Source organism: Triturus cristatus, chromosome 12, assembly GCF_964204655.1.
Source record: "Triturus cristatus chromosome 12, aTriCri1.1, whole genome shotgun sequence".
Lineage (NCBI taxonomy): Eukaryota > Metazoa > Chordata > Amphibia > Caudata > Salamandridae > Triturus > Triturus cristatus.
The window spans coordinates 294,398,077-294,542,255 of NC_140595.1; the positions used below are offsets into that span (position 1 = coordinate 294,398,077).

The 144,179-nt window shown below is 47.4% G+C and overlaps 1 protein-coding gene across 1 annotated transcript; it reads right to left on the reverse strand.

Moving 5' to 3' along the window:
- Nucleotides 1-3,271: 3,271 nt before the first annotated feature.
- Nucleotides 3,272-45,511, reverse strand: GINS3 (GINS complex subunit 3). The gene is made up of 3 exons (XM_085637552.1): nt 45,072-45,511; nt 22,963-23,196; nt 3,272-4,608 (listed from the first exon to the last, which is right to left on the reverse strand). The coding sequence occupies exons 1-3, from the start codon at nt 45,237-45,239 to the stop codon at nt 4,378-4,380; spliced, it is 633 nt and encodes a 210-aa protein (XP_085493678.1). The 5' UTR covers nt 45,240-45,511; the 3' UTR covers nt 3,272-4,377.
- Nucleotides 45,512-144,179: the final 98,668 nt, after the last annotated feature.

A 144,179-nucleotide genomic window follows, 5' to 3' on the forward strand; every position in this document is an offset into this window, starting at 1 on the left:
TTCTGAGTTTGTGCTTCTGGGGCCAAGCACTCAATGCTGCCTACCAATATGCATGACTTGTGACTCCTATACCCTGTAATCCTCGGTCTTATGTAACATTTCCTTTACACTAATTTATACACATATGATTGTCTCTGTGTAATTTGTGTGCGATGCAAAGTACTTTGACACCCTACACTAGTATGAGTGGCGCTTTAGAACTAATTAAATGCATCTGAACGCTAGTGGTTATGGAGCCTTAAGGGACGCTGTTAAAGTGTGGTGGTGATAAAGGAATCTGCACCACTCAGCCTTACCTCAACATCACCCCAGCACCACCTCAGCATCAGCACAGCACCATCTTAGCTTGAGCACAGCACTATCTCAGCATTAGTGCACCTCCACCAATGCAGCCCCACCTCAGAAGCAACTCAGCACTTCAGGATCAGCGCACCACCACCTCACGATAGCACCAACTCAGTCACTCAGCACCAACTCAGATCCAGTGCACCACCTCAGCATCAGCACAGTACCACCTCATCAGTGAGCCACCACCCGTGCAGCACCAAGCCGCACCAAATTAGCATCAGTGCAGCACTACCTTAGCATCAGTGCAGCACTACCTTAGCAACAGTGCTGCACCAATGCAGCACTATCTTCGCATTAGGACAGCACCACCTGAACACCACCACCTCAGCATCACCACAGCCCCATTTCAGCATCAGCCCAGCACTGCCTCCTCATCAGTGCAGCACCACCTCATCACCAGTGCTGAACCACCTCTGCATCAGCACATCACTACCTCTTCAGTGCACCACCAACTCAGCACCAGTGCAGCACCACATCGACATAAGCACAGCATCAGGTCAGCATTAGCACAGAACAATCTCTGCATCATTGCACCAGCACAGCCCTACCTCAGCAGCAACTCAGGACCCACGAAGCGTTACTTAAGCATTAGCGCTGCACCACCTCCGCATCAGCACAGCATCAACTCAACACCACTCAGTAGCAATACATCATTTAGCACCTCCTCAGCATCAACCGCACCACCTCCTCATCAGTGCACCACCAACTCAGCATTGGCGTAGCACCAGCTCAGCATCAGCGCAGCACCACCTCCACATTAGCACAGCACTAAAGCCACATCCGTGAACCACCACCGCAGCACACCACATCAGCATCACATCCCTCCTTTCCCATCCTAACATTTCCCCTCCCACTCTCTCACATACTCGATCCTCTCCCGCGTTATTCTGACCACTGAACCTACCATTGTGTACTGTTATACTGTTACTGTCTATATTACTCAATTGACTCTTTTAGTCCACCATGTATGAATTTTTCATTTAAATCAAATGTTCTGTATTCCCTAAATATTATTATGCAAATGTTGAGCGCTCTGATACCCCCAGGTGGAGCTAGCGCTATATAAAACTTCTTAAATAAATAAAATAAATAGCACTAACTGAGCACTAGCTCAACACCACCTGAGCACCAGTGCAGCAGCACCACCTCAGCATGACTCAGGTCCACCCCAGTACCAGAGCAGCACCACCTCAGCATCAGAGCAGCACCACCTCAGCATTAGCGCAGCACCATTTATGCATCAGTGCACCACCAGCATCACCTCAACACAGCACCAACAGCATCACAACGCAAGCATAACTCAGCACCACAGCGTCACTCAGCACCACCTCGGCATCACTCAGCACCACCTCCACACACTACCTCAGCATCACTGGAGGATCATTCAGCATCACATCTGTACCAGCACTCCACCACCACAGCCACACTTCAGCATTACTTATGTTTCGACCCAGTGACACTAATGGTATCTGCCTGTTGTATTACAATTATAATTAAGCACTGAGAGTTAGCAAGCTATAGCAGTCACAACCACTGGGAAGTCCTAAATTGTTTGTGACCTTTGGCCCTTCCTAGATTGTGAAATCTGGAGAAAGTGGTTAAGATTGCTGGCATAAAGCACTTACTTCTCAAGGCAGGTCTGGAACGCATGGATAGTACACACTTCTTCTGTGAAATCCTCATAGTAGGGAGCACGAAAACTTTTTGGTTGCTCCACACCAAACTACTGACTTACACTGTTATATTGTCATGCTATCCTTCCATCAGAACATGCTCTGACAAGCAATTATAAAAAAAAAAAAGGGTAGCTCTGTCATCTCGAGGTATAAAGCCTAGAAAAAACAAGGCACTGTTTGCATGCAGACCCTATTAGCCACGCATCGGGCCACAAGGTCAGCTAACATCTTAACACGGTTTGAAAGCACTGGCCATTACAAGAACCTAACATTCTTTAAATTGCTCTTCCTGCCTGGAATAGCCAAGCAAGGTCAACCCATTAAACATTGCAGCCCCGTAGTCATGATTAAAGAAATCCACTAGTGACAATGAAAAGTTAGGAGCGTGTGTGTGCACCCGAAACTACTCCAGACAAAACACTGCATGTTCTTCTAGAGACATGCGATAGTAGACCCATCATACCTTTAGGATCGCCACCTACAGATGCACTGGCCATGTGCATGGTATCAAAAAGGTTCAGAGATGCAAAGGATTGTGACCTGTGGACACTGAACTTGGTATCACATCAGAAAAATGCTGGAAAATCATCTGGAGAAGGCAGTTTTTAGCAACCAAATCACTTTTCTGGGTACATGTGGTGTGAGACCTTCCCAGAATACATCGCCAAATGTACCCTGATTATCTGAATCTTACCACCTGGGATGAAGATCATTTATGAAGCTTCCCACTCAAGAATCATCGCTAATGAGTATCCTTCAAAACGTTTTGAGGTGTAGGGAGGTACTATGCAAGACAGTTCTTTACATGGATCTCATTATGCCTGGACTTGAAAATTTCACAATAACAAATCTTTTTTGTTGTTGTTTTTTTTAAACCCTTGTTTATGAGAAATGTACTTAAAGTGTCATGATTAAAGTATTCCTTAGTGATAACGTTATTGTAACTCCTTTTTAATACCATGTCTCTTACTCTATGAGAGTTTGAGATGGTTGGTCCTTTTTTGGTTTTCAAACATTTCAAGTTTTGGCCATGCCAAATAATAAAAAAACGCAGTGTGCTGGCTTGGTTTTCTACCTTCAGTGGCTACTATTAACGAAAAACACTGAAATGTGGTTGGCATTGTACTCAAGAGATTTTGGTTAGACTGAATAGAATCTTGATTAATGTTCTGGTTGTTGTCCTATAAATGCGATACAACGCACCAATGCTGGCATACCTCTTTAGATAAAAGTCCTTAGCCACAAGCTTTTACAGAAAATTTTAATATTCACTTAAAACTTTACAAAAAGAAAATTTTGCAGTTGGCAGAAACTCGAGAAAGATTATGTTTTGAGGACGATGTTTGATGATGTGCAAAACATTTTTATTTGGGAGGATGTAGTGGCCTGGTTTAATTTCAGTACCAATCGGCTAGTCAAATTGTATTCAGAATGTTGGTAAAATCTACTCTTTTGGAGAAAGGAGGTCAGATTTTACCCACCACATGTAAACTCTGGAAAGGTGCACTGCAATTTCTATACTAGAAATGAAAGGTATCCTCAGATGGATATCTTTGAGAATCTAGGAGAATGGATCACAATCTTCACAAGTGTATATATAATGTTCTGTTCTGAAGCTCTTCAAGAAGACATGAAACATTTTGGAGAGCTGGAAAAGAAAATTAGAGATAAGCCTCAGCACATCCGCATGATGGAAAAATCTGGCTAAATCAAATAAAGATAGGTCACAGACACTCGGAATAAAAGTAAATGTACATGGATGTTTTGCCACCACGTAAAGCACACAGTTTTGGGCTTCTATGCCCAAACGTTCATTAGTGCTTCAGGGTGGCTAAGTGCCCTTACCTTAACATGCAAACACTAAATTATAGCAATCGCACAATTTTTTTTTATTGCAAGTGCAGCATGTAAAACGGAAGAACCTGCGGAGCGCATCACGGTTTACTTACTGCAAGACATGCAACAACGCCTCAGTCATACACCACTAGGAGACAACACCCTATGTTAGAGCTGTGACTAAGCAATTAACATTGTGCGCCTTTTAAATACCACATTATATCTTTTTGGAGACAATTCTGGATTTTCTAAAACTGCACCTCCACCACTCAGATCTGGACATGAACCCATGAGTTTGCCAGTCAGTACATTAGAAACCACAAATTCCATAGGACGAAGCAGCAAAACAAAGAGCTTCAATCTCTCCTCCTGCTTGAGTTCATACACTTAACTTTAAAACATGGCAGCTTTCATTATTAAAGTAGTCCCATTAAAACGGGATATTGGTACTGTTCACGGAAATGGTATGTGGATAGCGTGCCCTTTGGCTGCAGTCCACACCTTTCGCTCAGTTCGCTCAGTTTTCTGTATTAGCAAACTTCCGCTTCTTATAGTTCTGAACCAGGCAAGAGGCGGTGATTTGGGATGCCTTCCCCCTCTCCCAGCTCTGGAAGTCATTGAGTCCCTTCTGTCCAGCTTGGAACAAGGCCCGTTCCAGCTCGTCAAGCCGTGCCACTAGTGTTGACGTGTCCTCATTGTATGCGTTCTGGGAAGAGTCCATGATTCGACGGAACCTTCCAACAAATGTCTGGCAAAAAAGGGATTAAAGAGGATTATCAAAAACTCATGGCAAAAAATAACAAAAAACAATCACGCATTTATGTAAACAAGCCACTCCATCAGTAATGATTGATATTTCAGGAAAAGACCATGGTTAGAAGCTTGTGTTCAAGGCTGGCAAAATGGGAGTGACTCATCTGGTCAGGCCATAAGGAAAGCATCACTTTTTTTACTCGGCGCGATTAGAGGTAAGGCAAGTTTCAAGAAGCAACCTAGCCACGTCCATATGCAGAATTTCCAGACGGAGTAAGATTCCTGGTCCTTAAAATAAAACCTGAAGAAATGTAGATACAACTAGGACTGAAGTTTACTGCAGAATAAAACCTGCATTGAGAAACTGATTATAATTTGTAATTAATGTGTTCATTGGCCGTATTCTGTATATCAGGGGAGAATGAATTCAAACTTACTATGTTATGAGAAAATACCATTACCATCTGTGTGGCAGTGGATCAATGGGTCCAGTGCCTGGCTGAACAAGATGGCCAGGCACAAATAATAATGGGACCCTCGGGTGGTAAAGCAGACAGGCAGTTCTGAAGGAGCCACTGAAGGTTCAGATGGACAAAGCTTTGGAGTAGCCCTTTTCGATACGAGAGACAGCGATGTTTGTATTTGTATTAGCTCGGGTCTCATAGAAAAATGGGGTGGCTACGGCTTTCTGTGAACCGTTTTTTCCACTAAAATAATGACTATTAGTACTGCTGCGCACACTGGAGAACCCACACGAACTGGAGACAAAAGCTACCATTTTGTGGTAATAAACTGGTCTTCCATCAATTTTTAAATAAGAGATGACATCAAGTGCATACACACGAGTGTGTGCCTAGCAGTGGAAGCATGCCTTCACATCAAATGGTGTTTGTGTCAAGGCATTGATCTAAAGGTGATCCTACTGTTGATGGTAAGTAAATTATGACAGTACCAATTTTTGACATCGAGGTGTACAATTTCAAATGGGAGGGGCATGAATGGTGGAAGCTGCTATGCCTCTTCTTCTGCCTGGATCTCTCACTATTCGAGTTGTTCAGGGGGTGAGCATTGTTGCAGTGAAATAAATAATAAATATCTTCACGGATTGCCCCGTTTGCCTCCTTGGATCTGAGCCGGGTGATATTCCAATCTTTGGTCATCCTCTGACACTTTTTGACAAAATTCAGTCTTTTGTGGATAGGAAGCAGGTCAGCATATTTAACGTAATCGGAGCGCACCGGGGGCTGCTTGCCCCCATTGAAAAAACACTTCACGAAACGCAGAGACATGTTTTATAGAATAACTATTATTAAGGTGATAAAATGAGTGCAAACGATTCAAACAGCTTAAAAATGTCAAACAAGAAAATGAGAGACAACTAGAAGATAAAAAAGAAACTTTCAAATAAGAGTGACACAATCTAGGTTTACAGGTCCTACTCTCACAGGCCAAGACATGCCACGGTATAGAAGGCACTTGAGCCTTAGAAAGACCATATTTTTACCTGTTAAAGCTGCATTTACCTTTATTACCTTACGTGTGCTCTTTTTTCCTTCAGCTGCAAAGACCAAATAAAAAGGGGAAGATTGCTTTGTTTCTATAATTAAAGGGTTGTGGGATCACCAAAAGGCACACAGGCATATTCTAACACTTAGGAGTAATTATCATGATTTGAAAAGACAGAAAATAGCTTACTGGTTTAGAAAAATTCTCCAAACAAACTACTGGCATTTGTAAAGCTTACACTTTTGTGGCATTGCAGTATCTTCTCCAAGGGCTTAGTAGGTGAAAGTCTATGCGTATCCTATTTAAGAGGTGTTCACAGTAATTCCAGAGGGCCAGAGATGAGCAAACTGGGTGCCTCTGCTTACCATGCTACTGTTAAACAGCATACGTTGCAACTCAATATGTGCATTGAAAGATGTATGGTTAGCCAATGACCTAAATGAAAGAGCTGGGTGGCATTCATGCTGGTCACATTTGTGCTCCAGTGCATTACAGCATATATGCACAAAGAACAAATTACTTCCTGTAATGTTCTTTGTGATGGGTACTTCTAACAGTAGATTCCTCACCTTTGGAATTTCCCCAGACACCAGACTGGATCTGGAAGTTTATCCAGGACTGTTCCCAGACACCAGCAGGTGACAACATATGCCCGTAGTGATCACGCTCTGCTTCCAGAAGTGACAGCACTAGTCTGTATATCCGTGCCTCGCTTGGTGCATTAACGTCAGTTTACCTTTGAACTCTTCTCTGCCCTCAGACGCAGACCACCTTTGGCAAACTGGAAAAATGACAGCATGCAAAATCTAACTGTGGAACTTTAGAACTCTAAATGTCCACTGTCCAGAACAGGGAAGAGGGAGGGCAGTAAGGAATTTGCAGTTAAGCGTATCCACCAGAAAGAGCATTACTGAAGGAAAGTAAATAGCTCTTTTGATGGCTACTTCGACTTGCAGTTTACTGACCTTATGAATAAATACCAAAGTAGTACCTCCCATAATGTGAAGGTGTCTGTGGAGTGCACTTGCACAGGAAATCCAGCAGAACTGGCCTTCGGTATGGAAATGAAATACAGTCAGTTTGTGCCACACAAACTCCATGCAAGGAAGCATAGGTTGGGGATATTTGAGTGCAGGACCCTGCCCTCTTGCTGAGAATAGAGGTCCTCCTAGAGAGGCAGCTGGATTGGGGGTGCAAATGTTAAGGCTCAACAGGTAAATCCCTCCTAGCACAATCCGGAGGATCAGAACCGAGACTTTCCTGATGATCTTCAGACGAGGCAGCAGAGGTGGAAAGGTGTACAGGAGATCGGTCACCCTGGGAGCCGCGTGGCAGAAACTCCAATGCGCAATAATTGTAACCTTATGTGTTCTTTACAGTGGGGAAAAGATGCATCCAAGTTAAACCCCACTGGGTGAAGATGTATTGGGTCACCTTCAAATGACGATGCAATTCGTGGTCTGTCAGCTGACATATGTTGAGCTCATCAACTCTGGCTTTCAACGAGCCTGCCAAATGATTGATGATTAGAGAGATCCCTTGAAGGTCCATCCATTTCCAGAGCTGCAGAGCCTTCTGGCACAGGATCCACAGCCCCCACTACCACACTTGTTGCAGTACTACACGGTAGTTGTGCTGTTATTAATCCCCGTACTCCGGCTTTCCCTTCAGAGTGGGGAAGAAGGCCTTAAGACACAACCCAAGAGCATGAAGCTTCAGAAGGTTAATAATGAGTTTTTGCTGCACTAAGGACTAAAGGCTGCTGATCTCCCCTTTTTCCAGATGACTGCCCCATCCCAGCGATAGTGTATCCATCACTAATGGGCGCTTCAAATGGGGTAGGGAGAACAGCCTTGTTACAAGTCAAGCTGGTGTCCAATAGTCACCACCAAAGTTTCTGTTGCCTCCTCCAAAATTCAGATGTTGTCCGAAAGGCAATCCCAATGTTATGCCCACAGCAGATAGAGGCTCCAATGCACATCCTGCATGTGCTAATGGGCACGCTGGACCAGCAGGATGCACAAAACTAAAAAGGCAAAGAAGTCTGAACATCGCCCACGCCTCAACCCAGGTGTGAGACTGGAATATTGAGATCATAACAGGACCGGTGGAAAACCTTGAATGTTCCATGTCCAGCAGGGGTGTGGAATTCAATAAAATATCTACTTGTCCATGGGGTAGGTTGCTTCATAAATTTACTTGTCCTGTAACTAAATCCACTTGTCCCTTTTGTGCCATATAATGCTGCGACAAATTATGGCAGCAATCGTATTATATAAGAGCCCTGAAATAGCCGCACTGATTATGCCAGGGCTGCTTCCATAGTACCGTTTGAATACTAGCAATTCCCTTATGTTGTCACATTTCTGCAGATCTACATACTAGGGCTGAAGGCAATGGTAAGCAACAGTTCCAGGGTTGAAATGCCCTTTTGAATATGTGCAAACCTACTAACTTGCTTGTTTTAAGGGTTTTCACCAACTTTTCTCTAATCTTTTCCCATACTTCCTGACAATGGCAGACATAAAACGTCTCCCATGGTTGGGGAAAAAGTGGTTGGAGGGAAAGTGAGCTTGCAAACAAACAGATTTTCGCATGAGCAAATCTACACCTGCATATTAGCTCATGATAAAATGCGGTTCACAAATATTTTCAAATGAGTACTATTTCTTGGCCTACTTCTGTAAAGTCTTGTGAATTCGCACAAGTCGTATATCTGCAAAATAATCCAAGGACATGGGTGCACTTTATTTAATAACTGGGCCCCTAATTAGGCCTGGTGTTAACCAGGACCTTTTGTGTTTATTAAAATGTCTCTCTCTCTCGGCTAGCTTCACTGTGAGTGACAGAATTCTGTTCTTCCACAACGAGCATATCGACAGTTGTTTTGTTCAGTGTCAGATACTACTGTGCAATGTGTGCTTTTTTGAGACCAAAATAATTTTTACTTTTGCCAATATTTGTTATAATGGTGAGGGCCTGGCAGCTCACTTACCAATAAGGTTTTTTTTAAAAACCATGCCAAAACAAGTCACGCATTGACAAAACCAAAAGGTTGAACAACAATTTCAAACCTACTGGCTTTACCAGTGCTTGTTTATTTTTATGTTTCCCATAATCTTATTAAAACTGGTTACAATGATTTTCCATTATGAATATTTTGGGGAAATACTAGCGTACATCAACACATTTTACTAAATGATGCTGGAAAATAATGGTACGTACATTTTTTCGGTAGTTCAGCGAAATTTTTTCGCATTTTTTTGTGAACATTTTATTTTGAAAGCAAAGAATCATCAACGGTCTTTTCAATCAGCTGATTCTTCTACACACCGGCACTTGAATCCAAGTGAAGCTGTCGAACATCAGTCTAAAAGGACTCCAACCACAAACGGGCTGAAACAAGGCTGCGTATTAGCCCCAACTTTGTTAAGTCTTCTTAAGTCAGATCTTTTGACCAAATTGGACAAGTGTAATTCCCATGCCCCAAACATGGGCAGACTTGCCCTTTTCAAATCTATTATACGCGGACGACCTTGTCTTCATCAGCAAAACTCCGGTCAGTCTCAAACACTTACGGGACACTACTTAAAGGAAAAGTGGGCTGAATAAACTTAGACAAATCCAAAGTCATGCAGCTGAATCAAAAAAGGTTACTCTAAAACATTACTGGCATTTGGCAGGACAATGGCTAGAAACAGTCATGAATACAAATATTGGGGAAGGGGGGGGGGGGGGGGGGGAAGTCATAGATAGCAGGTATTTACACGGCAGTATCACACACACAACTCTCTAGAACTAAATTGCCGGTCCAAGCTTTGCTCAACTGATCCAGGTGATACAGGTAAACCTCATTCTAACTATCACCTCATTCTAACTATCACCTATTGGAGCAAGTGCATGAGGGGTAGGGACGCCAGTACGCTGGATGGTATAGTAATAGACGCATGGAGTATGATTTTTAACTTACCAAAATACACTTCGCCGGCTCAATTAAGACTGGCATTCGGTATGCAGATGCAACTACTGGAACGCAGAGGCACTGTAGTGCCAGTCGTACTCCCATGTACTTGGACCACGTGATGACCTTTGACTACCATTGTTTTAATTGATTTTAGATGTTTTGATTTATTCTAGCTTGAATGTACAACATCATTTTTTTCTGCATTTGCACTCTGCCTTGGGATTTCATTTTGTGTCTCCTTGTAGCTTCAAAGTGGAAGTGTTTGCTTTTTACAACCTTGGCAGGAACAGAATGTGTGGGATGTGCGTTTGAAGGCACGAGCAAGAAAAAGGTGTGGAATGTACTTCTCAGTCTCAGAGTGTAATGTTATAGGCAGTGATGCCCATATGTGCATTATGTTGTACATTGGGAAGTGAAGTGTGCAGTGCTGTCTGCAGTGGAGCACAAATGCGCATTGTGTTGTACGCTGGGAAGTTCTCTCAAGTTTTTACTATTGGCTTTGACATGCCCTCATTCCATCTTGAATTCTGACTGTCTAGCTTGAGCTTTGCACACACAAGCAGACCCCCAGATCACTCACGTTGTTTAGGTTATCCACGTTCAAGATTGTTTTATGTACTTTCAGAAATGTTTTCTACTTTCTCAAGCTTCACTAAGATAAGAGGCTGGAATATGTGGGAGCGCAAAAGAACACATGAGAACTTCTTTGCCTTTGGAATGCTTGCGGGAGATCGTCCAAGTCGAGTAAATTTCCTTGGCACAGAGGAGGTTCTCTCAGAAACTTCTAGTGCATTGAGATTATAAAACTGTGGTCTGTTGACTTGGAGAGCGGGATTTTGTTTTGACCTGAAAGGACGGATGCATCTTATTCAGTGTAGCAGTTCCCGGCTTTAAGTCTCTTGACCGTGGCTGTGAATCCCCCCCAGTCTGGTGTGGGCTAAGGTGACGTTATTGCAGCCGGTGATGCATTTTCTCTGATTATAGGCATTGCGATTTGCAAGTTTGTCAGTGTGCATATTCAAGTCTCCAGTGGCCATAATCATCTGATGTATTCTGTGTATAGATATATCTTTATATCTTTTCATGCTTTCCTTTGGTTCCTTGTGTCTGATGCATTTAACAGTGCATATTTCTTGCAGTGGACGTCCAGTATTATCATTATTATCTGCTCGTATTTTTATCCCATGCATTTAACAGTTGCATCGGACTTGTAAGTGTGTTATTATTGCTTGTACATCTATCTATATACATTAACATGTGGTTTCATTTGACATCTGGGAAAACCTGTTAGAGAGTGTTGCTCAAATAAAACCCCACGCTTTATTCTGAAAACGGTCTTTTGATGTGCCTCATTTTATGAGAGTGAACCCCCTTTCCAGGTGTTTTCTTGCTTCGCCAGTTGTGTGCCTCCGTGAGGGAGTGCTGTATTTCTATTATTTGAGAGTGCAAAGCAAAACAGGTGCTCATATCAAAAGCTGTACAAAAGGGGGTGGTGATGGACGGAGCATCAGAACCAATCAAACACTCACACCCAGTCAACAGATCTGGGTTTGATCAATCACCGTTCTTTAGCCCACTCTGCCACCCCAGTTCAGACATGGCCATATGCAAATCAGTCTGACCCTGTGCCTCATGGGAACAGTCCAGCCCGAACTGCCAAGCCATGCCTTCCCTGGACCGGAAACAAGCTTCCTAGGACCGGTTTCTGGCATTTCAGCCGTCTTCAGCCAGGCTTGCTTGAATCCAGTGGCAAAGTGAGCAAGGGACTCACGTCTGAGCATACCCTGCCAACTTATGGCGAACAAAGCGGTACAAAAGGGGGTGGTGATGGACGGAGCATCAGAACCAATCAAACACTCACACCCAGTCAACAGATCTGGGTTTGATCAATCACCGTTCTTTAGCCCACTCTGCCACCCCAGTTCAGACATGGCCATATGCAAATCAGTCTGACCCTGTGCCTCATGGGAACAGTCCAGCCCGAACTGCCAAGCCATGCCTTCCCTGGACCGGAAACAAGCTTCCTAGGACCGGTTTCTGGCATTTCAGCCGTCTTCAGCCAGGCTTGCTTGAATCCAGTGGCAAAGTGAGCAAGGGACTCACGTCTGAGCATACCCTGCCAACTTATGGCGAACAAAGCGGTACAAAAGGGGGTGGTGATGGACGGAGCATCAGAACCAATCAAACACTCACACCCAGTCAACAGATCTGGGTTTGATCAATCACCGTTCTTTAGCCCACTCTGCCACCCCAGTTCAGACATGGCCATATGCAAATCAGTCTGACCCTGTGCCTCATGGGAACAGTCCAGCCCGAACTGCCAAGCCATGCCTTCCCTGGACCGGAAACAAGCTTCCTAGGACCGGTTTCTGGCATTTCAGCCGTCTTCAGCCAGGCTTGCTTGAATCCAGTGGCAAAGTGAGCAAGGGACTCACGTCTGAGCATACCCTGCCAACTTATGGCGAACAAAGCGGTACAAAAGGGGGTGGTGATGGACGGAGCATCAGAACCAATCAAACACTCACACCCAGTCAACAGATCTGGGTTTGATCAATCACCGTTCTTTAGCCCACTCTGCCACCCCAGTTCAGACATGGCCATATGCAAATCAGTCTGACCCTGTGCCTCATGGGAACAGTCCAGCCCGAACTGCCAAGCCATGCCTTCCCTGGACCGGAAACAAGCTTTCTAGGACCGGTTTCTGGCATTTCAGCCGTCTTCAGCCAGGCTTGCTTGAATCCAGTGGCAAAGTGAGCAAGGGACTCACGTCTGAGCATACCCTGCCAACTTATGGCGAACAAAGCGGTACAAAAGGGGGTGGTGATGGACGGAGCATCAGAACCAATCAAACACTCACACCCAGTCAACAGATCTGGGTTTGTTCCCATGAGGCACAGGGTCAGACTGATTTGCATATGGCCATGTCTGAACTGGGGTGGCAGAGTGGGCTAAAAAACGGTGATGGATCAAACCCAGATCTGTTGACTGGGTGTGAGTGTTTGATTGGTTCTGATGCTCCGTCCATCACCACCCCCTTTTGTACCGCTTTGTTCGCCATAAGTTGGCAGGGTATGCTCAGACGTGAGTCCCTTGCTCATTTTGCCACTGGATTCAAGCAAGCCTGGCTGAAGACGGCTGGAATGCCAGAAACCGGTCCTAGGAAGCTTGTTTCCGGTCCAGGGAAGGCATGGCTTGGCAGTTCGGGCTGGACTGTTCCCATGAGGCACAGGGTCAGACTGATTTGCATATGGCCATGTCTGAACTGGGGTGGCAGAGTGGGCTAAAGAACGGTGATTGATCAAACCCAGATCTGTTGACTGGGTGTGAGTGTTTGATTGGTTCTGATGCTCCGTCCATCACCACCCCCTTTTGTACCGCTTTGTTCGCCATAAGTTGGCAGGGTATGCTCAGACGTGAGTCCCTTGCTCACTTTGCCACTGGATTCAAGCAAGCCTGGCTGAAGACGGCTGAAATGCCAGAAACCGGTCCTAGGAAGCTTGTTTCCGGTCCAGGGAAGGCATGGCTTGGCAGTTCGGGCTGGACTGTTCCCATGAGGCACAGGGTGAGACTGATTTGCATATGGCCATGTCTGAACTGGGGTGGCAGAGTGGGCTAAAGAACGGTGATTGATCAAACCCAGATCTGTTGACTGGGTGTGAGTGTTTGATTGGTTCTGATGCTCCGTCCATCACCACCCCCTTTTGTACCATATCAAAAGCTGGCTGTTTAAATGCTCATTTATGGAATTAATTGCGGTCTAAAAATGCAGTGCATCAAAGTCCTATATGCAGAGTCAATAGATCAACTATGCCAACATGATCTCTAGGAGGCCTTAGGGTCACACAACAGCTTGTCAACAAAACGGTTTAAAGGATTTCCTTGGCAGAGGGCAAAGCACTGATGTCTGGGAGGGCTCATGGATAATTCACTCTGCACAGTTACCCCAGGGCAGTTCCACATTCTTACCTAGGTGCCGGGTTTACCAAAGCAACTAAAGAAAAAGATCTATGGCACTAACTTGCCATACTCCCATCTCTTTTCCATTCCAGAAACTACTACAGGCAACTGTCAGCAAAAAAGGATGCAATACATCTGGTGTGCATATGTGGAAAACGTATATACGAACACAGATCACTGCTAAAGCCAGTCTTTAATTGTAAGGGAATAAGAACATGCAAGTAGGCAGTGAAAGCATGCTTTGCTGGCGAGATGTTAAGTTAGCCTGCCGCCTTGTACGATTCCAGAGCATTGCTGAAAAGAAATTAAAACAGTAACAATTCTTCGCTGAATAGATAGTTGACCAAAAGACAATTATGTACTTGGTCAAAACTGAAACCACAGGATGCTAAAACAACTTGGAAAGGATAATGATTCACAGTCTAAAGGGTTTCCTTAATTAATTGCTAATTTGCACATTTAACTGGAACTTCTATACTGCCTGTTTTTGCACAAAACGATTGCTGCCATTGGTAATAACAGTCTAAACGCTGCTGACTTTGCACATTGGTTTTTGCAGCCTATACATAATCTTATGGTCTTACGGTTTCTTAATCTCAATTATGGGTGACTGTTCTGAGTAACTGAATGTTAACTGTTCTCACTAGTGCAACGGTTTTAATTAATCATGCAAATAAAGATATTACTTCCAGTACTAGGGACAATCCCAAACATATAAGCCCAGTACCCAAACTGAAGGCGATTTGAAGACATACGGACACTACTCGGAAATTATATAGAGGACAAACTCCCACCGTCAAGTCATCAAAGGAGAGGACTTCAAAACGAAGTTAAGCAATTGGTGTGGAGACAACAAAGCCCTCATGAAAGTTAAATAAGACATGGAGCCCCGATCCTAATCCACCCTTTCGTGCCAAAAGACCCCAAAGAAAGTCATTTGGAAAATAATCCTATAAAAACAGCATGACCTCAGCATCCCACTCTTCAATGCTCAGATACAACGCGATCATGGAGAGAGTCGAAAGTGATCATAATCCACTTACTCAAGTAAAGAAGCCCCCTGCTAAGATCATTTATCGAATTTCTGCCTGGAAGCCCTGTAAAATCGGAGGGCGACTCAGCCAGTAATGGAGATGAATCAACTCAGGAGTCCTGGAGGAGTCACTGACCGAACAGAAACGTTCATGTTAAGACCAAGCTCAAAAACACAAGCCAATCTAAACAATTACTTGGTTTGATAAAAGCGCACTAAAGAACAAACAATTGGTGACAAAACAAACTGTGCCAGAATTTTGCGTAGCACTACTGCGGACCGAGCAGGCGAACCTTCATTTCACCTAAACTCTACTCATGAAAAGCATCCAGGAGGCAAAATCTGCAAATAAATGAAATGGCAACACAATACCTGAACTTTCACATCATCTGAAAACTATAATAGAGAAAAACATTAAAATAAATGAAATCAAAAAGTGTTTCTCTCTCTCAAACTGATCGAAGAGGCAATCGCAAAGCAAAATAAAAATGGCCCTTGACCGAACATTGACCCAAACGAATGGTTCAAATCTTTCCCAAACAGCTGGTGAAAATCCTTCAAATACTCTTTCATCAACACATAGAAACCAGTTTCTTCCAAATATCATGGACCAATAACATCATAGTCCCGATGTATTTAAACAAAAGTCAGGTTCATAGACCCAAAAATCATACACACCCTAAGGTTTAATAGGCTAAGAAACAAAAGGTTTTCACTAGCATAAATGGTGAAAAAGATCACAGAATGGCAAGATGAAGGAATCCTAACCCTCAGGCGGATTCAGACCTGGCCTCTTCACGAGTGGCAAACCTTCCCACTCGAACACCAGATGCCAAAAAATTCAAAACAGATGTAAGTGTTCTAGATTTTTCATTTGTCTTTGACTGCGTAGACTGGGACACTATGGTCGAAGCAGGGAAAAACATTCATTAACCCTTTCCTGTGGAAGTGTGGTTCGGCCAAACCATCTGAACCCAAAATTCGCCATCAAATCTGGATTAAAACAGATGTTCTCCTGTAGCTTGCAGTAGATGCACCAAAAATCCAAAACATCTACATCCCCATCCTCCTGTACTCCAATAACAGTCATCCTGGCACGTACACCAAACGCTCTAAAACAATGACCTGTATGCAGAGAAAACGTGTTAAGAAAACAGCATCACAATCATCAGAACGAAAAGCAAGATCATAGTCTGGGGACCCCAGTCCAAGAAATCAAGAGCCACACAATTCTACTGGAAAGGAAAACCATTACAAAGAGTACATACCTTTACCTACAAGGGCATTAACTTCTCTGTGTGTGTGTGCTTCCAAGAGCCCAAAGCAGCAAAGTCCATCTGCAAAAATGAAGCATTTTCAAATGGGATCCTATGCTTCACACACTTTTGAGGAAGAAAACGGTCCTCTGTGCCAACCAAAGAAGAAGAAAAAAAAAATGGACTCAACCAATATATGTGAAGATTAGGTATAGTCAGACATGGAGAACGTCTTGGATCTGGGAACACTGGAGAAGAAACTTTGGGAATACATGCTCAGATCCCACAGCATTCACTAACAGCAGCCCTCCAAATAGACTATGCATTTACCCTGGTTAATCTACAATGCTGAAGAAGGGTAATGAGCTGTGCAGCCAAATTAAGCAAAATATGCACAACCTAGCTGATCTACGAGAGCTGGGGAAAATGTAATACTACTGAATATAAAACCATCAAGCAAAGCCAAATAGTGCAAGAAACAAAACCGAAATTGAATCTCCTGTCCGAGTTGTTTATCAATCGCCGTTTTCCTCAACAGCAGATGACCTACAAAACTTTTCGAAAAAGTAATACTTGGAACTCAACCGGCAAGAATAGCAAGAAAAGGCAGACATGGTCAATTCCATCCATCACTTTTTTGTATTCTTTAGTGTGTCGCCCTAGGTGTGACGGGTACGCCCAGGCGTGGGTCCTGTGTACACTGTGCTACTGAGACTAAGCGGTACCTGGCTGATGAGCCCTAACTGGGGCAATACCGATCCTTGGTTGAAAATGTTCCAGTTGGAGGAAGGCCTGGCAGCTCAAGCTGGACTCCTCCCATTGGAGCAGGGTCAAGACTGACTTGCATATGGCTGGGTCAATACTAAGGTGGCATTGTGTGCAAAAAAATGATGTACTGGGATGCAGTCCAGAGTAGCTGCCAAGAGTAATTCAAGAACTCTATCACCACCTTTTTTGAATACGGCCAATATAGGCATTCAAAATATACCCACAACAGCAACCCTATCTCACTACTCAGCACAGTAGAGAGGTGCGCAGAAACTTTGTGTAGCAAAGATTCAATAGGTTAGGCAATGGGAATTCAACTTAACGTGAATGGTATTCAAAATGTAGAAGGATCTTTCTAGAGAAATTGACAAGGCAAACCAAACTGAAAAGATCATAAAAAGTACTTCCACAGTGCAGTTGGGTAATTGCCTTTCTGAATTCACCCACAAAGTTGCAGCCTTCTTCAAAGCAGCTTGGAAAAACAGATTAATCAAAATCAGTCTGAGGTTACATTTACAAAGAAGAAATTAGGTGGATAAAAATTCTATCTCTCACCAAGGAGCAGTGCATGACTATCCGCACTAGCAAGGTCCTCCTCCAGGGCAAGCATGGACAAGTTACGAAATCTAAGCCAAGCATCTGCAAGCAGCTTCCATCTTTGTCCCGAGCCATAAGAAACTAAAGCCAACTAATATTTCAACTGGACAAAATTAAAGAGGCGACAGCCATAAAAGGTTCCTGGCAGAAAAACAAAAACTGAAAACTACCAATCCAGACCACCATCACAAGGGACCACACTTCTACTTTGCATTAACAATGCAAGGCTAAGAACAGGAAGATACAAACTGAAATTATCTTCACATGGGCATTCTCTTCCCAGCACAATGAGGTGCGAAAGTCCTCACACTTCTGTCCACTTCTTGCCCCTAACATTGGTCCTACTCTGCCTTCCTACTCTGCTCCATTTCAATAATATGTTTTACATTTTTATATGCAAAAGTCTAAATGAATGACGGTGAAAATAAAATGAAGTAAAGAGGCTCCGCCTAGGTGGGAGAAGCATCATTTTTGGTGGAGGAAATTCGGTACTATACCATGAAGGGCACGCTATGCAACATATAGTGCCACCAAGATCTGGCGGCCCAGTGGTGGCCAGAGAATAGTCTGCAAAGCCAACAAAATGTGAGCAAGGGCACTGAAGAAGGTTTCTTGTAGCTAAGTTCAAAACCCTTTGAATACTGTGCAGGTGGTGAGCTGGGGTGCCACGTGAGCAAAACTAGGAACCCCAATACAGTCAGTCTACGATGGGCCATTTCAAAATGAAGCCTAGTACCTCAAGTCAGTACTTAGAACTTCATGTTTGCCAGTGCTTAGGTTCAAGTGCTTTCTCGTCAGCAAGATGGTGACTGCTAAAAATAGTTATAGCATGGACGAGTTCAAGTTAGAAGTATTTTTAGACTTAAGGAAGATCTTGGCAACATCCGCATAGTTTCAGTAGATTAGGCCAAAGCAGAAGTTGGATGAGGAGAGAGGACTTGCACAGAATAGGGAAGGGGAAGAAATAAGTTGGACTTTATGTATTGAGTAAGCTGTAGAAAAGCTCATTTCCGTAAGTATTGTCAAAGCATACACATTTTGAAATACATCTACAATTCTGAGATACAGATATTCAGTCTCTGCTTCCTTAACATATGCATGCTGTACAAGATTCGATAGAAGAGGTTCCAGTTTAGAAAGATTAATGGAGAACGCTTCTAGCAAGGAAACAATTTGATGTAGAGCATAGGGGCTCGGTAGACCAATGCCCACCGATATCAGGTGCTTCAGGTGTGAAGAAGGAGACCTTGACTCTACAGCTGCAGGGACCAGGAGACGTCGAGGACGACCAGGAGCCGGATACCAGCTGTCCCACGAATGATGTCGAGTGCTCAAGAGTCGGTGTCCAGCGGGAGCACCAACAAGCCGTGGCAACAGCAACCCACAAAGAAGGTCAAGAAAGGTTACAGTCTGGCCCAGCAAGGCCCAGAGGACTCACCACAGCAAGGGGAGTAAGGGCTGGCCTGGAGCAACCAGGGGCGCCCAAGAAAATCAGTGTTGTCCCTCAAATGGACCCACAGGCCGAAGGCACCTCTAGCAGTTTCACAAAACATCAGATTGCAGGACACAGAGTGCGAGGAGGCCGAAGTCCTTTGTACGAAATGTGCACAGAGGTTGGGGCTATCGACAGCCCAATGCACGAAGTTGGGGAACACCAACAAGCATATGTACTTGCAAATGTACGCATGCACAGGGGATGCGGTCTCCTCGAGGGATACTGACCTCAAACTTGGTGAGAGGGCAGCTCGACCTCAAGGAACGTAGAAACCCACCTCCTGTGTTGCTGGAGCCTTCGGAGTCTGCAGGAGCACCGGATCAGCAGACCGGTCAGTTGCGTTACGGTGCCTGCAAACGCAGGGGAGTGACTCCTTCACCCAAAGGGAGAAACTTCAGTTGTCCTTGATGCTCCACAGGTCCTGCACAGAACCTGTATGATGCACGGGCACCGACAATGCTTTGGACAGAGAGTGGGACGAAGTTGGGCCCAGTCAAAGTCCAGCGAAGTCCAGAGTGTCCAGTTGGTCGAAGGTCAGGGTCAGTGGTTTCTTTTTCAGAATCTTGTCCACGTCGAATCTAGGCTCCTGTAGCCAGGTAAGCCCTTTTGTACCCATGGAGAAGGTTGGACAGACTATGGGGACCCTTCCAGGGGAGGGTCAGGACAGTGGGGAGGTTACTCCAATGTCCTTTGTCCAGTTTCACACCAAAGCAGAAGCCAATGGCTCCCAGAACTGGTTTGAACTGGACTATGCACAGGGACACCAAATGTGCCCCTCGTGCAGACTTTAAGGCATTTTGGAAGTGCACCCACCCAGCCCCAATACACTAAATCCTGTCTGGGAGGTGGTCACACCTCCCTGTGACAGGATGCCTATTGTGCTGCCTTCCTCTGCTCGAGCCTGGCTCAGCAGCAGGAGGGCAGAAATGTGTCTCTGGTCGGCAGCAACCATTTTGTACTGTCCGGGTCGAGAAGGCTGGTACCGGGAAGACCAGGGACCCACAAAGTTTGCTTCAGAAGGGTGGAATCATACCTCTCATGCCGGTTACTGGTGTGGAGGTATGATTCCAAGATGTTTGATACCAAACACGACATGGTTTGTTGCAGCCCTTTTCGAGATAGCATTTTGTGCGAGCATATAATGCACCTCTACCTATATGTCAGGCTGCATCACCGACAACCCCGGAGAATGGTCTCCGAAGGCTGCAGGGGTGCTCTGCTCATGCAGGGGCACCCTCTCATCTAAAAGCCAGCCCCCTTCCTTCAGGATTGTAAGGCCTGCTATAGGGGTGACTTATAGGTTTTAAGTGTAGTGACCTATAGATATAGTAAACCTATATCTAAAGTAAGTGGTGCATGCACCAGCTTAAACAGGCTTCAATGGCGGACCTGTAGTTCCATTTTGCATGGCCTCTCATGGGTGGCATAATACATGCTTCAGCCCATGGCAGGCCTCTGGGGTACCTATGCTCTTGGTACATGTGTACCATATACTAGGGACTTATAAGGGTACCCCAGTATCCAATCTGGAGTGTACCTAAGTACATGTCAATACATTTTAGGGAGAAAGCAAATAGACTGGGGTTCGGATTAGCAGGATCCCAGTCAGACTAGTCAATAACAGTGTAACATCAATCAAAAGCATCAAAAGTAGGCAAGAACCTTCCCTAAAATCTTAATACCCTTAAGACAACATGGTATCCATTTCACATCTATACATTAAAAGCAACTGCAAATTGATTTTGTGCGTCATGCGAAGGTTAGTAATTGATACCAATAGAACAGAGTTCCAGTGTGGGACACTAGCTACCATCAGCCTAAGAAAATAGTCTGCTAGACTAAAACAATTCCAAAATGAATCCTCTAAAGTTTGCTGGCAACGCTATGGCCCCATGCAACAAACTCTGGAATCATTCCATATCGCTAGCGGTAGGCATGACACAACCTTGATCCAACAGTAGATTTCTTAAAACAATTTTGCAAATATGCTTGCTAAAAAGCCAGCGGTTTCATATGCAGTCTAAGAGTCACTAATCGACTATACTAATACTTCTGGTCCAATACTGCTTCAAATTTCAATATCCTTAAGTGGAATCAAATCATTGTTGTGCGTCTAATAAAGTTTAATGCCCAATATAAACACTGACATATAATTTGTACCACCTGTTGTACCCAGGACTATGCTGGCTAGTCCTGCTTACAATTTTTATAATTTATGCTTCTATCTCTCACATAGCGTCACTAATCACACTGCCATGCGCTGTATCTCTTACAACGATAATCGCACCTCAGTGGTCATCACGCACGACATCAAAACACTTCCACAAAAGCTCACAACAAAAACACCCTTTCAGTCACACATACTACTTGCTATCAGTGAGGGTAAGAGTTTCAACACCCTACATAGGGGTAGTAAGCTCTATTCAAATGCTACAATACAATATATTTACAGAACCAACAAGACAGCATTCTCTACTGGGGCCTGGCCTGCCTCACCAATTCATTAACTGAAAAGACTTCAATGATAGGGGAATTTTGCCTACATCCAGTGCACTATAAAGTTAATGATCTAAATATATTTTAAGTCAATCTGTAATTTTTCTATGTATTGGCTATCTTCACTACTGCTAATCTGAACTCAGCGCTCCAAACAAAGGCATTTGTCCAAAGATTGCCCCCATTCTTCCGGAGGCCAACTTCTTTCATATGTCATACCCTTCCTCTGCAAAACATTTTGATAGGGTAAAGGGAGGACGTGGCTATACCAAAGAGCCTTCTCTAAGGTCTAGGCTTACACTATCAGCACTCCTTCAATTGTCCAATCTACCAAGAAGCCCCATAAGAATCAGATGATCAATGAACTATACAAATAAAGCAGGGTTTAGTAGTTATGATAGTTCCCTCTAGGCCGTCCAACGGGACATTCCATTTCAAAACTCCTTTACATCGTAAATATATATATCAATCCAAACAAAGAGTAGCCCCATTGTTGAACTTATTTTGCATATCCTAAAGACGAACTCACATGAGAAATATTAATTGCAGCACTACAAGGACCAGAGGGCCATGTGGATGGCCCCGCCCACTGAGGCTGTCCTGGTGAGTTTAAATAGTGCGCAGGACTGTCTTGGTTTGATGCAGGAAATGCCATTGAGAAAGGGAATCATAACCCGAAACGCGTCTGGCATGGGACTTCAATGTGATGCAGTTTGTTTTTACTTGGATGCAGCGGTTCTTCAATAAATCACCGGAGAATTAATAGATAGATAGATATAAGAAAATCTTCAATGTTTCACAAAGGTTTTCATTTGTTAAGATGTAACTCTTACAGCACATTTCCTGAAACGTTTGGTAGGTCAGATACTTACATAGAAACCAGATAGGGGCCCAAGTATGTAGATTTATTCCAAAACACAGAACATGAGGGCTCAAAAACAATGGCTTTCCACCACACTACATTGCTGATGCTTGGGTGCTCAATTTAAACTGAAGTAATTTAGGTTGTTTATTGCTTTCTCATTTGTGAGAAAGGTCTGCTTGAGGCCAACCGTTGACAAGCATTACATTTAAAGTGGTCTTTAAGGAGCTTTGAGGTAAAATAAGAAGGACTAATTTTATAAAGAGCCCCAAGAACAATTTGTCAAACAATGGGTTTTTTCCTCACTGTCGAGGACATTAGCCTAAAGGAAGTTATTAGGCCTCAGTTTGCAAATTTCGATCTCATAAAGAAGCTCCCTACACCCAAAGATAAAGCTAGGAGTCGTTGCACTTACCTGCAAGATAGTCTTTGCAATCTCTGTGTTTTCTGGACTTTCGAAGTGAAGAAGTTGCGAGCCAAATCCATAGTAATGTGGACCCATCTTGTGAAGATCAACGACATTAGCATCAGCACTGAAAACAGTCCTCCAACCTGCTCTGTAAATCTTAGGCAGCTCCACTGAGATAATACGCCGCTTGCTGTCATAAAGACCCTTCACCAGCCATAGAGGCAGCTCCATCTTGGAGCCCTAGAAGAGAAAAATGTTATTATGTAACAGCTAAACTTTAGATTACAGATCACCCCCACCAGACCTTCACACTCAGGGTCAGTTGCCACTACAACCCCCCCCCCCCACCCAGTAGAAGGATCACAAGCTTGAGCAATAGGGTGACACCTTCATGCATGCACCCAATCCTCAAAGTATAGCCATACTGGAGCACACCCTCTGTTTTCTAAATCCCATGCAAGAGCAAAGCAACTTTAGGAGAGATGTTGTCCATGTGTATCCTCACACAATGCTTCCTAGAAATACGCTAAAAAAAATAATCTGAGTTGTACAGAGAAACACCCACCTGAAGGTGCCCAGATGGATATTGTCTGGCTAGATCCAAATAGCCTTTTTTCCGAGATTACCTACAGCATGCATGCCATCCAGGAGAATACCCAGCATGGCCCTGTCCACTGCAAACAAAACAAGTATTGGCATAGTCAATAGGTCTCGCCTTTGGGACTTTTTAAGTGTTTAGCCATGCAACAGCTGTTGTTGCACCAAGAATATTGTGCTGGATAACTAAATACTTAGAAGGTCCCAAAAGCGAGACCTATTGGCTATGCCAATGCTTGTTTATTGGGTCGTTCAGATGTACATAATGTCTTCTTGTTTGTACCCAAGGTGCTTATAACACTTTTTTATTAGAACTTTCAACATGCTGCACAGCAGCCATAATGATTCACAACATAGCTTAAAGACCTTGGCAAACCCAGTAGCTCTAGCTACACACTTATAAGGTCCTAAGGGCTAGACCTATTGGCTTTGCCAATGCTTGTTCTTAATTCTCATGTGAGCGCACCCTTCATTTACGGGAGTTCAAGAAGTTAGCTGTACAAAAGTAGCATAATTTATTAGAAGCGGATGATGTCCAGTCTAAATTAACAATCTAGGCCACATATTGGGAACAAATGACTTGCCTGTCACTTCTCTTATGGCATTGTAATGTTAGCAGAGAGCAGGATTTTTCAAAGTTCATGTTTAAAACCTATCACTTTTAATAAATGACACTCAATGCAAGGGTATAATCTGAGGTACTCTTCGACATGTTAAAAGGAATAGACTTTCATGAATTTTGAATAGATTTTATAATATTTTGACATATTTGTTACATGGTTTACATGGACAATTTGTCATTTCTCAGCTCGTGCATGGACTTGCGAGTCAAGCCACACCTGTGGATCATCTCTTGCGCTCCCGGATAACTTGTTGGCTATCCAACCTCTAGGTCTCACTGAACTTAGACCCAACAGGCACATATGTAGCCTTTTGCAGATAAGGGAAGCTTGTGCTACTAAGCTGTGCAGTGTCTTCATGAAGCCTGGAAATGTAGTAATATTGAAAAATTGCATTTATTTATTTTGACGAGGCTTTGTCATGAGGCCCAAACCGAACTCGCTGAGTATTTTAATAGTATACTTTCAGGTAATGATGGCAGCAACTAAGCTCAGCACGGCGCTGCTTCTGTCTGTTGAAGCCCAGGTCTGCCCCAGAACAGGTTTGCCTGCTCCTTCAGTGGTAGTGCATTCGTCCGAGCTGTCCAATAGGCAGAGCTCAGAAGGTTTCCGTAGAGCAGGGGACACGCGATCCTGAAGGGGTGCCTAATCATTTTCTAAAAGCACAATAATAAAATTGGGGCTCAATTTCGATACTTAGAACATTTAAATAGTATACGCACACTTTGCCTCTCAATTTAGGACCAGCGCGTTTTACAAAAAAATGCAGTCACAGAAAAGGTTGTCTACAACCATTTAGCCAGTTCTTGCGAACAGCTCTAGTAGCGGGCGAGAAATTCAGTGTAATGTTTGCACGAATCAACAGCACTCTGTTCACTAGCAGTGACAAATGAACCGAGGCGATAACTTCCGGTATTATTTCTTCCGGAGCGAACGATACGTTTTCCAACTACCTGTCAGTCACGACAAACGAGCGCTCCCATTTGCTTTCCCTGCAGTCGGTGTTTAAAGCTGCTCAGACCCGGAAGCAAGGCAGAATGACACACACGGATATTCTGAAGATTACCTGCGGGTGTCTAGGTAAAGTGTGGAGTTTGAGACTGGATCTGGCAGGATACCAACGCTTTTAGCCAAATATTTGTTATCCCACGATGGGATTTCTTTTTGCCAACAAACACATTAAAATAATAATTAAAGGACAGTCTCGTTTCATGGGACATAATATTTGAAACTACGGGAATTGTTTGTGTGTATGTGCTCAGTAACTCTTGGGGAATCTGTTTTCGGAGGAGAGCGGTGGTTTTTGTAGGCTACTGTTCCTTCTCCGCCGCAAAGAATGTAGCTCCCTAGCTTTCGTTGGTTCTTTTCTGCACCTTTGCAAACTAGACTGAAGGAATAAACAGGAAACGCGAGTGGTGCACGTGTGCGCGAAAAGTTAAAGTAGGCTACGCGCGCAAGTGAAAGTGATCGCGACTGGCTGCACACATTGCAAAGCTGCCAGCAGCGCGCGTGAACTCAAGCGCTAGGCCAGCCAGCAGCACTTTGAAAACTCATCTACAAAAGTCTCTCCGAGCAGCGCATGCGCGCTGACTCAGCGAGACCTAAAAATTACCATTGTCTAGTACATAGGAGTCCTCATGTTTCCTCTATGCTGTCCACATGCCCTTTTTTCCTTCTCCACCTCATTTTCAAATCAGAATTAATTCCATATTTAACCCCTCCCAGATGAACCACTGAGTAACTCTGGCACAGAGTTAACAATCTGAAATCCAAAGTGTCACGTTAGGTCTAACATTTGAGGTGCCGACCCTCTGACAAAGGTCTGTCTTCCTTTTGCACGAAAGGTCCAGTGCTTAGCAAGCAAGGAAGTCAATGATAGTCCAGTGCTTCATATAAAGTGCTTTTTTAAATGGTTTATTTTATTGAGATTGTAGAATGGTTTTAACTAAGCACAAAAATGATATCTAGACATTTAATAAGATAGATGAGAGATTTTTGAAGGATTAAGGGACAAAAGCATGGGCTTGAAAGAAGAAGCGAGTAAGTTAGATACTAATATTGAAGGCTAAGTAGGAAAGAAGTAGTCAAGAACTACAGAACGCGGTTGTGTGATCACAACAAATCTAGGTGTTCCCTGCCATGCAAACTGGGCGGACTGCAGCAGAAGTAAGCAGTGTGCTGGGTGTGGAGTCTGCCTCGGAGAAGCTTATAGGCCCCCATTCACTCTGGCCGAGCCCACGCTTTCTATCTCGCCCCGGCTCCTGCCGCGAGGCGCATTAGAAAGTGCGCTTCTGTGGAAGCTTTGGGGCGGTAAACAGAGCATTGCCATGGGCCCTCCCCTGCTAATTTGGTTCTCCCGCCCAGCTGCTCCATACCTTCACGAGGGGCCTGGGCTTCTTGGGCCCCGACTTCTGGACCTCTGGAGTTCTTGCTCAGCATTGGTGTCCACTGCCCCAGAACCTGAGCCCATACTCGTTGGAACCTCTCACAAAATGGCAGACAAAACTAAGCCTAGTGCTACAGCCAAGGTAAAGGAGCAAGTGGGAGAGGTTCTCTCTTACCCTTGGCACTCAGCTATAACAATTTTGTGCATTTGGATACAGTGGCTCGCAACATCCTGCAACCGGGAGTATTATACTGTCTCATCTGACTGGGGCACATCGACGACCTGTAATAAGCGGAGAATTGTGCACCTAGAATCAACTACAGAGTTTGGAGTTGTTTAAAATGGGCATTCTGCCGTGAGTCTCACCACGTGACTACAGCGAGGCACAGAGGTTCAAGCATAGGGTGGTGACAGAGGCTGTAGACAGAGTCCTCAGCAAAAGGAGAGTCCCCAGACTTGCGAAGTGGCCCAGTTAGGACTGAGTGCGACTTGTGGAGGTGGAGCACTAGCACTCCCAGAACCCAGCGCAGATTTGCTTTTCAGCGGGGAAAACAGTAGAAGTGCCGCCCGCTCGGTCTACTCATTGTACACCATCAAAATTCAATGATTGGGCTGGTGTTTCTTGGTAAAACTGGAGAATAAAAGAGGCACGATTTTTCAGAGTGTGGAGAGGGCCTGAGTCGGGCTAATGAGAGTGGACAATCAATGGGACTGTTTAGGTTACCCTCACACATCCCCTAGAGGATGTCCTGCTTCATCATAGGGCGGTGCTCCTAGTTGGGCCGGCGCAGCAATGCCCTAAAGGTCCCCTGAAGGGTCACTTCAGCTAAGATCTTTTGAGAGGCTGCCGTATAGATTAGTGCAAGTGAGTCTACCGAGGACTGGCCAAAGAACTCAGCAACAATCTCCTGGAAAGACAATAACCATTGAGGATAGTGAGACTGGCAGAAAAGAGAGCACGTACCAATAACAGAGAAGCTCTCCTGGGAGATAATGTGCGTACCAAAGAGAACATCATAACATGCGTCACCTCCTTCACCACGCTCTCTAACAAAGAGAAATCCATCATTTTAAAACACTGGACAATCTTGAACGCAGGAAAGCTGAGACTGGAACGCCCCACTTCGCTTTCAAGAGAACACCTAACCTGAGGGACACACTAGACCAAGGTTAAAAAACAAAAAGAACCACAACAAAATAAATAAATAAATAAATAAAGGCACCCTCGGGAACCTCCCACGAGTCACAGGACACCATCCATGTGGGAGTTGCACTGCAAGTAACACCGCCAGCCACTCAATGTCCTACAGTTGGGCACCTTTAGATGGACACAAAGGCAACATACAAATTGAAACACCAAAAACTGCATCTATCTGACTACTTGTCTGTGCACTGTGTACTATGTTGGCATGACCACAACACCAGTCAAAATAAGAATGGGGGAACACAGAAGTATTATCAGGTGTGGCCGAAACTCTACAAAAATGAGCAACCACTTTAAAGAGGCAAATCACTCCACCACTGACCTTAAGTGGACCGTGTTGGAGGCAGATCGGTCCTGGAGCACGATCTTCAGACGGGAACAACAGTGGGTGTTCCGCCTCCAGACCAACGAAAATTGTCTTAATGAGGAGATTCCTTGGACTGAGATATAGACACCCACACTCGATGTCATTTGTTCCTCCACGATACTCTGGGGGTTAGTATCAGTTACTACACTACTTATTTTGGTGCATTCATAGAATAGCGAGACTAGACTTGTAACACACCATCCCTATACCATCTGGGATCGACCATGCTGCATAATGTTCCCTTTATAATACCATAACATGGGGGCGTGGCCACGCCGCGAGCTATGATGGCTGCGTGGTGTTGAAGCTCTGCCGGCAGCCCAGCATACACAACGATGTCCCCTACCTCCTGAAGCGAGGAACAGAAGGCGGGAGATGCCGCTCCGTCCCTGGATTCCGGTGGCCTGATCTCGGGGCCCCGCATGGGAGTCGCAAGATGGCGGCCGGCGAGGCGAAAGAGGCGGTGGCGGCTCCCGGTGCGGACGGAGGAATCCTGTGGGGGCCGCTGGGGCGGTGAGTACCTGGGCGCGGGTTCAGTGGGCTCCGCTTCCCCCCCCGCTTCTGTGCATGAGCGGCGCCGACCGTGCCGCTTGACGGGATCGGACCGGCACGGATGAGCTGTCCCGCCCGCTCTGCCCCCGTTCTCCCCCTGTGCTTAATGCGGCGGTTTGGGCACGATTGAGCGGGCGGTGGCTTGGCCGCTACGGTGGGGGGTGATAGTGTGGGCCCGCTGGTTGCCCCCTGCGCCTGGGTTGGTCCTGCCCTCTGCGTTGCCCCCTCAGTGGTTGCACCTGCGCTGGCCGGATATGGCTGATTGACCTGCCTGGCTAGCCCAGCCCACGGGACCCAGCAGATGGGGAGCTGACCCTGGGTGGAGTGATTTTCTTGCGTGGTGCATACTCCTGCCGGTGTTGGCCACCTGGTCTCCTGCGACCCCATTCAGTGGTGTTGTCCTCGCGGTGCCTGGGGGCTGAGCGGGTGCTGATCGGCCCTGCTCCTGGTGAGGGGCTGAGGAGTCACCTGCCTATACATCGCTGAAGCACGGGGCTGCGGCTCGGAGATGTAATCTCTGTGAATGTCTCGGCGTGATATGTGGAGGCGCTTTTGAGAATCACGCATTGTGCTGGGCGGGGAGCACCTCACAGTTCCTACACTCTCCCTGCTTGTCGACGCCCTAGAGGATCCCCCCGGGGGCTGGACGGTCTCCGGTTGCTTTGCTGAAGCATGGGTCGCAGGGACCCGAAACAAAGAACACTTCCCTTCGAAAAGCTTGCGGATCAACCAGCAGAGGGTGCCCCCGCCATGGCACAGCGTGCTGAGAGCCCTGCCGGTGGTGCAGCGGCCTCGGCCCCGCCCGCGGACTGGCTGCAGGAGATGAGGGCTGGATTCAGATCCATAGATAGTCGCTTTGACTCCCTGGACAAGACGCTGGAGTCTATGGGTGCCAAGATACAGGCGCATGATCGGCGTTTGGATGCGGCAGAGACCAGGATTTCCGACATTGAGGACGGTACTGCGCAGGCGACTCGACAGAATGGAACGCATACTAAAGGAGGTGGCCATTAAAAATGAGGACCTTGAAGCGTGCAGTTGACGCAATAACGTGCGCATTCTTGGGGTTCCAGAGTCCAGCCATCACCTCCGCACAGTGGCTCCGTGGCTAGCTTGGATCTGTTTTCTGGCTTCGGGGTGGGAGGAAGTTGTGCACTGGTTGATCCTTCTTTATTGCATTGACCATATGTGGGGGACACATGTTATTTTTTGTTGAGTAGCTATGCAATGCTGGGTTGCGGTCGTGGCGTTGCCACCCTCTCTGGTGGAAACCTCGGGGTCCTTATATTGGTGCTAATGTTTCTATTGTTCAATGCGTTTGCTTATGACACAAATGTATGGCACGTTTTTTTTTGCTCACAGGTTGGGATTGGCCTCACGCTTTTTGTGGTAAGGCTGGGAGGGGGGATGGGGATGGTTGTTTTGATCTCAGTAGTAGTTATTTTGTGTGTCGTATTTGGTGGTATAGGGATGATATGATGACATCTGTTCTCGTCCAGGATGCTAGGATAGGTTTAAACTAATCCCCCCTCGGACTGGTCACTGTCGTCTTGGAATGTCAGGGGGCTTAATAATCAGCGTAAATGCAGACAGGTGGTGCACTACTTGAATAGGCATAATGTGGACGTCGCCTTTATCCAAGAGACACACTTACCCACTACAGACACAGCACGTTTCGCGCCGAGCTGGGGTGCGCATAGGTATTTTGCCAATTTTAGCAATTATGCTAGAGGCACAGCAGTATTAATTCATAAAAGAGTCCCGTTTCATTGCCAACAGGTTATCGGAGACAAAGAGGGGCGCTATATCATAGTGAGAGGGGTGATGATGGGACATGGGGTCACTTTGGTATGTGTCTATGCCCCCAACACAGACTCCCCGGAGTACTTCCATGCACTAAACGCTCAACTTACTACACTTGAACCTGCTTTGCTTTTGATCGGCGGAGATTTTAATCTTTTGCTGGATGTGGGCCTGGATAGTACCTCGGGAGCGGCTGACTAAGCCCAGAGCACGGCACGCAGTCCGTGAACTCTGTGATCAATTCTCCCTAATTGACATTTGGCGCAGGCGCAATCCTTCCACCACTACCTACACACACTTTTCTGGCCAACACAATACTTGGACTAGCATTGACTTCTGGCTGCTTTCCCCGGGTGTGTCCCACTGGTATCAGACATCGAAGACCCTCCCTAGGACGTATTCGGACCACTCTCCGGTACTCCTTTGCCTTCACGTGCCGCGCCCTGAGGGGTTTGAGAAACAATGGCGCTTCCCTGACCGGGCACTGTTGGATGACCTTTTCCGACAGGAGGTCAATGAGGCGATGGAGGAGTATTTTGCAATTAATACTGGCTCGGTAGACTCTTGGGCCATGTTGTGGGAGGGGTTTAAGGCCTATATTCGGGGTGTTTGCATCTCCAAACATGCAGGGGTCCTTAAAGCGTCGCGTACAACACTTACACAGTTGGAGGCCAAACTAGAGGCACTGGACGCGGATGCGCTTCGCGCTCCTACTGGCTTTGTACTGGCCATGCGACAGCCTCCTATCCGAATAAAGGGAGGCTGCGGATAAAGAGATTCTTTATCTGGGTAAATATCAAACAGCCCGTAGGTATGGGGAGGGCGACCGTCCGGGCCGCACCTTGGCTCAGATTCTGAGACCACCGTACAGCAGGGCTTTCGTCACTGAAATCCATGGCCAGGATGGTTCGATTCTCACGGCACCCGCGGGGATCAAGGACAAATTTCTTGCATACACCACCGCATTATACACGACTGGACACAGCAGTGACACTGTTGCGCGAGAGGATTACTTATTTGAAATTGCACTGGTGTTCTTAGAGAAAGGCATGCAAGAGTTTATGGCAGAGCCCATAACGGTGACCGAGGTACGAGGGGCGATTAAAGTGCTGAGGGGCTCCTCTGCTCCGGGCCTTGATGGCCTAACGGGCGAGTTCTACAAGGCCTTTTCGGATCTGTTAGCACCGAAGCTCATCGAGGTATATGCGGAGGCCTTGGAGCGGGAAACCCTGCCTCCCACCTTGAGCGAAGCGGTCATTATTCTACTTCCAAAGCCTAATAAGGACCCAACTCATTGTGGGTCATACAGGTCCCTATCGCTATTGAACATCAACTACAAGATCCTAGCCAAAATCGTGGCCAACAGACTCTCAAAATTGATGGAGTTTATTATTTCACCGGCTCAATCGGGCTTTGTTCCCCACCGTTTGACTTCATTGAATTTGCGGACTGTGTTCTCAGTACTGCATAGAATAAATCCCGCTACTCCAGCGGCGGCCATACTACTGGAAACCGAAAAAGCATTCGATACTCTTGAATGGCCCTTCTTCCTATCCGTAATGCGGCGGATGGGCATGCCAGCTGGTTTCATTGCCACCACGAGGCTCTTGTACAGTCGGCCTACGGCAAGACTTTGCATTCATTGCACGTTGTCACGCCCGTTTGCTCTTACCCCTGGCAGCCGCCAGGGTTGTCCACTGTCCCCTCTTTTGTTCATTCTCGCCATGGACCCTTTAATTCGTCATTTTCAAGAGCGTCATCTTCATAGAGGACTGCAAGTCAGGACAGGCCCCTTATTGGTTTCATTATATGCTGATGACACTATCCTTTATGTTAGAGAGCCACACCTGAACCTAGCACCGCTTATACGGGAAATACTTCGCTTTGGTCGGCACTCTGGGCTGGGTATTAATTGGCATAAGTCCATAATCTTTCCGTTGACCAGCAGCACCTCCCCGTGGCAATGCGAGTTTCCGCTGGAATGGTGCGCGGACACTGTAAGGAATTTGGGTATCCACATAAACCTGAATCAAGATCAGATTCTGCGACTTAATTATGGCTGCGCGATTACGAAACTCAAAGCACAGGTTGACACTCGTAGGGGTGAGCACGGACTACCGTCACGTTACAGATACGTGCACAGTGCCCTTATCAAGGTGGCACTGGAAGTTCATACAGGATTGCTTATCCATCATAAACACAACGTGATTCACTTTTCGTCGAAGTGACGGCTACTGGTCTACATAAACCTCGGTTATATTATTGGACTGCACTCGCACTACTACTTATGCCCTGACGAAGTTCATTCTGAACGAAACGCGTTGGCTGAGGCTTTGTTTGGACAATTAACTTAAAATAAAGACTTTTTGTATACCAACTACTGACCACTTGGTGCAATATACTCACAAACAAATTGGTGGTGCACCACCCCAAACCCCTTTTGAAATCTCATTGATCTGCCTGGCAGTTGGCATCCACTAACGGCGGATGCAGGGGTGTTAGTATGCACAACGTCATCAACTAATACTATTCTATAAACACTGGGAACAAAGTAAGGAGGTGCAGTCATCGGAGTCCGCCGTTAACCCTGTTTTTCCTTCACAGGTTGACAAATGGCTACGGCTCCCTTTATCGATGGCTGGTAGAATCGCAATCATAGTGCTCCCCAAACTCCTATATTTTTTAAATAATATCCCCATACCCCTCACTCAGAGTTTTTTTGCCACATTGCGATCCCATCTGGTAAGGTTGGTCTGGGGCGGTAAACAGCCCCGGGTCCGGTGGAAGATACTCACTCTCCCGTACGATAGAGGCGGATTAGGAGTACCCAATTTTTATCTATATTACCTGATCGCACAAAGCGCCCATGCTTACCCTTGGTACCACCCTGATGCGCGGATTCCTATTTGCGCCCGGAAGCTGACTTTGTTCTTCCTGGCCGCTTGGCAGCGGTACTGCCTAGAGGCGAACCCAGGAGTCCGGTCGACATACAAACGGTTTTGACCGCTAGCTGGGCATGGAACAGGCTCCTGTGCTACACAGGCCAGTCCATTTTATATTCCTCGTCTCTTCCGTTGCCAAATGCCCGTTGGCTGCCCATAACCGGCGAGAAGCTCGTGCAACGCACACCGACTAAGTTTGCAATCACCAGAATGGGTGATTTGTACCCGGGCGGACACATATTCTCGATCTCAGAAGATGCACGCTTCAGGGACGCCACATTCATGGACAAATTCGTTCTCAACCGTCTGTATTTAACAGCACGTTCCGAGATACCGGGATTTCCATTAGAGCCTGCAACTTTCGAGCCCTTTACGCTCCTCATTGAGAAGGAAACAGGGGCGCATATAATTTCCAAATTGTACAAACTGTGTATAGCACAGGTTCCCTGTATAGATGATAAGCTGCGGTCGGAGTGGGAGTCCGACCTGGGAAGTCCTATTTCGGATGACCAATGGTCCGCCTGCTGCAAGGTCACCAACGGAGTCACATTAAATAGTAATCATAAGCTTTTACATTATAAGTTTCTTCGTAGAAGCTACACGACACCTGCAAAACTACATAAAATCGACCCGGAGAGGCCACATACGTGCTGGAAATGCGGCGCACCACATGCGGATTGTCCATATGACTTGGACCTGTCCACGTATACACTCGTACTGGGTGCAGATACACGAGAAACTGGGGGAGATGCTCTGGCTTACTTTGGTGCCTACCCCAGAGGTAGCACTGTTGGGGTATATGGTCAATTTTCCCAAGACAATCCGGAGGTTGGCATCTCTGGGGTTGCTGCTGGCAAAACGAGAGATTGCACTGCGCTGGAGGGGGGGGGGGGGGGGCGGTTCCCACAACACAGAACTGGCTTACAAGTTTGGCCTATTGCAGCACCAACAGCGAGATTTATTCTAGTCTACTTCCCAGCATAGCGCGGCCTAAAGATATCTGGGGTCCCTACAGAGCATATATCGCGACGCTTTCCACTGCCTCTGCATCCCACTCTAGTTCAGGGATTGTGCCTACGGGGGTTGGTTAGCTCAAGTGGTCGGTACACTGGCACGTCAACCGGGGCATGGTAGGTGTGGAGAGGTCATCTCGCACCCCCCCCCCCCCCCCCCCCAAGACAGGCTCTGATGGTGGGAAATGCTGGAGTCGAAACCGCATTGGTTTGTGAGTAGAGTTGTGTGTCCGGGGACAGCATTTGAGGGGATGGGGATATGCACATAGAGTTAGAGAGTGGTGACGAGTCTGAGGTAGGGTGCAAGGCCAGGGGTATTTTCATTGCAGAGACAGGAGAATACACTGTAAATGAGACAGATGTGATGTAATTGAAATGTACTTCACACACCGAGAGACAAATGTTATTATCTGATGAGATCTTATTGTTGATTTGATTATAAAAGATAAAGTATAAAAAAATAAATATTAAAAACAAAATATATAAATAAAAATAGTACCATAACATCATCCTATCCATGATATTAATAAAGGAAATACCCGGCTTGGGTATAACTGTTACGTACTGTTTGTGCCAACTACTATAAAGGCTTCTCTTACTATAGATCACACTGTGAAAAGACCCCTTCCCTGTTGTCCTAAGTAGTGACAAGGATGAAATGATACAAGGTTTCTAAACACTTTTTAAAGATTGTAAGCAGGGTTCAGGTCCAATAGATATCAGGCCTTTTAAGAATATCTTTTCAGCCATCACCATTAGGGGCCTTTCTCTCCTCTTCATGCGACACACGGTACTGTTAAACTCCCTCCACTCCAAGATGGCCGAATTACATCCACTGTACCGTCAAACTGGCAGGTCAGCGCTCCAGTTTTCCCACGGTTAGAACAAATCTTAGCAACCCACAACTCCTGCGGTATAGTTTCTTCCGAGGACTCGGAGTAGGGTGCGTGCCGACGAACTGACCACACGCCGAAACTGTGAGTACATACTAAGTCAGCCCGCACACCGACCAAAACGTTCCTTTTTTGTTACAATCACTGACATGATGTGAACTGCATAAATATTTTCAGAAAGCACGCGTACAAAACGACACTTCCGCGTCACCCGATGATGCTGGAGTCCGCTGAACTTTAGGTAAGCTCGATATACCGGACTTCTATACAATTATTTTTGGACCATACATTACTGCACTGTGATAAGTGACACCAGACGTTTGTGTGTGAGCACAGTGTCAATGAGCGCACAACCATCGTGATAACTCGACATACCCATATCACTCACCAACAGCCTCCGCACCTATTATCATGTACGTTCCTTACGATGCAAATATCAAGGGGGCACCAGTTTGTGTATGTATGTATGCCCATGTATGTCATAAATGTCCACAGAGTAAAGTTGTACTGTACAATTATGATGTAGGCTGAATACAACAACGCCAACATATCATGCCCCCGAGAATCTTTAGGTGGGGCATAGTACTATGTGGCATTTACCAGTTGTATGTAAAACAACTAGGATTTCATGCAAGAAACACATACCATCTTGAAGCATTTCTGTATTTCTTTTTGCGAGACACCATCCATTAGGGTGAGGCCTGCGTCATCATCAGTTACAAGCACAATATGAAGGGTGCCATCGGACACCTGTCGTCCTGTTCTGGTGCGGTAGTCTCCTTGAAGAAGGCCCTGAGTCTGACTTTGCGGAAGAGTTGGTGTAATTCTTCGTTAAGCCTGAAGTTGTCTTCTTTGGGGGCGGGTACGAATCCTAATCCCATTTCAAGTGCTGTGGTCTCATCCGGATTGAGTGCCCTGGATGAAAGGTTGACAATCAATTTCTTAGGTGAGTCATGCTCCTTGTTGTTCTCTGCGGATTTTCTGTGTCCTGCTATTGGACCCGTTTGTTCCCTCTTCTTCCTCTGCCTCTGCCCCTGTTCTGAAAAGGAGGAGGAGGAGGGTTATGGAAGAAGGGTAGTTGGAACCCTGGTTGGGGTGCGTTATATGGAGGGTACCACATTGGTCCTGGTTGCGGATAGGGTTGGACTGGATATCCGTACATCGGTGGCATCGCGGGGGGTGGTAGAAGACCTTGTTGGTTGGAGCGTCTGCCCCAGCTCGGATTGCTGGAGTTACTGATGGAAGAGTGACCTGATTGGTTGGATGTGGAAGAGCCATCGTCTGACATGACATCGGTACCTGCAGGTTGGAAGTCTTCTTTAGTGTATGGGTAGATTTTCTCCCTATCGAATCTTTTGAGGTCTTTTTGCAGTTTTGTCATTTTTTGGTTGAGAAGATAGTCACGGTGGTCTGCCATTTCTGTATTGATCTCTGCCAGGCGGGTTTTGTATGCCGAGATACTGATGCCGGTTTTGAGGCCATTCTCTGCTATATTGATTTTTATGATTAGTGCTTCAGAGAGTCGTTTGGCAGTACTGATTATCAGGACAATCCAATCACGGGTGCATTTCCATGCTATCTGACTCCACTCCCGCCTGAAGATGAGGTCTTCCAGGAAAATCCTGGGGGCAGTCCTACGCCTTAAGCTCATGGAGCAATGCTAGCTCCCTTTTTAGGTAAGCACAGACACAGCCTTAGACCGACGCATATTGTATTTGAACGTGGTCTCGCCAGAATGTAATAGGGACTGTAGAGGCACACGCTTACCTATTCTCCTTCACGAGTCGCGAAACTACAGTCGGGCTGAGTGTGGTTTTGAGGCAAAGCACGTCCTTGACGGTCTCATTTTACTAAGCATTTACCCACCCACATCAGGTGACTACCGGCTGTCATGGCATCGGCCGGGGTGCAGGGACGGGGGGCGCCAACCGAACTCATGCATAAATTTGGGCTTTGTCCGATGGCACCCTTCCTATTGCGCTCGTAACTGATGATGACGCAGGCCTCACTCTAATGGATGGGTCTCTCCACTGGCAAACCACTCGTCATAGCTCATAATTTTTTAACAAAAGTCGCCTCCTGGTCCTTTGTCGACTGGGAGGTCACATCACAAGTTCTCTAGCCAATATACTTGAGCCTTGTGTTTTTATCTCTCCCCTTTCTTTTCCTCTCCCTATCACTCACTAGGTCTTGATCAAGGGGGCATAACTAACTCACTAGTCTTAGCCGCTACCCGCAAATAGTTTAGGAGGCGGATACTCTCTCCCCCCTTTGACCTGTGAGAGGGCCAATGGTACCCCGCTCACACCAATACGTCCGCGCACTCACTTCACACCACCTTCACTCTCGGTCCTGATGAAACGCCAAGGATCTTTTGGACCAACAGAGGCGTGAAACATGTCGATCTCAGCATAGTTACCCGGGCACATTGCGCCTCCGCTGGTAACTCCCAACCTACGGGTTTTTATTCTGCCAAGGGTACCTCATCATTAAAACTCTTTTTGGCAACCCTTAGGCAGTTTTCACACGCACTGCACGCACAACCTTCACCCCTCACAGAGGACTTTTACCCACACACCCACATGCACCCATCGGCAGTTCTCTAAAAAGATCTCCGCCAAAGAGACCCTTCGGGGGACCCGTAGGGCATTGCACCGCCGGCCCGACGAGGAGCAACCGCCCGATGATGAAGCATGACATCCCCCGGGATGTGTGAGGGCAACAAGAGACAATTTGTGTTTCTCCCCACCTCTATCACAAAGTCCCTGACCTAGTACCTCTTTCTTTCCCCTCCTCCATTTTCTTCCTCTAACCTTTGTAGTGTGGGTTGACTCTTCGCAACACTCACTCCGGAACAGTGCCCCCCCTTTTTGATTACCTCAGACCTTTAGGAGTGACCTTCGACCAAGGGATTTTACTGTTGGAACAGAAACTGCTCTACCAGTGCTTTTAATATTTCGATTACTATGCTTTCTCTCCCCCTACACGTCGGACCCGGAACACAACCCACACACAGCAGGTAGCACAAAAAGGCACCGCTCAGTGTGGGGTAGTTTATCCACTATATGTTTTTTGTCCTGATGAAGCGCCCCGGATCCCTATGTCTAATACAGGCGCGAAACATGTTGACACATTTATTGACGGCTGACCACTACTAGGTCCCACTCTTGAGACAGTAATTGGAGTTCTCTTACTTGTTCTCATACTTGTTGACTACCCTGGTTCCTTCAAAACCCAGAAGTGGCTCCAAACTACCATAGGAATACCCTTCCAGGGATAAAAAAAAAAAAAAAAAAACAAGCATTGGCATAGCCAATAGGTCTCGCCTTCTGGATCTTATACGTTTGTTATGTTTTATATTACTGCCAATAGGCAAGACCTATTGGCTAGGCCAATGCTTGTTTTTATAAACAATAGTCTGGTGAGACTGATAAGCGGTCTCAAAAGTCAGGCCTAAAAACAGCAATAAAAGGGAGGTGCATATGAATTTGTTTTCCTTTTTCAAAAGGGATTGAAGAGAAGCAGAGAGGAGGTAGATGAAGCAGAAATAAAGGAGGAGGAGGGGGACACAGAATAAAAAATAATAGGAGGGTTTTTGGTGTTTCCCTATTTAACCCCTTCAGTGCCCGCCCTTTCCCCTCCCTGTGCCGGCGCTTTCATTAGCGGGCGGGGTTTATGACGAGCTGGTCTCGTCATGGGCACAGCGCAACCGCGGCCCATGACGAGACCAGCTCGTCATAGGCATTGAAGAGGTTAAGTGAAAGTAAAAAATAATTAGTTCTGGCTTGATGGAAGAAGGATATCCAGCATTCTTAACAAATAATCAAAAAAGAAATAACACCAAACTATATTATGCCAGGTCCTCCATCACAGAAGCTTTTTAGACCAAATAGTCTCTCATGCATTCCAGTGAAAGCACTTTATAGAAGGTGAAATAATACATCAGACAGCCAATCGCATGAGCTCAAAGAGTAATATTTCTGTGGGTGGAGCTAAAGCCTACTCTACGTATATTTTAAAGAATTTGCAACAATATGGTCTGCAAATGACTAAGCAATTGAGCAACACCTACAAAAATAAATAAACATATCTGCATTTATTCTCAGGCTCTCTAACATCCAAGTTTCAATTTCTACACTACTACTACAAGAAGTAGGGATTTTGTTATCCGATACTTCCTGTACCTTTCAGCATTTGCTATGTACTATTTCGGGTGTGCCATTGGGGGACATGAGCGCACCTACAGTACCAAAATAACATGTTAAACAGACAATATTTTAAAGGAGAAAGACTCATGTCTGCCTGATAACTGGTGGAGGGAACCCTGAGGAGACTGCCGTCCTGGGTGGAACAGTGAGGGCAGAGTTGGTGACACATAGGAGGAAGTGGTTGTGTGTGAGCAGAGAGTGGAGAGTAGGCACAGGCTGGAAAGGCCGTGATATACAGGGTGTCGGATAATGGTGCAGGGAACCAGCAGGGTTCCAATAGATACACACAAGTAGGCATACAGGTAGACGTGGGAATAGAGTGTAACGAGGGATACAGGGGGCATAGAGAGGTACAGAAGGGAAGCGAGATATACAAGACGGCAAAAGTGAAAGCGCTTGTAAGCACGAATTAACTCAAGACGCGGTGGGGGAGGGGCGGAGGCAGGGGGCAAGGGAGAGGAAAGACAGATGGTGCTGAAGGCTGGCGGTTCGCGCGTGAACGCAAGCTTGTCGCCAGCCAACAGCACTTTGAAAACTCACGTACCAAAGTCTCTCCGAGCAGCGCATGCGCGCTAACTCAGCGAGACCTAGAAACCGGTCAGTAAAGCTTTGCATTGGAAACTCCCTTAGTAGTTTTAACTTGCATATTACACCCCATGTCACAACCCACCTCACTTGCACTCATTATACGGCAGCCTCAAAATGTTCTCCAGTAAAGTGACCCTTTGGGCATCGCAGCACCGGCCCAACGTGGATCACTGCCCTATGATGAAGCATGACATCCTCTAGGGATGTGTGAGGGAAACAAACAGTCGCATTGACGTGCCTGGCCACTAATTTAAGTTTTACCCTAGAGGGTTATTACTCAGATTCCAGCCTCTGAAATACTTTTCTCACTATACTAAGATATCTGGAATGTTCATTGTAGTGGGTGAAGTCGGCGATCAACAACAACTAAGGGGGAAAATAAAGTCGTCCGTCCACCATGATAATTAAAAAGCTAAGAAATCCCACCATTGTAATGAAGAAGCAAGGAACGGTACAAAAATGGAAGAGAGGCAAAAAAATGTCTGCGCATATAGGCGCTTTAGAAGGACTAACAGTGAACCCTGAAATCTTCCCTACGATAGCTCCTACAACACCTGGAAATGGGAACACACCAAAAGGAAGTATCATAATGATCGATGTAGAGTTAAGTGACAAAACAGCAATTGGCATAGTGGAACAAGTGTCAAAAGCCGAAGTCAATGCTGAAATATACAGCACCACTCTTTCCTGTGAATCAAGTAATCAGTTGGTAATTCCAAATGCCGCCTCTATTCACACCTAGCAAATGGATTATACACTACCTGATACAGAACTGAGTCAGCACCTTATACTGCTGAGAGCAAGCCGCTGAAAGAGACTTTAGAACTGCTTAATAGTACTCCGAGCAAAATAACAGAGATTGAAGTGAATCTATCCCGCTCGCCGGATTTTCCTCTATTAACATCATTTCAACCTGCAAATTAACTTATAATCATCTTCTTCAATCATTACAGAGGATACTTGAACCTATACTATAACTGCTGGAAAAAGCAACATCCAGTTCTGACAACACAAGAGAAATTCAAACTGCAATACCAAATCTCTGATTAATTAAAATGGCCTATCCACAGCCGGAAGGGCAGTTTTTGGAACGGGAGTTCAAACAGGTAAGACTGTAGACTGCCAAAAAGCCCAATCCACATGGAATCTTAACAAAAAGTCAAGTGCAACTCAAATAAGCAAAAGAACATGAAAAGAGAAAAAAAGAGAGTTGGGAAGGCACAGTTTACTCGTTACGCAAGTTATTTGCAGAATCATCACTTGATCTGAAGGCAAGTATGGAGGTAGCTGTTCCTCCCAGTTGCTCGATATTTAATTGCCCCAATAGAGCAGGTTCCTCGAAAATTCCTCTTAAACAACACAAGAAACAGACCCAAAAAAGAATAACAGAAACAAGGCAAAAGTCAATGTTTCTACCGGATAGCAGGGCCCCTCCACATGAAGTGCTGGCCGTATACTCTAACGGGGAGTCATCTTTGGCAGAGCCAATATTAAATCGCTATTGAGCTATCGGACCTTTTTGCAAACGGGAATTATCCTCTAAATAGGCAAAGAATGTAAAGGCTACTGTGTAACTTCCTGCTACTCCAATGTCCATTCCTAATAATCAAGACTTTTCTACAGTGCACATAGAATTTGGGTCTAATGTGATCCCACATAGTGTTTCAGGAGAGTGAAAGACTTCATATAAATGGTTTTTACGTAGTGGGTATTCATTATAAGTCTCCTGCCTCGCTGCTTTCAATGTAGGCACTTGTCAGGGGAGTGGAGCATTCAAGTTCACCATCTAGTAGTAAGGGCCATTAGTGCAATAATGGGCCCATGGACACACGCAATTTACATTGATGAAGGAGGTAGACAGATATGGAATTAAAGCATGCCCAAAGTTGATATCACAAAAATGGATGTCTCTTGGTCGTGGCTCTTGAGGAACTTAAAGAAAAACAAATTAAGTAGTGGCTCCAAACTTCCTTTTTAGCGCCAATCTGTTAATTAGCTCTTTGAACCTGCCTGGACTGGAAATATCTACGTTGCACAGCCCGATGAGATACTCACCAGCAATCCTTTGTAAGAGACCTGGTCTGCGCCTAAATTTGACTGGAGCAATTAGTCCTCCATTGATCTTGCAGCAATAAAAGTTAGAAAAGGTTATGCCAAGGGTGGACTCTCTACCCTCCTTTATATCGAGATACTTTGAAATAATATAACTCCTGTGCAACAACATACAATGCATCAAAATAAAACTTCCCAAAGTAATTGTTTACTCTGCTGACACCTTATTCTTATTCAGCATTTATGTTCCTACCGGCCCAGATCCCAACTAATTGATGAATTAAATATTTGATCTAAGAGAGGCCATCCTCGAGTCTGGAGGAAATTCCCAAACAATATTAATGGGCAACTTGAATGCAAAAATCTCAAATGCTACAGTAAAAGCATACAAAAAATAAGTATCTGGAAGAAGCCTGCACCCGGTCTTTCCGGTTTCCGCCCAAAATAAATGCTGATAAACGCAGAACGTTGCTGGAATCGCTGAATGGAATAAACGCCATGGTTCTAAATGAAACAAGCATTGGCATAGCCAATAGGTCTCGCTTTTGGGACCGTATAAGTATTTAGTTTTGCAGCACAATATCCTTGGTGCAACAACATCAGCTGTTGCATGGCTAAACTTTGTACCTTATAAGTGTTTAGCCATACAACAGTTGATGTTGTTGCACCAAACATATTGTGCTGCATAACTAAATAAATACTTATAAGGTCCCAAAAGTGAGACCTATTGGCTATGCCAATGCTTGTTGTATATAAGGCGGCGTCCCTGGGGTCTCCTCCTCTTTGTCTCCTTGGACCCAGGGAAGCCGCAAGAACGTCGGAAACAGAGAGGCGTGTGGCACGGTGGGTCTAGGGAGGCCTGGTATAGCGTTTCAAGGAGCTCTTGGCTCAGTGCAGTGTTTGCGTGATCTCTAGTGCTGAGGTTGACGGGTTTGATCCCTTTGTTGGTTAAAATAAATAACTAACTAACTCAATAAGTTTTAATTTTCGGTGGCGCATAACTGGCCTCGGCTCGAAAAGAAACCAGTCATTAGCAGTTAGAGAGGACGGGGCAGGGCGCCCCATAGAAGGGGGCTGATTTACAGCCCTCGAGGGTCCTGTCACTTTTATGGGGAGGGCTTGTGAACAAAGGAGGCAGCTCACCAACCCTGCGTAAAGGGACTGTGGGGAGTTTATTTACTCAGGAGGCGTGGGCAATAAATGAAACCAACTGGTGCATAATAAAGCATCAAAGCTAACAGCCAAATGGTTATGCGCGTTTATTTTGCAATTAGTGCTCGAAGATTTACTACACAGAAGCATTATTCAGTCGTATCAGAAAACATAGTTATGAATCTATAAACGATGTTGTGAAGAGTATAAACTGTGGTGTTCAGCAGAATATCGGTGGCTTGTGCCAGGAAGAATCGCGCCCATCACGCATCGTGTGCCTAATGATGAATGAATCTTCTGAGTGTAGCGCCCAAAGAACCTGTGCAGCAGTCAGTGTGCAGAGTGCCAGCTCATCAGGTGCTGCCACAGAGAATAAAAAAAAAAATCCTTGTCAATTCCAATGGCAGACAAGCAGTTTTTATGCGGTGTGAATTTTACCAACGATCTGCACAGATTACACAATTAACCTCCAAATTGGTATTATTGCCGGTTAAAGAGCGGTTAACAATGAAATGAGGGGTGATTTTTTTCTAAATAGAAACATTTGAAGGAAAGCTTCTTTGTGCACTGACATGGAGTATTTTGTATTGTAACAATGAAAAAAGCAGAAGCAATAATGAATGCACGTTTACCTCAGTCTGGCTTCTTCAGTCTTTGATAAACTGCCGATACGAAGTGCTTCAAATACTGTAAGGCTTGAGACCACGTTTAACCATCTGAATATTTAGAAAAAAAGCACTCTATTTGGGACCTTAATCCTGAACGTTCTGTTAAAGTAACAAAATACAAAAGAAATTGAGAAATTAACGCGAACTGCTCAGAATTCCGGGCACTACGACAAGCATCTAGGTTTCTGCAGCTTATTTGAAATCCGTTTATTTTTAAAAACAAAGTTTTTAATAGGTGTTCCATTTAGCTGCCAAACCTAAAGAGGTTACGTTGGGGGTTCCATGGCGGTATAGCAAGACCGCCTTTAGTTAAAATGCAATATAAAACGGTTGAAAATTGACAATTTAGTGTTCCGCTCCCCTTCGCGCTCAGGAAACAATCTCTCGGCATGTTGTGGCGGGGGAGCGCATTCCAGGCGGGGGAGCGGACCCTTTGAAGTATGATGCCGAGGCTGTGGCTACACGTGCACGCGCCAGTGGCCTGAAGCGCTTCCCCAAACGGATTGCATGGCGGCACGATGCATGTGATTGTGCGCGTGCTCGCCATGCAATCCACTTTTGGGAGCACTTTGAAATGCCCCTCTTACTAGAGTCTCGCATAGCGATTGCGTAAACGCAATAGCTAGGCGAGACCTAAAAAGAGACTGTGATATCCCAGCTGCCTGTGGAATGGAATCTCTCTGCATGTTTCTGTATATTCTCAGCTGTCTTTTTGCTACTAATATCTAACAGCTTTTTGATGCGTTTCATTTACCACTAAAGATTTTAATTGTATTCTTCAGATTTAGAACATCCCATCTCTTTCATATAAGAAAGTACCACACACAAGGATTTAAGTGGTTTGTGAGAAGGGTTATAGTGTTACCATGTATTACAAGGAATAAAGAATCCTCTGCTGTACATCATATGCGTAAAAGATTTGAAAAAAATGCAGCAACTGGGCTTGTCACTTTAATGGGGGGTGGGGGGGGGCTTAACCTCTAGGTTCCACTTGCCGCAAAAGTTGCATTCATCCAGTAAACTTAAATTGCCAACTGTCACTACCCGTTGGAGAGAACCCTCGCCATTACCTGTTGGATACTGTCTCCCTCTCCGCTCTTCTCCAGGAAACCTAGCCTTGGTAATGCGCTCTCAGTCACGCAGGGCAGCCTCTCGTGGGACATAAGGATGTCATCCAGGGAAAGCATACTCTCTTCACGGCCTAGTCCGGGAGGCACCGGAGAGTATGCTTCAGACATGGCGGGCACAGGGAGGCTAAAGTAGTCGTTCGCTGACGTGTTGCAGAACACGAACAAACCAAAGCTTCAAATCTCCCGCTTCCGCCGACGCTTTTACGGCGCACCGACTTGCTAGCCAACACGCCTTAAACAACTAGACTGTGTCCCCAGGCATATCAAAATATGAGAAAGGTTGCCAAAATTTAGAGCTGAGCACCTCTCACCACAACATTTATATTTCTAGAGAACAGTGCAATGTAACTTATTCAACTGACATTGTAGGAACAAGGGAGACTGTCATGCAACCAATCACGTAGGCGGAAACAATTTGCATTGTGGCATTGGCCAGTTGCGCTCGTTCATTGGCTATGGAGTTGATTGGCTGGGTGGCCTGTTACGGATTGGCTATGTGCCTTTGGAAAGTGCATGCGCATTTCTGATAAACAATTTAGCGGCTACGCTGACCTTATTTTCTCAGTAAGAGGCTATAGCGATGTCACTTTGGTTGCTCTGTTTACGAGTGAGTCTGTTAATTTCGACCGGTGCCTAAACTCCTGTTTAAGCACAGGTCGGAATTTCGAGTTTTGTTTTATTTAACGTATCCGATAATTATCGCATGCCTTAAATACCTGCGGGTTGGTTAAATGTATGCAGGTCAAACCTGCCGAAATAGGGGAATAGTATATGGTATTTACCGTATCATGCTTATTTTGGTGCGTTAAACACCCAAATCTGTATGTTTATAAGTGCTATTTATCGCACCCCATAAATAACGCACCCTGTGGTGTCGTTATTTTTCAGGATGCGCTAAATAGCGCCTAGGCTCGGAATCAGGGCCAGTGATCCTAAGGGCCTCATTACGAGTGAGGTAATGAAGACTATAGATGCTATTTACCGCATATGATAAATTACGATGGCACAGGGGTATGTTACTGTTGTATCAGCAAAAGAAAGACGGATGCAGAGTGCGTTCCAATTTCTTGTTTATTGAACCCAGAGGCCCACGTCCGCTAACACCAGCAGCGCGGCTCCAACTCTAACCAGTGCAACTCCCCCCTCGATGACGTCGACCTCGCTTCTGGTTGGCTGGGCACACACGTGACCCGGCTACCACTGAAGACAGACTGCGTCCATCTAAAGGACGCTCCTATACATTTGGTGCATGTCCAACATCTCCTTTTTTTCCATAAACATAAGAACAATATTCAATCCATAACATATTCATCATAGCGCCTTGGCCTCCTTGCCTCCCGCCTTGGTCTACTATCGGCGTAGGGTGGGGAATGTCCTTCAGCACTAGTGCTGCTGACGCTGCGCCCCGCGTCGTCACGTTCCTGCCCACCCGGGAACTGCATGGGCTCATCGCTATCTCCTTCTCCACACAATGCCCCCATGTTGGCACGCTCTTCTCCTCGCCGCTCTGGGACGCTGTCGCCCCCACACTCATTGCTCTCCGAACTCCCTCTCAACAATATTTCCGCCTGGCCCTTCTTCAGTTTGACCACATCATCCTTGTTGCGCCAACCCCGGTCTTCCAAGCATACTGCACCGGGGGTCGCCTCTCGCACACGCACCGGCGGACCAAACACAGACTCTCCCTTCACCACCTTGTGCGGCTTCCGTACTAGGACCCAATCCCCCTGTTCAATGGTCTTCACCTTCGCCTTGTTTGTCGCATCTGCGTACTGCGTACTTCTTGGAACACTCTTGCCTGGATACAATTCTCTCTCTCACTCCCAGCATCTCATCTCGTACACCCTGGGTGTCCTCACTCACACTGTACCATCTATTGTACTTGGGCGTAAGTTCGTTGGTGCATCTTCTCCCCCTCATGAGGAAAAACGGAGTGTGCCCTGTGACCCCATTCGGAGTGTTGTGGTACGTGCAAATTTTCTCCTTCAGGAACTCCCTCACGTCTAGGTTGGATGCGACGGCTTGTTGAACGCCCTCCTTCAGAAACCTGTTCATTCTCTCGACCTGGCCGTTACTCTTGGGACCATACAGGGGTGTTTTCTCTTGCTTGATGCCTAGGGCGGACAGAAAGTCCGTCATTTGCTTCGAGACTAACTGGGTCCCGTTTTTCGGTTGTCCTTCCGACGCAAACACGTCCTTCAGAACCCTTATAACACGGTCCGTGGTGACCGCCGGAACGAACTGGAAATGCACCCATTTAGAGTAGTAGTCCGTGAGGATAATCAGATGACGGCATTCGTCAGGCAGCGTAGAGAACGGGCCAGCAAAGTCTATCGCCAGCTTGCTCCAGGGCCCCGCCGGGATTTCAACCATCTGTAGTTCGCCTTTACTGGTCTTCCAGTGCTTATCCGCCTTCAAGCACTGCTCGCACCTGTCGATGTACTCGCACACCTCACTGGACATTCCCGGCCACCAATAGTACATTTTGAGGATGTTCTTGGTCGCACTGCTTCTCGGATGCCCCTTGTGCGCTACCTTGATCAGCTTCCCGCGCAGCCCTGCCGGCGGAACAAACAAGTCGAGGTGCTTCAGGAATCCATTGTCGATGGAGAGTTCTTCGCTCACCTGCTGGAAACTCCTCAGATTGGGCTGCAAGTTCCGGATGGGAGGCCACTTGGTAGTCAGGTATTCCATTACCTTCAAAAGGACGGAGTCTTCCCCTTGACAACGCAGCCACTCAGTCTCAGTGATGGAGCCACTGCACATCACGGTCGCATCCACCAGCGCCACCACACACTCGGTGTCATCCAGGGACGTCTCCCCCGCACCGCTCACCGGCAGCCTGGACAAGCAGTCTGCCCTATAGTTGAGGCCACCCTTGATATGTCGTATCGTAAAGTGATATTCCTGCAGTCTGGAGAGCAGCCGCAGAAGCCTCGAGCTTGCTTTTCCGTTGCCGCGGCCTTCCCCATCCATCATGTAGACCAGGGGCTTATGGTCAGTGACGATCTCGAAGACTTTGCCCCACAGGTAGTTCTTCAGTTTTTCCACCGCCCATGCACACGCCAGGGTTTCCCTTTCGATGGTGCTATAGCTCTTCTCCGCGTCGCTGAGCGTGCGAGAAATGAAGGCAATGGTGTTCTCCTTGCGCCCTTGAAACTGACAGAAGACAGCCCCAATGCCCTTGGCGCTGGCGTCGACGGTGACCACATTGCGCAAGTCCTTGTCATAGGGTCGTAGAACCGGAGCCGTGGCAATGGCTATTTTGATAGATTCGAATGCAGCATCTTGCGCCCCAGACCAAATGTACTTTACGTTCTTCCGTAGAAGCTGCCGCAGCGGCTCGACCTTGTCAGCGTACCCCTGAACGAACTTGGAATAGTACTCGCTGAGACCAAGGAAGGATCGCAGCGCGTCTTTGTCCTCTGGAAGCGGAGCATTTCGGATTGCCTGGACCAAGTCGTCTTTCGGTGCTATGCCGTCCTGGGACAGCACGTGCCCCAAGTATTCAATCTTATCCTGCATGAATTTGCACTTGTCTTTGGAGACCGTCATCCCCTTGGCACCTAGGACTTCCAACACTGCGCTCAGTAGCGCCAAGGGCTCCCGTCTGCCCCTTGTGTCGAGCAGGATGTCATCTTGAAATGCCTCGACCCCCCGCATCTCGCGGAACAGCAAGTCCATCAACTTCTGAAAAACCCCAGAGGCAGAGGCCAGTCCGAAGGGCAACCTGACATAACGGTAAGCACCGAATGGAGTAATAAAGGTGGTAAGGCTACGGGACTCCCTGGTCAGGCAGACTTGGTGGTAGGCTGATTTTAGGTCGATTATAGTAAAGTACCGGGACCCAGACGTAGACGACAAGATCTCTTGGATGTTGGGGAGAGGGTGACAATTTATCAGTATGTTTTTATTCAGGGATCGGAGATCAACACAGAGACGGACGTCTCCCGTCTTTTTCTTCTTGGAAACCACAATGGCAGAAACCCACTCTGATGCACCGGCCTCCTCAATCACACCTTCCTGTTTGAGTTTGTCCAGGACGGCTTTCAGTTCACACCGCACAGACAAAGGCACGGTCCTAACTTTGTGTTTAACTGGTGTGGCACCCTCCTTCAGCTGTATGTTATGCACGAACCCTCTCACACGCCCCACTTCATTCCTAAACACTCCGCCGAACTTGGCCAACACTTCCGGCAACCCTCCCTGGTCTTCCTCCTGGTCCTCATCCACCTGCACGAAGCCAACCCAATCATCACGCAGGACTATGGGATCATCCGCTCCTGGAACCAACATCACCCCCAATTTCGCCAGATCCTTCCATCCCACTAAATTCCTGCCCTTCTCAGCCACGTACACCTTCGTGGAAATCACCCTCCCCTTAAAGGTGAGGGTATCGTAGAAGTAACCCAGCATCTCAATGTCCTGCTCTCCCAACGCCTTCGGGTTTACGTCAGTCTCACATAACTGTACGCCACCACCCCACCGTTCAAAAAACACTGTGTCAGAAATTATCGTAATGGGCGAACCAGAATCAGCAGTAAAAGGCAGCTCCACCGCTCCAATCAGCACCGTCCCTATGGGACCCTTCACGCGGCCCTCCTCCATCTCAATGGATAAGACAATGTTCGCACACATCTCCAGATCATCCTCACTCACTGAGCTCACTTTCACATTGCCCACGTAGCTGCGCGCTTTACAGACCGCGGCAAAGTGACCCACTTTTTTACACTTCGAACAGGGTTTGCCTAGCGCAGGGCATGATTTAATATCAGCTAAGTGTTCGTGTGAGCCACACCTAAAGCAGTACAACGGTTTGCGATCGCTAGCCTTAGCAAGCCCTGCCTTGTCCACAGTCTTATGGTCCAACCTCTTCCTGTCCTGCACGTAGAACACGTTAGAGCTCGGGCTACTACACGCTAATTCCTTGGTAGAAAGAAGCGATCGCTCAGTACCTTTAGCAATGTCCGTCACCTCACCGAGGGTAGGGTTCCTGCACGACAGTAGACGCTCCTGCACCTTCTTGGAGTGACAGTAGAACACCACCTGCTCACGGATGTACGTATCAACTCTGTCCTCAAAGCCACAGTCCTGCGCCAGAACATGCAAGCAAGCGATGTACTCCTCGACGGTCTCACCTTCTGCCTGCTTCCTCAGCGCAAACTTGTGACGACCCACCATGATGTTGCTTTCCACTGCATATTGCCGCTCGAGACGGTTTACGGCCTCCTGGTAGACATCTAGCGCATCAAGCACCCCTGGCGGGTTCTTGTACTCCGGTAAACTGTCGAACACCTACTGGCCAGCCTTCCCCAGCAATCCGAACAGAAGCGCTTGTTTCCGATCCGCCTCGAACGCCTTCCCATCGATCGACACGATATAGTTCTCAAAGGCCCGCAACCAACCCTTCCATTTCATGCATGGCTTACCGGGCTCATCGAGGAAGAGGGGTGGAACGCAGATGTTGGTACTTTGTGCCATCGTGGAAGGGCACACTCTCAGCACACAGGAAGACGGACACAGCCTGGGCGCGCGGACACCTGCAGCAACTCGGTCGCGGCTTGACAGGCCGGCCGCCACTCAGGCGCGGTGCACCCACCGGCCGACACCAGGACGCGACCCACAGGACCCTCGGAACGATCAGGAGCTGGCTGCGCAGGCACAGAGATCCTCGACACGGAGCCCCCAGCAGGAGTGCAGGCAAGGAGCAGGAGCAAGGCGCGCCGTGGCTCAGGTGGCGAGCAGGAGGGGCGTGGAGGCAGGCAGCAGGTGCAGGGCACAACAAGCAGCAGGATCACACCAGGCAGGCTGGAAAGTGGTCCGACGGCCGCCGCAGGCACTCCGGCGTGGCAGAAGGCTCTCAACGGAGCACGAGTAGCATGCAGCAGGGACGCACGTGGCAGTGTGTGCGGCCCCGCCTGGAAGAAGCACGCCCCCGGCAGCACCGGGACGCTCAGGAATGACGGAACAGCATACCGCGGGACCAGCCGGGGAAATGGAATGCGGAACAGCCAGCCGGTGTGGAAATGAGCGCGTCCGCTCGTAGGGGGAGGAGGCGGAGATCTGGACGACCCCTCCGATGAAACAGGGACGCGATCCGCAGTCAGGGATCGCTCGCGGGCCTCTGGGAGAGCTTCACCTCGTCGCCATTTGTTGTATCAGCAAAAGAAAGACGGATGCAGAGTGCGTTCCAACTTCTTGTTTATTGAACCCAGAGGCCCACGTCCGCTAACACCAGCAGCGCGGCTCCAACTCTAACCAGTGCAACTCCCCCCTCGATGATGTCGACCTCGCTTCTGGTTGGCTGGGCACACACGTGACCCGGCTACCACTGAAGACAGACTGCGTCCATCTAAAGGACGCTCCTATACATTTGGTGCATGTACAACAGTTACTTATTGAGTGCGCTAAATGCCACCTATCGCCCAAAATAACGGACACCACTCATGTAACTCAATAGCAGAAAAGGCCACTTTATTGGACGAGGTAACTCATATTTACTTCAGGCAACTTAATTTCCTATAACAATTTCACAATTTGGGCCAAAACCATTTTATTATCACTATGCCTAACAACTGTATATTTTCCAAGCAAAACCAATGTTTACTTTTGCATTTCCATATTTTGTTTTCAATCCTTTTTCTTCCTTTTTCTTTAACGACTTACCAATAAAGAGGGTTGGGTAAAATCCGCTCCAAATTTACCCTCCCCCATCTTGCCTACACAACTATACGTGCCTGAGCGAGTACCTGTCCAACTGTGGCGATACCCACCTCCCCAAATCCAGCCCGCATGGTCCCTTCCTGTAACTATATATATATATATATTTTTTTTTTTGAAAACCAACTTCCCCCACCTAACTGCCTCTAAAAGCGCTGCGCCACTCCACGCTGCGCCCCCTGACCTCCCTATATAACCTACGCCTCGCGCTGCACGCTACGCCTACGCCGCCTACCTTGCGCTGTGCCCGTACCATTTGGGCGAATGACCCCGGGGGAAGACCGCTCTGCTCCGCTCCCCCCAAGGCCCCCATTACGTGTTGTTGGGGAATAACATGGGGATATTGGTGTGTAACACACTAAAATCCGCGTGATTACAGTAAATACAGTATAGTTTCCCCCGTTAAATTTAGGCAGGTTAGACCTGCTGAAATTTAATAAAGGTAGAGTTATTTAATGCATCCGATAATTATCAGATGTGTAAAATACCAAACAACTCATAATTCCAACCCTTGCATAAACAGGTTTATGCATGGGTAGGAGTGTGTTTTGTTTCGACCTGTGCGTAAACCCGGTTACACACTGGTCGGAATTACAATTTGAGTGTTATTTAAAGCATGCAGTAATTATCAAATGTGTTAAATACCTCAACCTTCCTCACCTTTTCGTAAAATTTAACAAGGGAAAACCAAATAGTAATTACTGTCCCATGGTATTGCTATTTACCAGCTGCTATAAATATCACCTATACATGGGCGTGGCTTTAGCCCAATTAAGAACGGGCACCTGATCTCACAGCTTCGTCCCAACCATTCCTATAACAGAGCTTTTTAAGACTTTTCAAGACATGTACTGCCAACAACAGCAATTCCTAACGTCCTTTAGCAGCACAGAACTCCAAAACCTTCTGCTGGTAAGCAATCACAACCACATTATAGCTGCCATCATGACTGAAATTGCGATGTCTGCTGATAGACTGCAAGACTCACCAACGCGGAACCCTAGCAACTCTGTAAACACTCTTCAGCGGGCAAGCTTCTTTACTCCGCCCATGTACTGCAGTGACCTACCTTATCGGTGTTTCGTCTTACACACTGCAGATGCCTTCATGCCTGCCATTTCCAAGCCGCGCCCGGCGAGCCTAGGAGATTACCCATATACCTGCACTACCGTATAATTTTGGATCAGGTGTGTTAGAAAAGTCAGCCCCAACAAAATAGGAACGACTCATATGGGGATACAACTCTTTCATCTCTAAAGTGGTGGGGACGCTAGGCCCACATCTTTTAGTAATAAGCACACTGACACCAGATTGATGGTAGATAACTGGCCACAAGCACGTGCGCTGGGCCCCTTTTATTATCAGGATCACCTGACTGGTGACGCCTGTGGTGGGTGGGTGTTTAGTGTGAGTTAACAGCATCAGAAACACTAGACTGTATCCAGCCGGATAATACATCCCTCCCAACTTTGGATAAAAGGAAATATACGAAGTCCAACCTGTAAAGAAAACAGACACCCCAAAATAAATCACAAGTGGCATTGTCTTCAGGCCGCAGTCCGGCGTGTTGGATTTCTTGGACCACCATTGTTCGTGACGTTCGGGTTCGTCTTGGCAAACTACCGGAGACCGACCTGGTCTATCAGTAACAATGTCTATGTACAAGAGTCCTTCATCAGAATACTGGGAGCTGTGATGAGATCCACTCTGATGTTTCTTGTCATGAGGTTACTGCCTGGAGGTGACGTGCTAGCTGTTCCAGTATCTTGACGGCCAAGATGCTTCCGACTTGCCTCTCTCACTTGGGCACCTCTCTCACCGGTGCCTCCGGGTGGGCTTTCCTGCTGGGCGGTCATGGGACCGTGTGGGCCATGCTAAGGCGTCGCTTCCGAACTGCCAACGGGACTCACAGCCTGGTCGCTCATGTGTCCGCCAAGGGTGATGTTTCCATCTTGGTGTCTTCGCCACCAGGGATCTGGTTCTGTGTCTTCCTCTCAAGGTCGCAGGGCAACCAGTCTCCGGCTGCGGCCTCCGTGAATCCTGCGCATGTCGAGGAGCTGCTGCCGAACATCCCTCCCATTCGGACTCCAATCTCACTGGAATTCCGCCAAGGCCCCTTGCCCCTGGATTTCCACTTGACTGCGTGGGCTGTGCGGGCTTCCGTGTAGCCTGCGCGTAGGGGTCGCTTCAGAACTCCCAACAGGGCCACGGCCCAGTCTTGCTTTATCCCAAGGGGTGGATCTTCTAATGTCCGGTTGTGCTCTACTTCCGTATGATGCAGGCTGACAGGGGTACACAGACGGTTCCAGGGTGGCCTGCCTTATTGGACTCCAGTTGCCTGGAGTGTGTAGATTCCCTTAGGTGTTGTGCTGCTCCTTGGTGGTGTTGATGACTTCACCATTATTCTTTGATGGGGCAGTAGGCGGCGGTCCGATGTCTCGGGGTGTTCTCTTTTGTGATGAGGCGAGTACTCTGCCCGGTCACTTCGCCTCATTGTCCCTTGCACGCCTGTGTTGGTTGTCTGCCCCGTGGCGCGGTGCCACTGTGCCTTCCTCCTTCGTAGGCTGACATCCTGTCATCCTCTTCTTTCTTCATGGCGTCATGCCACTCACACTCCTTCTTTTCTTTCCTTCCTTTGCGACGCGGTCTGGTCTTCTCGCATTCTTTCTCATCCTAACCAGGCTTCTCCGTGTAGCGTGCACTCTACTCGTTTCCCTCTGGTCTTGTCCCAGCAATAGGACATTGTCTTCTGTTCGCTTCGTGACTGGACCGGTCGTCTCAACCTTCTTCCATTCAATTCCTTCTAGCTTCTAGTTGCTGTTGTTGAATTTCTCGTCCGTCTCTTTCTGGTCCTCTTCGCAGACCTCTCCTGGGTCCTCTTCGCGTATATCACCTCGGTCATTCACCTCACAGACTTCTTCTCCATTCTTCTGATCAGACCTCTTGTCAGGTCTCTTCTCGCTGGCGACCATCTGGCTGGTCCGCTTATTTTATCTGGCGACCATCTAGCTGGTCGGCTTCTTCTCTTCTCTGGCGACCATCTGGCTGGTCGGCTTCTTCTTCTCCCTGGCGACCATCTTGCTGGTCAGCTTCTTCTTCTCCCTGGCGACCATCTGGCTGGTCGGCTTCTTCTCTTCTCTGGCGACCATCTGGCTGGTCGGCTTCTTCTCTCTTTCCCGGGTCTTCGTGCTTCTGGTCGTTCGAGCAACCACCTCTTCTTCTCCGCAATCACGTTGCTGTAGCGAGCTTCTGATGGCGCTCTTCCGTTACCTCACTGGGTGCACTCGCTGCGCGTTCCTCTCCTTCCTTTTTCCCTGGAGCAGTGTTCGCTGTTCTGCACTTCTTCGCACTTGCCTGGTGCTGAGTTCCTGAACCACCGTTTGTTCATGTGGCGGTGCTCCTGTCTCTTCCTGACTGCTGCAGCGACAACCTGTGGCTACCAGGTACCGCTGCACTCTCTGTCTCCGCTTGGTTCAGTGCTTCTCTGGTGGTCTGCGCCACCGCTCCGTCGACCTACACCTGGTCACTCCCTTTTGCGCCGCTACCTTTCTTGCTGTCGGTGGGTTGTATAGCTCCTTTTATTGCGCAGTCTTTCACCTTAGATGCACTTCAGGGTTTCACACTCTCGGCAGCTCTTGGGGCACACGCAGGCGGTCAGGCACGACCGGAGGCTCCAGTGTGCTGCGGCAAGTTGCTTTTCTTTTATTTAACTTTGAACTCCTTCCCGTCCCCCCCCACGCAGCAAACTTCTTCACTCGGGCTGCGCAGGGGAGTGCTGGCGCCATTACCCGTTGGCCACTCTCATCGGCCACGGGTCGCACGCTGTCTCCTCCTCGCTCTCCCCGCCCGCAGCAGCCTCACTCTGCTCACATGCTGCGCGGAGGGGGAGGAAACAGGGGTCACTGATGGAATGCGGCAGCCTTACTTCTCTTACGGGGCCGCTTCACTCTGCTCAGGCTGGGGTAGAGCGGGGACTGATTGCGGAGACGGCGGCCTTCGTTCCCATTACACGGGGACAGTTACTGTACTTCTCCTTTCCACCCCACGGCCGCCGGCTCGCTGCTCACATTCCGCGCGGGGTGGGGGGAGGTCTTCGCTACACTGGGGGAAGGCTGTCCGCTCTATTGGGGCATTGGGTACAGTCTCTGCCGGCTCTTGGTCGCGGGTGGGCTCCACTTGTGCAGGGGTTCTTCACACACCCTTCGCTGCAGAGCTTAAGGAGCAGGGTGGGCTCCCGCTGGTTTCCGATTGCGCAGGGTTGCCTCTCTTCTCCGTCCCCCTTCCACAGTTCCTCACCTTCGGCCAGCGGGCCCTTTTATCCACGCAGGTGAGCTCCGGTGGTACTCCTCCCTTGCGGGGGTCACTCCATCGCGGCCGATGTGGGTGGGCTCAGCTCGCACATCACTCAGGACACTTCCACGCACGGGCGGCACCAACCGGCAGGCCCATGAGGTGCGGGGTGGGCTCCCGGTCCCCTCGTACTCTTCATGCAGGCCCGGGGCTCGTCACATGCCCTGCGGGCCTTCAGGCGGCTGGCGGCTTCCTCGCAGGGGGTGGGTGCCGATTCCATGCGGCAGCTATCTCCCCTCTCTCGTCTTCATCGGCCTCACGCTTCCCCCACCAGGACCAGGGGAGGCGAAGCCACTGCACACATGGGATAAGACCCACTCGTCGCCATTGTAAAGTGGTGGGGGCGCTAGGCCCACATCCTTTAGTAATAAGCACACTGACACCAGATTGATGGTAGATAACTGGCCACGAGCACGTGTGCTGGGCCCCTTTTATTATCAGGGTCACCTGACTGGTGACGCATATGGTGGGTGGGTGTTTAGTGTGGGTTAACAGCATCAGAAACACTAGACTGTATCCAGCCAGATACTACATCATCCTACATTAGACAACACATGAAGGTTCTCTACGAACACGTGGCATGCGGCAAAGACAAGGCTAAGACACTCACCCGACAAGGCTGAGGGTTATGGCACATAATTTTACATAATTTTAACAGTGCAGCTCAAAAGAACAGCCTCCCGCTACACTCGTATCTCAGATTGTGAAAGGCACTTCTATTCTTTCTAGTTGATACCTTGTCGTCTTAAATCAGAGCCCAGTCCCATTAGCCGCTGCCCTCGCTGTGATTACTCTCTCTATCTGCTTTGAAAGGGTACATGGAAAGCTGACCCCAGAAGGTTACATTTTGTGCAGGAAAATAGCAATCTCACATGATGCTGAGCTTCCACAGTACCCACAGCATCCTCACCTCTCATACGAGGATCATAGAGAGCAAATTCATACCTTGCCCCATGCCTGCGGCATGGCTGTGAGAGAAGGAGCACTGGCCAGGTGACAACACAAGTGCGCTCCTTTTGTGTGATACACGGTGTTGTGCACAGAAAAAACAGAGCTTTTGAAACCTTCCGAAGGAAATACTAGCAGAACACATCAGTGAGATCAGTCCTTAGTAGGGAGGCACTCATACGAACCACAATTGCAAATTGCAGAAGTTAATTTACAGAGTGCGATTAAAGCGCTCAAAGCTCACAGTGAGGAACGCCCAGTATATTACTCCATAACACACCACTCCAATCCTTCGCTATAGCGGAATACAGAGGGAAAGAGAGTTTAGACGCAGGAGACCATAAATAGATAAAAACAGGTTGAAAACGTACCAAGGCTGATCCACCAACTCCAGAATCACTAATTAAACCAAAGGTGGATATCGCTACAAACATGGACATTATCCTGCAGGTTAGGGCCCATCATGACCTAGTGCAAGACACAAAAACTAGCACCAACATTCTGCAAAACTATATTCACGCCATGAGGAAAGATATCAGAGACCTAACAGGAAGGATCTATGAGACAGAAGGCAGAATAAGTGAACTCCAGGATTCACACACAACAATCAAAAAGCAATCCAATCATTTTTTAGCAAGGATTACCGTCCTGATGAAGGAGATAACTAAATTAGAGGATCGTAACTGAAAGGGGAATTTAAGAATTTTTGGCCTCCTTGAAGACGTGGAGCATGATGCAAACTCCTGCGCAGAATTCTTAGAAACCAGGATCCCAAAAACTCTAGGAAACAACTTTGACAAAGAATTGAAATAGAAAGAGAACATAGAACCAGCTTCCAGAAGATCAGAGACTCCCCCGAGACCATCTCAAACAATAAGACCTTGGATTTTCAGGCCTTTAAGATATCGCCACACAGACGCAATAGCATCACACATGAACAAAATCCAACATATTCAATGGAACAGAACCAAGATTAACATCACTCAAGACTACTCAGAAGACATAGTAACACAAAGGAAGGGCTTCTGTGCATTAAGGCAACAATTAAAGGACTTAGCCATACTCTTCTCTTTCATTGGCCCGTTGAGAGTTAGAATACTGCATAAGGGTAAAAATATAGGGCTTGATTACGAGTCTGGGGGTCCACTCACTGCCAGACTTGCAGGGGCGTGGCGGTGGTGGTCTTCTGACCACCCTATTACATTTAGGACGTGTGGCTATTACCCCACCACAGCCACCAGTGAACCGTTGTTCCCTGGCGCTGTTGCAGTGGTCTTGAGGCCAAAATATGCTTGGAGGGAACGCCATGGTCCCGCAAGGCATATTCCGAGTTTCCTCTCTGTCACGATTTTCATGGCGGTTCCTAATCCATGAAAACCGTGTCGGAGAGGTAACAAAGGGGGCTCTACAGTGCCCCCTTGTGCCTCAGGGCCACGGAGTGCATGCAGGGGCGCACAACATATGATTGGCCTGTTTGATTTATGTGTCAGTCCCTAGTAAAGTGCACTGCGTGTGCCAGGGCTTGTGAATCAAATGCCGTTGATGGGCTGCAGCTCGGGATTGTGCCACCCACACAAACGGTCCGTAAAAGGTAACTCAGACCCGCCATTGCGGAGTCTGCGCGCAGTTTGTAACTGCCATGTCGACTTGGCCAGTGCACACACTTGCCAGTCCCTCACCTTCCCTTTTCTTACATGTCAGCCACCCAAGGTACCCCTGTGGGCTGGGTGCAGTGTATGTGAAAGGTAGGACATGCCCCGGTGTGTGTGGCATGTCCTGATAGTGAACTATGGCTAATTTCGTTTTTCACTATTGCAAGGCTACTGTTCCCCATAGAAAAAAATGGGGAGTCTGTTTATAACATCTTATAAACGTAACTGGCCCGGGGAATTAGGTAGGAAAATTAAGTTTAGTATGCCTGAACTCAGAATCTAAAGATGCATCTTTTAGTGAAGGTGATTTTTACATTCTGTGTTTGAAAATACCACTTTTAGAAAGTAGGTATTTTCTTGCTCAGTCATCCCGTGTGCCTCTGCTGGAATGTGGATTACCTGTCTGGGTTTTGGATGAGAGAAGGCTGGGGAGCAGAAGTGGCTCCAGATAGTCTAGGTGGGTTAGGAAAGGGCTGAATAGACCTGGACTGCAATTGGGGAAGGGGGAGGAGATTTCCTTGCACATCAAACGGCCTGGTCTGCCTCTGACTATGCCATCTCCACCTCCTGTCAGGAAGTCACACCAGAGAAGGCAGAACTGGTTCTGGTTGGCCACAGACACTCTCTGCCTAAGAGATCAAAGGATTTTAGGATATAAATATTGGGGCCCAGACCCCTAACTTTTAGAACTCTTTTGGACCAAGAAGACTGCCAAGAAGAAGAGCTGGAGAAGCTGTGAGGAGAAACTACCACATTGCTGTGTGCTTTGCTGTGTTGGCCTGCAGTGGCTGCTTCTGTCTTGGGCAGTGAAAGGACTGGACTGAACTTTCTGCAATCTACTTTTGTGAGTTTCTCCAAGGGCTTGAGGTAGAGCTTGCCTCCTGTTCAAGAAGTATCAGGAACAGCAAAGACTTCAAGCTCTTCTGCCCTCAGCACTGGGGACTGTGTGTTTTGTGCTGCAACAGAAGAAGAAGCAACCAGACGACGTCGACGATGACGCTGCCGACTCTGTGTCCTGAAGGCACCGCAGAGGGCACCGCCTCAATGCCGCACCGCGACCCTGGTCTCACCGACGACACCTGCTGATGCCGCTACCGAGCCGCTGCTCGCACGGCGACCTGTGGGCACTGCACTCTGCACCACCTCACTACACAAAGACGCCTTGGTATCCCCGACGACGCAGCTCCACGCCGAAATCTACGTCGCTGCTTGCACCGTGGTTCGAGGGCACCCCACGACCTGAGGGCACTGCACGCCACACCCCTGCATTTCGCACCGCAGCACCCGACGCCTACTGACGCCAGTGCTCCTGACTTCAACAGAGGGGAGTTCGACCTGCAACACGTGTGACTTCAAGGGCCCGACGACTCCTGCACCAACCTCCGGAACCGACGCCTGCGGACCCCGTGCTTTCAGACCTCAACGAGAAGTCGCAGACGCCCTGCATTTCTAAGAGGTACTGTTTGTGGGTCTTCCCGACACTGTAGCTGGCCCGCGATGCCGCGGTCAGCCAGAAATGTTTGGATTTGTTTGCTTACAACGCCGTGATAGCCCCAGACAGAGCTATCGACATCAAGGAACTATTGTTCAAGCATATTTTGATAATTGAAGATTTTTAAGTACTGTATTGTGGATTTTTATCGTTTTTGGTCTTGTCTTAAATATATAAAAATATTGGATATTTTTCTAAACTGGTGTGGTGTCCTTTTGTAGTGCTTACACTGTGTTACTGTTGGTTATGTGCAAATGCTTTACACGCTGCCTTTAAGATAAGCCTGACTGCTTGTGCTAAGCTACCAAGGGGGTGGGCAGGGGTTATTTTAAGAGTGTAACTCCCTTATCCTGACTAGAGTGGTGGCTTCTGCCCGACTTTGGGACATACCCTAGCCGACCAAAAATCCCATTTCTAACAATGAGTATTCATCAATAGCACAGAATAACAAGTATATAAAATCTCAAAACATTATTTACATTCATCAAACGGGTCCCTTTTGACACCTGGGAAAAGGACCGCTGTGATTAGTACTATCCCTGTCAGTGATTACACATATGAGATGACATTACATGTCAATGTATTCGTAATTCAAAAAGTTGAAAATCGGTAATTATGATATTTCTACTCCGGGCTCCTTGTGAATGCTGGGATGTAGATCATCAAGACTTCAAGGTATACTGAGTTTAGTGATTACATTCATAATAGTACAGTGCAGAAGTGACTCATGGCAGATCATCCCCAGGGACATTGCTGTAGTACTGAGAGTCGTCTCAACTCATTCACATCATTGAGTTTTGTACTTTTAAGCATGTCCATTCATTTAAATTCTCTGTGGTGGAGGATATCACTGATGCTGCCTCCACGGTTGTCCAAGGTCACCATCTCTGCCACTTGCCATTGTAAGTCATTCTCAGTATGATATAGTTATTGGTAGTGACAGACCAGCCGCATTCCTTCAACCTGGCATAAAATCATGCCCTGTTCGGTGATGCCTTGTTTGATCATCTGCATCGTCTGCCCTACATGTAATTTCATACACGGACATCTCACAACATATACTGTGAAATTCCTAGGGCAACTTCAAAATGTATTCAAAATAACCACACATGATAAAAAATAGATAAGAGAGAAAAGCTGACACTCTAAATTAGAAAAATACAAAAATATTTTTTATTTTCCTATATTAATTCAATATATACAGTTCATAACAGAGAAGTAAATAGTTGAATCACATACATGCTGCATTTATCTACCTAACCATACACACTTATAATTCAAATGTTTAGATTGTTCACACTAATGGATTGTTGGAATCTTCCTAATGCACAATAATTTGACCAAAAAGAACAATAATCTAGGTTATGTCAACAGGATTGAATGTTCTGATGGAATTCCAAAGGATAAACACAACAACAAGCTCAAGATGTAGTATCTGTGTCATAAGATAATTATAATTGACGGGTGGTTTTCATATCATCTCCACGCGCGTTTCGGCAAAGACCTGCCTTCTTCAGGAATGCCACCTCCAATTGACTTCTCCAGAGGAATGTATGGGTCGCAGAAAAAGGTAAATATTTGCAGTATGGGGATGATTAAAGGGCTTGCCAAAGGTCTGTGTCCATATTAAAACTTGTAGCAACATCTCACAACATATATAACGTTTCTGGTGTTACAATTGGAAAATGCTTTAAGTATGAAAGCTCTAGACACCAACTCCAGGCTCTTCATGTTTGCAGTGAATGTATACACAGCACACCCTCCACATCTGTGGTGTTCTACCAATATTTGGAGGCCCCATAGTGAGAAAATTGATGACTTACTCACAGCGCTTAGGAGTCTCCCAGTAACATTCTATTTTGGTAACATTACAGAGGAGTTGATAAGGGACCAGATCAAAGCGAACACTAGTAATAGGCGCCTCATGGAACACCTTTGGGTCATGGGAGATCCTTTTCTAGTGGATGTAGTTACATCAGTAAAGGCCATTGAACAGTCATTGGCCTGGGTTAAAGAAGTCAACACAGACAAGATAGAGAAACCAGAAAAGGAGGTGAGCTATGCTAATGCAAAAACAAGAAACCTTTAACTGACAATTCCTGCAGACTAATTTCTAAAGTTGTCTCCTACTGGTGTTGCAGCACTTCCCATGTTGCTATCTTTAAAGGATGCTCGGCTCATGATAAGGAGTGTGTGGTCTGCAAAAGAGTTGGGCATTTTGGCAGGATGTGTCTTGAGAAAAACAAGTTTGCTGAAGATTCGCTTAAAATGCTAAGGTAGACAATGAGGTCTATGATGTATCACAAGTTAAAGATTCACATAAGATAATGGTATTGGTGGTGCATGAGACGGTAGTTAATAGTGAACATAAGAATTCCCTTCTTTATAGTGATATCAAAGAGCCTCCTCTTCCGTCTATGTGCACCCTAGCAGTGGAAGATGTGGAACTGTCAGTGATGGCAAATTCAGGGCCTCTATTTTCTATTCTTTCAGCCCGGATTTTCAACTCATTGGTTTTCTCAAAAAGTTGTCCACTTCACAAGCCAGAGGTGAAAGCTGTCATCTATGATGCAACAAAATTGTACTCCTCAGGTAACTTGTAAAGGAAGTCAAGTTCAAGGACAGAACAGCCAGATTAAAATTCAATGTAGCAAAAAGAGGCGTCAGCATTTTGGGATGGAAAGATCAAAAGTCATTGAGAATCATATTGAACCCTTGTGCTGCAGAATCAGTGATGGTTATAGCAGAGAAGGAACTTGGAGACAATGTCATTGTTGATTTCCCAGAGATGTTCACAGAGTCTGCCATAGGCATATTGAAAGTATTTGACCATCAAATTATAGTCAGAGAAAACGTTGTACCGATAAAACAAAGACTCAGAAATAATTCTTTCAGCATACACAGAGACTTTGAAAAATTACTAGAGAAATTACAAAATGATGATTGCCAGAACCCCTTCCTAGGGTCATGGGAACACAGGGGTTACTGGGCTAAACCATGGGGGTTGAGGCTTTTTACTCCTGATGTCCCTGGGCCAGACCTACTATGGATCCTGAGCAACTAGGTCAAGTACCCCTTCTGCACTTGACTGTCAGTGGAAGATGTCTACAAGCGGTCTAAGCGGGAGAAGATTGTGGATATATATTAGTTGACATGACACATAACCCAAAAAGCACACAGCAGCAATAATCTATGTCCTGCAAAATACTAAGGAAAGTTACGGCATTCATAGAAAATAAATTTCTCCCTTGAGGTTGAGGATCTAGTGTTTCATTGGTAAGTCCCTGCCCTACCCGTTCCTCGCAGTGTGATCAAAGTTATCTTGTGGCCGTATCCAGGGAATGGTCACCAGTAGGCCTTAGTTCAAGAGTCCACTCTGACTCTTTGAATTCAGAGAAAAGTGTCTTAGCAGTACAGCGCTTTCAGCAGCAAGTTTCAGGGCACATTAGACCCGAAACAAGTCTTACCCGCCCTGGAATGGAGGAAGCATGCAGCATACTGAATGGTGGCCTGTCCTCAGGCACTTTGGACAGCTCTGGTCCTGCTCAGGTGAGTAAGCTGCATGTGAACTTTGTCGCAGCACTCGGCAAGTGCAGGTTATCTCCTTAGCCTATGCAGTCGGGCTCCAGTAGCTATCAGAGGTGTTTCCGTGCTCCTCCTACAGGGCAAGTTTCCATGCTTCCAAGGGGGGTGATTCCAATGCTCCTTATCTCAATCCCTCTGAGGTGGCAATGCTCCCACAGTGTCTTCACTCCTCCGTCCACAGGGTTGGTTCAGTTACAGTTCTCATTACTCCTGGTGACCTACAGGTCACCGCTGCTAACAGTTCACAGCCTCCTGCCCGATCCACATGGCACAATTATTCCCACAGCCACTCCTGGCATACGGGGTTGCTGCACTGAAAGGCTTTGGCTCTTATGGCATGGTAGTCCTTACCACAGTGGCCCCTCCTGGCATACGTTGTCACCGCTATGATTACAGAGGCTTTGGCACTGATCCCAAGGCAGTCTTTTCCATGACAGCCCATCTTGACTCATGGGTTCACTGCAATGTTGCAACACATGCTTCCGTCTTTACTGCACAGCAATATTTTTACAGGGCTGTCTACACGGCTGCCCTCTCCTGGCATACGAGGGTCATGGACACAGTCCTGCACAGAAAACTACCAGATCAGTGATACAGCCATCTCCTCACACCTCGCACCAAAAGTTCACTTGACAGGGCTCTCCACTGGACCTCGCTCCCTCCAATGCTCTCCTCTTCCTCAAAGAGCACACTGGCCTTGGCAAGCAGGCAGGCGCAGGTGGTCTTGGTTTCCTTGGGTGATGTCCCTTCACCCAGCAGGGAGATTAGCAGGCCGTGGCCTTCAGTTCAGGTCACAGGCAGAAGTCTTGCAGAGCTGCCCCTCCTCCTCTGGCTGCTAGGCAGATGATAATTTTTGGGGTCTTAACCTCTCCTTCTCATAGTCCATTTCCAGACACCAAATGTGATTTAGGCTCTGGGTCTTTAAAGTTTTATGTTGGGGTTCTGCTTCTTTTAAAAAAAAGTACTTCTCCTCTCTGTTTTCCTCGTGACAAATTGTCTGTCACAGCAGGAGAGAATCTCGTTATGATTCCCTCATCATTCCCATCTCTTTCTTAAGGTGTGTCCTGGCCCTTTCCTTGAGATATCTCATTGAATCAAAGAGCATCCTTTTGAAGTATACAGAGGGAGAATCGCTCTTCCTTCGTCCAGTGTGCATCCCGCCCAGCTCACAGGAATGCAGCAATACACAAAACTGTCTGGGGGATTCCTCTACCTTCTTATGTGTTCACCAGGCAGGCCTGCAACTCCCAAAATGGAACCCAGTGCCCTCCATGTAATGTACCATTACAGGCAAACTTGCAATCAATGTAGACACACAGCACACGCACTGTCCAGCACTGTTACCTCCATGTATTCTGCCACCACGCATGCACAAGGCATAAATAAACTCAGTAAACACATTCATTCTGCGCACACTGCTCAGTCTTTAGTCTTTTTGTATTGTGCTACTTGTAGGCACACCTAAAGCCAGTGCACACATTCACCATGCGTGTTCAGCACAACACTACACCCTTCATGCACTGTACTTCTCGCCGGTACACATACACACAGCACATGCACTCACCATACATGCACTACATCTTTCTAGTACTGTTCTCTTCGATGTTACACATACACACAGTACATGCACTCATCATGCTCACACTGCACAGTACTGCTGTATCTCCGTATTGTACCTTTCCTAGGCACACATACATTCAGTACAGAGTCACCACTCAGGCACTTCACAGCCCTTAACATTTAACTGATGTAGGCCAAGGGTGAGTTAAGCACACAGTAACAGAACTTTAAAAAGTGAATGAGTCTATAGGCCTCACTCTAGTGACACAGGTTAAATTCCTACTAATCACTACACAGTATGCTGCCACCACGGCACTCATTCTGCTTAACTCCAAATGAAGGCAGTAACCTTCCACCACTAAGAGGGTAGCACTTTGGGTGCCCCTCCTGTTCCACCAAGACCGCAGTTCATGAGAGAGGCCTATGACATGGTACACATGCTTGATCCGTGTTGACCTATGACAGAAAAATCAGCATTAAGGATCCAGACAACAGTACAGTTGCACACTCAGGGCAGGGGTACACGTTCATTACCATGAAGAGGAATTTTCCGTCCCAACAATGATACAATTGAGGAGAAAGAGTGTTCTGATTGGCTATCCCAGAAGTCTTGACCCAAAAAATCCAGTGGGGATTTGAAATGTGTTGACCAAACGCAAACATGTTTGTGAACAATCACCCACTTCTAAGGTTTAATGACTTGTTGTCTATGCTAGAGGGTGCCACCATCTTTTTTACACTTGACTTGTGCAGTGCCTACCATCAGGTGGAGTAGGTAAAAGCCTCCCCACTGCTTTTGTGACATCGTTCAGAGTTTTCCAATACAAGAAAATGACATTTGGATTAGCATCTGCTACATCTGTTTTCCAGAGGGTAATATTCCTTCTGTTCAAAGAGATGGAGTGCAACATGAGGGATTTTGAGGAAGATGTCCTGTGTTCATCAAGGATGTAGAACAACATGATCAGATATTGCAGGAAGTCTGTCATTGCTTATCAAAGAGTGGCTTGATACTAAGGGGCTAATTACGATGTCGGTGGGTCCTACTTTGGACCCACCGACATCTGATATTGCGGTCTGCATGCTGCATTATGATGCAGCGGGCGGAGGCATCGGCCGGAGAGACCGTCTGCGGCGCTTCCAACGGGCTACTTGAACCCATCGGTGCATCGGAACACACCATAATCCCTTGAGTAATGGCGGAGCCAGGGTCGGCTCCCCCGTCGGTATTATGATGGCAGTTTCCGAACGCCTGTTTGTGTTGGGCTTTATGAGATGAAAAGGCTGTCGGAAAGTGTTTTTGAGGGCTCCTAGCAGTGCCCCCTTCCCCACTGGGCCTCCGCTATGGGGCCTGCCACTGGGTGCAGGGATATTTAAAAACATCCAATTGTCAATGGAAGCTTATGCTGCATGCCTTTTTTGTACGCCGCACAAGCTTCCATTGATAAATGGATGTTTGCGACCGCCCTATGGGCAGTCGCATTGTAATACTGCGGTCGGAACCACCACCCTAAGTTCGGGCGGTTCCAGACCGCAACGGCGTCAGGTAGACGTAAGTCCGCCCAACATCCTAATAAGGCCCTAATTTTTTTTTATTTTATTTTTTATTTTATTTGTCAAAACATCACATATGACGCAGAGCTCTGTGACCCAGAAGCTTCTGCCGCATCAATATACATCAATTGAATTTGACCATTTTGATGTATTTCCAGGAGAAAATAAAAAGCAATATAAATAAAACAAAAACCCGAGAACTGTAACCCCCCCCGACCCACCCCCCCAGCGCACTGTCATCCATTCCAGAGCAACTCATCATATCGAGAACTGCAGATGTACAATTGTAACATGTCATCACCTAAAAGGCAGCTGTCTTGTCGAACATCTGCAGGAAAGGAAATAAAAAGAACAAAGACGAAGGAAATAACAAAGAAAAGTGGAGAGGTCATTATGGGTCTCGGCATCGGTCCACCTGTACCGGCTCGAGTTCCAGGCCACGATAGTCTGCCCAGCACTTCCAGATCTTAAAGTGCTTTCGGGGGCACCCCCTGGCCACAAAGATTGGGGTCTCTCTAGACCCATACAGAAGTCCAGACCATTCTTCCAGGCAGAGACGGAGGGTGCCACCGCTGCCTTCCAAGCCCTAGCAATATCCCTTTTTGCCTGGGTAAATCCCAGAAGCATTAGATGGCGCTTGTAAATGTTGCCCCCGATCCCTTCCAAGACGTGCAGGAGGACCAGCTACGGTGAGCTCGGAAGATCCCACCCCAACACTTCAGAGAGACAGGTCAACACCCCCCTCTAGAATCGCGCTAATGCGGAGCAGTGCCAGACAGTATGCAACAGGGTTCCATCCTCATGTTCTCATCTGAGACACACTGGAGAAGCCACCAAACCCGCCCTCCAAAGCCTAACCCTGGAATAATATACCCGGTGAAGGTATTTTAACTGAATAAGTCGTAGGCTCATTGCGATGGCTGCCCCTCGCGGAGAGGCCAAGGCCTCTGTCAAGTCTTCCTCCTCCATCTGACCAACGTCACCCTCCCAAGTCTCCCTCAGATGCTGTAGCGATGGGGAACAATGTGTGACTAGGGACTGGTATATTTTAGAGATCTTGTGGTCATGGAGGTCCCCAAAAAATACTTTGGCCTCCACCGGACTGAACTCTGCCAGCGTCTCCAACCCCTCCAAGCTAGGGGAGATGGCATGTTGGAACTGTAAATACTGGTTTTCGGCATCTGGAAGTCTTTCTGGATGTACTGGAAGGATTTCAAAACCGGTCCCCGTATGATGTCGCCCAGGGTGGAGATCCCAATGTTATCCCAGTTGCAGAATCCAGACAGAGCCGCCAAGTGTGGTCGGCGTCCATTGTGCAAAGAGGGGTTTCCCGGGTCAATCTGTTCCACCAACCCATCCTCCGTAACGCCTGCCTCCAGATCTGGAAGACAGTCCGCATGGCAGACGGGAGGGAGCGTCTCAACGGGGCAGAGTAGAGAATTGTATGCAAGGTGTGTTCCCCCATACACCGTCGTTCGACAGCGTAAGCCGGATCCATCCTGTCCCCATACCACCACTCGTTCAGGAACGAGCAAGTGCGAGGCCATATAATAGGACAAAATGTCTGAGGTCGCCAATCCCCCACAGTACGCAGACTGAAAGCAAGTCCATAGCGCCACCCTTGCTGCTCCACCATCCCAGAGAAATTGACCCAGGGCTGTATTGACCTCACAGAACCACCTAGGGGGAATCGGGTACGGATGTTTCTGTAGTTAGTACAGGAGGCGCGGGAGCGAAACCATCTTAAAAATGGCCGACCAGCCATAAATAGACAAAGGCATGTGAGACCAGGTCTTAAGGTCCTCACGCACACGATCCCTTACAGGCACCAAGTTCCGATCCCAGGACGTGGTGGGAGAATCCGACAGGAATATTCCCAGATATTTCATCCCCCCATGAACCACCTGCACCGAAGATGCCCAGGAGCCGAGCTCGCCCCCACCACCCAAAACCCAAAGGGTGGACTTTCGGGGATTCATGTATAGGCCCAAGGTTTCCCCAAAGATCTTTATTATGCGAAGCAGCCGCAGTTCCATCCTATCCAAATTCGTGAGGAAGAACAGCACATCGTCGGAGTATAAAGCAATATGATCTGACAGTCTGTGTGCTCATTCGAGACCGGTCACTTGAGCGTCAATACGCACCCAGGTGGCTAGGGGCTCCATTGCCAACGCAAAAAAATAGGGGGACAGCGAACACTCCTGTCCGGTGCTCCGCCCAATAGAGAATGTAGAGGAGACGGAGCCCACCACGCGCACGGATGCAGTTAGATCAGTATACAGCAGGGTTAGATACAACAAGAAGCGAGGTCTTATGTTCAACCTACGCAACTATGCAAATAAGTACACCCAGCTTAAAGAGTCAAATGCTCTGTCCATATCCGCTAGCATGAGCACGGCCCGTTCCCCCAGTCCCTGAACAGTCGCAACTGCTACATGCGCCCGCCGAATGTTGTGGCGGATCGCCCATTGGGGCATAAACCCAGCCTGATCCGGGTGCTCTAATGAAGCTATATGTGGTCGGAGACGATTTGCCAATGCCTTGGCCAGAATCTTGGCCTCGACGTTCAGAAGGGAGATAGGGCGATACGAGGCATGGTGTTCGGGAGGTCTGCCGGGCTTGCGGACCACTACCACTTCCGCATGTCTCCAATCACAAGGCAGGCAACCTGGTTTCCTGGCCTCCTCCACCACTTTGCGATAGTGGGGACCCAGCTGCAGGAAATATTGTTTAAAGAATTCGTTCGGGAAACCGTTCGGACCCGGGGCCTTGCCGGGGTTCAAATCCCCTAGGGCAGCCCCCAGTTCGTCCTCCGTGAATGGGTGATCTAACTCCACACGTACTTCATCAGAAAGGGCCTTATGCGGCCGGTCATCTAAAAAACGACCAATCACCTCCGCCGATAAGAATTCCTTGGGGGCATACAGCTCGCCGTAATACAGAGCGAATCTCTCAGCAATGGCCGATGTGTCAGAAATAGGTGTCCCTTCTGCTCCCACAATGCCCGGGAGAGCCTGGGGGCGAAGTGACCCCTGACATAGTCTATGCAGCAGCTTGCTGGATTCATCCCCCCACTGATAGATCCTGCTACGGGTTGCCAGCCACGCCTGATGGGCCTCATCTAGGAGAAGATGCGAATAGTCCTGCTGCACCAGAAGCAACTGGTGGCGAACCTGTGGCCCCCCCCCTCTCTGCTGCGTGCCTCGAGCCCAAGAATGTCGGCCTCTGCCCGCACGAGGGCCTCCCTACGCGATTTGCGGGCCGCTGCACAGAAAGAAATGTCCACGCCACGAATAGTGGGCTTCATTGCTTCCCACAGAGACACAGCCCCTTTGATCGAGCCAACATTAAATGCCATGTATTGATCTATGGCGTCCTCCATCCGTTCCCTGTAGTCCTCCTTCTGGAGGTTCCAGGCCGAGAGGCGCCACCTGAAAGGCCCATGGGCCCTTCCTGCCCATATAGTGATGGCCACCGGTGAGTGGTCCGAAAGCCCCCGTGGAAGAATGTCTGCCGCCACCACTCTGCTATCGGTCGCCCGGGGGACAAATAAGTAGTCAAGGCGGGAGTAAGAGTCGTGTACCGCCGAGAGATAAGTGTAGCCCTGCGTTGTGCCATGTAGCCTGCGCCAGGGGTCAACCCAGTCAAGGCTCGTCACCAGGGAGCAAAGTTTAGTGGGGTGTTGGGCCTCCAGTGGACCCCCTGGCCTCCACCGATCCCTGGCCATATCCATCACATCGTTCCAGTCACCACCCACGACTGCCAAGCCCTCAGGTATATCTGCCCACAAGGTCATAATTCTCTCCCCCAACCCCTAAGACAGAGGTGGGGGGCATATACACTCCCCAGCATCACTGTATCGCCAACCACAGTGCCCTGCACAAACAGGTACCTGCCTTGAGTGTCCCCCCACGTCTTGACATGTGTGTAGGAAACCCAACGATGGATCAGAATAGCAACCCCCGGGTCCCCCTCACAAACCCTGAGTGGAAGACATGAACATACCCAAAACGCTGAAAGCACAGCACCTTCGTCCCCATGAGGTGTGTCTCCTGCAACATCAGAATATCAGCGTGGGCGCACTTAGCCTACTTCAGAATAGCCCCACGTTTGATCTTGTCAAGCGCCCCTCTATCATTCCAGCTGAGTACCCGGAGGGACCCAGAGACATCTCGTAGATTATCCGACATTGCTACCCTGTAAAGGCCCCATGCAGGTCAGTGACATCATTGACAATTCACAATACGCACAAGCGGACTCTGGAATATTGTAGGACAGTGCAGCTATGAGACAAAAACCTCCAAAACACAACCCAACAGTCCCCCTCCCCACCCTGTACCTCGAGAACAGTGAAGTACCTGTCGCGGCAGGCAGAGCAGGGTGACCCCAACAGAAGGTCCCACCCCTCACCTGCCAATGGATCCCCAACTCACAGCCCATTGTCAGCTGGCCCTCTCTCTGTCCATAGAACCCCACAGAGAGACCAGCCTTCCTCTGTTCTTCTCCGGTCGAAACAAGAAATTCAAGACCACGGGACTACGTGTTCAACCTACGGCTAGTCTGCTGACGCATGCTGTCGTAAAGCCTACCCAGCCCGCGCAGAGGCACCACATGACTGGGAGCGCCGCCTGGACCTGGAGTGCCTGCTACCTCTCCCCCTTGGCTTGAGCTGATTCCGGGCCGTCCCACTTGAGGAAGAGGAAGAGTCAGACTCACTCCTTGGCGGCGAGTGGGGGTGCAGTCGTACTGCCTCATCCGTCCACAGGAATGCTTCCTCTGGTGAAGTTTGAGCTCCCTGAGTCGGGCTTTGGCCACCAGGAAAGACTGCCGCCGCTGCTGCACCTGTTTCGTATAGTCCGAAAAAATCAAAATGCGGGAATTGTCAAATAGCAGCGGTTCTTTGGCCCAAGCCTGCTTCAGGATAGTGCCCCTGTCATGGTAATTAAGAAGCTTGGCAATAATGGGCCTCGGGCGAGCTCCCGGTGGGGGCTTCTGCATTAATGCCCTATGTGCGTGTTCCACCACAAAGCATTTAGACAACGCCCCAGGGGGAAGCCAGCCCTCTAGCCACTCGGTGAGGAACTGCTCCATGTTCCCATTTTCACAGCCCTCCGGGAATCCAACGAGGCGCAGGTTGTTGCGCTGAGCTCTTCCCTCAGAATTCTCAACGCACGATGCAAGGCCCCGTTGTGTGGTCTCCAGAGGCGTCACCTATTGCTGCAGAGTGGTGACGATATCCTCCACGGCCATGATCCTTGTCTCTGTATCCGTGATGCGTGTGACTGCATTCCGCAAGTCCTGTCGCAGCAGCATAGCATCTGAGCCAACTGCCCCAATCTTGGCATCCAAAGCATCTCTGGACTGAGTGATGGCGGCCTTGAGGGCGGCATTGTCCAGCACAACACTCTGTGACCCCCCCGGGCGCCGCAGCTTGTGCGATCCTATCCCAGGTTTATCCCTTGTCATGATGGATCACTCACCACCTTCCACTCTGGACCAGGGCCCGCCTACGATCAGTGTATCCCCTTTCTGATGTGTGAGACTGTCCCAGTTAGGCAGGAGCAACCGTAACAAGGGAACACGGCCTAGACAGTCCCGCAGGCGCCAGCGACGGGAAGACGCACCACAATCCAGGAGGGAGCTGAGGGCCCCCCACCAAGAAGCACCAGGGATCTGAATGCACTCCAAGAAGCACAATGGCCCAGGTCCGCGGCCAGGAGCCCTGGAGGAGGTCAGTGCGGCCCGATAGACCGCCTATGTAGGCTCTCCTTGTATGGGGTGGGAGGATGGAGCACAAGGCCTGCCCCGCGCCTGGCAGCAGGATACTGTGGGGGCGCGACCGACAGTCCCCAATTTAGCGCGCCCACCTCTCAGCACCCCCAGTAAGCACCTCCCGCAGCCCAATAAGACAGCCGACTGACGCAGTGGATACCCCGCAGGGGGTGAGGAGGAAGAGGGGCCGCAGCGCCTGACTGGATGTATGGGTACCGCCTGTTACCACCCTCCCTTTCTTCTCCTTTAACTCTTGCTCCTCCCTCTGGCTCCGTTTTGGGTTTGTCAGGTGGTAGGGGGAGGTTAGTATTTAAGTTTCTCCCTTTCCTGACACGAATGCTTGTCTTTCGTGTTTAGACCTTCAGGCCTAGAGAGACCGCTGGAGCGGGTCTCTCTCTCTCTCACCCCTCTTTTCCCATTTCTTTCTTGGTTCGACTTGGGGCCATATGTCACAAAAGCGGCAGGAGCCGCGTTGCTATTTCATCGTCACGACTAAAGCCGCAACCGGTGTGATTCCTAAAGCGGCCGGAGCAATTTTTTCACTTTCCCCCATCGCGGAAAAAGCTGCATCCAGTTCCCAAAAACGTCAGGAGCCGCGTTGTACTTTCTCCCAGTTGCACCATCGCGGCTAAAGCCGCAACTCGTATTCCTAAAGCGGCAGGAGCCGCGTTGTACTTTCTCCCAGTTGCACCATCGTGGCTAAAGCCGCAACTCTTATTCCTAAAGCGGCCGGAGCCGTTTTTTTTCACTTTCCCTCATCGCGGCAAAAGCCGCTCGCACAATAAATCACCAACCACCACTTACTTGTTAGCAAAAAAGGCCACTTTATTAAGACAGGTGCCAAATCATAATTTTCTGCAATGCAATAACTTTCCAAAGTTTGTCTTCAAATCACCCCAAACCTAACCCCCAATGTAAAACCCCACCCCTAAACAGAATCCCGACCCCTGTGTGCATTTTCCCCTACTTCTCATTTCCTGATCACGTGACTGCTCCCCCCCTCCCCCGTTGGAGGATAGGCTAACCCGCTCAAGGCTGCCCACCCCCCCAGCAAAACCCCGCCTACCCAGGACACTATCCAGCCGTAAAAACAAAACACAATAAAAAACCTGTCTTATCGTGGCAAAAGGAAAAAGAACGTCGGTGTAATGCCAACACCAGGAAAAATGGGGAAGAAAAACAATGCTATGAAACAGAGGGTGGGTGGGTGGGTGGGACAAAAAGAGTAAACCAGCCCCTCCTCCCCGCTCCCGAGGGCCCAGTGATTTTCCCGCCCCTGCCTCCCTCTACTTATCACCTTCGGCGCGCCTCGCGCCCCTAATCAAACCCCCTACCCTGCACCTGGGTGGCCGCTCCATTGTGCGAAGCCACCCAGGGGGAGACCTGGCTCGCGCCCTGCACCCCCTGGGTCCCCCCTCGCACAATAAATCACCAACCACCACTTACTTGTTAGCAAAAAAGGCCACTTTATTAAGACAGGTGCCAAATCATAATTTTCTGCAATGCAATAACTTTCCAAAGTTTGTCTTCAAATCACCCCAAACCTAACCCCCAATGTAAAACCCCACCCCTAAACAGAATCCCGACCCCTGTGTGCATTTTCCCCTACTTCTCATTTCCTGATCACGTGACTGCTCCCCCCCTCCCCTGTTGGAGGATAGGCTAACCCGCTCAAGGCTGCCCACCCCCCCAGCAAAACCCCGCCACCCAGGAAAACCCACAGAGTTTTCCTGCCCCACCCATCAACTTGGTGGTAGTGCACAAACCCTTTTTCAAGCGCACCATATTTGTTCCTTCCAAATTTGCGCAATCAAATCCCGCAACTCCAGCAGGTAATATGCTTGCCCCATTGTAGATAAATGTACCCCATCCTCACGAAACATATACCCTTCGGTGCATTTAATGTTGGGATGAGCTAGGACCCGCACCCCATGACCCTCACAAAAATGTCTCATAGTGCGGTTAACCTTTCGTCTCGCTTTTTCCATTGCTGCATGATGCCGTGCTCCTCTCCAGTGCAACCTTGTAATGAACTCTGTCCAGATCAACTGGGTGCTCTCCCAGGTAGCCTGGAGGACCTCCAAATCATGTTTCATCAACTTTATTAACGACAGCCCTGACAAATCAACGAGGTCATTTTCACCCAAATGAATAATGAGCAAATGTGGCGGTCCCCTTCCAGAGCACATCGTGGCCAGCACCGGAAACAAACCCTCCCAACGCATTCCCCCTTTTCCTTTCCATACCACCTCGTGGCTGGCACTGCGCAGTCCAAGGGAACGCCCACACATCTTTTGTTCGGCATAGACTGCAGCCCATTTAACGAAGGAGTGTCCTACTATCCATGTCGATTTTTTCAAACTTACGGGCCCCAGTGCCAGACCTAGACAGAAAAACAATGATTAACCAAAGAAAAAACGAGGAGCTATGCAGAGACTTTCCGAACATATTTCTCACAACATTTGGACTTCCATCTCCCAATACGGCGTATGTCTGCCCAGGACCACCCCAACCTGGCCGCCTCTGTAGCTGCCCCGATCCGAAAAGAGTGTGTCCCAAAACATAAAGGGTTTTCCCCCAAAAGAAGAAGTACCTTCCTCATGACCGCCAGCAACTGAGCCACCAAAATAGGCTGCCCCGAGGCGTGGCAAAATACAAGACCCAGAGCAAAACCACTAGAAGCCTTGAAACTTTCCCATTCCCCTACAGGGCAGCACAAACCGTCTTCACTTCTGTTTAGGAAAACCCATTTACCCCTGCCCAGCTGATCCGTCTTTGACATTCTCAACCACAGGCTCAACCTGTGCCCCTCAAGAAATACCTCATCACTGCGGATACCTGGCCTATTACGCAGCCCAAGCAGTTCCGAGGCTCTGAAAGCCCCAAAAAACAACCATAAGAAACATAATCTAAACAGCCTGCACTCAGACTCATCATAACATACCAAAGGTAACTGCCGCAGCATTCCTTGCAGCAAATCATAAGTTACCGCCCTGCGTAACTGTTTCGTCCCCGCCTGCACCCTGCTTAAACCTTTGAGGACCCTTTTCACCAAAACCCCCTGAACCAAATCCCTCCCCCACCACAATTGCCCGTAAAAAGAAAGCCCCGCCAACTTGCCAGAAATAGTAGTATGTGTGAGGCCTTTGTCAATCAAGTGTAACACAAAACCTAGCACCAGATGAGCATCGGTCCAACTCCCCCTATTCTCAGCACACAGTTTACCATAGCTCAAGAACTCTCTCCACGCCTGCTGATAGCTCCGTCGTGTAGAAGCCGCTATGGAGTTTTCCACAAAAGCGGCAAGTCTCAATCCCCCCACTCCCAGACACACTGCGGGATTGGCGTCCTGTTGTGTTCCGCCCCAGGAGCCAGCCTGCGAAATCTCGCCCACTGTAAACGAGACAGAGAGTCCGCTATACTGTTATGCACTCCCGGGATATGACGCGCCTTAAACACAACATTGAGCTGTAAACATTTGAGCATAAAAGCGCGCAGCAAGCGTAAAACTCTCACATCCCTGGCCTTCTGCTGGTTAATCAACTGAACCACCGTTAAATTGTCAACGTGGAAAAGCACTGAACGATTCTGAAACTCATCGCCCCAGACATATAGGGCAACCAAAAGTGGAAAAAACTCAAGAAAAGCAATACTGCGCCCTTGCGACATCCAATGACGTGGCCAACTCTCAGCGCATCAGCGGCCCTCCCAAAATACACCAAATCCATGCGCACCAGAGGCATCCGAGTAGATCTGCACTTGCCAAATCATGTCTTCGTCCGCAAAAAACAAAGACACCCCATTAAACTCTGCTAGAAATGTCAACCATATAGCCAAATCAGCCAGTGTAGCCGCTGAAATACGCACTCTGTGGTGAGGAAGAAAAGCCCCAGACATGGCCATGCCCAACCTCCTGCAAAATGTTCTCCCAGCCCGGACCACCCTGCATGCAAAGTTAAGATAACCCAACAGCTTCTGCACCTTCCTGAGCTCCAACTTGCGCTCTTCAATCACCGAGGACAAAAATGCAGTGATTTCCTGAACTTTCACCGCTGGCAACCTTGCTACCATTGCAATGGTGTCTATTTCAATACCCAAAAACACCATCGTCGTGTTGGGACCCTCTGTCTTATCCGGGGCCAATGGCACACCCAGCTCCTGCGCCAACGTCTGAAAAGCCAGCAAAGCTTCCTGGCACTGACCTGTACCCTGAACTCCAATGAAAAGAAAATCATCCAAATAATGACAAATGAGGGCATGTCCAGTAACCTGAGTGAATCGCCACTGCAGAAATGAGCTGAAAAGTTCAAAGAGGGCACAAGAGATAGAGCAGCCCATAGGAAGCATTCGATCTACATAAACAGCTCCCTGCATCTGCATTCCCAAAAGTTCAAAGTCAGAAGGATGAATGGGTAACAGCCTAAAAGCAGATTGGATATCACTCTTGGCCAATTGAGCCTCCCTCCCTGCCGATCTAACCAAACGCAGGGCATCATCCACAGAAGCGTAGGACACACATGCATCATCAGGCGATATGAAATCATTAATGGAGGAGCCCTCAGGCCATGACAGGTGGTGTATCATGCGAAACTCCCCTGCTTTCTTTTTGGGGACCACCCCCAGTGGAGAGACAATCAAATTGGGCATAGGACAGCTGGAAAAAGGACCAACAACTCTTCCTGCCTCCACTTCACCCTGCAACTTCAGCTGAACCACCTGTGGCATCTCCTTAGCGGACTTCAAATTATCGGACCACCTACCAAGTCTAGGCCCCTGGTAACCTATTTTGAAGCCGTCCTTGAAGCCCCAAAAAAGCCTACTGGCGGCCTCAACATCAGGATACTCCTGCAACCATTGCCCCAAAACCTCCAACTTAACCGGAGTAGGACCCCTTTCCTGCAAACTGGAGAGCATTTCCCCTTCCCCTCTGCCCCCTACCCATGTCACCGAACCGCTGGCCGGCGAAGCATTGCGTGAGGGGATGCCTTCCACCACACTGGGAGCACTCATGCTTATATCGGCAAAACTGCCAATTGCAGAAACCCCTGTTGAAATTCCAACAGGCTCCAAAATTAGGGGTCTGACCTCTGCCCCCAAACCCCGCCCCAGGCTGGGCGGGACGAGCGGGAAAGGGCCGATAAGAGATAGGTAAACCACTAGCCGTGTGCGTAGTAGCCGGCGGCTGAGACGACGCCATCCATTGGAGCCACAGCTCAGAATCCACATCGCCCCAAGGTCTGTCCTGCGACACACTTAGACGAGCTCGAAACTCCTCATCATATGACAGCCATGCGAAACCCCCAAAGTAACTCTGAGCCTTCCGAATAATATCCATGTATTTGAAAATTGCCACCGCCCTATCTGGATATTTTTCACAATATACGCTGGCATATATCAGGAAAGCAGAAGACCAGTTCTCAATAGTCTTAGGGACCCTAGGCCGCCTCGCCAGCTCCCACTCCTCCTCCTTGGAGCCCTCCTTCGCCTGAATATCACGGTGCAATAATTTAAAAACATCCACAAACTCATGACGCCAAATCCTGCTTTTTGTCTTATCTGATAGATGCGAGCCCAACGGCATAGCAATCCCCATGTAAGGCAACTTCTTGTGTATATTTTTATCCTCCTCCACTGCCTCCGAGGCACCCTTACTCTGATCCGCAATAGACTGTGACCCAGGGACGGATGCAGCCCCCCCCCCTCCCCTCACCCCCTGACGAACCTTGCTTCTCAGAAGAGGACTTGTCCCCCAAAGTATCCCCCCCAATGCCAATAGATCTGGTGGCCTTCGGCGGTGGACCCCCTGGCTGCCAAACAGAACACCACCCCGGCGTACCTGTAGACAATGTAGCTTCTCGAAGGCTGCTGCCTGGCCGGTCCCCTTGCTTGCGACTGTTAGCTGCCAGAGCCTGTTCCTTTGCATAGTCCGCACCAGACGTCTGCAAAAAACTAAGCACATGTGGTTGCCCCAAACAACCCCTCTGACCCTTCACAGCTTTCCCCACTTTTTTCCCCTCGTCACCATCCCCGTCTCTCAATTCCCCATCCTCCAATTCCTCATTGTCCACTTCCATATTCCCCAAAGCATCCAACACACCTGAAGGCGCCCCACTGTTCCCCATCTTGCCCAAAAAGCTCCCACTCCCCGAACCGAAATGCCACTGTGCATCCGTGTGAGCAGAGGGGTGACCTAACGGAGAAAGGAAATCCGATCCAGATCGCCCTCCCGTAGTAGGCCCCCCAGACAGAGCCGCAGTGTGCTCCATCTGTCTGGAACGCCGGCCGGCCGCAAACCGCGTGGCTAAAACCGGCATATCTTCCTGGAAGCCGCTCAAACCCTGTAGTTCCTGCTCGCCCACTGCAAAGTCTCCCTCTCCCAACAACCCACTCCTACCAACTCCCGGGGTACCCCCACTGCCCACCCAGACCCACTGGCCCTCCTGCGAATCCGTCACCCTGGGTGTGGTAACCCCTGACAAAGGAAGAACGCCTGGCTTGTGCCCTGACACCCCGACAGATCCCTGCTCCGCAAACTGGCCGCTGAAATCAACCTGCGAAACCAGGGGGCATGCGCCCAATACTGCAGGCGATCTGCCCGGCAACTTCTGGAAATCCACCCCTCCCTGTGTACTCTTCAGCCCCAGTGCGCCTCCTCCTGTGCGGCCTGCCCTCGTTCCCACCACACCCGGGGCCCCCTCCACACTTTGCAGTGCCCACATCCCTGATGTCCCCCCAGAGGGGCCCTCAGAAGAGATGTCCGTATTTACAAGCACAGGCAATGCAGGTGCCGGGCTCAACAGAAAATTCTGCCCATTCAACTGCACCAATTGCGTACTGCTCTGCCACCCCAACCCCTCAGAACCTGCCAACTGGGGGATAGCCTGCTCCTGAACCGGCCCGGGGGACTCCAGTCCACTACAACTCTTTGGCCGCCTTCCGCGTGTAGCACGCATAGGCAGCCCGCCGACCCTGCCCCCAGCGCTCCGCCCACGAAGCCCGGTCGATGCCAGGGGTCGCCCCCGCCTTCCCCGCACTGTAGCGCGCCTCCCGGCCACAGCAAAGCAGGCGGGCGCACGTACCTGAATCGACGCTGACACCTCGTCGGAAGGGCCAGCCTGTGCCTCCTCACCCTCAACACGGGCCGGTTCCAGACCCACCTCCGGACCCTGCGAGGCCTCGACAGCTGCTGCTGGCCCCGGGGATAAACATGCCGCCACCGCCTTCGCGACCCCGCTGCTGGCCTTTCGAGGTGCACGCGTCAGGCCCACCCATGCCTGTCCAGCGACTCCCGGCTTCAACAGGTCGCTTCTGCCTGCCTCGCAGAGCACCCGGACAGCCTCCCGCACCGCCTCCTGGGACGTCATTCTTCAGATGCCGGCCTACGGTAGGGAAAGCTGGACAAAAAGAGTAAACCAGCCCCTCCTCCCCGCTCCCGAGGGCCCAGTGATTTTCCCGCCCCTGCCTCCCTCTACTTATCACCTTCAGCGCGCCTCGCGCCCCTAATCAAACCCCCTACCCTGCACCTGGGTGGCCGCTCCATTGTGCGAAGACACCCAGGGGGAGACCTGGCTCGCGCCCTGCACCCCCTGGTTCCCCCATCCAGTTGTGTTTCCCAAAAGCGGCAGGAGCCGAGTTGTAGCCGCAAACAGTATTTCCCAAAGCGGCAGGAGCCGCGCAGCTTTTTCCTCATTGCAGCAAAAGCCGCAATCAATGTTTCACGAAGCGGCAGGAGCTGCGCTGCACTTTCCCTGTTACAGCTAAAAGCCTGAGACAGTATTTCCATAATCAGGGTGTTCAAAGCGACAGGAGTCGCGTAGCCTTTCTTTGTCATGGTAAGAACCGCAAAACGTGTCTCCCAAAGCGAAAGGAGCCGCGTAACCTTTCTTTGTACAGTTGCAGTTTATTCACAATGATTTTTGACGCCATAATATTTTGATCCTTCTACGTCCAAATTTATTTAGAGGCGCACAACAGGAGTTGGCCGTACCGCCTCCAATGCTAAGGTACCTCGTGACTTTGTGTTATAGATTTGTTGCCCAAACTCCTAAGTAGGGATCACTGGATGAAGTGACCTGTTTTCTCTGTTATGATTTAACCCTTATCTTACCATTGCCAAGTTTCCCTTGGTAAGTAAGAAGTCTTTGTGTCCTTTCTTCTATAGTTTACATCCACGCAAAAACAATAACGCATATTTTCCTTTTATTAATTTGGGGCTCATCTTTTCAGCTTCTCGCATTTCTTTCTATCTTATAGACTTGCTGGTCTCCTTACCTTCGTGGAGGCTCCCCTGCAGAGGTTGCTTGATTTCCTGTTCCATTGTGGTCCTCATCATCTGTGAACATCACATCTAGCCCCATCCCTGCACTTCTCAGCGCGCCTCATCAGGTGCTATTCTCTTCCCTTTCCCCTCGGAATCAATCGCCCATATTGTGGAATTCTGTGTGGAGGATTGATTTGGAGGTGAGAGGGGAGGCTCTCTTTGTTCCTGTGGTACCTGGTCTTCAGGTGAGTGGGGTATTGACACTGCTCAGGGCCAGGCTCCAAACCTCAAGTGACACCAATGGTGCTCGCGCGGCCCGATTTGGCCGTCGAAGCGAGAATACTTCCAGGACCAAGTAAGGCACTTGCACGCCGGCCCCCATCGGGATCGTCGCCTCCACCAACCGCACTTCCAGCACAGCACACTGTCGTAGCTTAGGGTGGATCAGTAAGCAGGCACAGCGGATGAGCAGGCATAACCTGCCCCGAGCGGGATTCACTCGCGTGGCCCGACATACCGCCGATATATATGCTCCTTGGGGAGGGAGGGAGAAGGCACAGCGATTGATCCCTGCCCAGCAAAGACTCAAGTGGGCTATCACTCCTCTCGCCTGCAGGCTGTGCTCACCCACCTCAAAGCACCTCTGCTGCACAACCCCCCGCGGCCCAATGTGACCGCCGAACCCCCTTCCAATGTGTGCAGGGGGGAAACGGAGAAGTGCGGGAGCGCCCAATGGATGGGAGGGGCACCAGCAGATATTGGGCCTCACACCCCGAAGGCATGGAGGGGCGCGCGTGCCCTGGCTAGCCGCCGGACAAGGAGGGCACCGGAGTGAGAGGGAAAACTCCCGTCAGTCACAGTCCGGCCGAACTACCAACTCCTGCGCGGTTAGGGAAGCGGCCAGGAACCGGCAGCTTGCCGACCCCGTCGTCCACACTCCAGGCACCTCACATGGCCGCCTATCCGCACGGCGCTTCCCCCTGGAGTCTTCGAGCACGGAGGGGCAGCCAACCCCCGGGGGCAGACACCCAATCTGGGCGCACTCACCAGAACTCCAGCCGCCGCAGCCGTGCAGTGCAACAGTTCCACCACGGCAGTGACGTCACTCCCAGTCGGCGGAGGACCCAGGCGACGCCCCAGCCTCACACGAAGCCACGCCCTCAGTAGGCCCCATCCTTTCTCCAATGCCTCCCAGCCGCCAAAGGCCATTCCACGAAGCCGAGGTCGGCTCAGGTAAGGGACGCCATTCTCCAATGTCAGGGGGGGCTTTGGGGCACAGGATGTGACCGGAGAAACAGGATAATTAAGGATCAATGTTAGGCTGGACGGAGCGCTCTCAGCACACGTCCGCCATGCTGGCTTGCCAAGCCACGTCCCCCAGGCCCTAATTGTTGACAAATGCATTCTGTTAAAATTCAAGGTAAACTACTTGGTGTAGCATCTTCCTAGCCTGGGTACCCACCAATGACTACTCCACACACAGATCTTAGTATTACCTGTCTTTATTCTGCTGTGTGTAACTGTGAACTCAACATTCTAAAACAAGCTTTCATGGAATTGCGCTCTGACAACTACATCACAGCTCTACGGAATCTGTTAGGTGCCAAAAGGGTTCCATCATAAAATAACGCAAGACACTACATCTCCCCTCTGCTAAATAAAAAATTCCAATTTTTTACAAATCAACATTTACATTTTACAAATCAAATATATACACAATTTCATTTCTTCAATCAACCTTTTTGGTGCTTTGATTATTTGACCGGTCCTGGTTGCTGGGAGGTGTCATCTTCACTGCTAGAGACTTTAGAAGAGGGTGAAGAAGTAACAACAGACACTTTCAAGTTCAGTCTTTCTTTCACCATCTTGATCAAAAGATCAATGACTGAAAGCGAAAAGAGTCTCTGGTAACAGACTTTCCAGGACGCTGGGCAGTCACCATATGTCCCTTGGTGGACCCAACGTGGAAAGGTGCAGCATTATATGGAGCATCAGATTTTCCCCTTTGCAGTTGTCGGGTGATCACTAAAACTCCTGTCTTAAACTCAATGTTCTTTGCATGTCACCTCTTGTCAGCATAGGCCTTCATCTTTTCCTTATCAACCAAGTCCTTCATCTGAGTTGTATTCTCATTTCATTTTCCTTTGTTGGTACATTGAGTTAACTTGGTTATCATTGCTCTCCTGAACATCAAAGTCGCCAGACTTTTGCCTGTGGTGAAGTGAGGTGTTTAACGATAGGCTTCTAGGGTGAATTCAAAATAGTTTTAAAACTGAGCCTCTTACGAGTTGCACGCTGCACTGCTTTCTTTACCGTACTTGTAAAGTGCCCAACGAGTCCGTTGGCCTCTGGCAGGTCTACGCTTCTGATTATTTATGTTCAGATGCTCCAGGAAACCCTTAAATTCTTGACTGTTGAATGGTGGGCCATTATCAAACTTCAAAATGGCTTGCATACCCCATGTTGCAAAAATGTTGTTGAGTCTCTCAATGACTCGTTCATGAGTTGTGGATGAGTGATCCACTATTCAAGGGAAATAGGAGTACTCAACCACAATTACCATCAGATGATGTTGATTATCTGGACCAAAGAAATCGATGGCTATCCTCTCCCATGCATGCTAGGGAGTTCTCACACAGTGAGAGTATGTTGAGTAAGGTTTTGTTGTGTTTTGATTTAGATGCCCGTACATAGGTTTCCCTGAATCATGTCCTTATATAGGCACAATTTGCATTGCCCTTATATAGGCATAGAATCCCAGTCCTTATTTAGGCATTTGCCATGCAATCCAACTACAGGCATGGTCACCTACATCTGTCCATACAACGTCACAATGAGTTCTTAGAAACCAGACCCTTAAGCCGTCTGGACTTTCCCTAGCTAGGATTATTGATTTCTCCAAGAACTCATCTATTATGCATGGAGTTCGGAAGAGACCATATCCCGGCTGATGCACTGACCAGACGCTGTCATCCCTGCTCGCAGAGAATCCAGCTTCCAGTGTTCTGACTCCCTTCGCGGGGTGTTAGAGTTTGAAACCCGGAAAGAGAATCCCACCTCTCTCATTCTAAAGGTATGGAGCTGACTAGAACCTAGAGGGACACGGCATACCAAACTATAGCTTATCATACTATAGAAAACAGCACCTACTTTTACCTCGCACTACACTCAGGTTAGGTACATTGGGATAGAACTATTTAGAAGCATCAGACGAGTATTCACTTTTTAGCCTGTGTTATTTATGTATGTATGTATATATGAATATATGTCATAGCTAAAAGACAATGCTATTGCAGTACTATTTCTTCTTACTGCTTACACAGTGCGTATTATATCTTGCTTACGGTCTAATGATTGTAACAGCTCATATCTCTTACACGAGAAACAAGACTGTTCAATAAATCCTTTTATTGAAACGCCCGTCTATCTATTTTCTGTGTAACTCTGGAGAAACTAAGCATGCACGATTGACTGAGTGAAACTGTTATCTATTGTTTCCACGATTCTGAGACGCGTTCCGATTCTAAAGGGAAACAAAGTTTTTATATTTCTGCGGTTGTCAGAAACCAATCCCTTCTTGTTTATTCGAGAAGTTTCGAGTGACCTCTGAGTTAGCTGGCACACACAAAGTAATTAAGTTTAATGTACTCGATAGGAGCATACTGACCTTAGTCCTATGCAAAAACTATAGTGTATATTATTCCAATGCGCAGAGCCTATAAGGGAAATAGGAACTACACAATATGGCGCCCAACGTTTGGTAAGGCACTAATTTAACGCTAGATACTGAAGTAACTCAGTTGTGCTTTTCTCAGACACCCCTACTCATAATACTCCATAAGCCGGCTGGAGTGGGTAGGGATAATATCCGCCATAGCTGAGTAGGACGAGAATCCTATGTATTAGCTGTTTGGTTTGTTTAACATTGAAGGATACAGTGTTCCAAAATATTGTGAACTTTATCTTTGTTTCCTTGAAACTTGTTCTGCATGTTTCAAAAACAATGTCCCAAAACAGGAATATTGTAGACACTACTGACCAAGTCGCAAAAGGTTTTAATCTTATAGGGTTAAATAAAACTGATGAGGGTTTTATACACATCCCACCAAATGTAAGGAGAGCCATCACTCTAAAACTTATCAAACATGGCCTAACACCAAGAGGTGGTAGAGCAGTTTTTGTGATAGAGGCACATGAATCTTTTCAGACAGAGGTATTCTATTTGTGGATTACATTCCCAGAATCAATTCCACATGTGTTTCACTTCTTCAAAGAAGAGGAACCACCTGAGGAATACATTCCCTTCGAGGATGTTGAAATTCCACTCACATACCAGGAGCATCAGCTCTGGTTTAAAGGCACCCTAAAACATTACAATCACATAACCAGGCTCGGTCCACTAGGTAGACCAGGAGCAACATGGCCGATTTTAGCTGGCTACATACCTCACCCTGACATTGAAGCAATGTCAGATAAGGAATTACTTAATCTAATACAAGAATTGATAGAATTGCACAGTTAAACCACAACTGTCTGAAGGTCCTGAAAAGAACTTAATTAAACACAATCCTACATCTTATAAAAAGAAGTGGGAAAACAACAAACAACATTCAAAAGAGAAACGTTCTCAATCCCGAGGTAGGACTCCTCAAAAGGAGCACTCTGAAAGGTGGTATAACCTCAGGAATAGGGATAATTTGAAAAAACCTGACAGGTATCAAGATACTGATACACGTTCCTCTTGTACCTTTCAGACATCTTCACAGACATCCGATAGAAGAGGACGGTCAGATCACAAAGAAGAACGCATGAAGTCCAGAGACAATCAACACGTTCAGAAAAACAATCCAAAACCTCAATTCACTAAGAAAAAGGTAGCAGGTCTGAAGATCAGACATGCAGAGAATTCTGAGGACACAACTCAAGAACGGAGAATGGGCTCAGACAATGCTGGACAGTGCAGCAGAAGTAACAATAGCTCGCCAGAACCTGAAGGAACTTCTGGAGATAGTGGACTTGAATGAGTACATCACTGTTGAGACTATAGACACCAGGGTTAGTTCTCCACAAAAGTTATATGAAATAACAATCCGGATGGAGGGAGACATACCAAGAAAAGTGAAAGCACTCTTTTTGGAAAAACGTTCAAGGGGTTATGACATTCTTCTAGCAGCATAAAACTGGCCACCAAAATTTGTCAGGGAGTGCCCACATGGCGAAGACATCATTATGCCAGCCTTCTCCAACCATGTTCCTATAAATTTAAAATATACTTATGCCAGGAAATGGGCAGTAGCCCAGGCCCCAGCATTATACAAAAATCATGTAGGATGGGATGAAGACTCACCTCACCATAAAATCCAATTAAAATGTCAACCTACTGCACAAAGGCAGTACCCAATTAAGCAAGAAGCTAAAAAAAACAGGTCAGGGAGATCTTAGATCAACTTGAATACCAAGGGGTGATTGAAACATGCACCTCATCAATGAACAATCCCTTGTTCCCTGTTTCCAAACCAGACAATACATATCGTCTAGTTTTGGACTACAGACACCTGAACACTTGTTCTAAAACTTTTGCTGTGTAAAATGCACACAGTACAGCATTAATTAATAACACTGTGCGTAAAAAATATAAAACCACATTGGATATTTAAAATGGTTTCTTTTGTCAAAACATAGCACCTGAAAGTAGGTACTTGACAGCTTTCTCAATAATGGGAACCCATCGTCACTTCTGTCGACTCCCACAAGGGTTCAAGAACAGCCCAGGGTTATTCTCAGCAAGAGTAACAGAGTTGCTACAAATTTATGATGACGAGGCATTGTCATATGTCGATGATATCTATCTGACAGACGATGACCTGGATAGGCACTTTAACAGGGTGAACACCATTATACTGGGCTTTGCCTCTGAGGGCTATAAAGTCAACTTAAAAAAATCTAGAATTGCCCATCTCAATGTCCTTTTCCTAGGATATGAGCTTTCAAGTGAAGGAAAAATCTTGGCAGCTAACTTTGTAGAAAAGTGCGCGCTGTTCCAACCTCTAAAAACGCTGAAAAACTTACAGTCGATTCTAGGTTTCCTACATTTTGGAAGAACTTACATTCTAAATTATGCAGAAAGGTTCAAGTTGCAGGGAATTCATTGGCTGACGAAGCCGCAAAGGGGGCTGTGCAAACGGCTTCCGTCATTGCAATCACTCATCCAAAAACGAAAATAGACAGTAAGACATTGTTGGCTGTAAATGCTTCAAGCCAAGGCAGTGGTGCAGCGTTACCTAAAGAATTTCCACACAAATACTCATATATAATTGTTCCAAACAACGTTCCGTTTTTTCAAATCCCTGGAGTGGGGGATAGGGTAATTCCAAACATGGAACGTAGAGCAGCTTTGATTTATGAAGCACATCTGGGAGAGGGTCTGTCACATCAGGGGATCTCTAAAACTATATTAACATTAAAAGAGATGTACTGGTGGCCTGGAATGAATACACTGATTCACATCTTCATCAATAACTGCATAGACTGCAATAGAGATCGCAGTGCAGAACGCCACCAGACACCAGACTACAAAGTAGCCTGCCCAGTACAGACACCATTGTAAGACAGCATTAGACTATCTACGTGCAGGTGTCCTCTTGGGGATGTATGATAATACAACGCATACCATCACAATGTGGAAATGTGGATTTCTCTGATCAGTTATGTCCCCTATCTTAGACCCCAACGGTTCCATGTATATGTTACAAGTACATGTATGTTCCCTCCAGTTCCAGTTATGAAGACGCAAACACATGTGCGTCCACCGTCAACATGTCCTCTTTCAGATCCGCCATGAATGGGCCGGATATTCGATTCCTAAGTACGAAAGGCCACCGACTTTATATGGCTCAGTTACTCCATTTTGCAGTTCAGGCGAGTAGGCCCTGAATGCTACCATCAAGCCTTTCCCTGCTTTCTACCTCTGACAGCTCCAGTCTGAGCTCGCATCTGTATCCATGAACTTTGTCCCACTCCCTGCGCGGCTAACGGTGCCTGACTCGGCCTGTCTGCCTGCCTGCCAAAAACTGTATTTCACCTTCAAGATTATCTGCTCCGCTCCTCATCCAATGCATTCCTGTCTAGTAGTTTAAGTAAACATCCTTCCAGCTACCGAGCTAAGGGCCCGGCTTCTCTGTCTTCATGCAAGTAATTCATGGTCCTGTTACCATGGAAGATTTCTGCCCCTCGCATCTCATGTAGACACTTAGACGCTTGTACACGCACTCACGGTCAGTATAGAATAGATTTTGTCCGAGAGCCCTTCCCTTGTGGATAACATAGTTCTTTAAACATAGGATGTTAGATATGATTTGGGATTAGGTTGACTTGACCCCCCAGACTTTTTGTCTCCACATGTAGAGCTAAATGTCAAGTCCCCTTCACCCCCTAGTTGCACGTCAATCACACGTCATGCTGCTGCGCGCGCATTTCTGCCAAGTATTTCTGCTGACATTGCGAAATCCTTTCATGGAACCACCCATTGTGACATCATACCTAATGACGTTTTTTGTTACGCCCAGTTACGCCTCTTTTAGTTACGCATGTATGGTTTTATCTCTGTTATCAATTGTTACGCCTCCTGCATCTGTTTTACTGTAATGCCTTTCTATAAAAATGATTACTTGTCAATAATGTATTGCTCTTCACTTCCTGAACCTCCGTGGTGATGGAATATGAAGTCCACAATTCGAATTGTTCTTGGAATAAAACCCATTCCGAACCTCTAATACCACGGATTCTGCCTCTTATTTTACTGAGCTATTTTTATTAATTCTCCGCATCAAATTAAGTACCGGTAATTAAATTATTTACCACATGATTGGCGCCCGAACAGGGACACTTTCTCATCTCACGCGCCGGAGGTGCGTTGCAGGCCCGGTCTCCTGCCACAGCTGGACTGACAACAACGCGTACCAGCAGGATTTCCTGTATCTCCCTCCGGTCAAGCGGGGGCGACTGAGGCTGCGATCAACACCCAGACGAGGCGGTGAGAAGTGCGAAGTATCCCGACCAGAGCCTAGCTGAGAGAGCAAGATCCGAGGTATACAGAGGCCCACCAGGTTCCGAAGTCCCGAAGTTCCGAAGTTCCGAGCCAAGTCCAGTCCGGTCCAGTTGAGTTCAGTTCCGTTCCGAGGCCTTCCGTTCCGAGCTACCCGGTGAGTACCATTACCGGGGAGGCGTTCTGACGTGCACATAGGTTGTGCCGGTCAAGACGGGTTTGGGTACACAAATCTGGTCTGCACTGTTTCAGCAGTGTATCTGTACTGTTTAGCGGTATATCTAGTATGTCGAGTATGCTAAGTAACTAGTTTCCTAATGGCCATCGTTATTGTTCGTTAACTGTTGAACGCTAAATGTTAAATGTTTTAGATACGTTCTGCATATTGTGGTGTGAATGACTGTTCATTATTGTGTTTTATTGTATTAAGTGTGTTCAAAAATCAGGTATCAGATCAGTTCTCAATATGCCGCTCTTTTCGAAATTAAGACAGATCAAAACTAGAAAAGGGGTACTCGAAGAAGCTGTTCCCATTCCTCCTAGGGACACTCCAGGGTACTTCATGTATCACAAACATGGCTTAGACGCCATATTATTTCTTGATTTATGGGTAGACTACACCAAGGAATTACCAGAAAATCAGAGATGGCCCGCAGCTGGGACTTGGGATGCAGACTGCATCATGAAAGTAGAGGAAGAATTATGGAAAAAGAAAGCTAGACAATCGCAGAAAGATGCCGTTGAGTTATGGCGTAAAGAATCCCATAGACGTACAGAAAAAGCACTCAGACAGGAAGAGAAAAGTAAGGAAAATTCAAATAAAGTCCGAGAAAATCTATTAATTGAAGAAGGTACACGAGTAAAATCAGAACAAGTAGACAGACAAAGAAATGCCCTTATGAATGGTATGTATCCACTTCTGGCCGAGGGGTTACCTAAAGCTACTCCGGAAATACCAAAAGACTTGCCACCCCCATTGTTTCCAATAAAAGTACACCCTAAAGGGCATCCCAGAACCGCAGAAGATGTTTTCCTTTCCTCTTATTTAGACGATGCAGCTCCCGAGTATGCTAACACCGCACCACATAGACCGTCTGCCGAGGGGGTTCAACGCCAAGACCCTGTGTCTGTACCTCTGCAACAACAAATTCCGACACAAGTTCCGGCAAGCACATCTGTTTCTACAGCTGTACCCACACCTATGGTTGCTATATCACGTTCAACGAATCCTTTCACGCCCAGAACCCCAGACGGTGCCACCGGAGGTACAACAAACATTTTTTCCACGCCACCCAGAATACATAAACTTACCTTTCAAGAATTAGCACATCAACGTACGCCCAAACTCGTAACTCCCCACATGCTTAAGGAACTTCTTGTAGATTGTAGATATGACCCTGTGCCCGGCAAAGAGGACGAAATGCTCCTGGCATCATTACGTATCCGACGAGCTGCAATGTATTTAGGGAAGCTACCAGGAATGACTGTACATTTAGAAAATATATATCACTTTGTTCAGTCAGGGCGAGATTCTGGAAGTATTAACAGAGCCATGGAATACCAGAAAGTGGAGATACAGGGGGAACTGTTACGTTTCCTCATAAATTGTGTGATCAGAAATCAAGACCGGCCTGGGGTAAATCCGGAAGCAATGCGAATTCTCACCACATGGAGCCAGAATATATCAGAGGGGAAACATGATAGACTATTAAGTATAGTAGCTATGTGCCGAAAGATCCGCAAAGAAATAGAACGAATACACGCAGAAAGATTAGCGGTAGACCAGCCTGAACAAAACGAGGAGGAGGAAGAATTAGAACTGCCCACAGGACAGTTAGAAACCATGGCCTATGTAGGTAGAGGAAGATCTTGTAATAATACTAGATGCTTTACTGATCCGATACGTCCGATACGTCCAGATAATAACAGGAATTTCCAAACACCTATAATAAATATAAGGTCCCCCGAACATTCGTTCCAAGCCGCTGACAAATTACTCCGAGAACGAAGGGGTTATCATATACTCGATTCTATGGACGAACAAGAATTAGCCAGGTCAGCCGTTCACTGGGTTGACAGTCCCGGAAAGTATGGTGATGATACACTAGCACACACGTTTTTGAACCTCACCCCAGATGAACAGCGTTTAGCTGGGATCTACATGATTCAACAACTCCTTATATTATATAAAAGCCAACACTCCGATCCTGGTCCCTTACCTGATATATTGACTGAATTACTCACGAATAAATGGAGAGGTTCAGGTACTGAGTTAATTAGAGAAATACTAGAATCCAGAAAGCAGTACATTCTTTTTGTATGCCCAGAACATGTCTCACTGCCCATCAAGGAAAGAACGACGTATTACATGGATAGACAGAATCCCTTACGCGAAGTACACCCAATAAAAGGTGATGACAATGAGTTTAAACATGTATTTGTATACACGCCCATATCTAAAATAGAATTGTTAGAAATGAAGAAAGTGGTACCCAGTCATGACAAAGACCCAGCGGGTTTCCACCGGGAAATTAAAGACATGTTGCTCATGGGAGAATATACCTATCCCGATATTATGAAAATATTAAAGGTATTAATGCCTGCTGGCATTTACGAAAAACTCAAAGAAAAGGATTGGGAGGTGGGAGACCAAAAGATAGATTGGACAGCATTAGAAGCCGAAGAAACAGCGCGAGGTCCAGGTTTAGGGCTTGGGGCAAAGACTAAAATGTTACCAGGTTTATTAGTACAGGTATTGCCACGTTTATTAACTACGAAAAAAGAAGACTGGGGTGCAATCTCAGCCTGTAAACAAAAGCAAGATGAAGACACTAGTGATTTCTATGCCCGATTCGAAAAATGTTTTGGTATAAATAGTGGAATAAAAGCAAGTAGCGAATCGTATCCACATCTGTTTGTGACAAAATTAGTTGAAAATTCCCTGCCTCAAGTGAAGAATAGAGTATTGAAATTTGAGAGTACCTGGCAAGGTAACACCCCGTCACAAATGTTACAAATGCTACAGTATCATCACAATAGAATTAGGGAGGAACAAGAACATGAACAAAGGCGCATGAAAGACACGAAAATGAAAATGCTCGTTTCCCAGACAGTTCCAGCTGACGGTCATAAAAAGGGTATGACACAGTCCAGTGATTCAGCAGGTCCTGTGAAAGGGACATGCAACTATTGTAAACAGCCAGGTCATTATATACACGATTGCCCAGTCTTAAAACATAATATCGCCACAGGTAAAACACAGGAAAGACCACGGCCACCTAGACAGGATCAGAACCAACAAGGAGCCCCGCAGCATGTACAGTCCATGCCAGCTCCGCAACAGTCCATGCCAGCTCCACCACCACAGCCTATTGCTGCCACACTAACAACGACACGACAGATGTACCAGACCGCACAGTATGACTATCCTGATTATCAACGATACTCATGAAACAGCCTAGAGAGGGAAGTTGACTTACCCCTTATCGAGGTCCCTGTAGATCAAGAAGGACCTTATGTACACAGTGAACTATTAGGCCAAGATAGAAAATTTCTACTTGATACAGGGGCAAGTCGAACAACCATAAAACGTAGTGAAGTTCCAGGGGCACCCCTCTCAGGCTCACAGAATATTTCCCTTGGCTTTTCAGGAAAACCTATCATTAATGAAGTATCACAGCCTCTTCCACTCACGATTGGACCCTTGACACGAACTACAGATTTATTGCTTACTAAATCATGTCCAGAAAACCTGTTAGGTATAAAAACATTGAAAGCCCTAGGAGCTATAATATGTTGTTCTCCGGAAGGAGTAAGATTGTTTTTACGTGATTTCAAAGGGCACTATGTGTCCCGAGACATGGATCACCGACTGCAGACTTTACCCACACATTTATGGGCACAAGGCCCTACAGATGTTGGTTGCATGAACATTACGCCATATCGAGTCACACTAAAGACAGGAGTGGTACTACCACGAATGCGACAATACAAGTTACCGCCAGATGCTGTAGTGGCTTTACTGCAAATCATTGACGAGCTTATTGCCCAAGGAGTGGTTGTGGAAACAGACTCCAATGTATGTAATTCCCCGATAATTCCGATTCTTAAACGAACTGATCCAACAGCCCCGCCAGTATATCGATTGGTTATTGACCTGCGCGAACTGAACAAATGCATTGTGCCACAATTCCCTGTGGTTCCAGACATCTCGTCATTACTGACAGCCATTGATTCCAAAGCAACGTTCTTTACTGTAATTGATCTCAAGAATGCCTTTTTCAGCGTCCCAATAGATCCGGAAAGCCAATACTTGTTCGGATTTAGTTTAAATGGACGAAGTTTTAAATTCACACGCGCACCTCAAGGATTTACAGAAAGCCCCAGCATCTATAGCCAAGCACTGAAACGAGAACTTGACAGTATACACATGCCAGTCAACACTGCACTGCTTCAATATGTCGATGATCTGCTGATCACCGCTCGAAGCGAACCTGAATGTGAAAAAGCTTCACTGACGGTTTTACAATTTTTGGCCGAAAAGGGGCACAAGGTGTCCCCTTCTAAGCTGCAATTCTGTGTCCAGCGAGTTGTTTACCTTGGGCACTCGCTGTCCAAGGAGGGAAGGCAGCTTACACCAGATCGCATCCAGTTAATTGCTAACATGCCAATACCCAAGACACAAAAGGAGGTGCGGGCTTTTATAGGCCTCACTTCATACTGTAGGCAGTGGATCCCTCAGTATGCATTCTTAGCAAAACCACTCATTCAGTTGACAACACAGGAGGCGGCCACATCGACTGTCCTCCCTTGGACTCAGGAACATACACAAGCCTTTGAAAGCTTAAAGAAAGCTTTATGTCAAGCACCTGTTTTAGCAACACCATGTTACAGTAAACATTTTACACTCTTTGTTACAGAACGTGAAGGTACTGCCTTGTCAGTACTCACTCAGGAACAAGCAGGATCACACAAACCATGTGCCTATTTCTCTAGTACATTAGATCCCGTAGCCCAGGCTTTGCCTGCGTGCCTGAAATCAGTGGCAGCAACAGCTTTAGCAATCAGACAAAGCGATGCTATAGTGTTAGGACATCCATTGACAGTACAAGTACCACATGCAGTAGAGGTTCTTGTGAATCGAACGCAAACACAACACTTGACCATAGCAAGACTTACCGGTTATGAATTAACATTGTTTCAGCCACATATAGAAATCAGACGTTGTAGTACATTGAATCCTGCCACACTTTTGCCCGTAAACGGAACAGACCCACTAGCCCATGATTGTATTGAAGTTATTACTATCACGACGAAACCCAGACAAGACTTGACAGATGTCCCATTGTCAGATCCAGACCTGACGTTGTATGTAGATGGTTCATGTATGAGAACAAGTACAGGAGAGTTAGTGGCCGCGTATGCAGTCACAACAGACACTGAAGTCATCGAAACAAACTGTATAAACACCTTGTCAGCTCAAGCAGCAGAGCTCACCGCTCTGACACAAGCCTGTATTCAAGCCACAAATAAGAAAGTCAACATATACACTGACTCACGTTATGCATTCGGAGTTGTACATGACTTCGGCGTGCTGTGGCGAGAGAGAGGTTATTTAACTTCTCACGGTGCCCACATTCAGCACGGATCCCTCATTCATGCTCTGTTAGACGCAATTCATTTACCCACTGCTATATCGATTATGAAATGCAAAGCTCATACGAAAGTTACTGATATCATTTCTCAAGGCAATGATCTAGCTGACAGAACAGCTAAACAGACTGCTCAAACTCACACATCTGACATGACAAAGACAATAGCTCCGACACCGACATATTGCATGACAGTCAAGGATCCCGCTCTTGACGTAGTTGACATACAGACACATGCTACACCAGATGAAATAAAGAAATGGACTGAATTAGGAGGGATCCAAACAGACCAAGGATGGATGACGAAGGAAAAATCTGTATGGTTTCTTCCTGACTCTATGGTTCAAGTTATCATTAACACGATACATAGTCCAGCGCACCTAGGAGAAAAAGCTATGCTAGACAGCATTCAACACATTTGGTTCAACAAACATTTACGAGCAGCAGCTAAACAAAAGGTCCGTACCTGTATGATCTGTTGTCAGTTTAATCCAGGTAAAAGCATTCCCGTAGAACAGGGTGGATTTCAGCCTCCTGATCACCCTTTTGAAGTCCTCCAGATGGATTACATCCAGATGGAACGATGTCGAGGATTCAAATATGTTCTCGTAGTTGTCTGTGCTCTTTCCCGTTGGACCGAAGCCTACCCAGTTTCAGATTACACTGCCCCGACTACTGCCAAACAGTTAGTTCGAGAATTCTTCCCACGGTACGGTTTACCACGTGTTGTCTACTCAGATAACGGCCAGCCGTTCTCATCCGAACTAATGAAACACGTTTCACTTTTGCTAGGCTATCAATGGAAGTTTCACTGTGTCCGACACCCCGAGGCAGCAGGTCTCGTGGAACGACATAATCAAACTCTGAAAATTAGATTGTCCAAAATATGTAGAGAGAAAGGTGTCAATTGGGTAGTAGCCTTACCAGTTGCACTCTTTTACATGAGAATGGTAGCGCACTCTCGAATAGGGCTATCCCCTTACGAGGTGATCTTTGGCAGACCACCAAATATGTGGGGGACGCCTATACCCCGTAAAATAACTGACGTTGACTGTAATATGCTGACAGATTACCTGGCTTCCTTGATGTCTGCACTACAATCTTGTCGTTCACAGGTAGCTGCAGCTTTTCCTGACAACACCGAGGTGAAACCCCATGACGTAGTTCCCGGGGACCTGGTGTTAGTGCGAAATTTTGACCGGAAGACTCAGCTGGATCCTAGGTGGAAATCGCCTCAACTAGTACTGCTCACCACGAGGACAGCCGTGAAGATCGAAGGTCGCAAAGGCTGGTTGCACTCAAGTCATATCAAGAAATTTCATGGACTACCGTCAGATGTAAACGTCACACCTTGCGTGTCTTCACCGATTGACTCAAAGCTCCCTTTGGTTGAACCAAGTGATAAGGAACTATACAAATTAAAATTACGGTCTAACAAGTCAGACAATTTGATTGTTTAAGTCCTCTCCAAGGTGAATCGGTTGAATTTGTCTCTGACATGTATCCCCTAGACCTGAATAGAGAAAGAAACCGAAAAATGCAGTTGAAAAAACATGCGTACTGTAAATTACTGCGTAGTCATTGCACAGTGACGTTATTAATTTTGTTTTTCTTAAGTCTTATAATAATCGCTGCAAGTATATTGTTGCACATATATTATCCTATTTCTAAACATGCTTATAATGTTACTGCTGAACATTCTTTTAGTGAATTACCCCCGCATGAGTTGTCCTATAGATTTGCGCTGCGCAATAACACTTTTATTAGTATGTTACATCATTCCCATCAGACTAGTAATGCTACAAATTGTTGGATATGTGGCCGACTCCCTCCCTATCAGAACTATAAGGGAATTCTGCCTCTCTTTCCATATCCGTTCACACACAATGGCTCCTGTGGAGCATGGTTTAGTTTAATCAATTCCTTAGATTCAAACTCAGTAGTTTATCAAGACAATTGGGTATGGGGAAACCTGAACCTAGTTTTACTCAAAGTCTGCTACCCTGACAAGGAGGGTCATCCCAAAAGAACAGGAACTGATCTAGAAAATGAAGTATATGGATTAGGTAATTTTACGCTTAATCTCATGATCCTGAATGTTGAATCCGAAGCTGCACCAAGCTTGCCCGCTATGTCAGTATTTTCAGTTAAAGGTGAATTATGTGTAAGAAAGAATGGTTCAATACATATGGGTCATAGTAAATGCACCACTGTGATAGAATTTAGTGATCAAGGCAAATCTACATTTAGAGCTTCTCGCCATTCCTACTTCGTATGTGGTCAGACTGCATATATACGTCTGCCTTTAGATTGAGATGGAACTTGTTACATTGCATTCCTCTTGCCACCTGTTTTTCTAGCCCCTCCTGATTATCACAGAAATACTCATTTAGTACACAGTAGAGAACGGAGAGATCTCCCAATTGTCGATTACACTGAGACGGCATGGGAAAAGTATACAGATTTTAATAAAGGTCTTTTTCCCTATATAGGTACAGTTACCAATAGTAAGCTGATACGTAGATTGACTAGGACTCTTGAAGCTGTAGTGAATGAAACTATTTCTGCCTTAGGCAACTTGACAGAGGAGCAGTCTGCGATGAGGATTGTTGTTCTTCAAAATCGTCTTGTCCTTGACGTCATCCTGGCTGATAGGGGCGGAGCTTGTAGGGTCATCGGATCAAGTTGCTGCGTATTCATCCCAGAAAATTCGCCATCTGTATATAAAGCTATAACTCGCCTTCATAAGATCGTAAACCAGATACACCAGAATCCAGGTACTTGGACTTGGTCCGGGTGGTTTTGGAGCGTATTGTCAGCCTGGGGATGGAGGGTTCTATCCTTCCTAGGTATTGGCTTTCTCATACTATTCAGTTGCTGTTTATGCCTGCAATGTGGACCAGCGATTTGTGGTCTGTGTGCCACATCGTGTATTCCACATCAAGGTTTTCACTCAAGATCCCGAAAGAAGAAAGAAGAACAAATGATGTTATATGAACAGATCAATGGATTAATGAAGATTGATATCTCCTAAGGGCCAGTAGGGGACAAGGAGGGAATGTGGAAATGTGGATTTCTCTGATCAGTTATGTCCCCTATCTTAGACCCCAACGGTTCCATGTATATGTTACAAGTACATGTATGTTCCCTCCAGTTCCAGTTATGAAGACGCAAACACATGTGCGTCCACCGTCAACATGTCCTCTTTCAGATCCGCCATGAATGGGCCGGATATTCGATTCCTAAGTACGAAAGGCCACCGACTTTATATGGCTCAGTTACTCCATTTTGCAGTTCAGGCGAGTAGGCCCTGAATGCTACCATCAAGCCTTTCCCTGCTTTCTACCTCTGACAGCTCCAGTCTGAGCTCGCATCTGTATCCATGAACTTTGTCCCACTCCCTGCGCGGCTAACGGTGCCTGACTCGGCCTGTCTGCCTGCCTGCCAAAAACTGTATTTCACCTTCAAGATTATCTGCTCCGCTCCTCATCCAATGCATTCCTGTCTAGTAGTTTAAGTAAACATCCTTCCAGCTACCGAGCTAAGGGCCCGGCTTCTCTGTCTTCATGCAAGTAATTCATGGTCCTGTTACCATGGAAGATTTCTGCCCCTCGCATCTCATGTAGACACTTAGACGCTTGTACACGCACTCACGGTCAGTATAGAATAGATTTTGTCCGAGAGCCCTTCCCTTGTGGATAACATAGTTCTTTAAACATAGGATGTTAGATATGATTTGGGATTAGGTTGACTTGACCCCCCAGACTTTTTGTCTCCACATGTAGAGCTAAATGTCAAGTCCCCTTCACCCCCTAGTTGCACGTCAATCACACGTCATGCTGCTGCGCGCGCATTTCTGCCAAGTATTTCTGCTGACATTGCGAAATCCTTTCATGGAACCACCCATTGTGACATCATACCTAATGACGTTTTTTGTTACGCCCAGTTACGCCTCTTTTAGTTACGCATGTATTGTTTTTTTCTCTGTTATCAATTGTTACGCCTCCTGCATCTGTTTTACTGTAATGCCTTTTCTATAAAAATGATTACTTGTCAATAATGTATTGCTCTTCACTTCCTGAACCTCCGTGGTGATGGAATATGAAGTCCACAATTCGAATTGTTCTTGGAATAAAACCCATTCCGAACCTCTAATACCACGGATTCTGCCTCTTATTTTACTGAGCTATTTTTATTAATTCTCCGCATCAAATTAAGTACCGGTAATTAAATTATTTACCACAACAACGCGGTATGTTACATCGCGGTCGTGACAACGCAAGTCATTACATCGACTTGCGTTGGAGGGTGCTGGATTTAGGAATAGTGTGAATTACTATTCCAACTCCAGTCTACGTACAGTAGGGAAGGTGTTGGAATAGTAATTCACACTATTCCTTAGTCTAGAGCGCCCTCCAGTGCAAGTCGGTGTAACGACTTGCGTTGTCACGACCGCGAAGTAACCATACCGCGTTGTAATGGTTGCGTGGTAAAGGATGTTTCCCGTCCTCTTGAACAAATGCAATCCCACAAACACTAAGTCATGGTTCCTATGGATGTGACCTCAGCGCTCGGCTGATGCTCGAACTGTTATAAAAGATTTGTGAGTCTTTATTGGCACATATGCAGTAGGCACGCTACACTCTGACCAGGGCCCTGCGTTTAGCTCTCGGGCTTAGAAAGAAGCCATGGCCAGTTTGGGCGTTGCGTTGTGGTACTCCTCTCCATTCCATCCTGAAGGAAATTCCGTTGTGAAAAGGAAAAACCGGGACATAAAGCGGTCCATGACAGCTAGGATATTAGGTTTGGGTGATGGGTGGGTTAAACATCTTTATGGGGTCCAACACTCATTAAACAATTTGCCAAGAAGTTCTCTAGGGGGGGTCACTCCATATGAGGTCCTATTTGGGACAAGAATGTGGGTTCCTGATTTCGAATGTAAAGGCACAGTGGTGGAAAATAAACCATTTGATATCAAAGATCGTTTGGCTGTTTTACAGGACTTAAATGAACTAAGATCGAAACAAAGCAACGTTTTCCTGAAGCCAACCACCATTGGGGAAAAACCAGCCATCCCAGCAAGGCCTGTCTGGATCCCAAAGCTCGGGGATCTAGTCAGCGAGAAGATCGCGGACAAGAAGGAATTTGGGCCTTCTTATAGACAACCGGTACCTGTCCTAGCAATCCACAGATCAAGAACAGTACTTCTGCCGCCCCTTGCTGGAAAAAAGGAGAAAATATTTGTGTCCATCGACCTCATCAAACCACACTATGTGGCAATACTAAACAGTAGGCCATGTGGACTCCGACCAAGTAGCAGACGCACTCCTCTAGCTACTATCCAAGAGGTTCAAACTGAAAGACTCATTACCATTGAGAATCCAACAGTAAGAAATGAAGGACTAAGCAGCAATGCTATGGAACTCATTCCTCTTGAAACCCAAATAACAGTTCGTCCTGATACACCTGTCTACACCAACGTAACAAGTGATCCACTGGTTCCAGCGATTTTAACAAATCCTGATGCAATTTCAACCATTGACAGAACTGCCTCTGGCTATTTCATCAACTTTGATACGTTTTCTGAGGATCCAAGTGAACCTGAAACAAAGTCAGCCAAAAGAACTTTCAAAGAACAAGCACAAGACTTCTTTCATCATGTGAAAAAGACTTATCTGGTTTCACCACGGATTGAACTATGGATTATTTCTGGAATATTCTTCTTTCTGCTTAGGCTAGCTTTAGTAATGACTCTGAGCATGCTGTTAAATGTAAGATATATTCATTTGGACACAGGAAGTAAACATGTGAACTTACTTTTGAAACCCCACAAATCATCACACCATGAAGCAAGAGACTTGTCAGCAGTAAACATCACAGCCAATCCTGTACAAGATGGTATAGTTTGGAACAAAACGGATTATGATATATTCGGTCCGTGTGAACTATTGAAGATTCCACACTTATTTAAAATTTCATTAAGTGACTTTATTACCTCTAGTACCTATTCTGATGATTGGGACTTTGAGACCGTTAATAACATGATGTCTGATCTAGAAAGGTCTGCTGCATTCTCTAACCATGAATACTTAGAGGGTTCAACAGACCAGGAACAGCTTTTGTGTTACAACCACTATGGTCATCATTTCTTGCATGAATCTGCAACACCTAGAAATGTATTTATGTATAACCAATGGGAACATTGTCCTACATCACCAAGGGGTAGCTCAAAAACGTTTGGAATGAAGTTTCCATATTTTTCAGGGTTCAATACATCCAATCCAGAAACGATTTACTTTAAAAATGTGAACAAAACAGGAGCGAAAAATATGTTAACCAATACGAAACAGATTTATTCTTTATTGCCCAACTGTCTAGACAGGGTTTTGACTTTTGGAAAGACACAATTGACACAAAATATGTCTGGGGTACTAAAGATTGGCAAGTACAGGGGATGGAAGCTTTATTTAGAGCCTGCATCATCCCACAGCAGATAATGTTTTTGAACGACACTGTCCAACAAACTTCTTGCCTTGGGTTAGCCAAGATCAAAGACATGAACACACCATCCATACCTACACCTGCAAGTAATAGCACTACACAGGGGGTGGTCGACGTACATGCTATCTGACAAAACAACAGATCTGATTCCGAATGGAAAAAATGGTTGCTCTGGCCCACAGACACAAACATCTGTCAAGACAGATTCCTGAACAAGATACAAGGTCTAACGATCAATAGGCCAGACCCACGCTATGTTTAAAGACAGCATTCAGGGGTAGTAACAACATACATTGTAGGAAAATTATGCCTTGATTGGCTACGAACATTTACACTAGAGGATGTGAAACAACACTTATCTTTACTTAAAGAAGACGCAGACTTTAGGGAATTCTTGCTAGGTCCATGAAAACCGCGTCAAAAACGTTTCATATATGCCGGCATCTACGCTGCTTATAATGAAATATGGAAGGTTACCCAAGCAGACGTTGCAGAAAGAATATGAGAAATTGATTGTATTAATTTAGTGAAATCACTCGTGGTCGACAATGGGTTAACGACTCTGTCATCCAGGATATCTGTATTGGGCAACATTGTATCCTCTGCTATAGACATTGTGGAACAAGATTTGGTCCTGCTGCATCAAGGCCAGTCTCAATTACGTTCTATTCTGTTATTAGGCAGGACACTACAAAATGTGCGTGCCAGCTATGTGCCTTGGCGTTTCATCAACACGTCTTCTCTGTTTTCTGATTACAATCTCACTGATAAACAGATCGAACTGGCACAAAGGGGAGCAAAGTATACAGTGCTGAGCATTGAAAAACTGGAGAAATTGCCATTTAAGGTAGCAGAAAAACCAGCTACTAAATGGGTCATACATGGCAAAATAAATCTGCCTGTTACAACTTTCCATTCTCAGTATTACCTTAAACACATGCAAGTAGGCAAATATGAAAGGTTGGGTAAAGAATACATCAGGGCATCCTGGGATTTACTTTACACACACATATGTTGGAGTGGGGGCGTGGAGTGTTTATTAGCGGTACACACTGTGAAAATGCACTGAGCGGTTCACTCATATGTTGGGATATCAGTTTACACGGGGCCTGTAGCGGTTCCACTGCAAATTTATCCTGCCACTTGCAAGGTTCACCGGCAGCTGTGATTAATCCAGCGTTTGGCCAACTTTCGAATGGGAGTTACCTCATGTTGAATGATCAGAGCTGTTGTGGCATGTTGCCAGGTATCCCATATCTAGTAACACCTTTTCAGGCAGTCCTCGGAATCATTCCAAACTTCATGCACTCGGTGTTTGGTGGTCTGCCGCTAATTCTAGCAATCGTCGCAGAAATCCTATTTTTATTCCTACTGTTGCGCTATGGCAACCCAATCCACCAGCATCACTCCCTGCGGCTTGTAGAATGCTCTCCTGGAAAGGAAGTGTCATGAGCGCATAGTGCAACTATTGGGTTTACCTCGTCGATGAGAACTAAATACCACATGGTTTCTGTCATTCAGACCAGTCTGGCAAGATTGCATATTACCTGTTCTACGCTGCCTGATTTGCGGTGAAGAATGCATGCTAAACATCTGTCTAACACTCCCATCAGTCATGCCAACGGATATCGATACTCTGCTGGACCCGATAACGGCCCATGCTCTGTGTTGTCCCCAGAGGCTACCGATCCTGAGGACGGCATTCATTGAGATCTCACAGACGCAACATGCTACTGCTGAGGTACGAGATGGATCAACAGGCACACAGGTAACATCAGCAACGAACACTGCTACTGAAGATGCATCACATCTATGTGCAGTTAGTCTTCTAAATGAGGTAATCGACCTATCACCGACAACGGTAGACGACTTTTTGTCTACAGGATTAGAGGATTTCATGTTTTCTCCAGCATCTTTAAATAACTTTTGATTTGGCTCACAGTGTACCATGTAATCTATGAATTCGGCCTTCATTTTTAATTTTTTTTTCTCCTCAAAACAAAAGACAAAATTAGAAACTTTCCTACGAACACTTTTGTGAATATTGACCTTTTTTTCTTTTATGGCTAGAAAAACTGTGCTTACAGTAGAACTATTCATAGAGAACAGACTGGGCTTTTTTACATGCTGTCCTAGAGAAATTTAAGTTAGGGGTTAATTTTTTGGAGGCTATAAGGAACATCTATAACTCCCCTTCAGCTAAAATTTTAGTGAATGATAGTCTGTCGGAAAAAATCCTTATTAAAAAAGGTACTAGACAAGGTTGTCCCCTCTTCCCCTTACTTTTTAATCTCTATATAGAACCCCTTGCCTCAACCCTTAGGAATAATTCAAGGATAAAACCATTTTGCTACCAAAACTGGACAAAAAAGGTTGCACTATATGCAGACGACCTAATGATTTTTACCAACAATTTCCCTGAAGCAATCTCCGAAATTGAGCATATGATAGAAGACTTTGGAAACATTTCAGGCTATCAGATAAATCAAACAAAATCTGACATTATGGAGTGGAACACTCTGAGTAATTCTCAGTTGGTGAAATCAAAGATCATATCTCGGGTTGGATATAGTTAAAGATATTGACGCATTACCACAAACCAACTTTAATAGAGTTTTAGCAGAGGTAAGGAAACTTTTGAAAACATGGAGTGGGATCCCCTTAACATTCTTAGGTAGATCAAACCTCATTAAGATGACAGTCCTCCCAAAATTTACATTTATTTTTAGTGCAATCCCCCTGGAATTTAATAAGTCCTCCATACTTAAAGTACAGGGAGAACTAAATGGCTTCATATGGAACTCAAAATGCCCTAGAATAGCCTGGAAAAAACTAAGAAGGACAAAGATCCAAGGTGGCATAGCAAGTCCGGATATACTTGAGTACTATAGGGCCTTTCAATTTAAATATTCCAGGGTATTATTGCAAAGCTACGAGGTATATCCGCCACATCTACAAGCGATGGTAGACACAGGGGGGCACTTCCTATATAAATTTGGTCACCAAATTTTTTTTAAAAGGTCAAGCTGAAGACCCTCTTGTCGGCAGCTAAGTTATGGCTGCAAATCAGGAAAACTATAAAGATCCCTTATTACAGCCAATATGCTCCAGTCTGGGATTCCCCCGGTACTCCTGATTGCCTCAAAGACCAACTGGCCCTACCGCTAAGATGAGCAGGAATCCTGAACTGGGGGGAATTAATCCTAAATGGCACTCTAATTTGCTGGGACTTGTTAACAACTATTACAGAAGCCCAAATATCAAAGTTTAAATATTACCAACTATCGAGCTGGGTAAAATCAATAACAGAACCACTCAAGGGAAACCAGCAATTGGAACTCAAGATGCTTGGAGCTAGATTTCAGAAAAAAGAAGTATCACTGTGGTACTGGACTCTGATAGCAGCTGGTGAAGACAACTTCACGATTCCAGATTCGACCTGGGGGATCTCACTGCCTACGATAGACCTTCAGGACATATGGCAAGTATCAATGGGGAAATGTTGGGGTATTACCCAGTCCGCTGCTTTAAGGAGAAACCACCTTTTCACTATTCACAGAGCCTACTGGACTCCAAAGAAGCTCTCAAAGTTCAGAGGTCAACAACAAGCAAAAAAATGTCCAAAATGTGGTGAAGTGAAGGTGGATGATACACATATGTTCTGGCAGTGCCCCCAGCTCGAAGATTTCTGGTCAAAAGTTGGTAAGACACTGGCTGATCTCTTTGGGCAACAAATAACTGTAAGTATTGAACTGGTAATTTTTGGAATATATAAAGCAGATGTAAGTGCACGTAATTTAGATTTAAGACAAGAGCATCTACTCTTTATGTTAATCCTTTTAGCCCGTAGAGAAATATGTATTAACTGGGTTAGCCCTGTACCACCAAAACATCTGGATTGGTGGAATTCAGTTGGTAGAATGAATAAACTAGACAGAAGTGGAAGGCCCAGGAAAAAATATAATTTTTGGGAAATATGGGAGCACTTTTTTAATTTGTGATTCACTCTTTGGACTTAGGCTTCTTCTACCTCTATTCTTGTACTCTTTTTTTTTTTTTACTCTTTTGTGTCACACAAGAGAAATCATAGACAAGTCCAATGATTTTAATCCAGGCAATACTCAAAATGAATATACTTGGTCTAAAACAACCAAGGGTGGTCAGTCTCCCCCGCTGTGTCTAGGTGACAACTGGTTCCAGCTGCAAGGGAAAATCTTCACTCGCAAAAGTTCCCGCTTTGTTGGCACAGGAAAGTTGTAATAGCAGCATTGGTTCCCATGTCAAAACCTGACACAAGTATTGCAAAATGAGGACCAAAAAAAAAAAAAAGAAAGCTGGAGGTGCTGCAGGCTTTATGCGTGTCCCTTTAATTGAACTACTAATGAAGGATGAGATCCCCTTAATCTCTCAGATATATAGTTGTTTACTGGAGGAGTCCCCGGATGATTTGGATGAACACAGCTTGAAGTGGCAGGTCAGGCTAGAGTTACCTGACACCTCGCTCCTCGAATCATTAGCAATGGGGGGCTCGATACTATGTTCTGCTAATTTACAGTTACAGCATTATAAAACCCTGTTTGATCTGTACATAACACCTTCAAAAATTGTAATATGGGGGGGGGGGGGGAAGTAGAGGGGACCCGGTGCTTTAGATGCAGATCGGAAGGAGTGGAAATGGTTCATATATTTTCCACATGCCCTTGCCTAGAATCAACAGTCAGGGAAATAACAGGCTTTCTACAAGACTTATTGAAAATGGATATTCCACTCTCTCCTCAGATTATGTTATTAGGAATAGACGAACAAGCTAGGGGAATTGGGAGGGAGCTAATCTTTATTGCAATGTCAGCTTATAGGCTGTGTGTTGCCTTTGTCAGGCTGGATCCACTTCCACCGACCTTCCAGCAATGGAAAGGACGGTTTTTGCATGTGTATAAGCTCGAGACAGCACTGTATGATCGAAGAGGCAGGAAGGGGAAGATCAAGGGAAATAGGATCTGGGGGTCACTCACAGCTTGGATATCCCATCAGATCTGAATTAGCTCTGTTTTAAGATTCTGTGATCAAATGTGGTTTAATTTCTACTATTCGTAATGTATTTATGTCTATGAATTATCTTTTCTTTATTGCTGTAACTTGTCTTTGCTCAGGGAAAATTTTTTAAAAGGAAGGACCCTAAGCCCAGGAGGCAGGGTGCATTATATTAAAGGTGTTGACACGTAAGTGCAAGCTTATATGTTCCAATTGTGGCCTTTACCATTAAAAGCTCCTATAAGTGATAGGAGGTCCATAGGATAACATGGGCTGGCACACGGGCAAACTCGAGGTTTCCAGCTCCATTATGGTACCACCGAAATATGTCATGCTTGGTATCAAGCAATGTGCCTCGTCCTCCCTGATACAAATCTGGTGTTGAGGAAGAGTGGCATGCATCCAGGTGGCTGCCTTAGAGGTTGTTCATCTGGTTGCCCTGGCCTTTCCTGTGCTCTGGCTGCCAGCCCGCAGCTGCTGCCGCCAAGACAAGAATCTAACCACCTGCGGGAAAGTGTGAACTCTCCCAGGAGTCAGAAATAATGGCCTGGATGGGAAGGAGGCCACACCTTCCTCCCTGACAGAATGGCTGGTGAAGTGCCACATCAAGGCGGTGAGCTTCAAAGACTTCACCGACTGTGATATGCAACCAGGCTGCCTCCCACAGGAGGGAACAGCCTTCCCTTTCACCCCCAGACACATTTGCACTGAGGCGGTGAGAGAATTAGGTATTCAGGAGGTGTACACCGCCAGAAGGCTAGCCACACCTCTAGGGTGAGCTACATGGTTTATGCAGCTAAGGAAGAATTCTGCCATTTTTAAAAGTGGTAGAATCGCGGGTTCTGGGTAGAAAAAGTGACACACACCCCCCGGATGTGGTCACCTCTTGGGAGGATTAGCCCTTGGGGCTAGTAGCCCATTGGCCACTTCGATCCACATCCCTAACGACCCTAAATCTAGGATTTAAGGGACATCCCTGACACCAAAATCACAAAGAGGAGGCCCGCACCTGTGTCTGCGACAACAGGATCTGCACAAAGCAAAGGCGTAATACTCTGCACCTGTGGCAAACTTCCTGGAACTGTACGACTGCGACTTGTCCAGGACCAAAGCATGGTTCCCCCAGACAGAGGGACCACTTTGAGAGCTAAAAGCAACTACAGACTCCTCTAGATTAGTAGCACTAATCCCCTGCACTCCACTGGTAAAAACAACATACTTGAACCAAAGAATCACTGGCTGTTGGGCCCCCTGAGAGATCGCCCAGAAGTAAATGGTCCCGTCCATTGAGGTGCTGACCTCCATGAAGTTTCAGGCAGCTACCGCTTTCACCCGGACCTTTGAATGTTGAAATAACTTTCTTATGAGCTTACCGCTGCCAAGGTTTGTTGATTGCCAGTCTGGGAACACCCCGCCCCCCCTCTACTCAACACTGCACATCAAGGGAACTCTGCAAAACTTTGATCTGACATCGCAGATGCTTCATTGTCGACTTTTTGCATCCTGTTACTCACCAGCACCAGGAAAGCGGTAAAACCAGCTCTCTGTGGCTCCGGCTTCAGCACCAAGGACAGCCAGAAAAACCCTGCACCCATGCTTCTCAAGGCCGGTAAAATCGAACTGACTGTCGTGGTTTCGTCCTGGGACCTGCATTACCTTTACCCTCCTTGGGGTCCACCCTACTCGACCTCCAAGTGACTGATTGTCACTTGTGCTTTTTACCATTGACCGCAATGATAAAGTTTTGCAGGACTGTTTTGCACAGATTTAATTTTGCTTTGAAAATCCATAACTCCATGCATGCTTATCTGATTGACTTTGTTTTGGTGTCTAAATTTATATTAAAATCTGCTTTATTTTTATAAATTGTTGTTGGATTTCTTTTGAGTTGTGTCAGTTACTTATCGTCCATGTTGGTACTGTGAAATGCTTAACACATGTTCCTCTAGTGAAGCCTGACTGCTGTTTGCCTCTCTACCAGGATTGAACTAAGATTTGATCTATATTATTGTGAATCCAAGGACCATCTTTGGGGTTTGTGAGGGTATTGCATAGTGAAACCTAACCAGTATCACTAAAAAATAATCCGCCTTCCTACAATTATCAAGGCACCAACTCTCCAATTGTTTTCCAGTGACTGGCTTAGTATTATCACTGCAGATGCCAGTGCCTATGCGTTAGGGACAGTGCTGAGTCAAATATCAGGCAACAATAAATGGATAGTAGCCTTTGCTTCTAAGACTTTAAGGGCCAGATGTATCAAGCATTTTTTGTCTTTGCAAACGGCCGTTTCACAGAATCGGCCCGTTTGCAAGCGCAAAAAAATGCTTTTCCGATGTAGCAAACCCTTTTTTGCGATTCGGTAACCTCTTACTGAGTCGAAAATGTGTTTGTGGTTCTTTATTTGGAAGGGGCGTGTCTATGGCGTCCTTTCCAAATAGCAGTTACTAATGGTATGTATGAATGTTTTGTGAATGTGGTTGCAAAACATTCGCATTTTACCACCTACTTCAAGTAGGTGGTAATCCAGTCACAAATGGGAAGGGGTCCCCTTTGAGAATGTTTGTAAAAGCATTTTTTAAGAGCAGGCAGGCATTTTTCTTTTTGTAAAGCATCTCGTTTTTCTTTAAAGAAAACGGGCTGCTTTACAAAAAAATTTGCTTTATTTAAACACAATCACAGACATGGTAGTCTGCTGATCTCAGCAGGCCACCATCCCTGTGATTTTTGCGATTCCTAATGGATCGCAAACTGTGACCTACCTCATTAATATTCATTAGGTAGGTCATTTGCGACCCATTAGAAATTGCAGAATGTGTTCAAAACACTTTCATTCATGACGTTTTGCAATTTCCAAATTTCGAATTGCAAGGATTCACAATTAGGAAATCGCAAAACGGATTATTGATACTTCTGGCCCTTTGTGAGGTGAAACACCAATACTCTGCCATTGAAAAGGATCTAATGGCATGGGTGTGGGCTGTCAAACATGGTTGTCCCTTCATCTCAGGTACTCGTTTTACACTCCACATAGACCACAAACCTCTTGTTTCCATACTAACGCTAGAGGTGGAGCAACTGCTTCTGCTCTTATAGAAAAACTGTGTTCTAAGTCGCTAGAATTCTTTGATATTGTACACATTTCAGGATATTAAAACCAAACTGCTGATTATTTGTCCAGGTTGCCCTGTGTTTCTTTCTGGTGTGAAAGGGATAGAGGACATTGATGAAGTAGGTGTTGTGCCTAGTGTCAGTGATGTATGTATCATAAAAGGGATGGAAGTCAGTGAAAACAACTGGATATCTGACAGTCATTTCGAAATTGTAAATAAATACATTGTTGAGGGGTGTAGGAAAGTGCCCTTTTAGTATTGTCACCTCCCACATTTTGCTCCAATGATGATGATTATGACTCTGAAAGTGCACTGAAGCCTGCTGCCTAGGCCCCTGATATGTGCAAATTGATAACCCCTATTTTCAATAGACTTTAACACCCGTATAAGTCCCAAGTATATGGTAACCAGTGGTACCCAGGGCAATGGTGTTCAAGGGGTTGCCAGGGCCTGAAGCACTGTTTGTGCCAGCCTGAGTGACCCAAGTAAACTTCTGACAGCAGGCCTGCCATTACAGACAGAGAGAGCAGTGCAAACTTATTGAACTTGACTTTGCCCTCACCATGTGTGGCAAAATCAAGGCACTATGTTTAATATATGCCTGTCATCCCTAAGGAAGGCCGCATAAAGCCCTGGAGGCAGGGTGCATTATATTAAAGGTGTGGACATGTAAGTGCAAGATTATATGTCTCTGACTTGGCCTTTACCATTAAAGGACACTAAAAGTGATAGACGGTTCATAGAATAAAATGGGCTGGCACCCGGGCAAATCCGAGGGCGCCAGCTACATATGGTACTGCCTAAATATGCCATGTTTGATATCAAACAACATGCCTTTCACCGCTGACATGAATCTTGTGTCGAGGACGATGTACATGCACCCAGGTGGCTACCTTAGAGGTGGTCACCAGTTGCCCATCAGGTTGCCCCAGCCTTTCATGTGCTCTGGCTGCCAGGCTGTGCTTGCTGCCACCAAGACAGGATTCTGACCCCTGCCAGGAGGTGTGAATTCTCCCAGGAGTCAGAGGGAAGGAAGGAGGTCTCACCTCCCTCCTTGACAGGCTGCCTAGTGAAGTGGCACATCAAGGCGGAGGGCTTCAAAGCCTGCACCATCGGTGATATACAACCACGCTGCTCCCAAAGCAGGACACCACCTGGCCCCTACCCCCAGGCACATTTGCACCCAGGCAGACGGGAAAATAATGTAGTAAGGAGGTGTACACCCCCAGAAGACAAGCCATACCTCTAGGGTGGGCAACCTGGTCTGAACAGCTAAGGAAGACTTCTTCCATTTTTAAAAGTGGTAGACTAGTGGGTTCTGGGTAGAAAAGGTGACCTACACCCCCAGAAGAGATCACTTCAGGGGCGGATTAGCCTTTGGGCTAGTAGCCCATTGGTCACTTGCACCCACACCCCTAACGCCCGTAAATCTAGAATGTAAGGGCTACCACTGACACCAGAACCTCAGGTCTGATCTGACTTGCAACATGGACAAAAGAAGAGACCAATGTGTGCGACAACAGGAGCTGCACAAACCAATGGCATGATACTCTGCACCAGTGACAACTCCTGGAACTACATAAACGTGGCTCTTCCTGGACCAAAGTTTGGTTCCCCCAGCAAGGGAGATTCATTTGAGAGCCAAAGGCATTATCAGACTCCACTGGTCTAGTGACATTACTCTCCTGCAACTGCAGGTAAAATCAACATCCCGAAACCAAAGAATTGCAGGCCATTGGGCCATCCGAGGGATCTCCTAGAAGTAGATAGTCGAGTAAATTGTGTGAAACGAATTCCTGCCCTCCACAAAGTTTCAGGCAGCTACTGTGTACCCACAGACACCCAAAAGTCAAAATAACTTTCTGATGCACTTACTGCTGCCAAGTATTAGGGATTGCCACCTTTGCTAGACGCTGCACCTCGCGGGAATTCCATGAAACCTTCATCCGACATCAGCAGTGGCTTCATTGTTGACATTTTGCCCCCTGTTCCCCACTAGCACTATGTAAGTGGTAAAACCTGCTCTCCTGCGGCCCCCGCTGCCTGCAACAAAGACAGCTAGGACAACTCTGCACCTGGGCTTCTCGAGCCAGGCAAAATCAAACTGACTGTCGTGGCTTGGTCCTGGGACCCGCATATATTTTTCCCTCCTTGGGTTCCATGCAGCACGACCTGCTAATGACCAATTGTCACTATCATTTTTCCCATAGACCGCAATGCAAATGTTCTGAAATAGTGAGTTGCTGTGATTTCTGTTTTCTTCTAAAACACATAATTATGGTTACATGTGTAGGAAAGTTCCCCTTTTTGACATGGTCACTTGAAAACACATCATGGCACACTCCCTGTGTGTCATGCCCATGTACACTGCATATACTATATGTAAGTCACCCCTACAGCAGGTCGTAGAGCCCATGGCAGGGTGCATTATAGTATACATGAGGGCACATCTGCACGAGCAGATGAGACCCTGTGATGGTTGGTTCCATTACTAGATATTGCAAGTGATCAGGTAGCCATCTTAAGGACATGTACTGGGTACAGGTCATTACGAGTTACCCTGCTACATGATGGCTGCACTGAAACCAATTATGTTTAGTATCACACACCTTGTTCTAATAAATCTGTACTAATTCCAGTACTAGATTTATTATGCCATGCACCCAGAGGAAACCTTTGAGGTGCTCCCTGAAAACCTACTAGTCCTCTAGTGTGCTGGCTGACTGGTATCACCCAGCCTGCCACCACAGACGAGTTTCTGACCCCCTGTATGTGAGAGCCCAGAAACAATGTTTGCTCTAGAGAAAAGTAATCACACCTCATCCAGTAGGATGACTAGTGAATTAGTATGTCAAGGCCAGAGGCTTCAAAGCCTCCGCTGCCTTAGATATGCAACAACAGCATCCCGCTAGACGTGGGGAAAGTCACCCCTGCCCTGAGGCCCATTTGCCACCAAAGCAAGTAGGAAATTAGTTCGTCAAAAAGCGTGTCACTCTTTCAGGCTAGGCACACCCCTAAGGTGGGCCACCTGAAGTGGACAACCAAGGAAGGGTTTCACCATTTTGAAATTGGTGAAACTAGGAACTCTGGGTCAGGTTTATGCCCACTCTCCCCAGGAAGTGGGTCATTTAGGGAGTGTTGTCACCCCAGAGTTGAGTAGCCCATTGGCTACTACCTTACACTCCTCTAAATGGCCCTAAATTCAGTATTTAGGGGGCCCCCTTATACCAGGAACTCAGATTTGTGTACTGGGAAGTGAAGAAAGGACAAAGAAGAGCCAAAGTCGTGAGAAAAGAGGTCCTGCACCGCAGTTGGCATGAAGCCCTGCCTGGCTGCTTCCACTGTGACAGTCACAAAGACCGACTCGCCCAGAAGCTGAACAGCCTCCCCAAACCTTGGAGGACTGTTCTTACCTTCAACAACCAAGCAGCATCTCCCTTGGTGTTGGAGGAGCCATACCCATGCATCTGTAGGCACCGACTGCACTAACCTGGTACTTCGTCTTGTTGGCCATCGGGCCCACCGAGGGAGCACCTCACCAGGAGGAGGTTTTCATGAGTCCAGGAGGCTATCCCCACTGCTCTCACCAAGTCTTGAGAAGCTGACCCCTTCCCAGAGCCTCTCATCACCAATACCCTGGGTACCGAAACCCTTGCAACTACCAAGATTTGTTCCGTATGCAGTCTGGACAACACTGATGCTGACACCGACCTGCCATCGAGGGACTTCAGCATCCACGAGGTCTTCATCCAGAGTGACCCTGCTTTCCTTTTTCTCTCCTTCTCCAGGTCGTCCAAGCCAAGTGAGAGTCTCTAACTGCAGTGACCCACCAGACAAAACACTTCTGTGCCCGAGACCCCCTTCCCAGGTTCACATAAACCAACTGTGTCCTGTGCTCCAGAGACCTTCAAGAGCTGAGCCCCCTTAGTCCCCAAGTCTCCACTTTCAGCCTTTCTTTTTGCAGGAACTTCTCCATAGACCTTACCATGTAGCGCTCAAGGTGACCAACATGACCAGCACCCTTGCATCAGGACACCCCAGGGTAGGTAAACTCGAACTGCTGGTGATTTCTTGAACCTTGGCCCGTAAGCACCTAAATTCCTAAAAGGCATCCTCCAAAAGTGTTTGCAAGTGTACCTATGCAGTGTATGTTTCTCCCACAGGATAAAATTAACACGCTCGAGGCTCCCACCTCAAAACTGTTAATTGACTGTATTTTTCTAATCTATAACTCTGAAAGTACTTACTGGATTGTGATGCTCTTGGAATCTAGAATTATATAGAAATCTGTGTGTGAGACAGATGGGGCCCGGCTCCCTGAATGTAATCCATCACCCCTAATCAGCCCCAACCCTATACCCCGAATCAACACTCACTTACCTCTTTCATCCCAGCACGATGAACGGCTCCATCAACTCCATCCCTGGAAAAAAGAAGAGGAAAGGGTTAATGTCATCAGTGAGGAACCCCTGATGACAACAGAAGGCAAGACTGTAGGGGCTAACAGCCAATCGAAAAAGAGGGCGGGGAGTCAAGAGAGGACAAACGGATTGGAGGAGAGGAAAAAAGGGAAGAACCCGGAAGCCGCTGAAAGGAACAACATGAAGCCAAGCCACGCTCGGGGAGAGGAGAGCCGGACCAGTTCTATTGGAGCCATCAGAGGTGTCGTGAACGAAATCGAAGAAGGAAGACCAGCTCACAAAGACGACAAGCCCACAGAAACTTGGAGTGAAGAGTGGTGTGCGCCCTGGGAAGCGTGACTCCCCTGCCACAACTCAGGAGAGTTGTGGCTTGCCTGGTACGTGTGTGGGAAGGGAGGAGGGTCGGAGACATATGGGACGGTTAAAAAACAAAAGAGAAATGAAAAAGGGTGGAGGTCAGAAGAGGAGGCTGCTCTGGAAAACAAACCGAGAACAGCAGTGCCCAAAGAAACGGTCAGGCCTGGTGTATATTTCTTTTTGTGTGGAACCATTTGTTTATTTTTTTGTGTGTTTTTTGAGTATTACGTGATTTATTTAATGTTCGCTATTTGATGTGCAGAGAGGACCGAATTGATGACAATTGGGTTTGAGGGAAAAAACAATCTAAAGTCAGAGGAGCGCAATTTGTTCTAGCCCAGAAAGGGATGATAGCAGAAATAGGCAAAGTATAATTTCACCTGGGAGCAAAGAGACAGCCCGATAGAAAGGAGGGGGGGGGGGGATGATTTGGATTTGCATCAGAAAGAGTTTTTTCCCTAACACCCCTGGGTGTGTTGAAGGTCTCTATCCCTCATAAACCAAATACACTAGATCGTTTTACTTACCTTACTCTCCCTGTCTTTTCTCCTGGCACACCGGGGACAACGTACCACGGAAGCCTGAACCTAAAGTAAAGAAATGAAGAAGAGGATTAACATTGGAAGGAGAAGACTGCAGAAGCTAAAATGTCCACCACAAGATTGTTTTTTTATATTTTTGTTGTTCCCCTCTAAGACATACTCCCTTATATTCTGCTCTAACTAAATAACCTCCCAAAAGAGGAAAATAAACACCAAAATAGAAAAGCACATTCGGCCTCCTCGATTTGTTTATCGCCCATCCCTTCCACACTGTGTTATTTTAGTAAATTAGTCTTGATTCTCTTCATGAGTGTGTATCTCTTTTATTGATGTTGGTGTGTACAACAAATGCTTAACACTACCCTCTGATAAGCCTAAACTGCTCAACCATACTACCACAAATACAGCATTTGGGATTATTAATTTAAGCCCTGTAAACCAATAAGGTTCGTCCGTGCTTTTTGCATGGTGTGTCCTTATATTGGTACTGAGAGGAAGAAACAAGTGGGAAAACCCACTTGGTACCTCGCACTGTTCACTAAATGGGAAAAGAATCCCTAGGTGCAAATTTCTCAAAACAGTTTTTAGAGGGTTAATTCTTGATTACGAGCAAGATAAATGTGTTGATAGCTTTCAATCAATTTTCGCGACAAGTGAACAACAGAAAAATTTAATCATCACGTAAACATTGTTCATTTCACAATGTTAGACAATAAGTGAATACATCATATTCAAGTTGCAAAAGTGTCCAATAAACTGAAAATTCTAATATAATGGAGAAAGAAATGATCAGATTGTATTTGTCATCATTGATGTTGAAGCCCAAGGCATTTCGGGATTTGTAGAATCCCTTCGTCAGGGGCAGTCTAAAACGTAAACAGAGAACAAACCAATGTGTAGACAATAAACTTTTAGGATTCAAACAAAATTTAAACTGATGCTTCAGTGGTGGAGACACATGCGTGTGTAACCTCAGTGTTAGTTGCTGATGTTAAAAGTTCAAGTGCACATGTTCCAAAAAGGTGGAATTAATTGGCAGGTAAGGTAAAGAAAGAAACAAGTATCCAGAGAAGCCTGTTGGGGGGGGAGACAGCGATGTACTGTGAAATTGACTTATAGAAGCTAAAAAAGGAGAACCGGAACAAGTCTCAGGGGAAGCGAATCACTGGCCGATCGTTCTTTTATTATTCACCATTGTTGCCACATTGAGGTGAGCGCCTCCCCGTTCATTTTTTACAGCACTTGCGGTCATTTCTCATTTCCAGAATTCCTCACATTTTTTAGCTTCTATAAGTCAATTTCACAGCACATCGCTGTCTCCCCCCCCCCCCCCCCACCAGGCTTCTCTGGATACTTGTTTCTTTCTTTACCTTACCTGCCAATTAATTCCACCTTTTTGGAACATGTGCACTTGAACTTTTAACATCAGCAACTAACACTGAGGTTACACACGCATGTGTCTCCACCACTGAAGCATCAGTTTAAATTTTGTTTGAATCCTAAAAGTTTATTGTCTACACATTGGTTTGTTCTCTGTTTACGTTTTAGACTGCCCCTGACGAAGGGATTCTACAAATCCAGAAATGCATTGGAATCAACATCAATGATGACAAATACAATCTGATCATTTCTTTCTCCATTATATTAGAATTTTCAGTTTATTGGACACTTTTGCAACTTCAATATGATGTATTCACTTATTGTCTAACGTATTGTGAAATGAACAATGTTTACGTAATGATTACATTTTTCTGTTGTTCACTTGTCGCGAAAATTGATTGAAAGCTATCAACACATTTATCTTGCTCGTAATCAAGAATTAACCCTCTAAAAACTGTTTTGAGAAATTTGCACCTAGGGATTATTTTCCCATTTAGTGAACAGTGCGAGGTACCAAGTGGGTTTTCCCACTTGTTTCTTCCTCTCATTAATCTCACATCCGTGGTGACAACGGATGCAGTACCTCAGCACCCTTGTTGAAACTTTTTTACCTCAATAGGTTAAAATTTATTTCCAGCACTGCTTACAAATTGGTGTGCTCCTTACACCCATTCTCTTATATTGGTACTACCACATAAAAAGCCAGCTTCCTGCATCATGTATCTGATCTTGTTCGTTTTCGGGTCTAAATTAAGATAAACATCTGATTTATTTTTATGTATTGGTGACTGATTTCTTTCGAGTCGTATCAATTACTTATCGTCCATGTTGGTACTCTGAAATGCTTAACGCATGTTCTTCTAGTAAAGCCTGGGTGCTCTTTGCCACTCTACCAGAACTGAGCTAAGGATTTATTATTGTGAATCTAAGGTCCATCTTTAGGGTTTGTGAGAGCATTGCATGAAGAAGCCGAACCAGCATCACCACATAATCCTCCACCTTCCTACGCTGCCTATATGCTTCCCTCCCTCCATCTGTACTTGTGTTGCTCTCTCTCATCCTTGTAATTCTGCCCTTCCACACTTAATGTTGCTGTTTTTATCTGTCCTTCTCATTGCTTCTCCGTGTACCTGCTTTATATGTTGCTTCATCTTCACTCCCTCCACAACCCGCTCATCCATTATTTACATTTTTTGTAAGCGCTTTTGTGCTCTATTTCAAAAGAGAGATATCACATTACTTTTTTTTTAAATGTACCGATCCGTCTCAGATTGGCAAACAAGCATTGCCATAGCCAATAGGTCTCGCTGATGGCTTTGTCAATATTTGTTTTGTTTTGGTGTATATTTGAGTGGCTGCTATGTAGTATGGCTAAAAGTTTTTGGTGTACAGGGGTGCTGAGTGAAGTTTTATAAATAAGAATATAATGTAGTGTTATGAAGTGGTGTGTAATTTAGTGGTGTAGAGTTGAGGTGAGTAGTATGGTGTATTATGGAGTGGTGTGCAATATATGGGAATATGATGTTGTGTAGTGAAAAGGGTAGTGTTTAGTTGAGTAAATACTTAAAGTTGAATGTAGTTTTTTAGTGCAGTAGAGTTTTGTTAAGTTGTATAGAGTGTTGTGTAGTGGTATACTTTAGATGTGTGTGGTGTAAAGGGTGTTGTGAACATTGTGCTAACGTGTTACAGAGTACAGTGGCTTGGAGTGGAGCAGATTGCGAGTGTGGAGTCGTATATAGTGGAGTGGAATAGAGAGGATAATTGTAGGAGAGTGTAATGTTATAGATTAGAGCAGAGAGTTGTGAAGTCTAGTGACTATGATTTGATTATAGGTAGTGGAGTGGCATTGAGTTCTGGCTTATGGTGATTTATTGTGTTGTAGAGTGGTATAGAGTGGTTTGGAGTGGTATAGGGGGAGTTATGAGAGTGTCGTTGAGTGTAGTAGTATGTTAGAGTGGTATAGTGTGAATTTCCTTGGTGCATATCTGACTTGTACTGAGGGCTGTTGAGTTTTGTTTAGTGTATTGATATAGATTGTAGTAGAGTGTTTTGTTGGAATATAGATAATCTAGTATTTGTTTTTTAAAGTGGAATTTTGTAGATGGGTGTTTAGTTGACTGGAGGTAGGAAGCAGTTTTGTAGAATGAAGTGTTGTAGAGTGGTTTGGGGTGAAGTTGTGCAAAGCATAGTAGTGTTGACTGTATTGTGTGTGACTTATTGGATGTAAATTAAAAATAGTCTTTTTTTATTTGACATTGCTTTTTATTATGCCTTTTATTTGTTTTGCATATATATATGCCTTTTATTTGTTTTGCATATATATATATATATATATATATATATATATATATATATATATATATATATCGTAAATTGCATTAAAAAATGTGAATAGCAGTAAAAAAAAAATCAAATAAAAATATTTACATTTGTTTACACTGGTAATTTCTTGTAGAATCTCTTTGATGCATCCATTGCTGTAGTGTAAATGATTTTGCATGCTAATGGCAAATGTACTATTAATTCATCAGCCAAATCGTCTACTTTTGGACTTATAATGAACCAGTCCATTAATGTTTCATTTTTTTTTTTTTTTTTAAAACCTTTATTGTAAATCAGTGACACAGCTATTCAGCCGACAACCCGGAGGTACGGCAGCTTTAAAGAGTCAACACATGCTTGCGTCCACATATCACTGACAGGAGAGACAAAGGTTCTATTTTTCATAAACATAAATACAACCCTAAACACAAGCAAGGCGAAAGGTACTGTAAACATCAAGAGAGGTTCCCACCAGGGGGGACGAGCCCCATATCGTCCAACAGGCACAGGTCTATAGCAAGGGAAAGGAAGGAGAGGCAAAGACTCTAGAAACAATCACATATCAGCAGGAAAGTCAAAGCCGGGAACAGACTAAGGGGAGAGTTGCTCCTCTGGCGGGTCCGGGTCGGGGGGCAGGCATATGTCCCCTCTGTACTGGTTCCAAGGCCCCCACACAGCGTGCCATTTCCGAGGGCGCCCTCGAGCACAGTACACCGTCTTCTCCCTAAACATGCTCCAGTCCATGTTTTCCATCCACGCTGTCAATGTGGGCGGCCTATCGGAGCCCCACAGCCGAGCAATATCGCGCTTGGCTACCATGTTCCCCAGGGTCACCCACTGAGTCTGTGCCACATTGTGGTCAGTAGGACTCCAGACATTCAGGAGACAGCATCGCGCCTCAGGCTGCATAACAATTCCTGTCACCTCCCCCATCACCTCGTGGACTTGCCTCCAGAACTCCATAATCGCACCGCATTCCCAAATAATATGGAGGAAGGTGCCCACCGTACCACAGCCTCTCTTACATAAGCCCTCCTCGGAGAAACCCATGTGGACCAACCTGGGCCCCGTCACATAGACCCTATGGAGTATTTTAAGCTGCACCAGCCGCAGGCGCGCGGGGATAGCGACCTCTTTGGGAGAAGAAACTGCGTACTGCCAATCCTCATCATCTAATTCAAGGCCGTCCCTGGTCCATTGAGCGCGCAACCCTAGGAGAAGATCCGCCCGAACATTGATAAGTTTCTTATAAATGAGCAAGATCGTGCTCTCTGGCATGTGACCATCCAGGATCCGATCCTCCAACGGAGAGGACTCGGGCACCCTCTCTCCCTCCACTAGGACTGACCGCAAGGCGTGGCGCACTTGAGCATAACGGAAGAACTCCGTGCTCCCCAGCTCGTATTCCTTCTGCAGCTCCTCGAACGACTTTATCTTACCCTTAACCATAAGGTCTCCAACCCTGGATATGCCAATCAGGTCCCATTTCTCGAACCCTTTTGTGCGCCAAAGCTTCCCCAGAATCTCGGAGTCAAACAGAGGGGTGGCAAGGGTAAGCTTACCCCTCCAACCCAGCGAGTCCGTCGCCACCTTCCACACATGGACGGCCACTCTGGTGGGTCCCGTAAGGGTGGGGTCCAACGATTTCGAATACAACGCTCTGTGGTAGTTACCCCCACGGAGCAACCAGCGGTCCATGGCGAAGCCAGGGCTCAGCGCCGGACCATAGACACCATGGTTAATCGCGCTCAGCTGGGTGGCCCAGTAATAGCGCCGGATGTCAGGGAGCGCGATACCACCGTCGTACCACGGAAGCGTCAACTTGGCGACTGCGATGTGCGGACGCCCGTCCCATAAGAGCGCACGCTGGTGGCTTTCGATCTCACGGAAATAGCTGTCCGGGACCAGGTCTAGAGTATTCTGCAGGGCATAAAGGAAACGGGGAAGGGACATCATTTTAAACAGAGCGGCGGGGCCCAGGAGGGAGAGCGGCAATCGCCGCCAGCCCGCCACATCCCGCCGCAGGCGCGCCAGGGGAGGGAGCAAGTTCTTCTCGTAGCGCAAGATGGGGTCGGTTGAAATATAGATCCCCAAATACAAAAAGCCCTGCTGGGCTATCTGGATCGAACAGTTACGCGGGACAGGCGGGACATCCCCACACAGGACATACAGGTGTGACTTCCCCCAATTAATGACTAGGCCCGAGTTTCTACCGAAAGAAGTCAAGACGTCACAAACCACTATCAGAGATTTCTTAGGCGAGGCAAGATATAACAGAATGTCGTCGGCGTAGAGTGAAATGCGGTCTTCGTGGTCAGGCGACCAGCGAATCCCACGTATATCCGGGTGCCACCGTATCCACGCCGCCAACGGCTCAAGAGCAAGGGCAAACAGCAACGGCGACAGGGGGCAACCCTGCCGGGTGCCTCTCCCGAGCTCGAACGGTGCCGACGCCCGCCCGTTCACAACGACGCTTGCAAGAGGCCCCTCATAGAGCAGCCTCACCCATCCCACGAATCCAGGCCCGAAGCCGAATTTGGCCAACACCGCCCACAAGTATGCCCACTCTATCGTATCAAAGGCCATCGTGGCATCGAGGGACGCCACAATAGCCGGCTCTCGCATCGTACCCGTCCTGGCAATCACCCCATGGAGACGCCTAAGGTTTAGTGCAGTGTTACGGTGCGGGATAAAGCCCGACTGATCCGGGTGGATCAAGTCGCCAAGTACCCGGACCAGGCGGTTCGCGAGAATCTTAGCTAGGATTTTTGGCTCGGCGTTGAGGAGCGAGATCGGCCGATAGGAACCACACCTATCCCGGGGCTTTCCGTCTGTATGTATTACCACAATCGTCGCCAGCCGTTGATCGAGCGGAAGAAACCCGTTCTCCCGCGCCTCCACGAACATGGCGGTCAAGTGAGGAGCCAACTTATCCGGACAAAGCTTATACAGCTCTATCGGTAGACCATTTGGGCCCGAAGCCTTGCCGGAGCGCAACGCACGGATAGCCCCTGCCACTTCGTCTACAGTGATATCACCATCGAGGTCCTCCCTATCAATGGCGGAAAGGCAGGGCAGAGCAATGTCACGCAGAAGATCACACGAGTCCTCCGTTGGTCTATCCGAGACCGAGGCGTATACCGTACGAAAATGGTCCGAGAAACACCGGACTATACCGTCGGGATCAGTGACAACCTCTCCCCCATCCGTCAACAACTCCGGCACCACACGATTAACCCGCTCCTTTTTGTCCAGCCATGCCAACAATTTCCCGGCCTTATCCCCAACATCATACAACCGCCCCTGCTGCTCCCTGTGGAGGGTCTTGGCGGCATTTGTCACCAGATCCCTATACTCCAATTGCTTCAGGTTCAAATTGTGCAGCGTGGACGTCTCAATATCACCCTCCAAGACCACCTCTAAAGCCGCTATCTCGTCCTCCACTTGTATCACCTCGGCGTCTCTCCGCCGTTTGGCGGCCACTACCAGGGACAAGGCTTCTCCTCTCAGTACAGCCTTAGAAGCTTCCCACAAGGACACCGCGGAATCAACTGAGCCCCGATTTTCTCGAAAATAGTGGTCAACTGTCTTCAGCAACGCGCTGCGCAGCTTGGGGTCCCGAAAGTACCAGGGGTTAATGGGAGCCACCCTGCCCCCCGCCACCCGGCCCATGTCCAGCCGTGCCCACACCGGTGAATGATCTGATATGCCCCGTGCCATGTGCCTAACCTCAGTTACCAAAGAGGCGTGTGCCGCCAGCGTGAGCAGATAGTCAATCCGGGAGAGACTCCCGTGGGCCCCAGAATGGAAGGTGTATTGTCGCTGACTGGGGTGCCGCAGCCTCCAACAATCTACCAGACTGTCAAGAATTCCTGCCATGCGAGGGGAGGAAAACGGTAACCAGCGTAAACGGACTACATCTCCCAGGATGCTTAGCGGTTGAGAGGTTATGTAAACAGGAGAGCTGTTACATAACTCAAGGAAAACACGCCCTTATGTAAACAGGAGAGCTGTTACATAACTCAAGGGAAAACACGCCCTTATGTAAACAGGAGAGCTGTTACATAACTCAAGGGAAAACACGCCCTTATGTAAACAGGAGAGCTGTTACATAACTCAAGGAAAACACGCCCTATAAAGGGAGGAACCGGGAGGTACAAGGCTGTCGGATATTGTGTTTACACCGACGTACCTGCTTCGTGAAGAGCAGTGTTCCGGAGTGGTGCTCCAGTAAGGCAAGAACGGAGGTAGGTCGAGTCGTTACTCCCTGGGCCGTGTCTTGCCCCATCGTCACCTGTGAAGGACCCGGAAGCTCTACCGGTCAACCATTGAGCTTCGCTTTTTGACTCGGCTGAGTCAAAGCGCAGTGGCGCTTTTGCTGGTTGGAGTCGTAACTCCCAGCCCGACCAGAGATACAGGGACTGCCAGCTGTAACGCACACCAGGAGGTGTTTGCCTCGTTACAGACTCGGAAGTCCACAGGATCGATCGAGCGGCTGCTCTCGGTTCAGTCTTCTTGCTTTTGATTGGGGTATCGGTGAGGCATCACCAGGAGGTGACTCCGCGTCCCGGTGCAGTCTGAGGAAGAGGTTGAGCGGCTGCTCCCTTCAGGTAGAGACCCCGGTTGGGTGTTTCCCTGACTCCTCGATTCTCCCCAACACTCGTCGTGCCCCTCACAGCCTACCGATTGACATTGTCGGCCATTTCATTTCTGCCCTCTGTTGGCATACGCCGGGATCGGCGTATATGCAGAGGACGGTTAGGACCATCCGTGCTGTGGGCTGGTAACGTACTTAGCCTGGAGGATTCCAGTGACTATAACTTTTGTTTATTCGTTGTATTGTTTTTGCCTTCATTAAAATAACTAACCCTTCACAAGTGGTTGCGTCCTCATTATCGTGTCTGTTAAACGATCCTGAGACGTTCAGGGCGTTACAAAATATCCGACCCTAATAACACTAACTGTCTCCCGGTCGATAACAGACATGGCAACACTTGATGATGTGCTGGCTGCTTTAGCGACCGTGCAAGTTGAAGTGGCTGCCTCTAGGCAAGAAACAGCCGATGTAAAAGCCAGACTGGATGCTATCCAATTGGACCTGCTCACGCCCAGCACCTCCCTCACGAACCAGACCCCTGCGGTAGTAGTGGAAATGCCGGTAGCCATCCCCTTGGCAACACCAGAGAGGTACAGTGGGGATCCTAACACAGTGCGGGTATTCCTCACACAAGTGGCGCTACATTTATCGTGCAAACCAAAGGCGTTCCCCACGAGTCAGGCTCGTGTGGCTTTCCTTATTTCCTATTTGGCTGGAAACGCGGCACAATGGGCCGTACCTCTGGTGAGCAGGGATGACCCCATTTTATGTGATTGGGGTGCTTTTCGCAAGGAATTCCTGAAGGTATTCGACAGAAGGGCTGACTCGTACATGGCGGACCGTGAAATGCTTGAGTTGAGACAGGGATCCAACGACCTGGTGCAGTACCTCAACGCGTTCCGATGGCTAGTTGCGGAAACCAAGTGGCCTGTTGCTAAACAGACGGCGCTCTTCCATCACGGGCTGTGCGATGAGCTCAAAGACGCCGTGGCTCATATTGACCCTAAACCCAAGACATGTGAGGGCCTTATCAACCTGGTATTACGGCTGGAACATAGGCTGAGTGAAAGAAAAGGGGATCATGGGAGAAAAGGAAAATCCCTTCCATCCTATGTGACGGTGGGAAGTCCTGAAACTTCCACCGCCTCCAAGGGAGAACCCATGGACATCGGCGCAATACGAGCGAGCCTCACAGCCACGGAGAAAGAGTCACGCCGGAAACAAGGATTGTGCCTATATTGTGGCAAAAAAGGCCACTACGTACGTGAATGCCCTGCCAAACCGAAGACGTCACGTTATCGGGCCAACCGGTCGGTAACAGCCGTGGTGGACATACCGGCGGAAAACTAGAGGACTCCCAGACCAAAGAAGGGGCATCTCGGAGTCACTCATCCATCCCTTCACTCTCCACCTCGGTCACTAAGGGACACCGACACCTGTTTCTCACGGTGCACGTGGGAGTGCATGACCAGTGGATACCCGTTGTGGCCATGGTGGATTCAGGGGCCACTGGCATGTTTATGGACCACAACGAGGCATGCAGGCTAGGGCTAGTGCTTCTTCCCAAAGCTGTACCCGAAGACGTCTATGCTGTAGACGGAAGGCGATTGGTGACGGGGCCCATCGGGCAGCACACGGGGGTCCTTCCGATGAGATATGGGAGGAACCATTTGGAACAAATCGATTTTAACATCATCCGAGCGCCCCAATATGGCGTCATATTGGGATTGCCGTGGCTACAGAAACACAACCCCTCTGTGGATTGGCCAACACATCGCGTCGAAATGACGTCACCGTATTGCATCCTGCATTGTGGAAAAAGAACGGAATCCCTTGACGCAGATGAGAGCGGGAGTCAGACGGTGGCTACAGCGGCAGAAAAAGATGTGGCTCTCCCCCAGGCTTATCACAGTTTTGAGGATGTATTTGATGAGGTGAAGGCGGAAGTGCTACCACCACATAGACAGTTTGACTGCCAGATCGACCTGGTGCCAGGGGCCAGCGTTCCCAGCGGCAGGCTGTATGCCCTGACGGAGCCTGAAAACGTGCATCTCCGGGGGTACCTGGATAAACTCCTCAAGCTAGGATTCATCCGCCCGTCCAAGTCTCCGGCCGCCTCGCCACTCTTCTTCATCCCGAAAGCTAATGGGGAGCTGAGAGCCTGTGTGGACTTTAGGGCATTGAATGCGATAACCATAAAGAATCGGTACCCCTTGCCTCTCATCAGTGTACTGCTGGAACAGGTCAAGAAAGCTCGTATCTACACCAAGTTGGATTTGAAAGGGGCATACCATCTGGTGCGCATGAGGGACGGAGATGAGTGGAAGACCGCCTTTAAGACCAGGTTCGGCCTTTTTGAGTACCTCGTCATGCCGTTCGGTCTGTGCAACGCCCCGGCAGCCTTTCAGTACTTTTTGAATGAGGTATTCAGAGAGGAGTTGGATATCTACGTGGTCGTATATATCGACGACATCCTCATCTACTCGTCCAGTGTGGAGGAGCACGTACACCACGTCAATACTGTGCTCCAAAAGCTGAGGGAAAACAAGCTGTTTTGTAAACTCAGCAAGTGTGACTTCCACGTCATGTCCGTGGAATTCCTCGGAGTGATGCTGAGTCCAGAGGGACAGGAGATGGCAGAACGAAAGATCAAGGCGGTGAAAGAATGGCCGGTGCCCCAAAGCGCGAAGGACGTCCAAAGTTTCATTGGCTTCGCCAACTTTTACAGGCGGTTTATAGATGGATTTTCAGGATTGGTGGCCCCAATCACACAGCTACTGAGGAAGTCCAAGGAGTTTGTCTGGTCCCCTGAAGCGAACACAGCCTTTGAGGCCCTGAAAAGCGCCTTTGGTAAGGCGCCGGTGTTGGCTCACCCCGATCCTGATCTCCCCTACGTGGTGGAAGCGGACGCTTCGGATGTGGCGCTGGGGGCTATCTTGTCCCAACGCAACCACGACACAGGGGTGCTTCATCCCGTTGCGTACATGTCCCGCAAACTCAACGACGCTGAACGCAACTACCATATTGCGGAGAAGGAGCTTCTCGCAATCAAGGACGCCTTCACCGAATGGAGGCATTGGTTGATGGGGGCAAGACATGTGGTATCGGTGTACACGGACCATCGGAATCTACAGTTCATGACGGCCACAAGACACCTTTCTCCCAGGCAGCTGCGGTGGATGATCTTCTTTGCGGGGTTCAACTTCCGCATCACATATCGGCCGGGGACGGAAAACCGGAAGGCGGACGCCCTGTCCCGTCAATCTGCAGTTAAGGAACCATTGCCTGCGACCGAGCGTTCCATCATTTCCCCGAGGATGGTATTGGGGGTTATCCAACCGGATACTTTCCTGAGGGGAATAAAGAGAGGGATCAGGTCATTCGCATGGCGGAGGTGGCTCCTCAGTCACAGAGAATGGCAGCTGAAGGACGGGATACCCCTGAAGGGCAGGTGCCTGTTGATACCCACGCCTAGGCTAAGGAAACAAGCATTCATCTGGTGCCATGACTCTCCATGCGCAGGTCATTTGGGCTTTGAAAAAACGGTGGCTAGCATGGGACGGCATTCCTGGTGGCCAACCATGAGAGTGGATGTCAGGAGGTGGGGACAGGAGTGTCCTACGTGTGCTACCATGAAGGCCGACCATGGCCGAACCCAAGGGCTCTTACATCCACTTCCGACCCCGGATAGACCATGGGATAGCATATCACTGGACTTCGTGGTGGGCCTACCGGTAGACCAGGGGATGACGGCAATACTGGTGGTGGTGGATTACTTGACGAAAATGGGGCACTTCATCCCCTGCAAGAGAGTCCCTACGGCCGGGGAATTGGCGTCACTACTCCTAAAGAATGTGGTACGACTGCATGGATTACCTGGGGTGATCGTGTCGGACCGGGGGTCGCAGTTTACTGCGCAATTCTGGAAGACTTGGTGCACTGCGCTGCATGTTAAGACCGCCCTGTCCACCAGCTACCACCCTCAAACGGACGGCCAAACCGAGCGCCTGAACCAAACGCTCAAACAGTATCTGCGATGTGTTGTGGACCAGGGCAGGGAAGAATGGGTCGACTTGCTATGGGTTGCAGAGATAGCCTATAACAACGCCACTCACAGCTCCACACAGTCATCTCCGTTCTATAGCAACTATGGCCAACATCCCAGGTTCTTGCCATTTCTACATCCGTTCAGAGAGGACAGGATTCCCGCCACAGCGGACAGGGTGGCACACATAAAAGACACGTTGATGCGCTCAAGGGCTGTCCTAATAGAGGCCAAGAGACGATACAAGGCTGCGGCCGACAGGAAGAGAAGGCCCGGGCCACTGTACCGCACTGGAGACTACGTCTGGATATCCACAAGAAACATGAGGTTTCGAAAGAACAGTGTGTTCCATCCCAAGTACATGGGCCCCTATCGCATTACCAAGTGTATGGGTCCCGTGAACGTGAAGGTGTGCTTGCCCCAGTCATTGCGGATACACCCTGTCTTTCATGTATCATTGCTCAAACCAGCACCCTCCAAGCCGTCTGGGACACCTAGGCCGGTATGCGTGGAGTCGGAGGTGGAGTATGAAGTGTCGGGCATACGGGCGTCCAAATGGCGCAGGGGGAAGCTGTGGTACCTGGTTGCGTGGAAAGGCTATGGCCCGGAGGAGCAATCATGGGAACCGGCTGAAGGGGTTCATGCTCCGCGTTTGGTCTCCTTGTTCCATCGGCGTTTTCCTGCCAGCGCTGGACCCGTGGGGAGCCGCTGAGAGGGAGGATGTACTGTCAAGAATTCCTGTCATGCGAGGGGAGGAAAACGGTAACCAGCGTAAACGGACTACATCTCCCAGGATGCTTAGCGGTTGAGAGGTTATGTAAACAGGAGAGCTGTTACATAACTCAAGGAAAACACGCCCTTATGTAAACAGGAGAGCTGTTACATAACTCAAGGGAAAACACGCCCTTATGTAAACAGGAGAGCTGTTACATAACTCAAGGGAAAACACGCCCTTATGTAAACAGGAGAGCTGTTACATAACTCAAGGAAAACACGCCCTATAAAGGGAGGAACCGGGAGGTACAAGGCTGTCGGATATTGTGTTTACACCGACGTACCTGCTTCGTGAAGAGCAGTGTTCCGGAGTGGTGCTCCAGTAAGGCAAGAACGGAGGTAGGTCGAGTCGTTACTCCCTGGGCCGTGTCTTGCCCCATCGTCACCTGTGAAGGACCCGGAAGCTCTACCGGTCAACCATTGAGCTTCGCTTTTTGACTCGGCTGAGTCAAAGCGCAGTGGCGCTTTTGCTGGTTGGAGTCGTAACTCCCAGCCCGACCAGAGATACAGGGACTGCCAGCTGTAACGCACACCAGGAGGTGTTTGCCGCGTTACAGACTCGGAAGTCCACAGGATCGATCGAGCGGCTGCTCTCGGTTCAGTTTTCTTGCTTTTGATTGGGGTATCGGTGACGCATCACCAGGAGGTGACTCCGCGTCCCGGTGCAGTCTGAGGAAGAGGTTGAGCGGCTGCTCCCTTCAGGTAGAGACCCCGGCTGGGTGTTTCCCTGACTCCTCGATTCTCCCCAACACTCGTCGTGCCCCTCACAGCCTACCGATTGGCATTGTCGGCCATTTCATTTCTGCCCTCTGTTGGCATACGCCGGGATCGGCGTATATGCAGAGGACGGTTAGGACCATCCGTGCTGTGGGCTGGTAACGTACTTAGCCTGGAGGATTCCAGTGACTATAACTTTTGTTTATTCGTTGTATTGTTTTTGCCTTCATTAAAATAACTAACCCTTCACAAGTGGTTGCGTCCTCATTATCGTGTCTGTTAAACGATCCTGAGACGTTCAGGGCGTTACACAGGCCAAAAGTATCAATAAAGTCGGGAAGCCACTTCTGAGCCCCCCCGGTGTCTCTGGGCGGGTACCTATCTAGCACACCAGAACCAACCGCATTGAAGTCTCCCCCCACCACTAACATCCCTTCGGGGAGTTCCAACAAGGCCTTGCCCAGATCAGCAAACGTGGAGACCTGCAAGGCAGGAGGGACATACACAGAAACCAAAACCAACGTTCTGCCCTCCCATCTCCCCGACACGGCCACAAAGCGCCCCCTATCATCAGCAATGGTGGAGTCAACCTCAAATGGTAGGGAAGCTCTGACAAGTATGCCCGCACCCCTGGATCCCGAGGAAAACCCAGAGTGAGCAATGAATTTGTAGCCCTTTCTGTTAAGTGCATAACACATATTCCCTATAAGGTGGGTCTCCTGCAAGAGGACAACATCTGGCAAAGTCCGTTTCAAAAATTGCAGGACTATCCCCCGTTTTATACGATCCCCTAAGCCATTAACATTCCAGCTGAGTACGTTCAAGCCCCTATCCCCCATCCCTGAACACGAAGAGTCCCCTCCCCCCAGAGTACCACAATCGGACCATTCTGACAATCATTGCTACGCCTTGCAAGAAAAAACAACAACCCCCAACAACCACCCCAACATCCTGAAACCCCCCCCACCCTGCACCCCTGCGTTAGCTTACAAAGCCCCCCCAACTTGCAGTGTGCCTGTCGCCCTACCAAAAACAAATCTACAAAAAGCACCCCAAGGGAGGAAAGAGCCCCTATCTTCCCCCCGCCGCCCTCCCATTACTGCAAGAAGGTGCGAGTCACTGTCCAGGGCTGAATCGAAGCAGGCCAGCACCGAAGGTATCACTTCTGTCCATCCCGATCGCCTTCCACACCATCCACGCTGTCCCGGCCAGGCTGCCGCCGAGGGAGTGTATCCAACCAGTCCCCTACCATGTCCGGCGATTCGAAGAAGAAAGTCCGGTCCTCATATACTACACGCAGCTTAGCGGGGAAAAGCATGGCATACTTCAGGTCCATATCCCGAAGCCGCCGCTTCACCCCCAGGAAACTTTGCCTCTGTTTCTGCACCATCTGGGTGAAGTCAGGGTAAAAGCTCACAGAGGCATTTTGAAAAGGCACCGGGCCTGTCACCCTCGATGCTTGCAGGATAGCGTCCCGATCTCGAAAGTGGAAGATCCGGGCGACAATCGGCCGCGGGGGGGCTCCCACCTTAGGCCGTCCGCTAGGCACTCGGTGGGCCCGCTCCACCGCGAAAAACTTGCCGAGGCCCTTTGGCGCAAGATGATTCACCACCAAGTCCTCGACGAGTAGATCCACGGAGAGCTCCTCCGAAGTTTCCGGGACCCCAATAATGCGCACATTATTACGCCGGGCCCGACCTTCAAAGTCCTCGAACGGAGAGGTCATTCGCGGTCCGTAGCTTGCGGACCTCAGCCTGGAGTTCCGAGACATCGTCCGCGAGGCCAGTAGTCTTGAGGTCCAGGGCCTTGACCCGCTCGTTGGTTTTCCCCAGGTCCGCGCGAATCAAGTTGACATCGACCAAAATCATGTCCACCTTGTGCGCCAGGGTCTCGAACTGTCGCCCAATCGAAGATTGCATCCCATCTATGGCCCCCTTGATATCCTGCAATGATAACTCCGAGGGTGGGGATAAATCGGCCTTCTGTGCTTCCAGCGACTGTCCCGAGCCACCAGGCAACCCCTTCTGCTGGGCATAGCGGTCCATATTGTTGGATTGGATATAGCCTCCCCGCCTGGTAGTCTTAGACTTCGACCTGTCTGCCTCCGACTTGTTCGACATCTCGGACAGCAGGACGGTCAGTCGCAAGAGGACGCCCCTCACTCAGGTAGAGGAGACAGGGACGACTAGGTCTTCAATAGCCAGTCAGGACCGCGTGGAGGTCTTCCAGATAACAGAGGATCTGTATGACGCACTCCCAACCCGGAGCAAACAAAGGGCGAGAAAGCGAAAGTGAAAGTGCAGCGGCATCCGTCCGGCAGTTCACACCTCCCGAGGCCGCTGTTGTTCAATTAGTGGCCGGGCATCCTGCCAACGCAAGCCCCTGGCATCCTTCGGAGGTAGGCCGCAATCTTCCACCGTGCACAACTTCGGTCCCCGGTGGGCGATCTTGACCCAGACAACGTCAATCGCCCCAGCTGTGACTCATCTGCAGGATTCCGTGCATGAAAATCAGGAGTTAGGACAGGATGATTGCCGGAGGGCGCGAGGGTAGCGGGAGCTCAAGGCTCACGCGGCCATCTTGGTCAAGCGCTAGGCTCCTCCCTCAATGTTTCATTATTAATTTCCATAGATTGTAAGTTTTCATTATTCTAAAATTGCGGCGTTAGTGTGGTTGTTTCTTGTGTGTTTTTTTTCTATCCCACATATCAGAAGTAGACACATCCAGCCTTCAGCGTGTTTAAAACGATATTAATGAACCAAAATAAATATTTCCCGCAGTTGTTATCAATCATTTTAGATAAGACAAATAGGAGGTACTCACCAAGGGTTATAAGTCGTAAGTAATGTTGTATATGAAAGTTTATCTTCTTCACTCAGAACTGGAAGGAAGGAGTTTGTCTGTTTGTTAGGTATGTAGAGTGTTTAAATAGGAAGCAATTTAAAACAATGTAACAACGGCTAAGGTAAAGTAGAGAATAGGCAGAGACTAATTTGTTACTGTTAAATTCTTATTGGCTTTAAAGTGTAACATTGTTCTCATTGGTCTTTGGAGAGAAGGGCGCATGATCACACGAAATGATTGACTATTAAGAATAAAGCTTGTTAATTTGTGGCATATTTTTCTTGTGTTCTTGAATAGTTCAAACAAATGTCACAGAGTAAACAGCAATACTTAAATTACACAACAATGAGGTGTGGTATGGTCTCTGGGGTGTACCAAAAATCACAATCTTCAAATTAGAACACTCCACATATTTCTTGGTACTATATAAGATATTTTGTCCCCAGAACCTCCCATATGGACACTCTGGTACTCATGCAGCGTCCTGGCTCGTGACTGCTTATCCGATCTTATGTCTGGGTTCCCATTTGCTGGACACCGAACACACTACACAGGTACACCTGCTCAGAGTTCTCAGTGCACATTTCTCCGGCTTTAGTGCATTAGGAGGGGGTGTGCAATTACAAGTCCACTGTCCCTTTTCAGCTGTAGCTCATTACTCACCCGGATGCTAATACAAGCTCCTCATAAAAATGCAGTAAGCCAGATCTTTCCCCTATGTATCGTTTTTCCATTTTTATATACTGAGAACTCAGCCCAGGGACATTGGAGTGCTTTACGTGCGCACCTGTACATCACACAAGGTCAGATTGTTTTTTTTTTTTTAAGGAGAGCAAGTGAGTTGCTGAAAATTATAGGTTGTTAAATCGACAAGGGGATTAAAACTTGGTTTGCCCAGTTCCAAAGTCGGCAGCAACGCTGTACCTTCTGTTAATATCAAACAGTGTTCACAAGAAGAATTAAAAATCCCTCTTTAAAGTTACACACTGTAGTATTCACACGCCACCACTCCACACATACTTACATGCCACCTCTTCACACATACACACAATCACCGTGGAGCATAAGACCAGTCTAACTTGCCCGTTTGGGTCAATCCCATTTTGGTGTTTTCTTTGCAGATGATGTGTTTGAGGCAGGCGTGTGCTTCCGACCTCATGAAACAAACTACAGTCCATAGTCACCGCTTAACATCAGATCAGTTTAACTCGACCATTTTTGTCAAAACATATTCAATTTTGGTGTTTTCTTTGCAGACCACGGGGTGTCAGGCAGGCGAGGGCTTCCAACGACACGGAACAAACTCAGGTCCAATTTCTTCACAACAGTGTTGGAAACAAACAGCCATCAAAAGTTGCCTTTGTTTATTATTATATGTCAGCCGTGCAGCGCTGCATGCTGACGAGGCTGTTTCGGAATGCCAAAGAACATGACATGCATTCTTAAAATCACATTCATTGTCTTTGAAATGTAGTCTTTGAGCAGGAAAGAAATCAAGGCAAGAAGGTGCTGCCAACAACTTGTGCACGTACAACAAACATGAGCAGGAAAGAAAAAAAGAGTTCCAGAAAAAACATTTAAACACACTAGTGGAAATATACCGGTAGTTAGTCCCTGCTCCGTGGACGTCATCAATCAACGAAAAGGAGGAACAAACAAGAAAGATTACCCACTAGCAAGCAAGCTATTTTAAACAACAGTACAAGTAACGAATAAAAGCCAATGGGTGGACTGTAAGCCCAAATGTGAATATAGCATATGTCGAAGAGACCATGCATGCGCTCCCTATGCTCGACCTAATAAAAACAAAGTGTTCTTTTCAGATCTGCCAACTCACATGGTGCCACCATGTGACACACAAAATCGGCTCCCATCACCCGGTTACCCAGTGAGGAGCCAATATCACACAGTGGCAGGGAAAACAAGCTGAAAAACACTGTACACATTGGATTTCCAGATCATTTTCCGTGGCTTTGAACTGGCGACATCTATTAAGGGGTGTGAAAACACCCCAGGACATCGGCACCAGCCTTAGCAAACTTTTGCTTTTGGAGGAGGAGACTTGGGGGCAGGGTGAAGTAAATCCTGGCACGAGGCCCTATCTCCTCCAAGGCCCTGCCCCCTCCTCACACAGTGAGATTTTTGCTCAGGTTGGCAGGTATGCCTTTTTTTGTAAGCACATATGCGGATTATGCACATGTACCCACCTACAAAATGATGAAGTGGCTGAGTCATTGAATATTTTTTTTTTAGGTCTTGGCTCTAGATGGCGCACATGCGCTGTCTTGAATCAAAACATGCGGAGTCTACTTTGTGGGCTCACAGCCAGCCCATAAGCTTCCTATTTGCTGGCACCCTTGTCGCTCCATTTTGCGTTCTCCCCTTTTGTCAAGGGCATGCATATGTCATGCCTCTTCAAGTGTTTAGCCCTTCCTGAGCACACCACCCAACTACTGTTAAACATACGCAGCGGCCATTTTAGGGCATTGTTTTGTTACTACTTTTTTATTTCTTTAAAAGCATGCTCCTTCTCTACAAACAGATCTCGGCGCAGGAAAAATCTTCAGCCCTAATGCAAAAGGTACAAGGTGCATTCCCCCTTCCACCTGGCTCCTATCCTAATGAGGCATTGGCTACACTTAATTTTTTATTTGACATTTGCACATACGTAAAGAGAGACATTCGAATCGTGTTTACAAATGGTACTTTTGCTAAATGCTGTGGCGAGCCTCTATCTACTTTCCAAGCCAAAGCCGAATATACAGCGGGACGGCCTTTGCTTTGTTGAATTAGCCATGCTTGGTGTTTTGTCACTTGACTACATGTCTGCTCAGAGACACATTGAGTCTATTGTGGATGAGTCTGCGGGAAGTGAAGGGACAATTAGGTACAAATTAACTTGAAAGGGGCGTCGGACCCCATATTCAAGCCTGAACATGGGCACCCCATTTTTATGATTACATGAGTGATCACTCACTTCATATTCAGCAGCGGGATGTTTTCATGTTTGTTTCGTGGGCCTGTCATAAAATGTGTAGCCCCGGGTGCTTTAGCTTTCAGCCCAATACTGTCCAGGGCTAGCTGTCAATCACAGAGGGCTCTTCACATCACAGCGGCCTATGTAGCCAAGAAGCATGTGATCAGACGTCAACAGCTCTGATGACTCCGTGAGGTCGGGTCACTTGTATTAAATAGACACACTGCACAAGCACTGGGAGTCTGTTTAAACCAGCACTCACTTTCACTTTCTCTTACTGCTGTTTCTGTGTCTCTTTGACGGTCGGACCAGCAGAGAAGACACGACCAGGACATTGGACTACTGGTCCTGCAGAGGAAGACTGTAGGAAGGTGGCTCTGTATATACAATACCAAAGTAAGGTATATGTGCAAAGAGTCCAGTGGATCCCCAAAGGTAGGCAGAGGCTAAAGTAGATAATACCTTACTCTAGTTGGGCAAGTGTGAGCGAGCAGTAAGGCTTTATCAGAGGGTAGTGCTAAGCATTTATTGTACACACTCAGGCAATAAATGATATCATACACTCAAAGAATGAACCCAAACCAATTTGTTTGATTAACCTCCTTCTACCAGCCCCCGGAGGAGGAGGCTCGGCTCCGTGGCGCGACTAAGGGTGCCCCTCCCCTAGGCACGGGGGGCGCCTGCTCAATACAATTACAGTTTTTCAGGGTTACTCACGAGACCCTTTTAGCTTCTGAAAGATCAACAGTGGGGTTACGGTCTGTGAGTAGGACTTAGTCAGATGGACACTCGGTTCGCACGGCCAGAGGCACAGAGGCTGGCGAGTGCAGAGTGCAGGGACAGCACGTTAGTCAATGGGCTAAGCAAGGTTGTTGGTTCGGGGATATCAGACTTTACTCACGTTTCCGCAGGAGCGCCATGCAAGGAAGTGAGATCCCTACTTCCCCTTGGTCACTGACATACCCAACCAAGTTAAAGTAAAAGGCAGTGAACCAGGGGAAGAAGGGAAAGAAACAGGAAAGATGACAAATGTGTCCCATGTTGACTCTCACCCATTGGATGGACCAGGCAACCAGGAGATATCACTACCTAAAAAGAGATAAAGGCAGTAAGAAAAGGATATTTACTAGGTGTAAAAGGTATACTGTACGAAGTGTGTAGGAGCCTAAAGTACCTGGTTATTCCCTTCTTCCATAAAGAAAACAGAACAAGGTTCAAGTGAGATTATAGCCTTGTATGCAAAATAAATAAGGAAATAAACATCAATTGAGTGCATATGGAGGTGGAGAACTATAGTTAAGGAAGGAAAACACTCTTCACCCACCTAATGCTCTCTGAGATAAATAGTATATTCTCTCCTATTGATATAAGTCATGCATGTTCACCAACTTAAATCTCCTTGTAATCAGGAAACGAGCAACACAGGGATCCTTTATTTTTCAGGAACGTACAAAAGTACGAGAGCAAGGCAAAAGAAATGAAGGCCTACCTCATGTTTTGGTATAAAAAAAGTGATGAAGAAGCAGGTGATCGGGAGGGGCAGATAAAACCAATCGTAAGCATCTCATCCAAATATTCATGTAAATACAGGTTCTCTTTCTCGGTTGACGCGTAGATTCTGCTGCAGGGTAAGCGAGCTGCCGCCACCAAATCAATCCTACAATCATAGGATCTATGTGGCTTTTTCTTTGTCAAAAACAAACTTCAGATCCTGATAACAAGAGAACAATTCTACAGTATCTGGGTGTAAACGGGTCACAGCTTCTCAGGAGGAGGTACGGGATAACCAGGACTGGTGGCTACCTACACCCCCACTATCTTCTTCTTTTACCCACCCGCAGGACGATTGGGGTATGCGCGAGCATACAGAAGTGGATACGGATTACGAGACGGGTCCCTTTAAGCAGCACTGCCTATTCGCGGAAGCCACGCCCCCGTCATCACGTGGTCGCACGGGATTGGATATTGGGCCGGAAGACCAGACCACGGCGTGTGACATCACCGAGGAGTGGATTCCGGGAGGCGAGGTGCGGAGACGGATATCGAAGAGCGGAGGAGACGACCGAGTGGAGCAACCAGACGGGAACTACCCGACGGACCCTAGAGGAAAGCCAGGAGGCCAACGTACTCACGCAGCGCCGTGCCACTCTCCCGGAGGAGGGTGGCTACCCCAGGTACGGGAGCGGGTCAGGGGCTTGATGAGCTGGCGAAAGAGCGTTTAGACCGCCGTGTTCCCCTTTTCTGTTTCCCTACCCCTGCACTAATCACACGTGACACTGAGTTCATTGTACAGCACTGAAACACAAGAGTAGGTGTGTCCTCACTCCCGGTCCCGGTGTTAGGGTGTCTTCACGTCCCAGAGTAGAGTCCTAACGGTCCTTTTCTCCCTTCCTTCACATACTTGCTGTGGGTCCTGGAGTACCGGAGTGCCAGCGGAGAACGCCCCCATAGCCGAAGAGAGGACCAACACCAACGTCGCAACCACGGAGCCAGCAAAGAAGGAGGAGAGACTGCCTAGCAGATTTAGACGTGTAACTTCCACAATAAAACCTTACGTTAAACGTCCTGGTCTGCGTGCTGTTAATCCCACACCTCTACAACTGGTGTCAGAAGTGGGATTACCGTCCATCAGTACTCCCGTGATGGAAAATGTTATTCAGCACCTCATAAAAGGCCAAGAGAAGTTGGAATGGGCGGTAGGACAGCAAATCGCCACGTCCCAACAAGACAGAGAAGTGCTTCAAAAATTGATTACCGCCCAAGTGGAAGGATTACGTACGGCCCAAACGGAGTCTGGGCTCCATACTGCTCCGGAACACCGCTCCCAAGCACCGCATCCAACAGGGGTCACGCTACAAAAATACGTAGGAGGAGAGGACCCGGATGCCTTTTTCTCCAACTTTGAGCGAGCAGCAAGGGCCTATGGGTGGCCCGAGGACAAATGGCCCTTTTTCTTGGCCCCCCTTCTCTCCGGGGATGCGCAGGCTGCATACCAAGTGGCTAACGCCACAGGGACATCCCCGTATAACGAGATAAAGGCAATTATTCTAGACCACCTGGGGCTCGATGAAGAAGCTTACCGAGTGCGCTTTCGTAAAGAGAAAGGTACACCAGGTGAAAACCCCAAAACACTGTTTTTTCGACTAAAAATGGCAGCAGATAAGTGGCTAAAGCCGATAACCAGTACCAAAGAAGAGATCATGGCCCGCATCTATCTAGAACAATTCTTGGAAGCTCTTCCCTATGGGACCCAGAGATGGTTACGGCAGCATACACACTTGACCCCCGAACAAGCCATCGAAATGGCTAGCACTTATACGAGAGCCCAGCCGAAGACCCTCCCGTGGGACGCAGAGAGGCATACCAAGACCGGACAAAACTTAAAAATAGAAAGGAAACCAAGAGGCCAGTTCGAGCCCCGAAAACCGATGCCACTTCGTATCGAAACGCCGGCGATAAAAGGACCCCAGTGTTTTGAGTGTGGGGAGTGGGGCCATGTAGTAAGAATGTGTCCCCGAAAAAAATCCTCAGAAGAACCCATGGAGGTTGGATACCTACCCAAAGCAGTCCTTTACTCCGCCGAAATGGGACCCTCCTTCTATGTAAGCACCAAAGTTAACGGCAAAATGGTAAAGGCCCTGTTAGACTTGGGGTGTAAACAGTCTGTCGCCCAGAAAGAGTTGGTAACACCTGACATCATCCTTCCAAACACCCTAGAACAGATTAGGTGTGTCCATGGGGATGTGAAGCCTTATCCAGTTGCTATATTGACTCTAGAAGTAGACGGTCAAAACCCCTGTACTGTAAGGGTTGGGGTGGTGGACTCCTTGCCTGAAGATCTGATAATAGGCATAGACAATCCCTAGTTCATAGAAATATTTCAGACCCACCTGCACCCTCAAAAGACAGTGACGTCTCTACCTAGTGCTGCCTATAATGTACAGGAACCCTGGCTCTTGGACCGGAGTTTTAAGTTTGCCCAGGCAAATGATCCAACTCTTTGTAACGCCTGGGAAAACGGACAGGCTAATACCGATTTCCCTCGTCAGGTCTATCCTCGTTTTATCATCCAAAACGACTTGTTATACAGAGAAGGGAGGGAAGGCGAACACCCCCAGCTCGTGGTACCCCTGCCCTTCAGAGACCACATCTTATTCTATGCACACACACATCTTACAGCCGGACATACCGGCGCCGAAAAAACCACTCAGAATGTATTACGGCAGTTTTTCTGGCCCGGTATATATAAAGACATACAGAGATATTGTCAGTCCTGTGACATATGTCAATTAAAGAACTGTCAGCGGCCCCCCGCCGTTCCCCTGCAGCCCTTACCTCTGATTGGAAAACCGTTTGAACGGATAGGTATGGACCTTATAGGCCCACTGCCCAAGACCCCTAGGGGACATGCCTATGCGTTAGTCATTGTAGACTACGCTACACGGTTTCCAGAAGCTTTCCCGCTCAAATCTCCAACAACAAAAAACATATCGGAGAAGCTGATTGAACTGTTCTCCCGGGTGGGCTTCCCGCGAGAAATTTTAACCGATCAAGGAACACCCTTCGTGTCGAAATTGATGAAGGAAGTGTGCAGTACGCTCAACCTGCATCACCTAACGACATCAGCATACCACCCCCAAACTGACGGTTTGGTCGAAAGATATAACCGTACCCTCAAATCCACACTGAAAAAAATGCTTTCCCTCGAAAGTACGGACTGGGATCGCTTGCTCCCACTTGCCCTTTACGTAATTCGAGGCCAAGTACAAAGCAGCTTGGGCTGCTCAGCATTTGAAATGTTGTACGGGAGACAGCCTAGATCACTGCTAGAAATCACTAGAGAAGCGTGGGAAAGAGAAACCACTGAGGAACAGAAAACCTTCCTAGAGTATACGACACAACTGCGTTCTCGGATTGGTAAAATACGGGAACTAGCCCTCCTAAACCTAGAAAAACATCAGATGTCGCAAAAGGTTCAATATGATAAAGGAAAGAAACTGAGAACCCTGAAACTAGGTGACTGGGCCCTAGTCCTTCTCCCATCTTCTACGAAGAAGTTTCAAAGTGAGTGGACAGGTCCCTTTAAAGTTATAGAAACACTGGGAAACACCACATATCGGCTACAGGTGACCCCAAAACAAAGACAGTGTTCTCACATAAACCTGTTAAAAAAATGGATAGGACCGCCCCCCAGAAATGCGCAGGGTATATGGCCTACTGGGAGAAATGAGTCCACTCTGCCACAGATGCCCCTAAATCCAGAATTGTCCAATGACCAGCGAACAGATCTACTTCTGACTCTGAGCCCCTTCTCGGCCTTGTTCTCTGACCTTCCTGGCCGGACCACCCTGGCCGAACATAGAATTAACACGAAGGAAGGTCTGACTGTCAAACAGAGACCGTATCGCATACCCGCGGCCAGAAAAGGGATGGTGAAAAAAGAGGTGAAAGACATGTTACAGCTAGGTGTCATTCGCCCCTCCAAAAGCGCTTGGGCATCACCCATTGTCTTAGTCCCGAAACCTGACGGCACAACCCGTTTCTGTATGGACTTTAGAGCGTTAAACGCCATTTCCTCCCTAGATGCCTATCCGCTACCACGAGTAGACGATCTCATAGAAAAGTTAGGGGAGGCAAAGTACATTACAACATTCGACTTAACAAAGGGTTACTGGCAGGTGCCATTGAGAGAACAGGACAAACAAAAAACTGCCTTTGTCACGGATGAGGGACTGTATGAATTTAATGTACTGCCTTTTGGCCTACACGGGGCCCCGGCCACTTTTCAGAGATTAATGAACACCGTGCTACAACCCTATACCGCATTCAGCTCTGCGTATTTAGATGATATAGTAGTGTTCAGTAGCTCTTGGGCCGAGCACTTGCAACACGTCACTATCATCCTGTCCGCCCTGAGCAAGGCAGGGTTACACATTAATGCGAAGAAATCTTGTGCAGGTTATTCACGAGTGAAGTATCTAGGATATGTCCTGGGAGATGGGGTAATAGCACCACAACAGGAGAAGGTGAAAGTCATCAAAGCTGTCCCTTTCCCTGCAACAAAACGGGACCTCAGGGCATTCCTTGGCCTTATTGGCTATTATAGACGGTTCATTCCTCATTTCGCGGAGACTGCAAGCCCCCTGACCGATGTACTGAGGAAAGAGGTGAAACAAACCGTCCTAGCAAACCCCACAAAAAGAATGTTAGAGGCTTTTGGTACATTAAAGAATGCCATAACCACCGAACCTGTATTGGTCTCTCCTGACTTCCGCAAGGAGTTCATATTGTCCACAGACGCGTCCAATTGCGGACTAGGGGCAGTGTTGTCACAACTAGGAGAGGATGGAAAAGAACACCCTGTTTTATACCTAAGTAGGAAGTTATTTCCACGAGAAGTCAGATACTCAACCATAGAACGGGAATGTTTGGCTATAAAATGGGCCATAGACAAGCTGCACTATTACCTGGATGGCAGACATTTTCAACTATACACTGACCATGCCCCCCTTCAATGGTTGAACAAAGCCAAATCGCAGAATCCCCGAGTCCTACGATGGTTTCTGTCCTTACAGCCCTATTCCTTCACCATCAAACACCGTCAGGGCAGTGACAATGTGAATGCTGACTTTCTCTCCCGTGTTCCCCCTCTCCCCGATCGGGAGAGTCTAAGGGGGGAGGTGTGTAAACGGGTCACAGCTTCTCAGGAGGAGGTACGGGATAACCAGGACTGGTGGCTACCTACACCCCCACTATCTTCTTCTTTTACCCACCCGCAGGACGATTGGGGTATGCGCGAGCATACAGAAGTGGATACGGATTACGAGACGGGTCCCTTTAAGCAGCACTGCCTATTCGCGGAAGCCACGCCCCCGTCATCACGTGGTCGCACGGGATTGGATATTGGGCCGGAAGACCAGACCACGGCGTGTGACATCACCGAGGAGTGGATTCCGGGAGGCGAGGTGCGGAGACGGATATCGAAGAGCGGAGGAGACGACCGAGTGGAGCAACCAGACGAGAACTACCCGACGGACCCTAGAGGAAAGCCAGGAGGCCAAAGTACTCACGCAGCGCCGTGCCACTCTCCCGGAGGAGGGTGGCTACCCCAGGTACGGGAGCGGGTCAGGGGCTTGATGAGCTGGCGAAAGAGTGTTTAGACCGCCGTGTTCCCCTTTTCTGTTTCCCTACCCCTGCACTAATCACACGTGACACTGAGTTAATTGTACAGCACTGAAACACAAGAGTAGGTGTGTCCTCACTCCCGGTCCCGGTGTTAGGGTGTCTTCACGTCCCAGAGTAGAGTCCTAACGGTCCTTTTCTCCCTTCCTTCACATACTTGCTGTGGGTCCTGGAGTACCAAAGTGCCAGCGGAGAACGCCCCCATAGCCGAAGAGAGGACCAACACCAACGTCGCAACCACGGAGCCAGCAAAGAAGGAGGAGAGACTGCCTAGCAGATTTAGACGTGTAACTTCCACAATAAAACCTTACGTTAAACGTCCTGGTCTGCGTGCTGTTAATCCCACACCTCTACACTGGGTTAGTAACCACAGCTATTTTCCTTGAGGGGCTTCTTTCATTTCTACAATGTGCTTCATAAAAATATGAGTGAAAGGTCATTGACAACTCTCTCCAATTATAAATAGGGTTTGTGTAGGATTAGCAACGGAAGACCAATTATAGCAGAAAACTGGGGAGACCAAATAAGATCAAAAGAGATGGTCTCTAAATGTGTTTCCTCAATCACTAGCGTGAGGTCAACAGTAGCATGTTTTACTGGTCCTGACTTAATGTCACTGCCGTCAATAGTTTTTACTTCTTCCCATGAGGTCCTGGTAACTAAGGGTAGGTTTTTACTTTTTGCCCAACAAAGATCCATAAAGTTGCCTGTGGCACCTGAATCTACGATTATGGGTACTTCCAGCCGAGAAGGAAGAAAAAGGTGTTGTGAAAACGAAGAGATAGCTTCCCTTATAACTGAATGTGGTGAGACAATTAAACCTGATCCACCCAAAGTCTTTATCTCCACAGACTTCAGGCTTGGTAGTTTTCCGGAGTGCCTCTTTTCCTAGATTTCACAGGACATTCTCTAGGAAAATGTCCCTGCTTTCCGCAATATAAGCATAACTCTTTGTCACGTCTTTTTTACCGTTCTTCCTTACTAATAGGACCCCTTATGATTCCTATCTGCATTGGGCCTTGTTCTTCTACTGTTGTCTCAAGATCCTGCCTCTTTTCTTTATAATGTATAATATGCACTTCTGAGCGTCCTTTTTCTCTTTTTCTTTTGTTCAGCCTGTGATCTAACTTTACCACTAAGTCAATAAGGGCACCGCAGGACTCGGGAGGATCTACCACTTGTGCTAACAGGTCTTTTAGTTCATCTTTCAACTCTCAATAAAAAAAGCGCTGCATTTTTCCTCTGGCCACCCAGCTTTGGCTACCAATCTGTTAAAGGTGGAAATATAAGTCATTAAGGGCCTCATGTAGGTAGCGAAATACCGGTCGGTAACGGCCGATTTTCGGTAAATATGCCGTTACCGACCGGTATTCAGACAAGTGAGATGTAGGAGTCCAAAAACCACTTTTCGGTAAATATGAGGCGGTAAATACCGATTCATATTTACCGAATTCCAAAATACCGAATCAGATATACCGAATACATAATTAACGATTCGGTAAACATGAAGTGGTAAATATGAAGTGGTAAAAATTAAAATGACATGTAGGAGCACTCGGTAATTAAGAAATCCAGGAAAATCGGTAAATAAGAGTCGGTAATTAACACGGATTGAAAGCAGGTGGTAACCAACAACAGTGCAGCTTAGCAATCCCAAAATGCAACAGCGTGGACACCCTGGCAGCTATGTACGTCATTGCAATGCGCCTACGTCTACAGGCAGCAGGACTGAGGGTTTGGCGACGGAAGGAACGCATCCACAGACAGCGCATCACACTATTCCAGCTGACTGATGCAGAGATACATGAGAGGTACAGGCTACACCCCGAAACCATCATGGACTCAATCAGGGACCCGCACCCACTCCTGGACCAGCCAATAAGAAGGGCGCACGCCATACCCCCACATGTGCAGGTGCTCTGCAGGCCACATCTGCTGGCATCCGGCATTTCTCAGGTGGTGACAGCTGCGGTGGGTGGTGTATCCCAGAGTTGCCTGTCCCGTACCTTCAGGAATTTCTTCCCCCATTACATTGGCTGCATTGATGGGACACACATCCCACTCTGTCCACCAGCTGACACAGAGCACATCTACAGGATCAGGAAGTCCACCCACTCCATCAATGTGCATACCGAATGGAATGATATTGTGAATGGTCCCGTGGGTGGCAGAACCAAAAGGTGCGCGTATGCTATTTACAACGAGGTCTGCAAGTTGTCGCACAGTGAGGCGGCTTCCAGACTGAGAGCTATTGACCAAGCAAACATGGAGAAGGCCTAAGCCGTTATAGATATTAGCTCTAGCACTCTCACTTCTAGGATTCATACATGAGACAATAGGCACATGCAAGTACACGGCGCATGCAATGTACAAGCCCCGATTTTGGCGTGCGTCCTACGAGGTATCCCAGTGCCTGTGATTACACCTTCTTTCACTGTGCTTGCAAACGGTATTCATTTAATTATGATTAATGAAGTTTGCTGCGGGATGTGAGTGGTAATCCCGTACATAACTGTCTCGCATGAAGTTGTCTGCTGCAATACTGTTCTTATTCCACCCCCGCATGGGCGGCGGGATGTTACCATCTGGCCTTCGATTCCAACCTTGAAAGCAGAGTCCAACAAGTTGAGCAGAATAGAGCGCCATTGTCCCACAAA

Excerpts from the sequence above, each read along its gene's own strand:
- GINS3 (XM_085637552.1), bottom strand. The coding sequence starts at position 45,239 with ATGTCTGAAGCATACTCTCCGGTGCCTCCCGGACTAGGCCGTGAAGAG. Across the intron at positions 23,197-45,071 it reads AGGGAGACAGTATCCAACAG|GGCTCCAAGATGGAGCTGCC; the intron begins GTAATGGCGAGG and ends TTTCTCTTCTAG. Across the intron at positions 4,609-22,962 it reads TTGCAAAGACTATCTTGCAG|ACATTTGTTGGAAGGTTCCG; the intron begins GTAAGTGCAACG and ends CTTTTTTGCCAG.